Source organism: Tenrec ecaudatus, chromosome 12, assembly GCF_050624435.1.
Source record: "Tenrec ecaudatus isolate mTenEca1 chromosome 12, mTenEca1.hap1, whole genome shotgun sequence".
Taxonomy (NCBI): domain Eukaryota; kingdom Metazoa; phylum Chordata; class Mammalia; order Afrosoricida; family Tenrecidae; genus Tenrec; species Tenrec ecaudatus.
The window spans coordinates 18,404,676-18,523,271 of NC_134541.1; the positions used below are offsets into that span (position 1 = coordinate 18,404,676).

At 51.6% G+C, this 118,596-nt stretch overlaps 3 protein-coding genes and 1 long non-coding RNA gene across 5 annotated transcripts; 1 reads left to right on the forward strand and 3 right to left on the reverse strand.

The window, feature by feature from the left end:
- Positions 1-7,926: 7,926 nt before the first annotated feature.
- On the reverse strand, positions 7,927-45,719 carry MYBL2 (MYB proto-oncogene like 2). Its single transcript, XM_075528730.1, has 14 exons — positions 45,586-45,719; positions 42,062-42,155; positions 34,465-34,536; positions 34,133-34,225; positions 31,442-31,662; positions 27,365-27,527; positions 26,386-26,652; positions 23,192-23,599; positions 21,965-22,104; positions 16,366-16,465; positions 15,948-16,061; positions 13,376-13,480; positions 8,914-9,060; positions 7,927-8,474 (listed from the first exon to the last, which is right to left on the reverse strand). Exons 1-14 carry the CDS (start codon positions 45,603-45,605, stop codon positions 8,346-8,348), a joined length of 2,073 nt encoding a protein of 690 aa, XP_075384845.1. The 5' UTR covers positions 45,606-45,719; the 3' UTR covers positions 7,927-8,345.
- Positions 45,720-55,625: 9,906 nt separating this feature from the next.
- Positions 55,626-93,057, reverse strand: IFT52 (intraflagellar transport 52). 2 transcript variants are annotated; one of them, XM_075528733.1, is made up of 15 exons: positions 92,891-93,027; positions 89,645-89,731; positions 89,263-89,387; positions 88,462-88,549; positions 86,352-86,481; positions 86,000-86,075; positions 85,104-85,175; positions 83,163-83,289; positions 79,691-79,777; positions 77,544-77,612; positions 69,431-69,585; positions 65,234-65,321; positions 63,646-63,754; positions 61,659-61,804; positions 55,626-60,705 (listed from the first exon to the last, which is right to left on the reverse strand). In XM_075528733.1, the coding sequence occupies exons 2-15, from the start codon at positions 89,660-89,662 to the stop codon at positions 60,658-60,660; spliced, it is 1,338 nt and encodes a 445-aa protein (XP_075384848.1). In that variant the 5' UTR covers positions 89,663-89,731; positions 92,891-93,027; the 3' UTR covers positions 55,626-60,657. The 2 variants fall into 2 exon arrangements, with proteins under 2 accessions (XP_075384848.1, XP_075384847.1); XM_075528732.1 differs by lacking the exon at positions 89,645-89,731 and having other exon boundaries at positions 92,891-93,057.
- Positions 69,808-73,798, forward strand: LOC142423431 (uncharacterized). The gene is made up of 2 exons (XR_012779122.1): positions 69,808-70,415; positions 71,517-73,798. It is a non-coding gene; the product is annotated as an uncharacterized LOC142423431 (long non-coding RNA).
- Positions 93,058-95,882: 2,825 nt separating the features above from the next.
- SGK2 (serum/glucocorticoid regulated kinase 2) lies at positions 95,883-115,085 on the reverse strand. The gene is made up of 12 exons (XM_075528734.1): positions 115,050-115,085; positions 114,462-114,511; positions 113,730-113,787; positions 113,445-113,528; positions 112,476-112,607; positions 111,415-111,527; positions 111,164-111,200; positions 110,111-110,197; positions 107,418-107,513; positions 105,924-106,079; positions 100,372-100,461; positions 95,883-96,727 (listed from the first exon to the last, which is right to left on the reverse strand). Exons 1-12 carry the CDS (start codon positions 115,083-115,085, stop codon positions 96,566-96,568), a joined length of 1,101 nt encoding a protein of 366 aa, XP_075384849.1. The 3' UTR covers positions 95,883-96,565.
- Between the last annotated feature and the right edge of the window lie 3,511 nt (positions 115,086-118,596).

The following is a 118,596-nucleotide window of genomic DNA, read 5'->3' on the forward strand; positions in this document are numbered from 1 at the left end:
ATTCATCCACCTTCCATGACTCCAAAAAGTCAACCTATGGGTTGTGACCCCTTTAGGGGTCATATGACCCTTTCACAGGGGCCCCGATTCATAACAGTAGCAAAAATGAGTTATGGAGTAGCAATGGAAATAATTTTATGGTTGGGGGGTCAGCACAACATGAGGAACTGTATGAAAGGGTCGCAGCATCAGAAAGGTTGAGAACCACTGAACTAGGAGACAGAACAGAAGCACTAAACACATCAGGCCAATTAACGGAAATGTCCCATGAAACCATGACTGGAGAAGTTTACCTCCAGACCAAGGGACCGAATTCCATTATCTGGTTGTACTCAGCAGCAACCGCTACTTTTTCACACAGCTTTTGCCAATTGAATCTTTAAAGGTGTGTAACTTATTAACAACAGCAATGACGATTTGTTAAGCAGCCTTCCCGTCAATCCATAGTTTTTTCACCATTAACTCCCCTTTCCCTCCAACCTCTGGTAACTATTAAACTTTGGGCTCTATATATTTGCCTTTCCTTCTGTCTTTTTATGTAAGTGAAGTCACACAATATCTGTCCTTTAGTTATTAGCATGCTTCACTTAACATGCCTCAATCTCCGCCCATATCGTAGCAAGACTTAATTTTTCCTGTTGACTGGGTCGTATTCCACATACATATAGGCTGTTTCCACCTTTTGGCTATTGTAAATAGTGTTGCAATGAACACCAATTGCCCACTAGTCTTTATTTTTGGTTTTTAGAGTTTGCATTTATACGAATATCCTGAGGTCACAGTTGGCATAAGGCTTCAAATGTCTGTGGAAAATGGAATTAAAATATAATGGAGTTCTTCCATAATTTTTTTGAATTGTATGCATGTATGTGTATGACTTCAGGGTATACATGAGTACACAGATAAATGCAATTATATACATATACACACCCCAAGGGCACAGATGAGCGTGCTGGAGGGAAGACAGATCCAGGCAATCTTCATTCTGAACTACCATGAATTACTGAGTAAGGAAGCAAGAAGGGCTTGACAAACTGACTTTATAATTCTTCAAGAACAGAAGTTCAGCGATCCTTCTTGGCAAAGGGCCAGATGCTGTATTTCAGGCTTTGTGAGCCATATGGACTCTGTCACAGCTACTCAATCCTCGCCTGTTAACAGCCTTGGACAATCTGTAAACATATGGAGAGCTTTATTTTGTAAACAAAGCTCCATTCACAAAAACACACAGCGGACTGGGTTTGTCCCAGGGGTGGTGGTTTGTTGATGCCTGAGCTACAAGCATCAGTTCTTGAGATGACCAGACTCATTTTGGAAAAAAAAATAATCACAAGCAGACAGGATTGGCTGCCAGACATCAGCACATAACAGAAAGCTATCACAATCCCTTACAAGCGCATTATGTTTATAAGTTTATGATGACAACAATTTAACTTAGGAAGGGTCTTTCTTTTTCTTTATGTTTTGGAGTCTTCCTATTCAGGAAAATGGTCTATTTCCACTGTGACTCAGATCTTGAGGGAAGACAATGGGAAGGCCAAGGTCAGTTTTCAGAAGGAAATCTAAGTAGAAAAGCAAAATGCCAGAGGGCCAAAGGCACTTACACCGAGGAATTTATCACTACTGTAACCTTGACCTGTGGTCCAGTCTGGTGGGAAGCAGGAAGGACACATTCAGCAGAGCCCACCCAAGACAGGGATCTTCGTGGAATGGTTTTCCTGTTTAGCTGCAACGCCAAAGACGAGTCACAGCCTCGGAACCCACAGGGTCAGTTCTACCCTGTCCTACAGTCATGGTGCGTCTTTGTGCTTAGCAAAGTAGGGGGGCAGAAAAAAGGCCCTCCCTCGGCAAGATGGGTTGACACAGAGGCTGCGACAAGGGGCTCAGCGGTGACAGTAACTGTGAGGATTGGGCGCCGGGCAGTGTTGGGTCACTGAGTGGAACCCGGCTAGATGGCCCCTGACAACGGTACAGCTAGCCCATTGCCGCGGAGTGGATCCGACTCGTGGAAACCCAGCAGAACCGAGGAGCAGATCCTGGGGTTCTCTACAGCAGCAGCCACTTCTCTGTTGGGGCCACTGGTGGCTTCAAGTCAAGGCCTTGCAGGAGGCAGCCAGGGCCGTGACCACTGAGCCACCAGGGCCCCTAACAGGGCATCTACAACGGCAGGAAGGATTCTTGAAGCACTGTTGCTACATCACTGTGTAGTGTTTATTTGCTTGGGGTGGTAAGGATACCCATGCCCATCAAGTCCATTATTAATCTACATAGGGTCATGACAGTCTGTCGCACAGTGGCCTCTGGTCTGTTAGCTGCTGACAGTGAGCTTCCCCGCCGTCGTCTGTCTATTCATGAATTGTCTGGAGAACCCCATGTTGCCGTCGCTGGTTGGAAAGGGGCATCCGCAGTGAGGAAGTCATTGGTCGGGTAGGATTCCATCATGCACTCTCCAGCTGTTTCTATCACCAAAGTCCTGTTTTCCCACCACCGTCCCTTCCTCTCCGTTTCAGCTTTCTCGGTCCCACTGCCAGGAATTTTCTATTTAATCGGAAGGTTGGTTGATTTCAGACTGAAGAAGTTGGTAGGTGTCTGCAACATTTTTGTCACGTTTTAGTGGTTGGTGCATAAAACCGAGTAATTGTTTTATGAACTGGATTTCCCTGTACTCATATGGATGTTATCCAATCACAGACATCACTGTACTAGTAGACCTTGAAGTGCCCTTTTTGACAAGAAATGGGCCATTCCTCTTGAACGTGTCATTACCAGTACAGTGAACCATGTGATTCTGACAAAAAATGGCAGCCCAGCGCCCCCGCTCACTGCTGCCTTGGATAGCCATCGTGTGCATTCCACTTAGCTGGTGATGGCTCCCAACTTTCCTACATCCACACTTCATACATTGCAAGAGACAAGGATTTTCGCAGCTGTTTCTCCTGTTTGAGTCATGCCCCATTGGCAAGTGAAGGTCCTTAAAGCTTGACTCCATCTGCGTCGCTATGATGGATTCTATTTTGAGAAGGCGGCTCGGCTCGTCATATTTTGAGTGTCTTCCAACCGGGGGGCTGGGGGGCTAGTTGTCTGGCACAATATCCGACAAGGTTCTACTGCTGACCATGAGGTTTCCATCTCCGACAGTGCGCTGCCCGCTACTCAGGAGGTTCCAGTGGCTAAGTCTTCAGAAGTGGCCGGCCTAGTCTGACCTTAGTCTGGAAGCGTCGCTGAAATGTGTCGACCGTGGATGACCCTAGTGGGATTCGAAATACCAGCATCACAGTCACACAAGCCACCACAGTGCAACAACCTAACAGATCAGTGGTGGTCCTAAAACCATCGTTTAAACTAAGACAGTCTATCTACCTTGAATACTGTCTTATTTTAATAGCTATCTATGTGAGATCCAGTTCACATCAGATGGGAAAACTGGGGGGCAGAGAGTTTATATCAACAGGGGGAAAACATCTGGAAAAGGTGGGGGATTTAAAGACTGTCAACCAGGTCACAGAAGCACACATGCAGAAATCATTGAATTGATGTAGGTTCCGCGGTACACATTCTCAACCACCAACACACAAAAAGAAAATAACTCATTAAAAACGTGAAAAGGTAAAACAAATAGAAATATACTAATAGTCATATACAAGGATTTAACTCACCTAAGTAAAAAAAAAACAAAACCAGCACTGTCCTGTGGTGAGTATAAATGGGAACTATCTGTACCTAAAACTGCTCTAAAAAGATCAATTGAAAAAATATAAATTATAAAGCATTTATTTAAATGCTTTTGCTTTTGAAGAATCATCCTATTTAAATTGCCACACCAGATAATTTCCATTCTGATTACTTATCAATGCCTTTGAGCCCAAGATTAAATACCTGAAATGGGTACCACCAGCTCGCGCTGCCATGAGCAGAGACATGTGGACAATGCCAATTGAAGCGCTCTCAGCCCAGTGGTCCAGACTGCCACCACCACGCACTAGCAGTTGGCTTGGCAGTGAGAGTGCCCGGCAGTCAGGGGACTAAGCCACTCATGACTGTGACCGACCGGCCTTGAGGCTTTATAGGAATAGTAGTTTGAGAACTGCCCGGAGACGTGGGACACAGACCATGCCAGAGCAGTGTCGGTTCTAAATTCCATCAGTGGAGCTCAGTCAGCTGTCCTCCCCTCCTCAATCCTGGTTGCTGGCCCCCACTGGGCATTCCACCCACACACACCCCACTGGCTCCCCAGGAACAGCTGCTGGGAGCCAGCTCCAAGGACAATACTGAAAGCTCTGCAGTGAGCATGACATCAGTGGTTGAGCACAAAGAACCATGAAAAGGCAAGAAGCACAAGGGAGGAGCCTGCCAGGCTCGGCCCGTGGTCTCGCAGGCTGTAAACAGCATCACTGGATTCTAGAGTCTCCAGACAAAACCACGGGATCCAGAGTTGTCATTGTAACTAGGTAAGAATGACAGCACCACCCAGAGCGCATTAGAAAGTTGACAAAGTCAAAAGGCAGTTTCAGGCTTGGAGGAAGATCAATAAAGGTAAGCTGGGCTTATGACAAAGTGTTTATATTGTTGTAACTAATATACAACAATATACAAGGGAAGTATTCTTATTAAAAAAATAACTTCTGCTGAAACGCCACATACAAAGGTTACAAGGGGTTGCCCCCCCCCAAAAAAAAGATTTTTTTTCAAGCCTAGGTATTTAAATTTTTTTATCACTTTCAAATACTCTCCATTACACGTAATACATTTGTCTAGTCTGCAATCCCATTCTTAGAAGCATTTCTCAAACTCATCTGTTTGGACGGGTGGCAGCACCACCCTCGGTTTTTGTCCTCACCTCTTCTACATGGCTAAATTGCCGCCTTTTCATGTCCCTCTTCATTCATGGAAACAAAAAGAAGTCCATGGAGAAGGTCAGGAGAGTAAGGTACGTGGAGCAAGAGACATGCTGTTGTTTGCCAATAACTGGTGCACTGAGATGGCTGCATGAGCAGGTGCATTGTCTTGGTGGCAAAACCAGTCCCCGGTCTGCCACAAATCAGGCCTTGTGTGTGAGACACTGTTATACTATTTTTTAGAGCCTCGAAATAGAAAGCTTGATTAACAGTCTGACCTGATGGAGAACTCCAAGTGCAATACAAGTTGACATTTTTTGTCCGTTTGGGAAGTTGACAGACATCCGGAACAAGGTTTGTTATCAATCAACATTTCCCCTTTTTTGAAATGAGAAAACCACTTGTACACTTGAGTTTTTCCCATACCACTGTCCTTGTAAGCTGTGTTCATCATCACAGTTTCTGCCGCATTTTTCCCAAGCAGAAAACAAAATTTCATAGCCACATGCTGTTCTCTTAAATCAGCCATCAAAAAAACGACATCTTACAAAAATATTCATTGAGGCGAGAGAACCTTCCCAGGCGATGCCACTGGGTGCACTAACTCTGAGCAAGTTGCTCGATGCTCACCTAGCAGGGGGGAAATTTGTACTAGGAAAGCTCTGCTCCACAAAGCATAATTCTGGAGGTTGGTTTTTTTTTTGGGGGGGGTCTCCCCTTGTACAGTCACTTTGGTTGTCACCCAGTGTATGCACACCCAGTGCCCCCTATAGGCTCCACTGCTTTCAGACTAATCCTGGCCTATGGACCACCTGTCCCGGGACCCCAGTTCCCCCCACAAACCACCTACTCTCCATTCCTGGTCATTCCTATAGCTTAGAGGAATTACCAGATTTTTTTTCTCAGAATGAATTCAACAAATGCTTCCAAGGAAAGGAAAACCACCACCCCATCCGTGGGCATGTTCAAAGGCCAGTGGTCAACAATGGACCCGGACCTTCCGGGGACTTTATCTGATGTTGCAAATACACTAATGGCCACCAGGTGGCGACACAGTCGAACCATCACTAAACCCATGTCCACCCAGTTGACAGGGACTCAGCAGCGTGATTTAGTTTCAGGGATCAGGTATCTTTACAAACCAGACGACCTTTTTTCTTTCTCCGGAGAAGCTGGCGAGTTTGAGTCATCGACCTTGCAGTCAGTGGTCTAATAACTCAAAAAAAAAACAAACACTGCCACCCAGTCAATGCCTAAAAGAATAGGTGTAGACCTGCCCCTGAGTTTCCAAGACTGCCAGAGTAGAAAGCTTAAGCCAAGTCTCTCCTGCAGAGCAGCTGGTGCTTCCGAAATGCTGCCCTTGCACCAGCAGCTCAGTGCACAACCAACCACTGCGCCACCAAGGGTCCTTAGTTGTCTGAGGCTTAATTTGGAATTTTTAAAACTCATCGCAGCAAATGCATGGGCTTCAGAGAAGCGTGCTCAGCCATTTTCTGCAGGTGAAGACCTTCGGGGCACCGCTTGCTTGTCTGACGGCATGTACCTTTGCGGTGGTGTGTGTTCAGGCTGGATTCAGAAAAGGGAACAAGGGACATCATTGTGTTTATCAGATGGATCTTGGGTTAAGGCAGAGATTACCAGAAAGATGTCTGTGGTTCTTCAACTGTGCCAGGCATTTGACTGTCTCCGCCATAACTGCAGATAACCTTGGGAAGAACAGGGATTCCCGAACACTCCACAGTGCTCGTGCGGAACCTGCTCATGGATCCGAGGCAGTTGTGTGAACCGAACAAGGGATTGTGGCCCGGTTTAAAGTCAGGTAAATGACTCTGATGTGTTATTTCCCATGCTTCTGTGGTGGTCCAGCCAGGCCTGTCTCCATTGAGATGACTGCGGATTCCAGCCTCCTTTGGCAGCTCGCCACAGTGGAGCAATTCCCACGGGTCACAGGGACAGCCACCCAAGCAGGCTCTCCGGAACAAGGATCACAGAAGGTAATTATTCAGCTTCTCCTTGGCTTCTCTGTCCAGCCACAATCTGATGTAGAGGGCACTCAGCCCTGTCACCCTACTGAAACCATGCCTCTGCCGGCTGGCTGTCCACCTCAAAGGTGGGCCTGGCCCTCCCGGCAGTACCCTTTTGCACACGGTACTCAACACCTTTCCACCTGTTACACTAGCCCTGGAAGCACCTAGTGCTGGCTACAGGGCCCCAAGACTCCAGCTGGGTCCTCAACACAGCCCCAAAGAGTCACGGGACCTTCCAGGGTGGGCTTGCCACTGCCCCTTTAGTGTCTGGAGGCTGGGCTGAACCTCACTCACCCCAACCCCTCCCCATTCCTCCTTTACCCTGGACCCCAATGGCGGCCCAACTCTTCCCAAGGCCATAGCGCCAGGTGTTAATGCACCCACCTGGTCTAGGAATCAAGTGCCAAGGGCACTGGGTGGTTTATTTCTTAGCGGTTTTACCTTTAATATGAGAACCGGTCCGCCTGGCGCACGAGGATGGCATTTGCTTGCCAGGTGTTTAACTGAACCTGAACCATCCCCTAGGAAAGTGAGTCCGATGGTGTCATGACAGCGAGTTTGCAGCCAGGGCCGTGGCTGTTCTTTATACATCCCTCCATAGGGCAGCAGCTCCATCTTCCCAAAGGAGAGCGAGGGCAAGCGAGGGCAAAGTCCCACCATACCAGGGGAGCCAGTCTCCCTGGGATCCTGGGGGCCACCTGCTGTCACACAAAGGTTGTCTCACCTCCAGGTGCCAAGCAGACTGGTAGGTGGTCCTGGTCCTGAGGCACATGGCACAGGGTTTGATGTGGAACCCACGCCCCATCCTCACAGAAGGGCAGTGGTCTTCCATTAGGCTAACTTGATATAACAGGTGGGCTCCCGGTCTGCCTCCTGGGCTTTACCGCAAGCTCAGAGTGCAGAGATGAGAGGGGCTAGTCCCCACTCCCGGGGCCCTCTAAGGGAGAAGCCTCCAGAACCTGCCCCTGGGCTCCATGGGCAAAGCTGCCCTGAAGGGGAGTCACCAGGCCCCCACACCTGAGGGCCCTGAGGGCAGTCACCCAGGAGAGAGGTGGCACCCAGAGTGGCACAGGGCAGGGAAGTTTTATTCTTGTAAAAAAAGGTTCCAACAAGGGCCGAGGGAAGGCACACCCCGGCCAGGCCCACCTCAGGGACTGGAGCAGAGGCCAAGCCTGACCAGGGCCTGGAGAAACTCATGGGGCGCCCTGAGGTCCTGGAGGGGGCGGGGGTGTGTGTGTGTGCGGGGTGTGGGTGGGAAGGCCCAGGAAGTGGGTTCTATTTCCTTAGCACCAGGAGATGCCCACAGCCACACACACACGGTGGTCCAGTTTCACTCCACCCGAGCCGTTTGCTGGCAGCCGAAGGCTCCTCCTTGCAGGTAGATGAGGTGGTGCCTGGCCTGGCCGGCCCAAGTCACCTGAGTGTGTTCCTGAAGGCACAGCCCCTCTGTAAACACGAGCAAGGCCTGTGACCGTCCAGGCCCTCAGGACAGGATGAGCGTCCGTGACGTGTGGCTGGGCTTGAGGCGGCCCAGGAGCTGCCGGGCTTTCTCCTGCATGAAGAGCTGGTCCCTGGTGCCCCCGCAGGCCACCACCTTCCAGGCCCTGGTCATCTGCGGGGAGGCAAGACAATGACCGCCCAGGCAGGGGGACTGGGCCCCAGCAACCCCAGGGACGCCCCACTCCTCCCTGGGAAGAGGGATATGGGAGGGTATCCCCGTGCTGCTTCCCAACCATGATGGCAGGAGGCGGGGCCAGGAGCCATGGCCCGGCTCGCACTGGGGCACTGGGGCAGAGATGCCATGTCTCATTGGCCAGCAGGGCAGGGGTAGCTGACCCTCCCATGTGGCCACAGGCCCGAGGGCAGCACCACACCCACAGACGTGCAGTAAGCGGTACAGCAGCCAGGGCTCAAAGGACTGTTTCCAAGGAAGCCCTGTCACCCTGTCACTAGAGGGGGGTGGCTCTAGATTACCAGGGAGGGCAGAGCAGGGCAGGGAAAGAGGTGGCACAGCAAGACCCCAGGGCAGTGCCTCGGTGGGCAGCACTCACAGGGGCCGGTGTCGGGAAGTGGCTCCTTGGCTTCTGGGCCGTCCCCGCCTTCTCCGGCTTGGCCTGCAGGAAGCCCTGATTCAGCAAGCTGTTGTCCTTTCCAGTGCGCAGGGCGAGGCTGGGCGGGCTATGAGCCACACGGGCCGGCTGAAACCAGAACCAAGCCCGAGGCTCATCATTCTGCCACAGAACACGGACCGCGGCGGTGTTGCTGGGTGCCGCCGAGTCAGGTCCGACTCACAGCGACGACTCGATGTCAAGCCCATTCCACACCATCCTCTCCATTGAGCCCACTGCCGCCGCCGCCACCAGGTCAACCCTACAACTCGCTGCCACTGAGTCCACTGTACAGCGTCCCCCAGGCCATAAATGTTTAGAGGCAGACAGCCGCTTCCTCCTGACCTTTGAACCGCCAACCTTTCTGTTAGCAGCCCAACGCCTACCTGACGGGGCCACCAGGGCTGCTGTGCACCTATAATGGGAGGGAATGGGCCCCCAGGCCCCACGCACCCCAGGCCAGATGCCAGCACGACCACTGCCAGGCTGGCTGCTGAGAGCCCGGGCAGGAAAATTAATTTCTCTAAGACTCAGCTTCCTCTTTCAAGTGGGAAGTTTGTTTGAAACATTGAGAAACTCCTTCTAATGCACAAGTGGCTGAGCTTGGCCTGCAGTAGGTCCTGCAAGCCAGGTGGGGGCGGGCCATCTCTGGTTCCCTCTGGCAAAAGCTGCCGAGCAGCCGCGGGGCTTCTCCTCAGTCCTCAGCCCAGGGCTTCCACTGCCAGCCTGGCCAGGGAGGCACCGGGGCTCTGACAGATCCCAGAGAACCCGGAGAGCAAACCCAGGTCCAGCCAGTTCCAGATCCTGTCTCCTAACCACAGGTCGCCGCATTCCTTCCCCTGAACCACGCCCCTTCCAAGCCGGCCATGGGTGCTCCGTGCATCCATCTGTCCTTGAGACGGCCTCCAACGTCAGGCGGGCCACGCTCCGGGTCCTGTTTCTCAAGGACTGGCTGTCAGTTCCCTCAGCTTCAACATGAACATGCCTCTGGACAAGTGATGGTCTGCTCCCCATCGACTCCTGCTCTGGGTCTGATGGAAAGCGCGCTTCTGCATCGTCTTTTGCAGCCGCAGCCGGCGTGGTGGTTCCCGTGCAGTCCACCCAGGAGGCCCCCGGCGAGTGGCGGGAGGGCAGCAAGATCAGTCTTGGAAAGACCCGGAAAGCCCGAAGGCGACGTCAGAAGAGCTCTTGATCGTAGGGCAGGAAGAGCCAGTGGAAGGGGTGATGAATCCATGAGCCAGACGGGAGCCTTCAGAGGGTGGCCGGAGGGGACAAAGGATCCTCTGGAAATGTGCAGAGCCACAGGGAAGACCATGCCAAGCACTTCCCCCCGGTGGAAGGAGCTGAAGGAAGAAGCTCCAGCCCTGAGTGCAACAGAGACGGGCGGACAGAGGGGGCGGTGCGCGCGTGCGAGGGAGGAGGAAGCACCAGGCAAAATGGAAGGAACAGAGTCGCTGCCCCAAAGATAATTTGGTTGACCTTCAACTAATCTTGGGAGTAGCCCAGGATCGAGGGCTAACAGGCCTGAAGGAAGGCGGCGTTGGCAAAATACAAGGCTCCAGGAATGGAGAAAATATGAATTGAGGTGATTCAGGGGAAAAAAAGAAGATAAAGCACTAGAGGGACGCACACCTCTGCCAAGAAATTGGAGTGATCGCTGTCTAGCCAAGTAACTAGAAGAGATCTGTCTTTTCCCCCATTCCCCAGAAGGTGGCCCAGTAGACTGCGGAAGTTATCAATTATCATTAATATTCCTTATACGTCTAATTTTGTTGAAGATCATTCAAACGCAATTGGAGCATAACAGACAGGGAGCTGGCAAGTTTTAACCCTCCCCAACACCCCCCCAGGTCATGCCACACCACCCCCCCAGGTCATTGCCATCGAGTCCACGCTGACTCACAGCCACCCTCTGTGGGTTTCCAAGACTGAAACTGTTTACAGGAGTAGAAAGCCCACTTCCTCGGAGCTGCTGGTGGTTTTGAACTGCCACCCAGGCAGGATCAAGCCCAGCTTGTAACCACTACACCACAGGGCTCCACGGAGCTGCCAAAAATGCACGCTGGATCCGAAAGAGGAAGCGGCAGGAGGGATATCACTGCTGATGCCAGGTGGGCCCGGGCTCAAAGCCGGGATGCCAGAAGGATGATCACCTGTTTTATGACGTAAAACACTCAACCGCGTGGATCATGGCTATGGCTGACGAGGTGGAGAATGGAAACTCCAGAGCACTTCGTGTGCTTATGGAGAACCAGTCATAACACAAGAGGCAATCATTCGGGAGAACAAGGGGGGAGGGCATAGTTAGAATCAGGAAGGGTGTGCTTCTGGGTGGCCTACTGACTCCGTCAGTATCCCGAGCAAATACTCCGAGAAGCGGGCCTACAGGTAGAACATGGCATCGGGACGGAAAGCCAGGAGGGCCTTGAAGCACTTATTGAAAAAGACCAAAGACTGTAACCTTCTGTGTACATCACACCTGACCTTAAAGAGAAAAATCCTCACCACTGGGTCAACGGACCACCCATCATAGTAAACGGAGAAAACAGTGATGTTGTCGCGAATTTCCTTTTTGCTTGGCTCCACAATCAACACCCGTGGGAGCAGCAGGCAAACACCCGGCAGGAGAGCCCATCAGGCCCATGGGCTGCAAAAGACCTCTTTAGAAATGCTAGTCAAAGATGTCACCTGGAGGGCCGGAGGTGTGCCTGACCCCAGTCAGTCTTTCAAGCAGGTAAAAGCGGGACAAGGAATAAGGAAGACTAAAGGCAGGCGGATGCATTCAAATTACGGTGTTGGCCAAGAATCAGGAACACTGCTGGGATGGACTGTCAGAATGAGCAAACCTGTCTTGGGAGAGGGAGTCAGAACGCTCCTTAGACGCAAAGATGGCAAGGTTGTGTCTCACGTACTCTGGCCACGCTACCAGGAGAGACCGGTCCCTGGAGGACATTACGCTTGGTAGGGAATCAGCAAAGAGAAAGGCCCTTGATGAGATGGTCTGGCACAGCGGTGGCCACAAGGGGCTCCAACACAGCAACAATGATGTGGCAGTGACACAATCTCCTGTCAGCTTGTGAAGGGGTGGAGTCTAGCCTGTCAATTAGGTCATAGCCAGCATGCCTCTGTGTGGGCATGGCCTTCTCCTGCGGATTCTGGGAACTCCTGTCTTCCTCCCTCCCTGGAGGTGGGACACACGCTCTCTCTGCTTGGTCTTCCTACTGACACATGGAGCTACACTGATGGAGCCAGAGCCCTGGAGCAGGAGGAACCATGTGGAGACCAAGCCAGGGCTGAGATGCTTCCACTGCCACTGGATCCACAAGACTTTCCATTCACTGGCCTGGGATCTTTATGCATTTGGCGTCATTGCATGTGCTGTGTGAGTCTGAGGAGGAATTTAAAGACTGGTATAGGACATATGGACTAATATTTGACTTATGGACTTGATCTGGACTGGGCTGGGATGTTTTTCTCAATATACAATTACTCTTTATGTAAAGTTCTTTCCTATACACACATCACTGTCTACAAATTTGTTTCTCTAGTCCACCCAGACTAACACAGATGGCGAGGACGACACAGGACTGCACCGTGTCTTGTTCTGAGTCAGCTCGCTGGCACCTCCCAACAAGAATGACCATCTCTGCATGGGTGCTGACTGCCTGCATGTCCTCTGTGGCGAAAGTCCTGTTCATGCCCTTTGCCTGTGAACAAGCAGTGCTGCTGGCTACAGGTCTGGCTGTCAGACAAGAGGTGCCCGGCCTTGTGTAGACCAGAGTGAGCTTTCTCTATAAGGACTGGAAAGGATAATGCTTGCCAAGTTGGTTAGGCACCATCTTTTAAGCTTTTGCTTTGTGGCCTGGTCATACCTCGTGGGCACCAGGCTCAGCCCTTTTCCAGGTGCAAGTGATCAACAGCATTGATCTGGTGACCCCACTCCAGGAATAACCACCTACCTGAGGCCAGTCAGCCTGGCAGCATCCAACACAGCAAGCACCCATCCTAAGGCTGTCACTGCCACCCATCTGGCTGGGCCTTGAAGCAAGTGAACCACCCTGGGGCCACCCCATCAGCAGGAGGCAAGGGAAGCATGGTAGAGGCCCAGTACCACAAATGTCAAGTGTGTTTAACAACATGAGTTGTCAAAGCCTCCTCTGGTGGAAGCAGGGGTGCATTCCCAGACCTGCCTTCCCCTAGCATCTCTCCCTGGGAGGCCAGGACTCCAGAAGCCCTGTTCCAGACCACCTGGTCATGCCACTTCGAAGGTCCTTCCAGACGGAAACATTCCCAAGCCAGCAGACTCCCCTGCTCCCCCGAGCACAGCCCTCTGCAGCTCTGGGCAGAGGGGCAAGGGAGGGGGCATTGGACACAGGTGACAGACGGCTGCTCCAGACCCTCTTACCAAGGCCATGCCCTTGGGCAGTGTGGACATCATCAACTTCAGGTCCTCATCCACGATGTCGAGAGCCAGAGATTTCCGGACTTTCTTGATGGGGCTCCGCCGCAGCTGGGTGGGAAGGAAGGAGGTGGTTAGGTCTGCTGTCTGGGGTCCCAGGGTCGCCCATGCTCCCGGCACCCTGGTCGTGCTACCGGCCCTGCTGCAGCGCTGCCTTCACACCAGCAGACTCCGGCCCTGGGCCTGCTGGGTAATGTGGCAGCGAGGTCACCGACGTGACCTTCCAGCCACAAGACCCAGTGCTCACCCTGAAGGGGCCAAACTGGGCGCCGAGCTGCCCCGCCCCACGCCTGCTCTGGACACTTGCGGCAACAAGGGGAGCAGGCAGGGTACAGAGTCGAGCCTGCTCCACCAGCTTCCCACGAGTGATTCTCAGAAGGAGACCACCAGGCCGTTCTCTGGGGCGGCCGAGAACCTCCCACCTTTAATTAGCACCCAAGCGCGCACCTGTGCACCAACTAGAGAGCCCAACCACGGCCAACAGCCCTCCCCACAGGGACCCAGCAAAGGAGCTCAGTCGCCGTCATCCTGGAAGAGTGTCTCGTAGAGACCCCGCAGGACAGGGTAGAAGTGCCCCAGTGCGCTTCCAAAATGTTAACTCTTCACGGGAGCGAAAGTTCCGTCTTTCTTCTCAGCGGCTGCAGGTTTCGAACTGCTGGGTGTGGTTAGCCACCCAACATAGAACCACTTCTCCCAACAACCACCTAAGCCCCACCTAACTCTCACCCCGCGACTACACAACAGGACAAGCACCAGGGAGAGTGGTGTGGCGGGCACAGAAATATCCCCGGGCCCAGCAGCCCTCTGCTCGGTACCTGCCCCAGAGATGCAGACGTGCGCACACCATGTTCATCGCACCTCTGTTCACGAGAGCAACAGTGGGAAGCCCCCTACAGGCCCACCAGGGGCAGGACGGACAAAGACACAGGGACAGCTCAAGAAAGCCGATGGAGCAGAGCCGCCTCCTGACATGGACAGACCTGGAGGACATTACACTGAGGGAAGTCAGTCAGACACACAAGAAAAAATTAAAGGGCGGGGGGTGGTTCCATCTCAAACAACAAACCAATGTTACGGTTACCAGGGGTTGTGAGGAAGGGAGGCAAGGATGAAAAAGGAAGACAGGTGTTGACTTGAAAGATAAGATAATATTTTACAAGAGAAGGGCGTGGGGAGAAGGAAGAGGGCAGGGGCGGGACAAGACATGAAGTTTGATAAGCTGAATTGTTGAATGCAAAAGTAATCTGATTCGTAAAACCCCACTTAATTCACAGTAAAGATTTTTTGTTAATTGCCACAGAATGAGCAATTATGTGGTTTTAAAATAAAATAGCTATAAAATAGCTTAAAAATGTTTTTTGTAATGGCTTCATAATAAAAGAGACAACCCACCCACAGTCAAGTCGCATACCTAAGAAACATACCTGCTTCTCGACTAATGAATGTCCTGATCCCATCCCTGAGCACTTTATAAGCAAGAGGTCAGGGGCCAGTTTCATTCCCAGCCCAGGAATGTTCCCTACACGGGTGAGGTCACAGCTCAGAACCACTGTCTGATGCGGAGGAGAGCCTCCGTGTGAATATTCCCACAGCCTTCCCAGGAGAGGCTCAGCCCTAGCCGTGCCCCCAGCCAGACTGCTCACCACCCAGCCCAGGGTGGCCAGAGCTGAGAGACAGTGAGGACACTAGGTATACCGCAATCACCCCATCACCACCCCACCCCATCTCTCTCTGTCCCCTAGAAGAGCAGCCTGGGAAGGAGGTGTCAAGTAAGAGGAGATGGGGGCAGGGAGGGGAGATCCCATCACAAGGTGGGATATATAGCCCACCCCCCAGGGAGACGAATGACAGAAATGTGGGTGAAGGGAGACAACAGACAGTGTAAGACACAAAATAACAATAATATATCATTGATCAAGGATCCACAAGGGTGGGATGGGGAAAAAAAGAGGAGCTGATATCAAAGGCTCAAGTAAAAAGAAAATGTTTTGGAAATGTTGGTGGCAACAAATGTACAAGTGTGCTTAATCCAATTGAATGATTTGATCGTTTCTAAGAGACCCCAAATAAAACAATTAATAAAAATTTTTTTAAAAAAAGAGGAGCTTGCAGGCACTCAGCTAACATGATAGTCTGGGGGTTGGCGTCTGGGCTGGCCCTGGAACGGTCACTTCCCCAGTCCCCCACCAGTGGTCCTGAGGACTGGCCAACTCTGGGGTCTGCGTGCCCCACCCTCTCTCTGCAGAGCCGCCAAACTGCCCCCACCTCCCTGTGTCTCCCTCCCTTCTACCGTTGCCGCCTGCCAGCCTGCCTGTCTGCCGCTGACCGGCTCTGTGCCCGGCGGCATCCACCTTGCACGGTCTGCTGAACGACTTGTTTGGCACAGGCGCACCGGAGGTCCCGAGGAGGACCTTCCTTTGGTCTGCTTTCGTGTGTAAGCACTCTGGGGTGCCACTTCTGCCACCGGGCCCCGACTCACCCCTGGAGCACCCATGTCCAGGGCCCCCCAGCCACTCACCATTGGCTTCCTCTTCTGCTTCTCGGGCCGCCCGTCGTCCTCGCTGATGAGCTCGATGCCGGCCTCCGAGCGCAGCACCTCCTTCAAGTCCTCCTCCAGGTGCGGGGTCTGGGGCTGTGAACAGGGGTCACCCATGTGAGCCGCTGCACAGGGTGCAGACGCGACCAGAGCCCGGGAAGCTGGCCCCTCCCTACCTTGAAACTAAATGGCCACCAAGCCCCTCCCTAACCCGGCACAGCCTGCTCCTTAGCTGCAGTCTCCCTGTGCACCCCGCAGTCAGGCGCGCGCCCCCGTCTGTAAAATGCGAGCAGCAGCCCGTCTGGGGGGTTAAACAGAAGGAGCAGCTCCCACAGGAAAGAGCGCATGTGGCTGAGCCCAAGGAGCCTGCAGCAGAGCCCCGCCCGGCCAGTGCGCTTACCAGGGGCTTCAGCGGTCCGTATTTCTCCAGGGCGTTCTTGAACGGGGTGGGCGTGTGCGGGGTGCTGTCCCTGGCGCATTTCTGATCTGGGGTCACAAACCTGCCGCGGGCCAGAAAAGGTGGCTCAGAGCGAGGGAGAGGGGAGCGGGGACAGACACCAGCCATTCTGCTTTGGGCTGCCCCCTCACCCCAACTGCCAGGGCCACTGGCCTCCGTACAGGGCAGGTACAGCCCACCCTGCGCCCCATGCAGGTCTCTGCAGGTCACAGAGGAAGAACCATCCTCCAAGAACCACCAAGAGTCTCGCCTTCAAAGAGCCGGGGTAGAAAGAGGGTGAGTTCACCCGCCACTGGGCAGTCCATTAAATGGGGCAGTCCGAGGGCCCGGTCCAGCCCCAGGAAGAGTGGGTCAGAGTGGGTGCCGGGGCTGAAAAGGTGGGTAGGCCTCGGGGGACAAGATGTGGGGCCAGCACGTGCTTAGCTGACTCTCCTCCCAGGATCCAGGAGCGGGGCTCTGGCAGAGAAAAACCCAGGGCACGTGTGCTCTGCAGGTTAAGAATCAAGTGTCAGACTGAGACCCACTGAGGCCGGCCAGCCCACCAATGAGGGGACAGGAAGATGGGCCAGGAGGACCGCAGCACCGTGCGCTGGCTCTGGGGACCCAACGGTGAGGAAGCCGTGCCCTTCTGTTTACAGGGAACTGGCCACACCGAAGGGGGTCAGCTGGTGAACATTCGTTGGCGTATATCTGAAAATGTTGAGCCGGCCAAAGGGGTTACACATTTGTTAACATTTATAAAAGCGGTGGGGGGGGGCAGATTCTACAAAACAGGGCCCTCCCACCAGAGCCACGGGGCCTCTGTGGAACAGAGGTATGGGTGGACTCCCTAGGCATGAGACAGGGAAAGAACAGCCACGTCACTTTAGGACCTGATGGGCGGAGGCAACCCACCAGATCCGGTCACTCAGGTCCCTGCCCAGACCCCACTTCCTCTAGAGGACTGGACATTCCTCAGGGAGATCAACTACAGAAGATGGCATTCTTCTCTTCCTGCCTCAGGCAGAGAGTGACCTGGGATTAGCAGTCTCTTCCCAAAGCCTCCTCTCCGTCCCCGGCCCGCCCCCTGCCAGTAGTGCTAGAGACAGAGCCACTCCTGGTTCCCCCTCAAAGGAGGAACAGGAGCTGCAGGCACCTCTCTCCACATGAACAGAGCAAGGCAGACCCATGGCAGGAGACACGGGGGCTGGCTGACAAGGGGGCCAGGGGACAAAAGACCTCATGGGCAGGGGACATGCCCTCCTGGAAAGCAGACTGGGGGCTGGGAAGCCAAGGCCATACATGGGAACACCGCCCACAGTGCTGGGCGAGTGTCAGGGAGACGGCTGCAGAGGACTGTGGGGACGAGGGAGAGTGGGGAGACAAGGCTAGCTTAACATGGAAGGAATTCCAAAGGCAGGAAGAGGTTACTCAAAGACACAGGAGCTTCCATGTTCCCCCAGCCCTTTATCTGAAGTGAACACCAGGAACCAAAGCTGCTGATAGAGGCCCCACGCCCTGGGGCAGCAAGAGAGATCTCAGGGACAGAGACTCTCTGGATGAGAGCTGGGCCTGCACCAAGGCCCCACCACACAGACGCCCAGATTCTCCAGGGAGCTCCCCCAGCCCGTCACTGAACAACCCCACCCAGGCCAGCCTCCCTCACCTGAAAACAACTTGTAAGAGTATTCCATCTCACCAAGAAAGTCGTCCGACTTTACGATGTGACGGCTTGCCCTATCTCAGGTACCTCGAAACCCCCGGGTTCCTGGCAGCTGCAGCCCTACCCAGCTGACGGAGACGGGCTCCAGGGACCACGCAACCTGCAGTCTTCTCTGCACCCGAATGCCGCCAAACACAGACACCGGGTTTTGAGTTTTCAAACAGGAAAGATGTGTTTCTACGTTGGAACCATTGTGGCTTTGCCTGCCTGCCACCCTCCCTTCTCAGCAGCCGCCCTGCCTGACCCCCAGTCGGAGGGAGACCCCTCGCTGCTGCCCTCCACCCGCACCCTGCCACCGCAATGTCTATCACCCTCTGAAATGCCACATGCCCACCAGCTGTTGGTTTTTAATCTGCTTAATGAACTGTCCGGCCTAATTAATCAGAATGCCAATGAGAAAAAAAAATGAGGGGCCAGGTGGTGGGTGGGGGGAGAATAAAAATCAAAGGTCAGTAAAACCAGTACATTTTAGAATTAAGCCTAAAACACCCGTGTGTTGAGAAGCCGACTCCATCACAGGGAGCCTGTAGAGCTGAGCAGAATGCCCCCAGGATCTCCAAGACTATCAGCAGAACCAACCAGACCGGACTCTCATCCTTCTCCCAAGAAGCTGCTGGTGGGTTTGAACTGCCAGCCTTCTTGTCCACAGCCCAACATTTAAACCACTGTGCCACCAGGGCACCTTTCCACACTTCCTGTATCTTTGTATTCATCCGCGCTGCCCATGCCTCCACTTTTTGCGACTTTGATATTGCTGAATAGTAAGTACCCCACTGTACGGTCATGCCACGGTATACTTGGAACATTCACTAGTTGGGGGTCATTTGGCTGTTTCCAGTTTTAGGCAGTTATGAGTCAAAATGCTACAGACATCCCTTTTAAAAGAAATAATAAAGAGAGGTGATGCAGAGATTCTAGGGAGACCAAGGCAGCTAACGGTTCACAAGCAGAAAATGCGAACGAGAGGGGAACACCCTGGGATAGGCAGAGGAAAGTGACCCCCAAGAGGCAGAGGGGGCTGGAAGGGTCGCACTCAAGCCCTGAGGGCCCTGGAACTCCACACTGCTCTGGTCCCACCTAATAAATCTCAAGAGCAAGACCCCTGTGGTCGTTGGGTTTACTGTGTAAACTAGGCATCTGTAGGAACGTGCAGGCAGTTTACTCAGGCCCAAGTTGATGGGCGGCTACCAAGAAAAATGCTTTCCAAGGGCAGCCTCCCCTCTCTTCATCTCCCTGATGATCAGACCAGCGTGCTGCTGCTTGAGTTCATCCTTTGCCCAATGGCGTTGCGCTACCTGTGGGCTAAGCCAACCTGCGGATCAAGTCTCAGTATGTGCAACACTAGAGCTTGAGGTGCCCCACCCTGTCATCAGTTTGTCTTGCCTGCGGGGAACATTCCGATGTCTGCTTCCTTGATCTTGGACCTGCAGTGCTGGTGAGATGAAGAACCTTTAGTACATTCCACAAAATTGGGTTGAACCGAGCCTTTTGTACTGCTGTGTGGACTAATTAACTGTGACATTCCTTCTTACTATATAAACCTACCTATCTATCTATCTCTCTAAACTCACGTGTCCTGGTTTGTTTCTCTAGAGAAGCCTAACACAACTCCAAAGGGTTAAACTATTGCTAAATAACTGTCTACAACCTAGAGCAGTGCTCCAGACAATCTCTAGGAATATAAAAGCAGATAGGACCACACATGGAAACAATTTGTCCAATGGACTGATAGACCATGCGCACATTAATCTCCACGTCATCCCTGAGATCAGAAGGACTAGATGGTGCCCAGCAACCACTACCAACTGCTCAGAAATGGATCGATCACATTAGGTGGTCTGGGGTAGCGTGGGAGGAAATTGTGGAACAAAGGTTGAAATCATAGGCGACTGGGTGGACTGGTCAGCTAGACTCGAGAAGCCCAGAGACTATGGCCTTGAGCATCCCTTCAGGTCTGGAGCTGAACGCACCACCATCTTTCAATGTTCAGCGCAATAATACAACAGTCGTTAAGGTGCATAGTAACACTAGGAGAGTGCACTTCTTAGAAGCAACCATCTGAGCTCCAAAGGGCAGCACTGACCCGGGACAAAGCTCAGAAGGGGAAGGAAAGACGTAGGGATGGAGACAGGAAACCCTGGGAGAGAGATAAATGACAGTCCATTGAAAGAAACAGATGTGTGTGGATTGTTGGATGTACAACTGATGATCTCTCTGTGAGCATCCAATTCACAAAAATGTGTGTGTACACAGAGGCACACATCCACTTCAACACACACACACACACACACAGTAGTGCCGGCAAGGTACAATGCATGTCTGACATCCAAACAAATACTGCTAGGGAGAGAACAAGAAGCAATAAAACTCGCCAAGAAAGACCCAAAATGAGAAGAAACAGCCACCAACCAAAACGGAGCCCAGCTGACCGAGGTTGACATCAGCAGCCCTGGCAGAGCAGTAACGGTATAACCCACATGCTCCCCAAGTTCAGCAGACCTGGAAGGGATTTCAAATCCAAGTCATAAACTGGGCTGCTGGGCTGATGCCAATGCCTCCCCCTTCCCCCCCAAAAAAGGCTTGTACACTTGAAGCTACCATAATAGAACCAACAGAATGAAAACAGAATGAAAAAAATATAAAATCAGGAGCTGCCAGACAACGCCCAGAGCCCTGATACATACGGCTGGGTAGAGGCAAGGGATGTGTGTGTTGGGAGGAGAGGGGGGGCTTGTCATCCAAAGATGTAATGCTGGAAATTTCCCAAAATTCACACAAAAACTACAAACCCACAGATGAAAAAAGCTCACTAAGAGTAGGCCCTGTCACATCAAAATCGCTTTGTGAGAACTGCTGACAAAAGACAGGCAAAGAGCTGGCCGTCAGGAGAGCGGTTATCTGTCAGACTGAGGTCTAAAATTCGATGCACAGCACAAACGCCTTTGAAAAATCATGACTTTTCAGAAATAGGAAAGCGGAAAGAACTTATCGTGACCAGGCCCATGCTACCTCCCCCCAAAAAAGATGAACTTCAGGGAGAAAAACAGCAGTAGATGGGAGTGTGGCTCTGCACAGAGATGGGCGAGGAGCAGGGCGGGGTGGAGTGCTGAAGATCACAGGGCGTGGAGCAGCGGCAGGTGAGGGGCGGGAAGAGGAAGAGGGTGGGCCGCGCCCTGGGAGCTTTCAGTACAGAAGTCTGCCTCGGGTGGAGAATCTTTTCTCATGACACATATCAATGTCATGCTTTGGAGGTCACTGTTCAGAGACTGGTTTCTCACCAAGCGGTTCCAATCCCTTTCAGGAATCATGGATTATTATGAGGGCTAGAATCTGGGAATCGAGTCAGACTGGTCAAAACCGCCTGAGGTAGCTGTGAACTAATAAATAGCAACTTCTCCCTTGGCAATGGTGACCGCCCAAGCAACCGGGGCTTTTGAGGCAGTGAGAGCCCACAGGAGGTGGTGGGAACTCAGGAGTAAGCACTGCCTGTCCTACAGGCCTGCTGGAAAGCAACTGGGCCTGCTCTGGAACCGGAAATGCCATGCCCGGGCGAGCTGGGCAGACTGGGGCAGCGGCCAGGCCTCCAGACATTGCAACTTCCAACTTGTCAGATGGAGAGAGATTTGGTGGGGTAACTTGGTCGGTCCCTTTGTGGCAGAGATTTTTTTTAAAATCACAGACTTCTAAAACTAGAAGAAAACAAAGGTAAAATTGTATAGACCAAAGAAAGCCTGAACAGGTGGAGTAGCCTGTAGGGAGGACGTTGGCCTCGGCCTCGGGTCTTTTCCAAGGGTGCCCTCCCTACCCATGCACCGCTGGGCAGGGGGCGTCGGCACTCACGCAGCGTGCTTCTGGTGCAGGGGCGTCTTGTCCCGGTGTAGGGGTGTGGTGACCACCACCTTCTGACTGCACACCGGGGTGGACGTCAGTGAGGGGCTCTCCAGCTCCAGCGTGTCCTGTTTGGTCCAGAAGTTCAGAAACTGCCCGAAAAGGGACACAAGACCAACAATCAGTAAATGTTTACCCCGTGAAAAGGGGACAGTAGGCCGAATCACTTTGGGAGTCTGTGGTCTCGCGCAGAGACGGGCGCTCTGGGCCACAGCTCTGGTCTGTTCCCAGGAGTCGGTCACCACGGACGACCAGCGGCCCCTCCCCATGGGAGGTGGCGAGGCCCCTGTACTTAGCCAGGCACCGCAGCCAGCGGTGCCTGGTGAGGGCTGCCCTTTTTGGAGAGTACACAGGTGGTGGACGGGGAAGCGGATGGCTTTTCCAGCTGGGGTCAGTTATTTCCACTGGCCGCTCAGGACTTTCCTCCCTGGGAGGGAGGGAGAGGGCAATGCTTCAGGGCTTGGGCTCAGGCATCGAGAGGAGGTTTGGGGACTGGGTACAAGAATCGAACCCTCTCTGAGCCTCAGTGTCCCTATCTGTAAGGGGGAGAGAAACGGAGCCTACACCTCAGAGCGGATGAGCGGGAACAGGTACTGCTTAGTGTCTGGGTGGGCCCAGCTTGTGGCCTCACAGGTCCATGAACAGCTGCTGGTGGCTCCTCTGGGAACTTTGTGCCTTTACACTGACGTCAGCAGCCTGGGAGGGTGGGAGCCGGCGGCCAGCCCGGCTGGAGCTAAGATTAGGGGACGATGACAAGTCCAGGTCTGCCCACAGCCACCTGGAGGGCCTCTGCCCCACCTCCTTGGGTCCCCGTGTCTGCTGGGGAGGGGCCCTCCTAGGCGAGAAGAATCCCTGGGAGTCAGAGCAAGCATGTTGGAAACTAGGGCTCTGGGACCCCTGACCCCGACCTGGGCCCTCAGACTACACGCAGGTCATTCAGAGCCCCACCCAGCAACTGAGAATGTTTGTGACCTAGCCCCTAATGCGGGGGGTTGGAGTGGAACCCTCCGCTTGCCTGGCCCCCATGGGTCACGGCAGTGCACTCCAGGGGGCAGGCACCGTCCCCTTTGGAAAGCAAGGCTGAGTAACTGATCGATCTGCTTGGTCTTCTATGGATAAGGATTTCAGTGCTGGTTTTTGGAAGTCCGTCACCAGGCCTTTCCTGCGGGCAGCACCCACCTGGGAGGGGGAGAAAGGCAGGGTCTTGACAGGCGTGCTCTTGGGGGTGAGGCTGTTGCACGAGTCCAGGAACGACAGGCTGGCGCTGCTCTCAGTGACAGGGGACAGGGCAACACGCCTCTTCTTCTGCCGCTTGAGCACTGAGGGTGGCGTGCAGATGCCCGAGCCCCCGACCTCGGTGCTGGGGGAGATGGGGATCAGCTCGCCCCGGCTGCTCCGGCTCAGATCCGAGATGGTGTGGCCATCCAGGCGGTATTCGGTCACGCTGGACACCGGGGCGCCCCTCGGGCTGGGCCCCGGGGTCTGCTGCTGGAGTTTCGGCTGCTCCGGGCTGATGCTGAGGCTGCCTTCCAAGGATGGCTCCTCGGGAAGGTCAAACTTACTCAGGTCACACCAAGCATCAGGGTCCTGCCCAGAGAGGGGAGTAGGGAGCCGCAGTTAGAGTAAATGAGGCCAAAGCGGTCACTGTAGGAACACCCCCATGGTCAGCATCCGCAGTGGAGACACTGCTGTCTCTCTGCTTACTGGGCACCTCAGACGGGCCACGTGGTGCACATGGCAGCTTGGTCCACTTTTCTAAACCATGTTCGGTGCCGTACCGAAGCTACATAAACACACTCAGAAAAAACAAACCCTCCGCTACCTTCGAGTTAATGCCGACTCACAGCGACCCTATAGGGCAGGGTAGAGCTGTCCCCGTGAGTTTCCGAGAGACTATAACTCTTAATGGGAGTAGAAAGCTACATTTTTCTTCAAGGACCAGCTGGTGGTTTTGAACCGCTGACCTTGCAGTTAGCAGCCCAATGTGTAGCCGCCACACTACCAGTGCTCCTTATACAAGATGCACGGGCGCATACACACAACAAATTGGACCGAAAACTCAGATCACCGTGGAGAAGACTCCTAATGGCATCTTCCTACAGCCCCATGCCTCGCACCCTAGCGTACCCGCTTTCCACGGGGGCAGCATCGCCACCTGGGGATCAGGCATTTACTTACCACCCTGGCGTGTCTCTTTCATTTTCAAACCCAGCCAACTCACCGCCCTCAGTCTGACTCACAGCCCTCAGTCTGACTCACAGCAACCCTCAAGGACAGACAGTACAGCTCCTCCCTGTGGCCGCCTGGCTCCATAGGAGCAGAAAACCTCGACTTTCTGAGTGGCTGATAGCAGCCCGATTAGGGCTCCTTTTCGTGTATCCAACTCAGAATTCACTACCAGGTGGACGCCAGCGCAGAGCGCGCATCGGTGGCCCAGTGGGTAACGAGTTGGGCTGCCGTGGCAGTTACATCGTCTCCTGTCAACTGGATGGAAGGGGTAGCCTCGCCTGTCAATCAGGTCACAGTCTGGTGGATCCCGCCTTGTGGGCGTGGTCTTCTCCTGAGGGCTTTGGGAACTCCCTCCTGTCTTCCTCCCTGGAGGTGGGACACACACTCTCCCTGCTACACACTCCTGTGGACAAGCCATGTGGGCCAGGGCCCTGAAGCTGGAGGAGCCACGTGGAGACCCACGCCAGGGCTGAGATGCTTCCACCACCGCTGGATCCACAAGACTTTCCACCCACCAGCCTGGGATCTTCCTGCATTCGGCATCATTGCATGTGTTGCGTGAGTCTGAAGAGGAATTCATACACTGGATTTGGACATATGGGCTAATGTCGGACTTATGGACTTGATCTGGACAGGGCTGGGATGTTTTCTCAATATATAATTTGCTCTTTGACATAAAGCACACTCTGATACATATGGGTGTCAATGAATTTGTTTCTCTAGTCTGTCTGGACAGACACAGCTGCTAACCACAAGGTCAGAAGTTCAAACCACCAGCTGCCTGGCAGGAGGCAGATGAAGGAGGCGCTGTACTCCTGTAAAGATTTACAGCCTTGGGAATCCACAGGATCAATTCTACTCTGTGCTGTAAGATCGATGGTATTTATACCTGTCCCTGAATGACACGGAAAAGGCTTTGGTGGCACAATGGTTAAGTGCTCTTCTGCGAATTGACAGGCCTGGTCTTTTGCTCCCAGCCAGTGACGGAGGAAGGAGCCCCGTCTGACGCCTGCCCTGGACTTCAGTAAGTCTCCTCGCCTCTCGGAAGCCTGCAGCTAAGAACCCTGTGAAACAGGTCTCTTGCCCTGCAGGGTGGCTAGAGGTCCCCGTCGACTCACAAATGGGAACAGTGTTTTAACCCTTATACTCCTATGTATCGTTTCACAGAACAGTCTAACCCTTACACGTGGGTCAATCATTTCTGTGTCCTGTTCTCTCCGATTTAAAATTCCTATAAAACAGGAGCAGCGCTAATACTGTCACCAGAGAGTTGCATATTGCTAACTAAGCTTCGTTGTTAGAAGAATCCCGACTGTGAAAGAGTCCATCACTGAGTCTTTCGAGGACATTTTTTAATTTCCTTTCTGCTGGACATCACGAATTCTTTCTAATACAAAGATGAAATCTCTAAGAGCAGCTTGGATCAGAAAGCTTTTCCTGGGTGTTCCGTTGTGTCCTCAATGTGGCCGACTCAGGGGGCCCAGGTGTGATATGTCTGAGCCCGGGCTGAAGCTGGCACCAGTTATACCCACCCCACCGCAGCCACCCCTGAAAGCGGGGCCTGCTTCGGCCAGGCCGGCTGCGGCACTCCACATTTGGCATCTGGGAAGGCAGAGGTTTGGTTTCCCCTTTCCCACGGAGGGTCTGAGCTGGCACGGGCACTGGCCTGAGGTCACTGAGCAGTCCCAAATCCTTCCCAAGTCTTCCCGGCTTTACCCAAGAAATCACAACCCAGGCCAGGAGATTCTGGGGCTGGAAGGTTCCGTTTTCCTCCTTGGCAGCTGCCCCCGGGGTGGTTTCTACATGCTGGATGGTGGCGGGGGCTGGGGCTGCTCCCTCCTGGCACTCACACTCCCAGCAGCAAACGCCACTGCAGGGTGGCCCCAGGGGTGATGGAGTCGGACAGGCCAGAATGGACCCTTCCAGGACTGCCTGGAGCCAAGCTGCAGGAAGGAGCCCCGTCTGACTCCTGCCCTGGCACTTATCAGCTACGTTACTCTAAATAAGTCTCCTCACCTCCCTGACAGCATAGTGGGTTATGCAGTGGGCTGCTAACCCCTAGGTCATCAGTTCAAAACCACCAGCCACTCCAAAGGAGAGAAAGAGAAGGCTTTCTACGCCCACGTGAACCGCCGTGCCATTACCGACTCGATTAAGTCCAGGGCTTCGGAGAGGCTGGACGAGCCCACGACCGGGCTGAGCAGATTGGTGGCCTCCACCACCCACTTGAAGGGCAAGCTCATTCCAGGCGGAAAGATCTCCTCCCTGGGCTCCGGCGTCTGCACGCTGTCCAGCTCCTCAGGGACAGAGTCCAGGTCCTGGGATGCGGCCGGCGCCAGGGCTTCCTCCTCACTGCTGTCCTCTTCCTTGACGCCAGGGGGTGCTGGGGGCCAGCTGCTCACAAGACTGCCCTATAGGGAAACCAGGGTAAACAGGCTGGAATTTTCATAGGCGGTATCAGATCTTCCAACCTCTTCATTCTGGTTTGACCCCTTCTTCAGAATTTGCTTTTCCCACCCCAGGTGCTCCGCATCACAATCAACAAGGCCAGCAGGGCCCCCAGGGGGCTTCTGACAAAGCTAGGGCAGCATCCTGTTAACATGCCCATTCAGATTCTGAGCAGTCTGGGTGGAAATGCAAAATTCTCAGCAGGGGGTCAAACCAGAAAGGACCAGTTCAAAGCCCTGTGAGATTAAAAAAACAAGTCAAAGTCTTTCAAAACACCATGCTGACTCCCAGTGGACCTCCAGGACAGGGGAGAATTGCCCCCAGGTGGGTTTCTAAAACTGAAACTTTCTGGGAGCAGAAAGCCTCATCTTTCTCCAAGAGAGTAGCTGGTTGTTTCAAACTGCTGATCTGGTGATTAGCAGCCCAACTCACAACCATTCCACCACCAGTGTTCCTGCCCCTAAACTACTCCGGTACACTTGGGTATCGCTGACAAGCGGATCTCACACAGGTGATTCTGTACAGGTGCCGGGCACACGGACACTCTTGCAGAAACTGATGAACTGCCGTGAGACAGGCGCAGAGTGAGGAGTAGGTACCCCCGTCGCCGCTATCAGGCGACTATCAAACCAATGAGCACACAGACAGGCCGAGCGGCCCTGGGCAGCCTCTCACCTGGCCATCGGTGGGGACGACCCCGGGCTGGCCGTCCTTGTCCTCCAGCTCCAGCAGCAGGTACACAGGGGGCTTGCAGTCTTTGGGATCACTCAGAAAGCCCCCCGTCTCCACCTTCCTTTTGATGGTGGAGTTCCAGTGGTTCTTCACAGCATTGTCAGTCCTGCGGGGACAAACCGGGCACCTCAGAACCCCAGCTTGGCAGCCAGTCTGCCACTAGGCAGGCTACAAGCCTCCCCCAGTGTTAGGTTAGGCACCAACAAGAAAGACCACCATGCATGAGCATCCCCACCAAAGGTAACGCTGAAGAGACAGACCCTTCCCCCTCTAGACCTGGTGCCCTGAACCCAGACGTCTGGTCTGGTCTCCTTACTGAGAAAAAGCACTTGGCTCATGGCAAGCCCCTCTGCTAGTCCGTTCCAACAGCTTCGCATAACAAAGACGCGGGTCAGTGACAAAACAGTAAGAATAGACTGTGTAAGGGAAAGTGGGACCAGCCTTTCAACCCAGTGCTGCAAGGTGTGAATGCAATATTCCAGCGTAGAGTAGGGAACCAGTGGAGACGTCTGGGAGGCTGGCCCCAGCACCATAAATGAAGTGGATTCCTGCCCCTCCCCCGAAAAGAATTTGTTCCAAAGAACGACATTGACTCTGCAGCTCCGGGAGATGAACATATCTGATCGGAGCACACGGGAGCAGATGAAGGGGCAGGAGGAGAGAGTGGAGCACAGGCTGGCCCACCAGGCTGTGAGGATGATGTTCCTGAGTAGAGCAGCCAGTCCACAGAGAGAACAACATGGCTGGCCCCACTATGAGAAATGATGCCAATCAGTGACTAAGGGCGATACAGGGGACAGCACCGGAGACACAGTGTGGGAATTGCACCTGACCTGATCCCACCACACCGAGGCAAAGCACCGGGGGAGTGCAGCAGAACAGCAAGGGAATGGAGTAGCAAGGTCCCCAGGGAATGCTGAAAGTGGACTTTGGGGCCAGGGCATGGTGCCCCAACAGACTGGACTGGAAAACGCTCCTAAGGGCCAGCAAACGATCCCTGAACTAACTACAAGCTTTGCTTTTGTGAAGTGTTTGTTTTGTTCTTTGTCAGTGGTTTGTTTTTGTTGTTTTGTTGTCTGGTTGTATACTGTTGCTTTGTTTCCTCTTTCTTGTTTTCGTGCATGTTAGTGTCTCTACAGGTCTGTCTGAATAGGACAGGCTGGATGAACTATCTGGAGGAAAAACAACGGGACCGACACGGGGAGGGGGGGAGGGGACTTGGGCTGGGGGGTGGGGGGTGGGTGTAAGGAAGTGGTGTTAACAAACACAGGGACAAGGGAACAACATGGGACCCAAAATGATAGAGAGGGGGGAGTGACAGGCCTGGTGGGGAATGATCAAGGGTAAAGTTGCTTAGAGAAGAGGTATACTCTAGCCCAGGTGGTGACGAAGCATGGTAGTAGGGCAGGAGGTAGGTCAAGGGAGATGGAGGAAAGAGCTAGGAGTCAAAGGGCATTCATGGAGGTCTAGACAAAGACATGTATATGCAAATATATATAGGAGGATGGGGAAATAGATCTATGTGTCTATATTTATAAGTTAAGTATTAAGGTGGCGGAAGGACCTTGGGCCTCTACTCAAACACTCCCTCAATGCATGACTACTTTCTTTTATTAAATTGGAACTCTATGATGCTCACTCTCCCGACACAACTGCTGAAGCCAAAGTGGGTGAACAAGTAAATGTGGTGAAGAAAGCTGATGGTGCCCGGCTATCAAGAGATAGTGACTGGGGTCTTAAAGGCTTGAAGATAAACAAGCGGCCATCTAGCTCAGAAGCAACAAAGTCCACATGGAAGAACACACCAGCCTGTGTGATCGAGTGGTCCCAAAGGGATCAGTTATCAGGCATCAAAGAACAAAAAATCATATCATTGGCTGCACACCTCCATGATAGGATCGCTGAAGACAAATGGGTGCATAAGCAAATGTGGTGAAGAAAGCTGATGGTGCCCGGCTATCAAAAGCGATAGTGTCTGGGGTCTTAAAGGCTTGAAGGTGAACAAGCAGCCATCTAGCTCAGAAGCAAAAAAGCCCACATGGAAGAAGCACACCAGCCAGTGCGATCACAAGGTGCCAAAGGGACCAAGTATAAGGCATCATGCAAAAAAAAAAAAAAAGATATATGTGTATATGTATGTATATATGTGTGTGTGTGTATATACATATACATATATATATATATACACATACCATATTAAATGAAGGGGGAAGTGCAGAGTGGAGACCCAAGGCCCAAGTGTTGGCCAATGGAGATCCCCTCATAGAGGGGTTTAGGAGAGGAAATGGGTCAATCAGGGTGTGAGGTAGTACCGATGAAGAACACAGCTTTCCCCCAGATCCTGGATGCTTCCTCCCCCCAACTACCATGATCCGAATTCTACCTTGCAGGGCTGGATAGGGCAGAGGTTGTACACTGGTGCATATGAGGGCTGGAGGCACAGGGAATCCAGGGTGGATGATACCTTCAGAACCAAGGGTGTGAGGGGCGATGCTGAGAGAGTGGAGGGTGAGTGGGTTGGAAAGGGGGAACTGATTACAAGGATCCACATGTGACCTCCTCCCTGGGAGAGGGACGGCAGAGAAGGGGGGGAAGGGAGACTCCGGATAGGGCAAGATATGACAAAATAACAATGTATAAATTACCAAGGGCACATGAGGGAGGGGGGAGCGGGGAGGGAAGGGGAAAAAAAGAGGACCTGATGCAAAGGGCTTAAGTGGAGAGCAAATGCTTTGAGCATGATTGGGGCAGGGAATGTATGGATGTGCTTTATACAATTGATGTATGTATATGTATGGATTGTGATAAGAGTTGTATGAGTCCCTAATAAAATGTAAAAAAAAGAAAAGAGGAGAAAAAAAAGAAAATGATTAGGGCAAAGAATGTACAGATGTGCTTTCTACAATTGATGTATGTATATGTGTGGACTGTGATAAGAGTTGTATGAGCCCCTAATAAAATGTTAAAAAAAAAAGAATAAACTGTGTAGATGAGGTGCAAACCATTTTTAACACCAGGGAAATGAAATGTGACACAGGAAAGGGAATTCCAATGCCCGACGATTCAGTGATCCTCACAAGTGAGTCACACTAACACGGGGATCATGTAACCACACCACGGCCGCTTTCGTTGGGAATGACCACGCTGGTCTAGGGCACAAGGGGCCCTGGTGGCACCGTGCTGACGAGCTGGGCTGCTAAACGTGAGGTCAGCAGTTGGACACCACCGGCCGATCGGGGGCTAGCTCTTTCCCGCGGAGCCCTGGTGGGGTGGTGGTGACACCGAGGGCTAGGAGTGGCATGGTTGGCAGCTGGAAACTAGCAGCTCCAGGAGGCAAAGACTGGGTTTCTACTCCCAGTTACAGACCTCAGAGACCCCCGGAGGGTTGCTAAGAATCAGCATCGACTAGATGACAGGGAGTTTGATTGGTTGGTTGGTTGGTAGTATTGGAAACCCAGAGGGGCAGTTCTACCTTGCCTGATAGGGTCACCAGGCGTCAGCATTGCCCCAGTGGCAGTGAGCTTGTGAGGGAAAGTCTGGTTGATTGGGGCCCCTGGACAAGTGTGGGGGTGGGCTGAGGACATCGAAGGCAGGAGGCTCTTCCACTGAAGCAGACAGCCATTAAGACAGCACGCACTGACAGACAGAGACACCAGAGAACCGCCCGCCAACAAAGATGGAAGTCGCAGTGTCGGTGGAGAGATTAGAGTCTGGAGACCGGGATTGGTGTTCTTCCTGAGAACTCTTTCAACGAGGTATTGTAGGACTGATTTCTATCCTTTTCAGCTCCTTAACGAAAGCCCCCTCCCAGCGCCCCCAGCTAGTTACATCAGCCCAGGGAGAAGCAGGAGTCCAAAGAGGAAGGGGCTGGCGAGGCCTGTCTTTTCACAGGACTGAAATTGGGACCTCTCGGGAAGAACTTCAGCCATCCTACCACCCTAGATGCATGCCTGTGGTGGACTCGAGTTGGGGTTGGGCGGATAGGAGCACCCCACCAGCCCCCACCGGCTGTCCCCTCACCTGCCCGGCAGCATCTTGGCAATCTCGGCCCAGCGGTTGCCCAGCACCTTGTGGGCCTCACAGATGATGCGGTCCTCCTCCTCGGTCCAGCAGGACTTCTTCACCTCGGGGTTCAGGTGGTTGTGCCAGCGTTCACGGCACTGCTTGCCCAGCCGGCCCTTCAGGTGCTTGGCGATCAGTGTCCACTGCTTGGTGCCATACTTCTTGACCAGCTCGATGACCTTAGAGCAACCCCGCAGGGACATCAGTGGGCCTGGGTCCTCCCTCACCTACTCCACCAAGCTCCTTCCCATCCAAGCCAGCGCCTCCTCCAGGCCACAGCTCGCCCCACCCCCTGGGAATGCGGGAAGCCCTGGGTGCTCCAAAGGTGGTGGCTCGGTGGGGAGCTGAAATCACCTGCCCCAGGACCTGCACACATCGCGGCCAGTCACTGCCCTGAAGGAAGGCCGGCCAAGAGGATCAGAATGGGGGACTATCTGCTGGAGCCCTGCCCTCTCTTCAGTGTCCACCCACCCCGAGTCCACACTCACAACACCCAAGGGCCGTGACCTTCGACTACCCTGCCCACCCCCCAGCCACGTCCAGGGCTGCCACAGGCCCCTCTAGCACTGGTACACAAGCAGCCTGAGGAGCCGAGGGGGCTGATTCCAGACCACCAACATGGAGACATACACACACGTGCGCGCGCCCTCCGGAGAATGTCAACAATCTAGGCGGGGAAGGATTTTGCTCAGATATTTTTCATTTCTATATGGTTTCAAATTGACCTACAAAAACGGGCTTTTAAAACTAGTGTTACAATATCTAGCACCCGTCTCATGGCACAGTGGTTACGTGGACTGCTGTCTGAAACCACCAGCCGTTCCACAGGAGAAAGACCAAGCTTCCGACCCCGAGAGAGATGGTCTTGGAATCCCACAAGGGCAATTCTATAGGATTGCCAGGAGTCAGAATGGACTGGATTGTAGTGAGGTTTGGGGGCGTTGTTTCTGAGTTTTCAGTTTCTGTTCTGATCCAAGATTTTGCAGAAAACCCAGATGGATTTCTGATGTTCATGGAGTCCGGCCTCTCTGGAGTCATGGAGGCGGGACGAAGCCCAGGAACTACCGATCACCTTGAAACCTTAAATCAAAACACGCCCGAACGCCTCGTTAAAGCCGACTGCAGGTGAGCGAGCTCACAGAGAGCGCCTGCCAGCAGCACTGCACAGGTTCCAGAAGGGATGGGATTTACGACAGGAGTTGGAGCGATCAGACAGGAACTTGGGAGGCAGTGAAGGCACCACTTGGGAACACCGGAGGAGCAGGAGTGTGCTCCGTGTCGATGGGCTGCGCGTGGAGAGACCCAGGAGAGTACGAACACTCTCGGGGGAAAGGAGTTTGCTAAGCTCTGTTAGTTCCCCTTCTAGATCATTTCAACTGACTTAAAAAAAAGAACCGGATGCCCCTCCCGCCCCACAAGTTTTAGCCCATCTCTGTCCTCAGCTGAGCTCCGAGTCACAGACAGACATCAGGGATGAGCGAAGGGCTCGCCACGGCTCCTCAGTCGTGATTGCCAATTCCCGCGTGGGTGCGTCCCAGCCCTTGCCGAGTTTGCTTTCCCCACCTGTACACCGAGAGTAACTGCCCTCCTTGCAGGGCAGTCCCAAGAACAGCCCAGGAGAGGCGCTGGAGCCCGTGGAGAACGTGACCAGGGCCATGAATGTAATGACTGCTGGGTTCGGGGTGAAGAGTGCTGCCGTGTGCTGAGGCCTCGCTGGGTACCGGAACCGGCCAAGCCCTACTTTAGCCTCACAGGGACTGTGTAAGGCAGTGCTGCGCTGGATCTCAGCCGAGGGCGCTGAGGGCCTGCAGCTCCCTCCCGGGACAGCACCCAGCCCAGTACCGCGTGTTCCACAAGCCATGGGTCAGCAGTGGGAACGACGGAGACCAGGTACATGCGTGGACTAGCCTGCGCTCTGCCGCAGTGAAACCACTCCTGCTGACAGGAGAGCGGTGTCAGCACCCCATGCCTTCCAGGCCACAGGGTGTCCCTGCTGGTGATCATGTTTGCTCCTCACAGGATCTTTTATAAAGAACCCCTTCCATGGGCAGCAGGCTGATCCTCTTAGCAAAAGCTGCACCGTCCTCACCGCGATTTCAGAGCATCTCCTCCTGGCGCAGACTCATTCCTCTGGGTGCTCACACAGTCTTCTAGATCTTGTCTTCATGACTGACCAGGGAACTGTGACTGCCTGTTTCACCTGGCTCGTCAAGTGGCAGCATGGCTTTCCATACCAGCATGCGCCCAAGGAGGAGCCCCGGTAGCATGGTGGTTACTCATTAGACTGCTGATCTCAAGGTCAGCAGTTCAAAACCACCAGCTGCTCCAGGGGGAAAAGACCAGGCTTTTCTACTCCTGAATAGTTAAGTCTTGGAAACTCACAGGGGCGGCTTTACTCTGCCCTAGACAGGGGCGCTATGAGCCAGCATCCACTCGGTGGCAGAGTTGTTGATGTGCCCAAGCGTCCTCAGCCTGAGGGCTGAGAACTGGAGCCGGCATCCCACTCTGGGAGTTTTCCAGACTGGCCTCACATTCTGGGTGCAGCTTCACAAGCCACCTACAGGGAGGGCAGCCTTGGCTACTGCACTCTATCAGCCGGGGAGCGGGGTGAAGCCCCATGGTGCGGGAGGGGCCGCCCCGGAGGCTTACCTTCTGGTCTTCCTCTTTGGTCCACGGCCCCTTCACCAGGTCTGGATTCAAAACCCTCAGCCACCGGTACTGACATTGCTGGTCAGTTCGGTTCTAGGATGAGAAAAGGGAGAGCAAGCGGGATGGTCACTATTTCTGGGGTCCTCAGGCCTGGACCCTGCTTGCTACCAAAGAGGAACTGGACAGAAGCCTGTGCTTGGAGGTGGTAGGAGACCACCTCCCACCCAGAACCCTGGCCCCTAGAGGTGGGGGCCAAGAACCCTGGCCCCTAGAGGTGGGGGGCCCAGAACCCTGGCCCCTAGAGGTGGGGGGCCCAAAGGGCCAGTACTCACAGGAAAGTGGCTGGCCAGGAACTTCCAGTCTTGCTGTCCGAACTGCCTTACCAGGGCCCTTAGCTGCTCATCCTGCCAACACCAGGAAGAAAGAGGTCCAGGTTCACCAGATGCAGAAGGGCACGGTCACCAAACCTTTCTTTCTCTCTCTCCCTGACACACCTTCCACAGGAAGTAAGCACGGGGAGGTGGAGGTGCAAGGCGCCACAGGCAGGGCCATGGCCACAGGGCTGCCTGACAGTCTGGGGCTCTATGTCTAAGCCAAGGCTCATGCAGAGGAAAGCCACCTGGCCCCAAAGCAGAGGGGCCCGGAAGCCTCAGAAAGCTCCCTGGAGGCGGCACCGGCTGAATGAAGAGTCAAGGAGAGGCCGGTGTGGTTGGGACACGGGCAGCCAGGGAGAGAGGAGTGCAAACGGAGTCTGGGGACACAGCAAGGGCCCAGCTACGAGTGGGGGTGCCAATTCTGGGCTCTCTGGCCCACCTTATGCACTGTACATGGGGGATAAAGTTCACTTTGGCTGCTGCCAGGTAGGAATTGGGTGGTCAGGGGCCACCGCAGACCCCTAGACCAGGGAGGAGAGTGACTCAGCATCGATGGGAAGACAGCAGCAGAAGGAAGCGTCTGAAACAAAGGGAAACCGGTATCTGGTCCCAAACGCTACTCACACAGCCGTGAAGTCTCCAAACCAGAGTGGAAAAGCCAGGCATAAAGGCACGTCCAGGGGAGGACGCTGGGAAGGGCAAACGCTGAGGAGAGACTGCCCGAGGCCCAGGGAGAAAGGTGCGAGATGGCAAAGGGGGGCTGAGCATCTTCTTCAACCGGAAAGTTCTGGTCGTTTGTCTTTCGTGTTCTTGGTATTGGGGCCAACGAGTCCCTTTCAGCCCCTGGAGACGCCTGTGACAGAGGGCTGCCCACGGGCGTCTTGGCGGTCATCTTTATGGGGCAGATCGGCAGGTCTCTCTCATGGAGCCACTGGGTAGGTCTGATCACCCACATTCGGTCGGCAGCCAAGCACTAAGCACCGCACCCAGGCTGACTCACAGATGGCACTTTCAACAGCTGTACCCCAAACCCGGTGCCATCGAGTCGATGCCGACTCAACAGCAACCCTAGACGAAAAGGTAGAACTTTTCTGGGCAGTTACTTCCAAGACTAACTGCAGGAGCAGAAAGCCTCGATTTTCTCCCTCGGAGTGGCTGGCGGTTTTGAACTGCTGACCTTGCAGTTAGCAGCCCAACAAGTGACCTACTACATTCCCAAGGCTCCCTAAATGGCGGTACTTGTCTATACGTTATATCCCAATTAAAGTGATTTCATTTTAAAAGTGTGTATTTATAGACATAAATGTATAGTACATAAATCATAATAACTTGCATTTGCATACACACATGTGCTCCTAAACAGAAAAAGAGGCTATCATGTGGCCACCACAGGAGTCCAGGTTCTCAGCTGCAGTTGGTCCCAGGCCCGAGCAGGCTGGACAAAACTCCCAAGCCCTCAGCGCCCAGTGTCCATCCGGACTCCTAACAACGCTACAGGGCAGGGCAGAACGGCCCCAAGTTCTCGGTGTTGGTCTCTCTTATTTTTATTTACGTAGCAAGGAAGGATAAATTTACGTGACAGGGCACAATAAATACAGCAAGCTCTTAAATATAATAATCATGGTAAACCACTAAGAAAATATCTAAAGAACCTGCACAAAAGGAATGGCGAAAGGGACCCAAACCGCCTCCTGTAATAAACAAAGCAAGCAGTACACTTGTCTTAAAACAAGCAGCCACCTAAGTGAGGTCTTGGCTAAGACCAGGCGGAAGGAGGACATGTGTGCTTGTGTGATCCAAGGATTGTAAATAATATCACCCAAGATCAGAAGAGGGAATTGTATCAGAGCTTAAATTCTGAGCATCCGGTTTGTAAAAGGCTGTGGCAGGCAGTGAAAGTCTAGCACCCATTCGCAGAGTCCCCACTTGGATTGAGCCTCCGCTGACTCCCGAGACCTCTGAGCATGTGCAGTCCTGCCCTTAGACACAGTGCATTGGACATGCATTCCTGCAGCTACACTTCAACACATTATCATGTTTTCCCTTTTGACCACTTTTAATTTGCTCTAGTTTCTATTTTCTTCTGCTTTCATTTGGAGAGAGGTTTTTCTGTTTTATTTTGTTGTTAAGAGTTTTGTGGGGAAGTGGGAGGACGAAGGAGGCTGGAAAAAAAAAAGGGTTGTGTGGAATTCTTATATATATAAAATACCCAGGATAGATAAATCTGTAGAGACAGTGACTACAGAGTTATGGCAGGGGAGGGAGAAGAATATGTTTTAAAACTGAGCGTGGTTATGACTGCATAACTTTTTAATATATTTAAACCATTAAATTGTATAGTACATGAATTATATGTCAATAAGTTTGTTGTTTTGTTTTTTTAAAGCAAGTGGTATTAAAGGACAAAAGCAAAGAAGGCTTAGGACAAACACACACACCAGCAGAAGTAAAATCACGTCTTATTAGTCGCTGGGAGTAAATGTAAATGGACTTCAGCCGACAATCAAAAGGCAAATAGTGGAAAAGTGGATTAAAACAATCATGATCCAACTATATGTTATTGACGAGACACATCCTGGACTCACAAACACAGAAGTCGAAAGTGAAAGGATGGGGGGGGGGGGGATGCCCTGTGAATATAGAAACCGAGAGAGCAAGGACGGCAGATTTGTCATCAGATAAACTACACGTGAAGACAGAATCTGTCAGAAGATGGACACTATACAGCGATAAAAAAACTAATCGAGAAAATTTAGAATGGACGCGGAAAAGACAGCCAGCACTGATAAATTCAAAGGAGAAACACAACGGGACTTCAAAAAGCTAGTGAAATTTCCACTCTCTTTTAACTCTATTTTACCACAAATTATTGGCACCCCCCCCCCTTGTAGACAGCACTGTAATAATCATTGGAGACTTCAATCCATCATTTTCAATATTGGACAGGACACCTTGAAAGGGTATCAAGGAGTTCAAGGGCTCATGGCAGTAGAAACCACAGACATTGCAGAGACATGCCGGCTTCAGAACAAGCCCAACCACAAGAACACAGTAGACCACCTGCTTCAGTGCAAGGAGAACGGTCTCCACTCTAGGCCACACGTTACCCCACGTTACATAGCAAAGCAAGGCCCGGAAAATGTAAAAGGATTGCAACCACGCAAACTATTTTGTCTGAGGAGACAAGCTAGAAATCAACAAGCTGGAAAATACCCAAACGCATGGAAAGGAAACACTACATGATTTAACTACCAAGGGGGTCAGTGGAGAAATCAAATCCCAGAGTTAAAGGAGAGTACAAAGTATCCAAACTTCCGAGACACAGTCCTCAGAAGAAACTCAAGAGCGACGAATTCCGACAGGATCAAATGGAATCTCAAACCAGCAGCCTGACTCAACAATCCCAGGAAGTAGTAAAGAGAGAGCAAACCGCCGAAGCAAGCCTACCAGAAGGAAACAACAAAGATCAGAGCAGAAATCGCGTGGAAAACAAGCAAAAAATTAGAATAGACTCAGAAATGGTTTCTTTGAGATCAATAAAATCGACAAACCTCCCCTCCCTGTCCAGAGGAAGCAAAGTGAAGGGAAATCAAAGGTGTGGAAACAATGAGTCCAAAGAGCTGCAGGAACGTGTCTCCACAACCCCGAGACCCAGAAGAACCAGGCGAAGTTTGGCAACCAAGACCAGCTTTTACAGGGATGCCATTAGAAGGTACTGAAAAGAATGGGAGGACAATGAGGAACAAATCTCAAAATCCTAAAAATGACCAAGTTTATCGGTCTGATCTCAACACAAACTCACCCCCACGGCTGAGCTGCCAGGCAAGCCCCCAAACAGAACAGTCACAGAGAAGTCTGCACACGCGGACCATCGGCTGTTTGGCCCACAGGCAGCACTTACCAAGGACAAAGTTCCGAAGGGTTGGAAAGAAGACATGAGCAGAAGGACCCACAGGGAGGAAGCGGGGTCCGTGGCAGAGCTTTGCGATGCAGGAGATGAAACTGTGTGCAAACTGTGGAATGGGAAACTGATCTACCCTGTGGACCTCCATCCAGTTCACCATAAAAAGCTAAATCATTAGTGAGACTGACAAAAACGCAAACAACCCAAGTTAAAAAAATGAAAGCAGAGCTCTGTAACTCACTAAGAATGCAGAGCATGATGGCAGAGCCACATGAACAACTGAACAAACAGCAACAAATTGGAGCCCAGATGACACATTTTCTGACACGCACAACCGACCCAAGCAAACTCAAAACTAAAGCCATACTCACTGCCCTCCCTCCAGTCCATGCTGACTCACAGCGGCCCTATAGGACAAGGGAGAACTAGCCGGTGGGCTTCTGAAACGCTAGCTCTTTATAGGAGTAGAAAGCCCCCATCTTTCTCTCAAAGAAGCAGCTGGTGGTTTTGAACTGCTGACCTTGCCCTTGGCAGCTCCACGCATAACCACTCTGCTGCCAGGGCTCCTTGAGCTAACTCTAGAGGAAATAAGTCTCACCAGCTCTCTAGCCAGGGAAGAGATCAAATCCGTGATGGAAGATGGCCATCTCAGAAGCGAGGAAAGAGAGGATTCCAGGGACCATGAAGGAAGAAGAGCCCACAGCAGGGCACGTCCAAGCTCACTCCCTTCCTGTAGCAGTGGAGGAAACAGAGACCATGACACAGAGACCAGAGCAGCAGCAGCAGCAGCACTGAGGCCGTGAGGCGGAGCAGCGAGAGGGCTTGCTGGCCCAGGGCACAAGGCAGGGCAAAGGGACTGCGTGGCTGAGAAGCTGAGGGCCAGGGAGACATGGGGGTTGCTGGCAGAGAAGAGGCATGCGGTGGCTCAGACTATCCTGGCTTGTGGTAACCTGTAATTCCCCTAAGAACCCCCATCATCCTGAGTATGATCGGTGGGTTCTGTGGGAGCGCTAAAGAGGATGACTGAACCCAGCCTGAGAAGTACTGCCGGGGGTGGGGGCTGAGGGGTGGGAATGGGAATGGAATGGCAGGGATGGAGCGTGAAGGCATGTGCGACCTCTGCCGTGTGACAACAGGCCCAGTGCTGGTGTGGAGATGGATTCTCCTCCCTTGAGCAGCCTCCCAGGAGGTCAGATATGGCCCCCCTGCCAGTTGTGCACAAACTGTACACAGAAAACAAATTCAAATTGGATTAGGGCCTGAGACCATAAGCTCCTCAGAAGACCAGGCAGGCGCAACACTGTCAGGCCTGGTTCTTACCACGATGGACTATAGACAGTAACAAATGCACAAACCCAAAACTGATAAATGGGACTTCATGAAACGTATAAGACTTGTGTTCATCCAAAATGTCAAAAGACTAGCTACCAACTAGGAGAGGATCTTCAGAAGCCGCATATCCAGAAATAATCTAATAATCAAAGATTCATGGAACGTCGACAACTTAACCAAAATGCCAACTGCCCAATCACCAAACGCGCAAAGGATTTCTTGAACAGGCATTTCACCAGCGAGGACATTCAAGCAGCCACCAAGCACTTGTCATCAGATGCAAATCAAAGCTCTGTGAGATGCATCTCACGCCCACAAGGTTGCCCAAGAAAAAGACACAGAAAGCACAATCACCAACACCGGCAAGCATGTGGAGAAGCTGGATCCCTGATCAACACGGGGCGACCACTGTGACAAAACGAGTGGCAGCGTCTCAAAAAGCTAGAAAGAGCACTGCCAGAGGACCCAGCAATTCTACTCCTGGGCATGGACTTGAACGGCCTGAAAGTAGAAACTCAGACTCGGGCACCAGTGTTCATTACAGCAGGACAGACAACAGCCCAAAGGAAGCAACCTGGACATCCACCAACAGAGGAATGGACGGACAAACTGTGGAAATAACACAGGCAATGTGCAGAAGCAGGGAATTATGAAAGTGTCTCTAATGCCCACCCAACCACCTTCCTCTGCATGCGTCTGGTGAGGAAGTGGGGCAAGAGACAGATTCACCTGTAACTGCAAACAAACAGGATTCCCTGGAGCGCTACCCTGCCATCACAACATGAGCCCTCTGAGAAGCAAGAGGGATCTTAGTAGCAGCCAGAGCCCGGAGTGGAGCGTGTCCTCTGCAGCCGAGATCCCTGCCGAGTCAACCTCCTGAACATCGAAGCAACAGCAACACAACCAGGAGCCACGGCACGTGTAGGAGACAAGCTGCCCACCCCACAGAGCAAGTAAGCGGAAGGCTTTTGGGTTGGAGCCTGGCTGCAGAGGGCGCCGCCTCTAGGCACTTAATTGGGGAAATTGGACTTGCTGACCCAGACCCAGAGGTAAGGCTGGATGCCTTGAGGCTTATGGGAGGAGGGCGCCTCTGGGCAGTTAATTGGGGAAATTGGACTTGCTGACCCAGACCCACAGAGGTAAAGCTGAATGCCTCTGGGCTGAGGCTTATGGGAGGAGGGCGCCTCTGGGCAGTTAATTGGGGAAATTGGACTTACCCAGAGATGGAGCGAGTGCCTTCTGGCGGAGGCTTATTAAGAGTCAGGTGTCTCGGGGCACTTCATTCCGGAAGTTGGACTTGCTAACCCATGGAGTTAAAGCTGAATGCTTTCAGGCTGAGGCGTATAGCTGAGTGGTATGGCCCTTTGGGCATTTATTAGCAGAGCCTGAATGTGAACTTTATCAGTGGTTGTAAGGGACTGGGCAATGGGGTGGTGGGGAGAAAGTGTGGGGCGAAGGGGGCAGTAATCAGTGATTAAAAAAAATATATCACAGAAAGGTAGGGTTACACAGTTAATTACAACTGCTATCAATAAGCAACACACCTGTAGAATGGTGAACTGCCAAAAGCTGTGGGAGAGAGAGTTGCCCGCCAGGGACTCCACAGGAAAAAGATGAGGCCGCCAGCTCCCATAAAGATAAACCAGAAACACGTCCAGGTCTCCTTAAAATCGCACACTGGTTTAGCGGAACTAGTAAACCATGCCTGCCTTGCGCGTTTTCCTCTCTTCTGAACTCTCTGGGGTCAAAGTAACAAGAGCCAGCTGAGATAGGCACCTCGGGGGCAGTGGGTTTGTGTTAAGGGAGGCTCAGCGTAATAGGAGGATGGGCTCACAGCTCCACGAGTGTACGGACTATCACCAAACGGCACACAGAGACGCGTGTTGTGCGGCCTATGCGAGCAACACTATAAAATGTATAAAGCAAAACTAAATGGATTTTCTTCCGGCCACACCTTTAGTGATACATCATTTGTATCCGACCAAATGCATCCTGTTATTTTTGCTTTGTGTGTTTTATATTGCTGAGAATCGAAAAGCGAAAGCAGCGGAGGGTGAGCTGCAGCAATACCACTAGGCAGAGCAAGCCAGCGACTGCAGACGGCGCAACAACTGCTGGCTTTGAGGCCTGAGGGACGCAGACCCCCACCCCACAAGGGGGCTCAGAAATGAGAGTCCTCAAGCATGTTTAGACTCTGTGGAGGAGAGTCAGAGGACCCACCCAACCGCTTCACACCCTCACCCTCTTCCTCCCAGGGGTGGGGTATCAGGCGGAAAGCCCACGGTAAGTTCTTGTTCCCAGTGCTGCTCTGGCACTCACCTCCTCGTGGGTCCACTTGACCTTGCACTTGCTGTCCCTCGGCTCGGGCACATCTGAGTCTGTGTCCTGGCAGTGCGGCTCCTCCAGCTCCTCTCTGTAGGGAGAACATGCTAAGGGTCAGGCCATGAGCCCCCACAAGACAAACAGCCACCATGGGTGGGGAGCAGCCAGTCAAGGCATGGGAAAGGCTTGGAGAAGCAAGCTTTGACTCTTGAACATGAAAATACATTCTCCTCTTTTAAAAAAATGTTCGTTCAATAGGATTATAGCTTTTTTTTTTGGCTTGGTTTTTTTTTGGGGGGGGGGGTTATAGCTGTTTTTAAGGGAATAAATCCCAATGACTTTGAAAGCTACACAACAAAATAAGACTTTACCATCATTATGATGACTCCACGTGGTATTTTTGCAATGTGACAACTCCCTCACTCTCATGAGACGCCCCCACACACCCCACCCCCTCCAGAGACTCTGTAAAGCTTAAGGCTTTGGAGGCAAAGCTTGGACTCTTGAGACTCTTATTTGGGGAGTGACCGCAGCTGCTTGCTGTAGGCCATCATCAAGGCATGGGGTTCGGACCAGAGCTTAAGAAAGAGTAGAGTTTTAAAGGCAAGCCTTGAATCCATTTTCTAGCAACCATTTCCACTTCTTGCTCCTCTCCTTCCCACCCTCGCCTGCCCCAGCAGTTTGCTGGGAGACCGTCGGAGCCCAGGCAGCTGGACCCTCTGGATGATTCCCTTCCCCATCAGGCAGGTCTGCAAGTTGCTCGAGAAGCCTCCCCGTGATCCGGAGCCCACACTCCACCTCCAGGAACCTCGGGTGTTCATGGAAGCTTAGGATCCCTCTCCCACTCCACACAGCAGGACCTGCGTCGGATCACCTCCAGGAGCAAGGCTCCCAATCTGCCTTTGTCGGCTGGGTAAAAACCCGCCCTACCTGGACTCGGAGACTTGGGGCATCAGTAAGAAAGCTTCCCTCCTTAGGCACACTCCCCCACCTGCCACACACTTTGTCTCCAGATCTTGGCAGGGTTCTCTGGAGTCACCCAGTGGAGGCTTCCCAGGGAAAATCCTATCTGCCAAAGTAGGCTCCTTTGCCTCAGAACCAGGGCTGAGAGGCTCAGGAAATCGCCAAGTAGAAGAATGCCAGTCTAGGTTTGGCCTATTCGCTAAGAAATGTCCATTAATATAAATTTTCTAGAAGTAGGAGGGTACCACCCAGTGTAAGGGTGTGGAACCCAGCCTCATCCTGCCACTCCCACCCCACTGCAAGGACTATTGTTGCTGGGTGTCACCCACGGCACCTCTGTAAGAGAGGGTAACTGCTCGATGGGGTTGCCAGTTTAGTGCTGGGCTGCTGACCAAAAGGTCAGGGGTTCAAACCCGCCAGCCGCCCCGAGAATGCTGTGGCCAGTGTACACCCTAGGAACCCCCTGGGGCAGTTCTCCTGTCACAAGGGGCTTGGGAGTCGGGATCCATGGCACACATGGACAATCTCTGGATACGGATCACCATGTCCAGCCTTGACCCAGTGTGCCAAGGCTCCACCATCCCCCTGGCACTAGCTTGAAGTCGGCTCTGAGACCAACTCATTGTTTAGGGGACACAGCTTCTTTTAAGGGGATGAAGCATGATGACGGTTGAACATGAAGAACGTAATAAATATTCATGAACAGTGATCAAAAAAATGACATGACAAATGTGCGATTTTTCCAGAATTTAAAATAAATATGGGGGCGGGCGATCAACTACTCACAGACGCCTCACCAACTCTGCTTCTCAGAAGCTCTGCAAATGTTTCTTCATAGAGCCCTGGTGGCGTAGTGGGTTAGAAGTTGGGCTGCAGACCCTAAGGGTTAGGTGTTAGAAACTACTAGCCGCTCATGAGAAAGACGAGGGGCTCTCTGCTCCCGTAATAAAGATTGACAGCCTCAGGCTCCCACAGGGGCAGTTCTACCCTGCCCCTTAGAGTCGTTATGAATCAGTTTTATGGGGATCCTCTCTGGGGCTCAATACTGTTAGGTGGGGACAGCATCGCAGTGTCTCTTGACAGCTGGGAGATAGGGGCGACATTTTTATCACCCACATGTTGCCCGCCTACTTCCCACAGACACTGTCATTCAAGGATCCCCATTTCGTAGATGTGGAAACTGAGGTACACAGGGTTTGCTTCCCACGTCCACACAGCAAGGCCCAGGACCTCCTTCATTCTGCACCTTCAAGTTCTCCCCTGGGAATGCCAGCTGAGAAAGCAGAAGCCCCGCAAAATGCAGCAAGCACTTCCTATCCTGTACAACCCTTCCTTCCATGTGCTGGGCTCTGCTCCAGGCCAGGGCTGAGTCAGAGGCTGAGCAAGAAGAGGGCACTGGGGCAGGGATGGTTTAACAAGTGGCCCAAACTGTGGAGTTCCAGGGTACAGGCCCAATCCCTCACGTGGTCAGTGAGTTCTCACTGAGACCCCAGGGGGCACCTGGGACAGTCAGCAATGCAATTCAACCTCAGCGTGCTCCCAGGCGCTGGGAAAAGATTCCTGGGAACTAGCCTGAGGGACAGACTCTGTGCCAGCACCAGTCCCTGGGGCCACACACACTCAGGCGGCTTCCCCACAGAGGAACTGGGGAAAGCCGGCATGCCCAATGCACAGGTCCACAGCCTGGGCCTGCTTGGTTTTCATCTGGGCTGCCCTTACCCAAAGAGGCCAGAGAGCAGGCTGGCACTGTGCCCCAGGACACCCAGAGTTCAGGCCCCACGTGCACAGGTGGGAAGCAGGAAGGGGAGCCCTCGGACCCGGCTCCGGGCCCCACTGCCACGTTCCTCCCAGGGGACCGAGTAAGATGGAGCTCAGAGCCCTGCCCGCCTCTGTCGCAGGGGCGGCTGGCCCTGAACAGGTTGAGTCTCATCCTCAAGCCCAGTGGCCGGAGCTCCCGGCCTGGAGTACAAAGAAAGGGCTAGGAGAGCCGCCGGGCTGGGGCCCGGAGCGCAGGTTGGGGAGACAAAAGAGCCCCCTTCTGAGCCCGGGGGAGAGGATTTGGGGCATGCTGGGGAGAAAGGCTTGCCGGGGAGTGGGGAGCCCAAACTGAGGCTGGAACAAGTGTCTTGCAAACTTTGGCCTCCAGCTCGCGGAGTCTGGGGGCGGCACTTTCTCTCCCCGGGGGTCGCCTTCCGGCCCACTAAAGGTCCTGCCAGCTGACACCGGCCGTCCCACCCCCACCCCGCAATTAGGCGGGAGACAAAATGACATCACGCAGGGCCTGGCCCGCGCCCCGGGAGATTCGCCCGGCCGGCCTCCTGCACCCGGCAGGCCCGGGGAGCCGAGCTGGCGGCCCCAAGAGACCCCTGGCTTGGCGCGCGCCCCAACCTGGGCACAAGCAGGGCTCAACACCCCGGGGGAAGCCCCCCTGCCCCCGGTCCCGCGCGGTGGGGCCAGGAGGCGGTGGGATGGAACGGGCTGTGGGTGGCGGTGGAACAGGGTGGCGGTGGAGGGGGATGGTAGGGCAAAGGGCCCTCGGCCCGCCCAGCTTCGCTCACCCGCGCGTCCGCCGAGACATCCCCCCAGGTCGCGCCGCACCCGCCCGCGCGCTGGCTGAGCCCGGAGCCGGGGCCCGGCTGATGGCGGGGCCCGGACACGGGCTGCTGCGGCCGCTCGGGGCCCGGGGCCGCGCTCAGCTCCGTCAGCGTGACCGCAGCTCCGGCCGCCCGCGCGCAGGGACTGCAGCCGCAGCCGGCGCGCACAGAAGCACTTTCCTATCTCGCGCCAAGAGAATCGGCGCCTCCCGGCTGGGCGCGCAGGCGGCCGACGTGCGCGGGGGCGGGACTAGCGGGTGGGGCGGGGCTAGAGGCGGGGCCGGGGCGGGGCGGAGCCGGCGGGGCGGGGCTGACTCGGCCCAGGCCCCAGAGACCCAAGACTCCCGCGCCCGCTGGACTATGGTGGCAATTTCGGAGAGGGCACATGTGACCAGCAGATGTCAGCTGGTTTTAGTCAAGTGTCGGTCCAGACCGGCCCCAAAGTGGCCGGCCCAGCAAGAACCGAGAAAAGAGGCGCGAGGATGGAAAAATGCCTGTGCTAAAATTCCCAGGGTTAGTCCAAGGTCAGGTCCTGGCGGGCCCCAGCGACGCTTCCAATCTGCAAGCCTGAGCTTGCTGCTCCCGAATGTAAGACCCTTTCCCAAGGCCTGCGGTTCAAACACCCCGACCTTTGTGTGGGCATAAGATGCCCACAAATCTGCTCTAACAAAACTTTGGAAATCCCATAAAGGGTTTGCTTCGGGGATTTCTCCCCGCGTCCCCTCCTATTCTCCCTAGGGGTAAAGTCCTGACTCCACAATCACACCGATAGGCCCTCCACTCTGTAATCACACCCCTGCCCCTGGCTAAGTAGTTCCTCCCACTTTGCCTTTGCCCCTCCCACCTACCTAATTCCTGGTTATCTTGGGGTCAGTTGTCAACAATCTGCTGTGGACCAGCATTTCCTCCTCTGGACTGTGAGCTCTCTAGGATCCAAAGGACCTCGGAATTCATCCATCCCCTGGGAAAGGAGCCCCTGTTTGTCGAAGTGGGCTACTTTGAGGTACCTTAACATCAGGAGTTCAAAACCACCTGTTGCTGGGGGAGGAGGCAGAGAGTTGAGGCTCTCTACTCTTCGAACAAGTGCTACATTCTCCAGAACTCAAAGGGACAGTTCTGCTCTGTTCTACAGGCCTGCTATGCATCTGCATTAACTCAGTGACAATGAAAAAGAAGGGTCATCGCCTAGGAACCCTAGTGGTGAAACTTGTTCCACTAACAGCAAGGTCAATGGTTCAACCCCACCAGCTGCTTTGGTGGAGAAAATTGGAGTTTTCTTCTCCCCTAAAGAATTCCAGCCTCCAAAACCCTAGGGGCAGGGCGGGGGGTGGTTACTACTGTGTCCTGTAGGTCGCGGAGTCAGCTGGATGATAGTGGTTCTCCCCATAGCCCAGCATAAGGCTGTTGAGCTGAATTCAATCTAGCAAGGGCTTAAATTCCAAGGAGCTTAGCAAGAATTCTCCATTTTAAATTGCTGGTTACAAGATACCTACTGCTTTCTGCCCACAGCAAACTTCATTTACCTCCAAAGAAGGCCAACAGACATAGAAGCTTCCATACCACATAATTCAGGAATCCCCTCATCTATTTTCTCATCAAGTAATTCCTGTGAACACCCTCTCTTCCATGCTGGTATAGGCTCTGCAGCAGACTACCTAGGGGTGGAGTCTCCCCTCTGCTACTTCCTAGGTGACTAGACAACTTAACTCTTCTGTGCCGGTTCCTCATCTGTAAGAAGAGATGCAGGAGAAATTTATTTAACTGTACCCGCTACTGCTCTCTGTGCTTTGTAAGTATGGGAGTAATTCAAAATGCATTGCTCCAAGGGTTCCGGTTCATGCACGCACAGGCTGATCCTAAGCAAAATATCTAAACGTGCCTCTGCCATCAGTGGTTGGCTGCATAATGTTCAGTAACACGCTTGCCTTAGCAGCATAGGGTTAGGTGTTGCCCGTTGGGCTGCTACCGCAAGGTTGGCGGTTGAAAACTACCAACCCGGCGCACTTTGGGAGAAAGACAAGGCTGTCTATTCCAATAAAGAGATTCAGCGTTGGAGGCCACAGGAGTACGTCTACTCTGTCCTACAGTCACCGTGAGTCTGCATGGACTCCGTGGTTTGTTTTCCGTTTCCTTAGGGTATCTTCAGAAAGGTCACTATCAAAACTGGCTTTCCCAGGAGATCTGCTGAGCCAGTGAACGTTAGGGCAGAGAGGCTGGCTCAGGAGACCGTTTTATTAAATTCCGAAGGGCATCGCCTTGAGAGATTCTCGTAGGACACAGAATGAGCATGAGGGCTTATTAGGAAGATGTTTTGGAAAATGGAAAAGTGCCCTTTTAAGAAAAAGGCCAAGGAACTTGTTTTCCATCGAAACAATTAACCTGCTTCTTTCTTCCCAGATGACGGATGAGAGCTGTCCTACGAAAATTTCCACCGAAAACTTGACCCCACATGCCATGATCTTCTCCTTCAGACTTGTGTTTGGGCCCCAAACGCAAAGAACATTGAAAAGGAACATAATTTGGGTCCTTCCCGGGTGCCCAAGCCGCTGTTTTGACAGAGGGTAAACAGATTCTTCAGAGATGGGACAGAGAGGCGGGCACACGGCCTTCACAGGGTGAGGTGGAGGAGAAGGCCACGGCGGGAAATGACAGCTTCACAAAGGGCTATTTTCCTTTCATCGAGGTTTCCAGGATTGTGTATGGACACCTTTTTACTCACCCTCATATTAACCACTTTAATTCTCATACTCGGCAAGGGAACACCTTGGGAATGGGGAAGCCTGGGGGCACAGACTCCCCCACAGTCACACAGTGAGAACTAACGTGGAAGGGGCGGGACTCGAACTGAGGATGTCTAGTTCTGGAGTCTGTGCCTTATGGCCATACTGGTACCTATGTTGGGGGGAGATGACAGGATGAACTCAATGAATGTGGGTGAAGCACTGAAATAAGTGTCTCACGTCTAAGGGGCCCTGGTGATGCTGGGAGGTGGGCATCGGTTGGCCTGCTAATCGCAATGTTGCTGGTCCAGATCTAGCTGCGGGAGAAAGATGAAGCTGTGTAGGAATGTCACGATGTACTGCTTCAGAAACCCTACATAGGGCCATGAGTCAGAATGGACTGGATGGGAATGGGTTTTCATGGCATGTTATTTCTAGAAGCCAAGATGGTCCAGTGGGTGAGCACTTGGCTGGTCACAGAAAGGTTGGCAGTTCACACTCACCAGCTAGCTGTTCAGGAGAATGATGTAGTGGTTGTCTGCTTCCATAACTGGGGCGGTCCTACTCTGTCGTGTAGTGTTACTGTGTGTCACAATTCACTGGATGCCAGAGTTTTTAGGTCTGTTAGTTGTATCCAAAATAATTATAATAATAAACCTATAACCCACTGCCGGCTAGCCACTGACTCTCCAGGACAGAGAGCACAGGACTGCACCAAGACTGCATATCTTTACAGAGTAGACTGGCTCATCTATTTCCCTCAGAGAAGCTGGTGGGTTTGAACAGTTAACTTTTCTGTTAGCAGCACAATGCTGAACCCACCCTGGTACTAGGGCTCCTTAGTAACAACAGAAGTATTGTTATTATCCAGACTCTCCACTGCTCTTACACATGGCCTCTGAGGTCCAGGAAGGCCTTTTGCTCACAGCACACACTCCTAAGTGGGCAGGAAATGACAGGACCTGAGCGCTCACACAAAGTATTTGCCCAGGGCTAGAGGCAGGGAGGAGATGCAGAATCCACCAGGAACCTGCAGTGTGGTCACTTGATTACTTATAGGAGCCTAAAGAGCCCCAGAGCCAGGGCAGCCTGGAGATCGTTCTAATGGCTTTGATAAGTCTGTCCTCTCCAGTTATCATGAGATCAGCAGGACTCCCAGTGTCCTGGGCGCAGCCATACCTGGGAGTGGTCACTGGGCTGATAAGACTAATAACACATTAAGAACAACCTTTCCTCATCCAACAGGGAAGCTGCAGCCTTTTTATCACCCAGAAATGGCTCTGGAGGTTCACTCGGCCCTCTAGACCCACAGCATGGCCCTGTTGGGAAGGAAGACAGGGGTAAAATGTCCTTTTTTTCTTTTTAGGAAAATGTATTATGAATTAAGTATTTATTATAAGCATGTTATTGGAGGGTGAGTTTACATTCATCATGACTCCATGAACTTTTTTTTAAGTTTTATTGGCACATAATCTACGTCCTATACAATTCAATAGTTCAATCATATCAAGATGAATTAGGCAATCATTATCCCCAATCAATCAAATGTCCTTTAAATGCTCAGGCCCGGTACCAGGTTGGACACAAAAGAAACACCGATTAATAACAAGTATTTGGTAAGTGCTACCCTTGGCTCCTTGACCTTTCTGCCCGAAGGCCTCACGTCTGAACCACCAAGCATCCTGCTTACCCTTGGCCTCCATCATTCTTCCTCCCTCCACAACTGTACTGCTCTCTGGAGCAGGAACGGCCACACTGCATATTTTCACCATTAGTTTTCTACCGTAGTGCTTAGCAGACTGTCCTACATGTTGTTCTAATGTTTGAAGCTACCCAATTAGACCACTGAATAACATCATAATAAACGGAGAAAAGATTGAAGTTGTCAAGGGTTTCATTCTATTGGGATCCACAATCAATGCTCATGTGGTCAGCAGTTAAAAACCCGAATGACATAAGACAAATCCTACACAGGTGTCAAACACTGTTAAAGTACTAAGGAGCAAAAATATCACTTTAGGGACTGAGGTGTGCTTGACCTAAGTAAACCACGATTATTTTCAGTCGCCTCATATGCATGTGAAAGCTGGACAATTAACTAAGGAAGGTTGGGGGGAAATTGATGTATTTGAATTATGGTGTTGCTGAAGAACATTGAAAATACCATGGACTTCCAGAAGAATAAATGAATCAGTCTTGGAGGAAATACGGCCAGAATCATCCTTAGAAGAATGACAAAACATTGTCTCATATACTTTAGACACGTTATCGGGAACTAACATGGAAAAGGACCACATGCTTGGTAGTATTACAAGAGAGGAAGACCATCAACAAGGTGGATTGACACAGTGGCGGTACCAATGGGCTCCAAGAGAACAGTGGTGAGGCTGGCGTAGGACTAGCAGGCAGTATTTTATTTTATATAGGTTCGCTGTAAGTTGGAGTTGATTTGTGGGCACCTAACTATATGAACTGGTAAGAAGTTGAAGTCATTCTTGATTTTTCTTCTGAAATGAGTTACCGGACTTATCAGGAAGTCCCATTGGCTCTACTCTCACACTCTACGATTAAAATATATCCAGTGTTAAAACACATGTAAAGCTGTTCAAGGTCATTAATCATGTGGAAAATGCAAATTAAAACCACAATAGAGATCTGCAAACCTACTACCCATTGCCAATCCAACTCACAGCTTGACCCCCAGTAGCTAGGGTAGTAGTTCTCTACCATGTTTCCAAGGCTGTAAATTTATTCATGAAAACAGAGGGCCATTAAAAAAGAAAGAAAACAGGGCCACATCTTTGTCCCATAGAGACACTGGAGGGTGTGAACCCCTAACCTTGGGGTAAGCAGCTGATTGCTTAATCACTGCACCACCAAGGCTCCTTGGAATGGCTAAAGCTAAAAAAAAAAACCCTAATATCAAGTGTCCATGAAAATGAGGCACAATTAGCATTCTTAAATACTTCTGGCAGGGATGTAAAATTATCAAGCACTTTGGAAAACAATTTAGCCATTCTTTAAAACCACTTTTAAAAAGTTTAGCAGTTTCTTATAAAAACAAAACCAAACCACATCTATGAGCCAGCCATTCCAGGCTCCTATTTCTCCAAGAGAAATGAAAGAATATTATCTACACAAAGATTTCACATTTGTAGTAAGAGCCCTACTAGTGTGGTGAGTGGGTTGAGCTGAGCTGCTAATCTCAAACTGAGCAGTTGAAGCCCACCTTACTGCCTCAGAAACCTACAGGAGCAGGTCCACTCTGTTACCTATGAGTTGAATCCAGTGCTGACAGTGAGTTAGTTTGCTTTTGGTTTTATTTGTAACACACCAAAGCAGGAAAGAAATCAAATGTTCAATAGGTGAGTGAGTAAACAGCATAATTCATACGATGGAATATTAGTCAACAATAAAAAGGCACTAGTTATTACTAAAAATTAATTATGCCAAAAGCAGTTAGAAAGTACATCTTGAATATCTTTTTCTATACTAAATATAGATTATATATATCTATCTATAAATATCTAAGATAAATACAAATATTTAGCCAATAATTTATAACTTCAAATTTAAGAGACAATTGGCAAATCGGCCAACACATTTTGACCAGATGGTCAATAAGCTCTAGATAAATGTGCCCACCATCTCACGGCCCTGGAAACAGGCCTGGGAAGCATTTCCCTAACAGTGTACCCTCAAATCCCTTGCGTTCTAGACGAGTCAGAGGAGGTCCCATCCGGAAGCTCCTGAGTTTCCTGGGCTGCTTTGTACCTGCCACGCCCAACCCATGACCCTGGGCTTTGGGCAGCACCAACGTTGGCAAACACTCGTTTTTTGTCACATAGCCTCTGGCGGTCGGACAATTAAGAAGGGGGTGACTCGCGGGCGTGAGGGTTAGGCGGGGCGAGGAGTTGGGCACCCAATCTGAGGACCGTAGGGTCCCGCGGCCACACTTAACGGGCTCCTCATTCTCCGTGAAGACGGACAAACAAAACGCAGGCCAGCAGGCAGTCTGTCGTCGCCTCCGGGTGCTAAGCGCCGCGAACGGGGACCGACTGTCCCGCGCTGCAGGTCCGGGTCTCTTGGGGTCCCTCCTCCGGGCCTTGCCCGCCCCCAGCGCCCGCCCGCGCGCCTCCGCTCAGAGCGCCCAGTCGAAAGCCCGCGCTCCGGCTCGGGCGCCGCGCAAGGCACGGCGGGAGTCGCGCCCGTCGGAGTGCGCGCCGCCCTGACGTCATAAGGCGGCGCCTGCGCCCCGGGTGCTACTGGTCCCCGCGGCGGGCCTGAGGCGCTCGGAGCCGCGGGGGAAAGACACCCGCTGGTTTCGGACGTCGCGTCGGCCGCGGGGTCGGCGCTCAGCAGTCTTCCCCACAGACCCCGGCGTTGACCTTCCACCTCGTGTGGATCAGAGACCCCGGCCAGGCGCCCAAGACTGCAAGTTCCTTTCACGTTTGCCACTGTGCGACGGGCACCCTCAGACTGGCTGCGGAAGGAAGCTGCTGTGCCGACGTACCGCGTTCTATTGCACCCCTTGGCAGATAAGGCTTTTTTTTTTTCTAAAGAAACCCAAGATTTCAACAGCCTAGCCTCGAGTTTCCGGGTACCGTTTTTCCAAAAGCATGTGCTCACCTGCCTGTCACAGTGTGGTAATGCTCGTGGTCGCTACACGTTTTTCACTGTGAGCGTATGTTATGTCGGTGTTTTGTGGCTCCAGGAACGGCGCTCCTATGAAACTGGCGACTTAAATGTGTGTCGTGACTGCCCCTTGCCCTCTCTTCGGCCCTAACTATTCCGAGACAGACAATTTTAAAATGTGGAAGCCAAGGAAGAACTCTACAATGGCGTCTAAGTGTTCAAGTGAAAGAAGAGTCGCACATCGCTCACGTTAAATCAAAAGCTGGAAATGATTAAGCTTAGCGAGGCAGGCATGTCGAAAGCCGACATAGGCCGAAAGCTAGGCCTCTTGTGTCAAACTGTTAGCCAAGTTGTGAATGCAAAGGAAAAGTTCCTGAAGGAAATTAAAAGCGCCACTCCAGTGAACACACGAATAATAAGAAAGCGAAACAGCCTGATTGCCGAGATGGAGAAAATTTTAGTGGTCTGGATAGAAGACCAAACCAGCCACAACATTCCCTTAAGTCAGAGCCTAATCCAGACCAAGGCCCTGACTCTCTTCAATTCTCTGAAGGCAGAGAGCGGGAAGGAAGCGGCGGAAGAGAAGTTTGAAGCTAGCAGGGGCTGGTTCATGAGGTTTAAGGAAAGAAGCCTTTTCTATAACACCAAAGTGCAAGGTGAAGCAACGGTATAAGTACTGATGCCGAAGCGCCGCAGCAAGTTATCCAGAATATCTAGCTAAGATCATTAGTGACGGTGGCTACACCAAACAACAGATATTCAGTGTAGACGAGACAGCCTTATATTGGAAGAAGATACCCTCTCAGATCTTCTTGGACAGAGAAGTCAGTGCATGGCTTCAAAGCTTCTAAGGACAGGCTGACTCTCTTGCTAGGAGCCAATGCAGCTGGTGACTTTTAAGTTGAAGCCAATGCTCATTTATCATTCAGAAAATCCTAGGGCCCTTAAGAATTATGATAAATCTACTCTGCCCGTGCTCTATCAATGGAACAGCAAAGCCTGCATGACAGCCCCTCTGTTTACAACATGGTTTACGGAATATTTTAAGCCCACTATTGAGACCTACTGCTCAGAAAAATCCTCTTCAAAATATTACTGCTCATTGACAATGGGCCAGGTCACTCCAGAGCTCTGATGGAGGCATACAATGAGATTAACATTGTCTTCATGCCTGCTAAGGCAACATCCATTCTGCATCCCATGGATCGAGGTGTAATTTCAACTTTCAAGTCTTATTATTTAAGAAACACATTTCGTAAGGCTCTTGCTGCCATAGAAAGTGACTCTTCTGACAGATGTAGGCAAAGTAAATTGAAAACCTTCTGGAAAGAATTCACCATTCTGGATGCCATTGAGAACATCCGTGACTTGTGGAAGGAGGTCCAAGTGTCAACACTAACAGGAGTTTGGAAGAAATTAATTCCAACCGTCATGGCTGACTTTGAGGGGTTCAAGCCGTCTGTGGAGGAAGTAACTGCTGATGTGGTAGAAGTAGCGAGAGAGCTAGAATTAAAAGTGGAGCCTGAAGATGTGACTGAATTGCTGGATAACTGATGAGGAGTTGCTTCTCATGGATGGGCAAAGCAAGTGGCTTCTCGAGGTGCAGCCTTCTGGTGATGCTGCCGTGAACATGGTGGGTGAAATGACAGCAAAGGATGTAGAGTATTACATAGACTTGGTTGACAAGGCAACGGCAGGGTTTGAGAGGATTGACTCCAATTTTGAACGAAGTTCTACCGTTGGTAAAATGCTGTCAAACAGCATTGCATGCTACAGAGAAATCTTCCACGAAAGGAAGAGTCAATCGCCACGGCAGACTTCATTTTGGTCCTATTTAAAGACACTGCCACAACCCCCCGAGCCCTTCAGTCACCACCTCCCTGAGCAATCAACGGCCATCAACGTCACGGCAAGACTCTCCGGCAGCTAAGAGATCACGACTCACTGAAGGCTCGAGTGACGGTTAGCGGTTTTTTTTAGCAATAAAGTATTTTTTAATGAAGGTATATACATTGTTCTTAGGCGTAATGCTATTGTACATGTTATAGATGACAGCATAGCTTAACCAGAGTCGTTAATCGACACTGGTGATGAGATGGTGTAACCACAACCTTGCTATGCCCTGAAAAAAAATCAAAGCTCCATGTGACTCAATGGATTGTGACATTGGATTGATGGTGGTGGCCTTTCTAGCTGAACCCTCCACATCTGAGGGATGGGTAAACATGAGTAGGCTTTTCTTAAAAGTGAGTCTGCATCACATCATCAGGGAGATTCTTTTAGTCTAAAAGAGATCGTTCTCTCTAAGGCGGCAGAATAGATAACATTGGTTTCAGAGGGGAACTGGTGGCCGAAAGGGGTGGGGCTCTTCGCTCAACATCCTTGAGTTTCTGTGCTCAAGTATTACTTTGCTAAAGGTTTTAGTTAAAAAATGAAATTAAGGGGGTAGCGGGGAGGGAGGGGAAAAAAGAGGACCTGATGCAAAGGGCTTAAGTGGAGAGCAAATGCTTTGAAAATGATTAGGGCAAAGAATGTACAGATGTACTTTATACAATTGATGTATGTATATGTATGGATTGTGATAAGAGTTGTATGAGTCCCTAATAAAACGTTAAAAAAATTCACACAAATGAGAAATATGCCAAAGAATAAAATAATACTATACATATTTTTAATGTAAAAAAAAAGAAAGCAAATGTTTTTGAGAATGAGGGCAACAAATGTACAAATATGGTTGACATACAATGGATGGATGGATGGATTGTGCTAAGAGTTTTATGAGCCCCCAATAAAACGATTACAAATAAAACAACAAAAAAATGAAATTAAATTTTGCTGAGACATCTGTAATACCCCATCCTCTTCGGGAACAGTTTGGAAACCTCCAGTACTTGGTTCTGTAAATGAGAACTCACTAATCAAAAGCCACGGTAGAGAACATCAATCCCAGAGATGCTGCATCAGTACTCCGCCCTGTAGTGGAGGCCAGGGAGGCGCTTCCCTTTGACACCCTCTAACATCTCTCTCATCAGAGACCGACTTGGGCACACAAATACATCCCGCAGGGTTCTTTTTGTGAATGTATGTGCTAAGACCGATTCTTTTTTATTATTTTTAAAGAGTGAGGTTGAAATACATGTAAGTCTGTTCACTCCATCTCAGCAAAATAGGCCAGCAAAAATTGATGCACTTATGTGAAGAGCAACCAGAATAAAAGGGCTGCCTTGTGCCTTATGTTTGAGTTTTAAACATTCGTATTCATCACCTTAAGCAGCCAATTAAAGTGATTTCACTAGTAGTGGGCCAGTCTGATATGATGCACAGCGCCCCCTCTGAAGGATTCCTGCCAGAAAGCTAGTCAAGGCCTGGAGCCATTTCCAATTTACAGGAAGGAGGGGAGGCAGAAGAACAGGCAGCATCGTGGAACAGTCTGGAACAGCGCAACCGTGAGATGGTCTGCAGCACCTCACTGGATCTCTTCACAAAGTCAACGGCATTTTAAAAACAGAAAAGAGGCAGGGCGACTGCTGTGTATTAAGAGATGCATTAAACATTAGAGATGATTACGAGTCATGTAGTGTGGTAATATAATGAATTATTTACGGCTAAATGTTATGTCTGCATTGTACTTTCAAGTGTTAAGAAAATGATATGCGTGCATACCTAAAGCGTCTATGGCAGGATGGTGACACTCATTCAGAACAGGCAGTACACTGGTGTTTGTTATTGTTCCAAATGTTCCCTGTGTTTCAAAATGTTGTTGGCAAGAAACATTCCTCCTTGCCTCTTGCTGCTGCCTCCAGTGGTTGGACAGGCTTTGCCTCCTGCTAGCGCACCCTCTTGGTGCAGGAGGGAGTGATGGGAGAGGCCCAGGTTAGCCGGCAGGCTGTCAGGAATTCTCTGCTTCTAGCCTCATTTTCCTCTGTGGGAAATGAAGTCAGACTAGATGTGCACTGGTCCTTCTAAGACTGTAAATACTTGATTGCTGACCGATTACAGCCAGTCCCTGGGTTCCAGTGAAATCTGTAGGTGAGTCAGAACCGGTGCTTGTGGTTCTTATCTAGCCTCACTCTACTGCAGAGCCTTGGTGTGGTTATACATTGGGTTGTAAGGTCACCAGTTTGAAACCACTAGCCACGCCTCAGGACAAAGATGGGGCTTTCTATTCCCATAAAGAGTTATCATCTCGGGTGCTGTTCTAGCCTGTCCTATAGGGTTGCTATGAGTGGCAGTGAGTGTGGCTTTTTGACTTAGTCCAGGAACTGGCCCAAAGCCTTCATGACTTAAAAGCTGCACAGGCAGCAAGGGAGGTGATTGGGATGAAGAATTTGTTGCTAGTAGGGCTTGGTTCGATTGTTTCATTTCAAAAGCAAACACTCACCGCCATGGAGTCCATTCCGACTCCTAGTGACCCTGCAGGACAGGTAGAAGGGCCCCTGCGGGTTTCTGAGACTATTTTTAAAACAGTTTGGCATATAATGCGCGTATCATACAATTCCATAGTTCAGTCACATCGTGAAGAGTCCTACAACTATCACCACAATCCATTTTAGACCATCTTCTTCATTCTTGTCCTCCTCCTCATTCACTCCCCATTTCCCCAACCTCTCCTGCCATACCCTTAAAGGACCATTAATCCAGCCAGTTACTGTCTCTAGATTTACCCAGCCTGCATTGCATATACAGAAAAACACTTAAAAAACAAAACCTAACAATAACAAAGTGAAAACATGGAAAGCACAAAGTATTAAAATCTACAACAAATTTAAAAGGGATCATAAACCACAACCCAAACTCACTGCCACTGAGTCGATGCCAACTCACGGGGACCCTATAGGACAGGGTGGAACTGCCCTTGAGGGTTTCTGAGGCGGAAACTCCATGGGAGTAGAAAGTCCCATCCCCCCCCCCCCAAAGTTAGGAGTGATTTCAAAGTGCCGACCCTGGAGGTTGCAAGGCTCCTTAGGGATCAGGCGATAGACGGTAGCCTAACTACACCTGCAGTCATCCACTTTCCAGTGGCTTGTCTTCTGAAAGGCTTGTCTTCAAGCCAGCAGCTAGCTAAGTGAGGCGTCAACCAAGTCCACGTGGAAGAAGTACACCAGCCTGTGTGATCCGACGCTTGTAAATATAAAGTCCAAATTCAAAGGAGATAATGGTATCAGAGCTTAAATAGTGAACACCTCGTTTGCAGACGGCTGTGACAGTGGAAGCCTAAAATCCAGTTGCAGGGTCCCCACCTGGATTAAGCCTCCAGTGAATTCGCTTGGATCATAGTTGAGGGATGTGAACGGCTCTGTTAACAGCATTGTGAAGTCAATTATGGGAAATGTAGTTAGGTTACCATGTAATAGCACTTGAACACCCCACCCCTCTGGCCCATTTTAAGGTTGTTTCAGTTTAAACAAAAAGTGAAGGAGAAAAACGTGTGGATGAAGTCTCTGGTGAATTCTTTCTGACCGTAGGTCGGGGATGTGAATGGGCTCGTTATTATGAAGGATGAGAGACGGGGCTAGAAAGCTGTCTCTCCCGAGCAGCAGCTGGTGGTTCCAAACTGTGGAGCCTGTGGTTAGCACCCAATTTGTACCCACTACAGCACCAAAGCTCTCTGTTTCAAAGTGAGGGCCTATTTATGAACGCTGAAAGGCAAGCAGGAGTTGTCCTGGTTCAATAGTTTTAAAACCAAACTGGATTCTGAAAGCCACCGGCTGTGGGGCTCGCAGCCCACACTCAGCGCACCAGGCTCCTCAGGGCAGCGGCTCCCAACCTGTGGTGGCGGCCCCTTTGGGGGTCCAACGACCCTTTCACAGGGGTCACCCGATTCAGAATAGCAGCAAAGTGACAGTGATGAAGTAACAATGAAAATAATGTTATTGTTGGGGGTTCACCACCACATGAGGAACTGTCTGAAAGGATCTCGGCATTAGGAAGGTTGCCTTAGTTGTTTCAAACTGCGGGTAATTCAAGTTGTCCTAAATTGGATGTTTGTGAGGAGGCGAGGAAAGAGGGTGGCTGCCTGGATTACACAGGTGAGTCATGTGTCTCAGGCACTCAGGAAGGCCTGCCGCAGGGAAGGCTTGTCTTTGCTCCATTCTGTCTGAGGCCTCGGCAGAGAAGGCTGGGAGGACTTCATGGCTATTGGAGCACCTACAAATGGCCTCTCCACGTGGACTTGGACTTCTTACATGGAAGCTTTTTTGGGGTTTTTTTGCCCATAAGGGTGACGTCTCAAGAGAACTAGACCATAGAAACGAAGTTTCGAATGATCAAGCCCCAAACTTCCCACGCTTGGTTAGTCATTGGAAGCTCCTGGGGATCTGGTGCAACTACACAATCCCACACAGATTCTGAGTCATTAGGTTCCAAATGGAGCCCAGGGCTGGATTTTCAGCGGACCCCAGGTGACTGCAAAGAGCGGCCTAGTCTCAGCAGCCACACAGCAGCAGACTGACTCAGGGCGCGGGAACAGACCCCACCGCCCACTGGGCAGATAATCAAATTCACACTACGGGAAGAGCATGTGGGTTGAGAGAGAATTATTGAACTCATTTTTGGAAAATACAGTCTACCACAGTACTTCCCCCAAAATTCAGCTATGTAGCTGTCTCTCAGCTGACTCCAGACACTGCCCCTGAACAAAGAGGCCTCTCCCTTCTCCAGCACTCTGCCCTGACTGGCTGCTCCAAGCAGGGCTTGAGTGGATGAGAGAAAGGAAGGCTATGGGCAAAGCTTTTACATGAATTGAAATTCAGGATATGACTTGACTTTCCCCCCAAAGTTTAAACATTTTGTATTAGTCCTTGACAAATTATTCTCTCAGCTTCAGAGAACTCCACGTGAAAAACCAAGGTCTGCGAGACTGACATCTTTCTTCATCTTCAAATATTCTGAGATATTTCAACTACTATGAACTGGCATCATCTCAAACACACATGCAAGCTGGACCCTTAGCCCTCCAAAACAGCCTGCCCCTCAGACTGCCCTGACTTCCCACAGCTCCACCACACTCTCAGACAGAAGTGGGCTCAGCCCTGCCAAGCTGACCTCAACCCCCAGGCCAGGAGTTTGGAAATCCCACCTTTCCTACTGCAGCACGTGGGTCCTTATCCTCATGACTTCCTGGTGGAGCTGTGTCTCGCTCTGCCTCGAAGTGGCCTTCGTCCTCCATCCCGCTGCTTCTGGAGCTACAAACAGCTGTTCCCACGGAGCCGCACCCCTCGTGCACCATCAGCGGCTCGGCACTCTTCTATCTGGCTCTCGGGGGGCCCAAGGTTGATCCAGTGTATTCCAGCATACTGCCTGGAGTTTCCGCGCGATCCCGCTAGGCAGCTCCAAGAGCTCTGCAGTGCTGACCAACACGCTTGAGTAAATCACTCACATCGATGTCAAAAGAAACTCAAATCCAGAACTGGAGTAGAAAGAAAATACTTCAGGACAGACCCTCAAGTTATAAAAGTACAGAGTCAATCATTGGTTTAATTTTAAAAAGGAAAGGAACTTGTGTCACTTAAGGATTGTAACAGAAACTGTCTACCCATCTGAGCAGTTTGGAAAATGGACAGGACTTTCCAGGCAGCTAGGAAAAAGAGTATATAGACAACTTTGATTAGGCTAAATGGGGGAGGGGGTATCATTTACAAAGACAATCAGGAGGCAGAAAGTCCTTGAAGAGGCTTGGTCCTCAGAAATTGTTCTGAAATGCTGTTTCACTGGTGTCAATGTCATGTTCCTGGATGAGGGAAGAAGACAGGAAGATTTCAGGACTTGAATGCGAACCCTGGAGTGAGAGCTTGTGTTTGGACTGTGATGAGGGATCTTGAGACCCATGAGCTAGTGCACGTAGGTGATCCCTGAATCTCCAGGGAGCATGACCACCCCCACCATGGTAAGCAGCAAACACCATCTAAAGGTCTGAGAGCCTGCCCTGTCCCACTACCAAAGTTACAACTGTTGGGTAGCTACCCAATCCCCTATCCCACACTTCAGTGCTGCCCAGTCTCTGAGTAGCCATAGCCCCTGCACAGCGCCTTCAGGATGCTTCTCCCAGAGCTGTGACTGCCCACTTCCTGTCTCCCCACCGCACCACACACACACTGGGCAGGGCTCAGAGAGCAAGTGCTGTACTTGTCCACTGCTGCAGTCCTGGCCCATGCCTGGCACCTAAGAGGTGAGAGTAAACACCAGCCAGCGATGACCTAGCAAAACCAGCCCGGTCCAGGAGAGGATCAGATGCTAACTCGTCTTTCCACTCAGCTTCAAAAACCCTACACTTACACAAAACACACCATAAAAAACTTTTTCCTCCCAAAGTGATATATTCTTCATAAAAATCTTAGTTGGAAAAACAAAATACTGAAACACTGCACATTCTGTACACCTGAGCAAATAGCTGTTATTTTGTACTAGGTAACGACACACACAAGCATGCATGGGCTTTAAAAAGTTCAAGGAGAACTGGGATGAAAAGGAACTTTCTCCATGGACTTTCTGAAGCCCGTCGTACACTGCCTATCTTACTGCCTGTCGAATCCAGGTAGTGCCTAAGTTCCCCGGGGGTGGAGATCTGGTTTCTGCTTCACATAGGAGGTGGCGCGTGGCAGTTGCAGAACGAATGGCCTCAAGCCCGAGGAGTACATTTCACAGGTGACGCCACCACTGCAGGGGCTCCCCTCGACTCTGTACCTGGTTCAGTTTCTTGAACTCCACCACCTGGAAGAAGATGTGCTCCAGGATGTGTTTGGCATCTTGCTGGTCCTTCGGGAGTTTGCTGGTCACTCCCAGAATGTCACCACACTTCCGGACATAGAACTCCAGGTCTTCCTCAGTACCTAAGCACAGCGGGGGTCATCAGATGAACCCTGGCCTTCCCCTGTCCCGAAGTAGACACTGTTTTAGGTTCCCCCGATGAGTCCTGGCACCACCCTTCCTGGGGTCATGTGACCACGGGGCTTAAACGGTGACTCGTTCCAGAGGCTTCTGACATGCTGCTTTTGGGAAACGCTTCGAATGAGCATAAAGCGGACTGGCTCAACTGTCTACTCTCGGCCAGAATCTGCCTACATCGCAAAGAGCAGGGGACCTCGATGCTGAGAGGACCACAGGGAGCGCAGAGTTCAGCGTGGTTTTCTAAAGCATCAGACTAGCCGCAGCGTGCTCCCACATGTCTCTGTGAAGCCACTCCAGCAACCTGTGTCCAGGGTGGACGCCGCTACTGTCCCGCTCCGACTCTGCTGGGATGTCTGGCGTCTCCCCACTGACGTGCACTTTTTCAGAAAGATAGATTAGAAATACAGACCATGGAAGTGCAGCAATCTGGTTCCATGCCCCACTGAGCCCTACCTTATGGTAATTAGCGCTGCACCTGCATACATGTATGCAAATCAGTTTTTGTCAAAATGGGATCAAACGATGCCCTTACGGAAGATGCCATCACCATCAGTGTCTCATGGACACAATCCCATAGAGCTTATGACCCTCATCTTTCTTTCTGACATCTTTAACAGATGTATACTCAGACTGCATGGAGTTCCTAAGTAGTGGTTTGTTTTTGTTTCTTTTTTTAATCAATTCTTGCTAATGATAAACTGTTAGGTGGTTTCGATTTTTTGGAACACTGTAACATCTATAGGCGTACTGGTGGGTTGTGTTTCGCTGCAAACCACAAGATCAGCGGTTGAAAACTGGCAGCCACTCAGGAGAAAGATGGGCTTTCTAGAATTCCGGTCTCTCAAGCCCGCAGGGGCAGTTCTACCCTGTGCTCCATGGCAGTCTCGGTGAGTGAGTGAGTGAGTGACGTCTTGCTAATACTGGCTGGCCTGCACGGTACTACCACACAGCGGCCACGTGAGACGGTGCTTTTGACCTGCGACCCTGGGTGTGCACAGTGGAGATCCCCTGGGCACACAGGCAGTGATTCCATGATGCATTCCTGATTCATTCTTTCCAGTAACTGCATATCACCCCACTGACTGTGACACGATTTATGACATCCACATGCTCTTCCAAATTTTTTTTGAAAAAATAAGTAATGTAGTCATGGTCTTTGTACCCTCATCCATCTCCTGAAGTTAGACCCCCAGGGCAGAGACACGCGGGCGTCAGGTCAGATGCCTCTGGGGGGGTGGGGTGTGTGTGTGTGTGTGTGTGTGTGTGTGTGTGTGTGTCCAGGGCAGAGACACGCGGGCGTAAGGTCAGATGCCTCTGGGGTGTGTGTGTGTGTGTGTGTGTGCAGGCCCGTTTGCTGCGGTAGAGGCAGGTCTGGAGGAGCACTGGGCCACGGGCACCACCCACCCTGCGGCTATGGCCTGAGGCCTCATGTCCTCATCTACATGTCATGGCCAAGGGGACCCGCCTCCCCTTCTGAGATTCCTCCCAACGACAGGCTGCCATTCTTCTGGCTCTGGTCACATTGCTAAAATGGAACTGCTTCCGTGACCAGTGACTGGCTTGCTAGATGGCCAGCCAGGGTTCAGGACTCATTCGATGGCCACCCACCAGATGAGAGGCATGGATTTCCACAGGGCAGAGCTGAGGTCTACCCCAGGGGGTTAACTGTCCCCTCAGGAAAAGCAAACAGTATCACTTATGTGAAAGAAATAAAATTATTCCCCCGTTCATGGTTGACAAGCAAGTAAAACCCCTCAAAGCCAAGTTAAGTGACTAAACTTACACTTATTGGTGATCTGAGCAAGCCGCGCCTTCTCAGAAGAGAACGTCTCATCCAAGTCAAACAACTCCAGAGGAGGAGGTGGCAATTCCCGAAAACTCGGAGGGAAAACCTAGAAGGGAAGAAGAGCTCACTCAAGAGAGCTCTCTATGGCCATAAGCGACAGAGTCGAGACACAGGCCACGAGGCAGTCCTCAGCCGGGGCCTGGGACACACCCCTCCCACCAGCTCCTCCGGCCCCACTCTGAGAGCCACACCAAGCATGGCTACCAGCCAGCCCATGGTGAGCGTCCACGGAGAACCAGCTCTACCCACCTCACTCGACTTATGACCTGACCAACCAATGCCAATGAGCTGGAGGGTGCAAAGCTCAGGGCTAGGTTTGTGCTGAATAGGTAGTGATGGGCCTTGCTGTTTGCTTACTCATGAGCTCTGTAAGGAAAGACATGATCTGGGCGGGCAGATGTACACTGGAGGCAGAATTCACAGTGTGGCCTGCTGCTGTGCCGGTGGACGTTTTACCACCAGCCCTCGGAAGCAAACAAAAGGTCTGATCCATGGTAGCTGCCGATTCCCTCACTATCGTTACTCCTACCAGCGTCAATTTCAGACCATCAAGATGAAGCCCACTGGCTCATAACCTTCCTGAAAATTGGAAGTCGTTCTTCTAAACCAGGGTAAACTTGCTCCAGTAGACAGTGACATGAAAATCGACTCTGTGGCTTCACTAGCCCTGTGACGACAGGCACCCATAGTCCTGGTCAGTGAGATAGGGACAATACCTCCTGGAAGGAAGCCGAGTCAGCCTGAGCCAGAGTATGAAAACACCTGGAAAGCACGGGCTGTTGCTACCGCTTTCCCATGCCTGACTCACCAGTGGTTTTAGCCGAGTCAGGGCTGGCAGCCCCTCTTCGGAAGCACGGGGTAGCCCACACACATGGTCTCTGCTGCCCCGGGAGCTACAGGGGGTTTGTGCCCTCGGCTCAAGGGGAGCAGCAGGAGCCCCACCGGGTCACCCAACGCATCAATGTAGTATGGGTCGGTACAACCCTCTTCTGGGGAGATTCCAATCTACTCAGCACAGAGAGTGAAAATCATGCATCATCAAACTTAAAAAAAAATAAGTTGTATTGACATATAAAGTACATCAAAATGACTTCTGACAAACTAAGTAACTTGGAAAAGTCCAAAAGCACAGAGCTGTAATTATGTTTACAACCTTGAAGCCCAATTCTGGTGCACAGTGAAGTCTGAGAGGCAAAGGAACGCCAAGAAGGGTAGATGCTCAAGGCACCCAGGGACGACCTATGGCCCAGCGGTTGAGTGGAGAAAGGAGGTGTCTCCAGGAGGCCTGCTTGCCTCCAGGGCTTGCTCCACAAGTTTAATAATAAGTCTCTAGAATCTAGCCAGTGTGAGCAATCAAACAAGCTATCAGTCACAGCTTAAACCAAGATGAAAACTCAAAGCCATTCCTTTGGACAGGTAAGCAGACCTGACTGTAACCCTGGTCTGAGCTCTCACTGGACATCACAGTCCAGAGTGCAGTTGGTCCGGGAAGGGCAGGCCGTGTCTGCGGTGAAGGGCTACTCACAGCGGGCTGCAGGGCTGGCAGCGGTGTCTCAAACTGAGGTTGGATGAGCTGCAGAGGTTCATGCTTCACGTTTAGCTGTTCGTGAGCCCTGAGTTAATAACAGAAAGGGATCAGGAGGCGAGCCAGTGACGACTCAGCATAGCTAACCAAGGTCCCATGTGGTTCTCCATCAAATAGCAGTTCTGCACCATGACAGTACATTAGACACAATGTGTTGTTACAGACAAGGCAGTGCTCCTGTCAGGAAGCATCTCCACTGGATCATACCCTAAAACCCCACCGCCATCAAGTCCATGTCGACGCAGAGACCTACGCAGGGTTTCCAAGGCTGTGAATCTTTATGGGAGCAGGCGACTTTCTCATTCTCCTGGGGTGCAGCTGGTGAGTTTGAACTGCTGACCTTGGGGTCTATGTGTAACCAGTGACACCACCACACAGTATGACTTTACTGGGATCTCCAAGGAAGAATTCTGCTCCACATCCAGCATTTCCGAAGCAGGTTTGTACTCCACGGGACCCGGAATCTTGTAACTCACTGTTTTCACGATCAAGGAACAGTAGTCAATCTGAAGTCAAGTTCTGGTCATCAAACAATTCTGTACGATATGCTCGGAGCACTGGTAGTGCAGTAGTTAAAGCATTTGGCTGTGAATCTGCAGGTCTGTTGTTCAAACCCACCAGCCTCTGCACAGGAGGAAGACGAGGCTGTCTGCTTCAGTAAAGGTTCGCAGCGTTGGAAACTGTACGTAGGGTCACTCGGAGTTGAATCAAGCCCGTGGCAGCAGGTTTGGTGTTGGATTTGTCTGTCAAGCACTCCCGTGTGCTCACTTAACGAAGACATGCAGTAACGGTGGAAAACTCCCAACTCACAGCTATCCAGTCGATGCCAACTCGACTGCCAACAGAGACCCCACAGGACAGAAGAACTGCCCCTGTGGGTTTCCAAGACTGTAACTCTTTACAGGAGTAGAAAGCCTCATCGTTTTCCTGCTGGTGGTTTTGACCTGCTGACCTGATGGTTAGCAGCCAATGCCTAACCACTATGTCAAACGGGCTCCTTTCTAGTGAAAGAGAAATACACAAGCAACAGGATGCCAGGCATTGAAGAAAGCTAAGGAGGGGGAACCCTGATGGCACATGAGACTGCTAAGCTCATCCGCAGTGTGTCAACCCCACTAGCCGCTGAGGGACAAAGATAGGGCTGGCTGCTTCTGCAGAGTCACAGCCTCAGGAGCCCTGCTAAGAGTCGATGAGAGTCGGCATCAGTTTGAAGGCAGTGGGTTTTGTTGCTGGTTTTCAAAGAACAAACAGGAGACAGGACAGAGCAGGCCAGGGTGAGGGAGAGTGAGGCACGCCTTCATAAGGGGTCAGCAGCGCTGGGCAGCCAAACGGTCGCAGCCAAGGAATGCGTGCACAGAGGCCGACACTCACCTTAGCCCGGTTGTTCTTTCAAAATGCAAACATTTATCTGCGGTCTCCCTTACTCACTGTCCAACTTTCACGTGCAGATGATGCAATGGAGAATACCACGCCTGGGTCAGGAGCTCCTTAGTCCTCAAAAGAACACCCTTTCTTTTCACTACTCTAAAGAGGTCTTGTGCTGCCAATTTTCCTAGTGGAACTTGCCGTTTGATCTCCTGACGGCTGCTTCCATGAGAATTGACTGTGGATCCCAGCAAGACAAAATCCTTGACACCTTCAACCTTTTCTTCTGTGGATCGTGTTACCTCTTGGTGGGTTGTGATTTTGGTCCTTCTTGACACGGAGTTGTAATCCACACTGAAGGCTGCGATCTTTGATCTTCGTTAGCATGCGCTGCACTTTCTTCAGCTTCAAGATGAGTCACTTCCTCCTAGAAAGTGTACTGGTAATAGGTATTGATTGGGTATTTTGAGTATCAGCACAGAGAAATGATAAGACAATTTGTACATAATTTGGGGGGGGGATCACATTGGCTGTATTTCTGAGGTTTGGGGTTAAAAGGGGATTGGAGGGAGGGAGGGAGGGGGGAGGACAGGTTGAGCCCTTTGCTGCCATCAGCTGAGGCTGTCCTCGGAAGGAAACTGCCTTAGCTCGGGATGCACGGCCAAGAGAAGAGCGAGCTTTGCTCTGAGTCTCCAGCTAGCAGCCGTCTTCTCATCAGTTGACAGGGTCATGGGGCTGGTGGCAGGGGGTGGGGGTGGGGGCTGCAGATAATGTATATTTCTTGGTAACTTGGCTGGTGGAGTTTGGAGATACCTGGGAAGAGTCAGGTCTTGTTTGGGGAGCTGAGAGGGCGAAGAGGAGATGCAGGCCTAACACCTTCCCAGAAGTCCCCTCCTGCTCGTATCCATTTCAGAATGCCAAGAGCGTGTCATCTGCATAGGGAAGTTGTTAATGGCCCTTCCTGATGCAACATTCTTCACAGAGTCCAGCTTCTTGGACTATTTGTTCAACATACAGACTGAAAAAGTCTGGTGAAAGGATCCAACCCTGACACAAACCCTTCTTGATTTTAAACCATCTGATACTCTGTTCAGAAAACTGCCTCTTGATCCATGTACCAGATAGCATGTTCACAGTTTCACGTGTACCCAACGCAATGTTGAATTCCCATTCGTCTCAATGTTATCCATAGTGTTATGACACTCTGTAAATGCCTTTAGAGTCAATAAAACACAAGCATGTAGCATCTTTCTAGTGCTGTCCACGTTCAGCCAAGGCCTGGCTGATGTCAGCAATGACATCACCTGTCCCATGACCTCTCTGAATCCAGTTTGAATTTCTGGCAGTCACTTGTTGGTGCACCGCTTCGAACGTTGTTGACTGATCTTCAGGAAAGTTGTACTTGCATGTGGTATTAATGCTGTTGTCCAAGACTTCCTGCATTCTGTTGTGCCACCTTTCTTTTTTTTTTTTTGGAAGACTATAAAGTTTATTCTAAGTCACTTTGCCATATACACAGAGAGAGCTCATTCCAGTTTCAGAGAAAGCAAACCGCTGGAAGTTTGCTGATTACAGTCATACATAGAAAGAGACAAGGAGAGAGAAGACAAGGACATTAGCCACTGGCTAATCTTACCACGACTGGTTTAATCATGGCTCACCCCCCCCCACCCCCCCAAGGACCACCTTTCTTTGGAATGGGGCAGACACGGATATTTTTCTGGTCAGTTGGCCAAGTAGCTGCCTCCCAAACATGTAGGCATAGATACCAGAGAGGGCTTCCCATGAGCCTCTTAAAAATATTTCAATCGGTATTCCATCAATTCCTGGGGCTTTGTGTTTTACTAATGCCTCTGTGCCAGCTAGAACTTCTTCCTTTCATATCACTGGTTCTTGGTCATATTCTACTTCTGGAAATGGCTGGATGCCGGTTAGTTCTTTGGGTACGCTGACTCTGTGTACCCTTCCATCTTCTGATGCGCCATGCATCATTCAATATTTTTCCCATGGGACCCTTCTACATTACAACTCTGACTTGAATTTTCCTTTCCGTTCTATCAGTGTGACCTATGCTGAGCTTGTACTTCCTTTTTGGCTTTTCTAATTCTACGTCTGTGCGTATTGCACTATGCTACCCTCTTTTACCTGCTTCCATAATTCAGAACCCGACATTAAACAGCAAAAACCTAATCCACTGCCACTGACAGGATTCCAACTCAGAGCAACCCTACAGGGCAGAGCAGACCTGCTCCTTTGGGTTTCCAAGACTGTCAATCTTCATGGAAGCAGCTCTCTCCCATGGGGTGACTCGTGGTTAGCAGCTTCATGAGCACCAGGACCCCTCTGTCAACAGTACATCAGGCGACAAAACAAAGCAAAGCACTGGCCTGAAAGCCACCTCTTTAGGCTCCAGGTTCCCCATCCAGTCGTGAGGCTAGCAGTCCGGAGGACTACTGAAAGGATGATGTGAGGGAGCGAAGTGGAGGCTCCTTTACTGCAGAGCTTCATGGGATATGAATCTATTCTAAAACCACCGAGTCTCAGGCCAACAGGAATGAGCTGGCCCCCCTAACTACCCAGCCCAGAGCCGGCAATTTCCTCGGCAGAGATGTCCCCCAGCCTGCTCCCTGCAGCACCAGCTGCCTCTGTCACACACATCGTAGCCCAGAGCACATCCTTTGAAGGCCACATCGGTGACCCTCACTCCTGTCCCCAGGCTCATGTGTTCACAGCAGACACCCAGAGCGGCGCGCAAGTGTGGCTGGTACTGACTTGATGACCTTGGGGAGGGAGGTGGTGTCCAGCTGGAAAATGGACAGGTCGAAGAGGGTGGTGAAGTCCCGCGGGTTCTCGTCGCCCTCTTGCAGACACACTCGCAGGCGCTCTGACAGGGTGGCTGTGTCGGGCAGCATCATGTAGTCCGAAATCTGAAAGCCACAAGAGGGTTTCTCTCAGCAGGGCCCGTGTGAGAATGCAGCATCTGCTATCTGCAGGGACCCGGGAAAATTCCTAAGAGGTTTCCTAGCTCATATCACTGGAGACTGAGCTTCACACGGCCAACCATCTGAGATAAGCCTTAAACCAAGCCACACACCGCACCACACCCATTGCTGAAATTCCTATCTGTCATCCCAGAGGCCGGAACAGAACTGCTCCAGAGGATTCTTTTTCTCTTGTGTTAAAGATCATTTTATTGGGGGGAGGGGTGCCTTACAGCTCTTATAACATTCTGTACATCAGTTGTATCAAGCATATTTGTACATATGCAGTCATCATAATTTTTTTTGTCTGGACGGAGTCAGGCGGGGGGAATCGAAGGGCCCTCCTTCAAAGCAGAAAACTGGCCAGGCCAAATGGAGCCAAGATAGAACAACCTGACCCCGGGAATGCATTCCTGAGTTCCAGGAAAGAACACCGCAAGAAGCTGACAGACTGTTCTCCAGATGGCTGGCAACGCCCGCCACCTTAGACAGCCCCACCCCTAGGCACCTTCTTTAAAAACCCTACTCCCTGCCTCGCTAGGTCGCGAAATCTCACCGAGAGCTCTTTCGCTACCATAGAGCTGTTCTTGAATTTACTTTCCTTCAATCCGACTCTAGTCTCACTCCGCGCCTCAGTTTACCTTACATTTGGTGCCGAAGACCTGGGAGCTGTAGGAAAGGGGGCTCTGTGCTACCACGACCTCCCTCTGGTCGGAGCATAGCCCTGTCCTCCACTTCCCCGAACCTCTGAAGCCTGTCTGAAGGAGCGAATGCTGGTCAGTAGCTCTGTGTGTGTTTGTCTGTCTTGTTTGTCATTCTGGACACTGAGGACCAGCAAACTCATATGGGAACATAGAGTCCCTGCTTGTCAGGGTGCCACGGCAGGGGTTTATTCTGCCACTCTAGTACTAAGAGGAGCTGGAAGTAACTGCCTTTCCCTGGAAGGGGTGCAACGAATAAGGACAGTTTCTGGTGTCCATCTTTTCTCATGTCTATCTTCCCCCCAGCCCTTTGTCTGTGTTTACTTTCTGGGACTTCTGCCGCTAACAGGACTCATGGCGCTGGGTCTGGCAGTCACTGCCCCCTCTGACTGGAGGAGAGTGCACAGAGTATGTCTGAGCTTGTTCTACCTGTTCGTGTGCTTTGTGCTTGCAGCTCTGCGGTGCCCGCTCCCAGAGCTACTCTAAATCTACTTCCTCCCTTTCTCTGAACAAAGGCCTCGGACCAACCCTATGACAGTTCTTGCAGCCACTCTTGTATCACCCTGCTCTACTGCAAGTCAAGTCATTCCGTCGGTTCTTGTGAGGGGTGGAAAGCCATAAATGCCAAGGACTTAGACCTCCAGTACCAACACACCAATCGCATGGCATTTACCGGGTCAAGCCTGGCGAATTGATTTGAAACATATGACAACACACAAAGGTCTCAAATTCCCCTCACTATGGTTGACACCTTCTCAGGATGGGTCGAGGGCTCCCTACCAGGCAGGAAACGCCGGAAACTATTACTAACGCCGTAATCTCCCAAATTATCCCTAGGTTTGGACTCCCCAATTCCATGCATCTGACAACGGCCCGGCCTTGTATCCCAGGTTACGCAGCAGGTCTCTTTCGCATTAAACATAGAGTGGCAGCTGCATATCCCATCCAGGCCCCAGTCGTCAGGGAAAGTGCAGAGGATGAAGGACAGTCAGTCATCTGTCCAAACGATCGCTAGGGCTCCACAAAGGCCTTGGTGGATTTGCTCCCTTTAGCTCTGGCCCATGTTGGTGTAGCTCCATGCTCCCCATCCGTTTTAAGCCCATTGAAGTTGACATATGGAAGACCTTTCTTGATTAACCACAACGCCACTTACCTGCCTTACCTCTCTCTCCTAAGACAACTTCGGCAAGAACACGCAGTTCGGTACCTGCCTAGCCCAGACCCAACACGGCCTGACCTGCCTGCTGTCAGCTCCGGAGACTCAGTTCTCCCAAAAGAACTACAACCACAGCCCCTCCAGCCAAAGCGGAAAGGACCTCACACCGTAATCCTACTTCCACAGCGGTTAAGGTACTCGGGGACCCCAGCTGGCATGACCTCAGCCAAGTTAAGAAGACAACTCCAAGTTATGGTGCCAGGTATTGCACCCAGGTTGTGGGGCCCACTCGCGTTCACTTTACTAGGGTGCCTCCTGCCGGCCACCCTAAGCGAGACCAATGTAACCCAAAAAGCCTTGACGCTCAAACAAAACCCATATGTGTGGCAGTTTGTGGTCCTGGAAACCTATGGGTATGTAACCCACGTTGTGGGTAAGGGGCACTGTCCTCCTGTCGGGTGTCAGTCTAAAGTCCAAATTAATTTTAACCACAACGACCTTTTATTCTTGGAGGGACACGGAAAAACTCTGACAGGTGCAACTACCCCTGGCCTTTGTTTCCTTTATGATCAGAAGTACGACTACTGCCTTCGGTGGCCAGAAAAGTACGGGGGTTGCCCTTACTCCTGGTGCACCATCCACCGGGCCATTTGGCGAAACTCCAACTTAGACAGAGACGAAGTGTTCGTCACAGATGGTCAAGGAAAATTTCGATTAAACATTAGGGATCCCTGGAACCCCAGATGGGAAAAAGGTGTTGTGGGTAGACTTTATCAACGTGTTTCCTCTGCACGACCCTCTGCAATTTTAAAAATATATAGGAAGTATGTCCAGGTTACAGAGGAAATAAATAACACAGACAAGGAGGCCAGGATAAATTTTAAAAATGTGGAGGCTCTAGCTGATTCACAAATAATGTTAGAAACTGGATCCACTGGCACTGCTACATGGGCAAAATGGCTGAAGACGGTGATAATATTCCTGTTTTCAGGATAAATGTCTCATCCTGCTTCCTTTGTGCCTCCCCCCAACGTCCTCTACTGGTCGCAGATCCCTTGCTAAGCTTTCCCCCCCAGTAATGAAAGTAGTGACTGCCCTATCTCACTATTTGGCATTCCATTATTCACTCCCAAAACAGACCCCAACGACACCCTCTGTGTTCTCAACAACAGGGAGTCACAGCAGACTTGGCCTGCAACTCCAGCCACAATATCACAGGTCTGATCAGAGCCCCTCCAGGGATATTCTTTTGGTGCAGTGCCACCCTGACTAGGTGCCTCAATGATTCTATCGCCGCCCTTTGCCTACCAGTAATTATAGTGCCCCAGCTTACCATATATGGGGTGGTGGTGGCAGGGGGGCAGAGTTCAAATGGCTATGGAACAAAGAAACCCGCTTTGCTCCCTGCAACTGGGGTCTCAGTTTCGCCTCCTCCCTAGCGTCAGCAGGAATATCCAGCGGGGCTTTGGGGCACAGCATCCTCCAAACACAGAGCCTGGACAGGAAGCTCCAACTAGGGATGGACTCTACCTCAGAGTCTCTCACATCCCTACAGCGACAGCTCACATCACCAGCACAGGTAACCCTTCAAAACCGCCAAGCCTTAGACTTGCTGACAGCACACAAAGGATGTACGTGTATATTTTTGCTATTATATTAATGAATCTGGGGTGTTAAGCAGAATGTAGAAGTTTTTAAAAACATGGATGACGAGATCAGAAATTGCCGTTAGAGCAGCGAGGTGGAAAACTTCCTGGTTCCAAAATCCTCTTGTCTCGTGGCTCATGCCACTGGTTGGACCCTTAGCAATAATTTGCCTTCTTTGCTCTTGACTCCCTGTCTTTTTAAGTTCCTCCCAAACCAGATGAGAGACATTACCAACTGGACCGTTAACCAGCTTCTTTTACACCCCTACAGCCTCCTGCCTGCTAACCCCGACCCAGTATGTTCTGGCCTGTAACCCCTCATCGCCCCCCATGCCAGCAGGAAGTAGCTAGATCGATCACGGCGCCCCTTTATCACTAAAAGGCCAGAATGTCTGGACTGGACGGAGTCAGGCAGGCGAATTGAAGGGCGCCCCTTCAAGGCAGAAAACAACAGGGAGTGCTACCTCACGTTCCGGGTCACAGAGCACCACAAGAAGCTGACACCTGCCGCCTCAGTTTACCCACCCCCGGGCACCTTCTTTTAAAAACCCTATACCCTGACCGCCAGGCGCAACTTCCCCAACCTGCCTTGCTAGGTTGCAGAACCTCGCAGGGAGCTCTTTTGCTACCATAAAGCTGTCCTTGAATTTACTTTCCTCCAATCTGACTCTGGTCTCACTCCAAACCTCAGTTTACCTTGTGGAGGGTTTCTGAGGCAGACTGTTCCTTCCCACAGAGCAGATGGTGGGTTTGAGTCCACCAATCTTCTGGTTAGCAGCTGAGCGCTGTCACCATCAAGACACTAGCCCTCCTGGATAAACCCACTGCTGGCTAAATCCAACTCTCCAGTGACCTCATGGCTGGGAAAGACACCATGCCTCTCCTGACTGGTCTGCCTTGAATCTGGTGACCTTGATCCCGAAGATGTCCCCCCAACACTGTGCTTCCCTCACCCACTCATTTATTTCCTTCTGCTCGGCAATTGCAAACACCCAGAACAATTGCTCTTTCCTCCATTTCAGCTGGTGCCCTTTTTATTTTACGGGGAAAATCAAGGCACTCGAGTTTATATGCTCCTCCTATGACATCTACCCACCCACGAGCATCTGGTTCTCAAAAGCCTCTCATCTTCTTATGCTTAACAGCAGGCACCGTACCATTTGTGCAACAGAAGGGGGAGGGAGGGCACGCACGCACACACACACATACACGCGAGTGTGTGTTAAAAATATCGGCTGAGACCGTTGTCATGGGGGAGGAAAGCAAGGTCATGGAGCGTTGCTGTGTCAGCTTGGGACAGCTCAGCCATACGCACACATCGCATCACCTGCTCAACAATACATGAAATGGAATACATGCAGGCTGACAAGAAGTATACTCCTGATGCAGTTAGCCTTGACTTCCAAGAAAGCCAACTTGGTGGTCATCTCTGAGACGGCTCTGCTGGTGTCACCTGTCCCACACTGTTTCCAGCACCTAAGGAGTCAGGTCCGAGTCACACAAAGTGCAGCCTAACTGGCAACCTTCATTCTTCATCCCATGGGCCCCAAATTCCCCAATCCTAATTTATAAACCTAGATGGAAGTTGGCAAAGTGTAGGGGGGAAAAAAGACCTTCTGGGGTGGCGGCGGGTGGCAAAAAAAAAAAAAAAAAAGACCTTCATACCAATGTGCTCAAATGGTAATGTTATCTTTCTTGCATTAGAGAAAAACAAACAAAACAAAACCAAAAAACCCTAAACTCTCCAATTCTCAAGCTTTTTAAAGGAAAGGAACAAGGGAGGCCTTATCAACAAACAAATGCCCTTCTCAGCAGCATCCATGCATTTGCCCTCTAAGAGTGGGCTGAAGGTGAGAGGGAGGAGCAGGCACTGACTGTACCAGGGCACAAACCCAGAAGACAGCACTGAGATCAGTAATGGGCCAGCAACCCCACACATCCCTGGCTGACTCACTTCTCTCTCCACACACTGAGTGCAGAAAGTTGTCAAGGCATTAGCTGTCTGAATTGAAACACAAACATGTTCCTCAAACCACTGTGTGTTGTTTTTGATTTTCTTTCATGGTTTCCTGGTGGATTTTGAGGTTAAAAGTTATCATGTCGATTCTTTTGACTTCTACTACGCTACCCAGTTGGTTTCATTAAATACCCTTGGATGTTGAGCCACGAGCTGGGGCTGAAAGCCATTCTGACAGAGGAAGATCTGTTCTGAAATCATACTTGGGAAGTCCAGGCTTTCAGAATGCCTTACACTTCGCAGTGTCGCTTGTCTGTGCACTCTTACTTCCAAAAGCCTTCAGAGACACAGCACCTTCTTCACCAGGCCTCCAACCTGGAAGGTAGGAAGCTGTGCAGGGGGAGAGAAACACTTAGAACATTACTTCCTCAACATCCACTGGGTCTCCACTGGGTCTCCCTTCCTGAACCGATCTGCCGCCCTGTGACCGACAAGGCCGTAGCGAAGGCGCAGGCTCGGTGTTGACAGTGGTTCAGGGAACATGGAAATGAACTTCAGGTTCATTTCCTCATCTAGAAAACAAGGGACAATCAAGGCTGCCTCAGAACATCTCCAAGTGCTGCTGCCCCAGACCCTGCACACTGTGACCTGGATTGGCAGCTGCCAACACTGCGGCCACGCAGAGGTGGGTGCTATAAGGTGTCCAGAGGAATCTCAGCCAACTCTCCATGTGCTTGCACAGAGGGGAATCTCTGTAGACCTGGGGCTCGCCTGCCTCTTAACCCCAACCAGCCTTGAGAGGGCGAGAGGATCAGGCCCTCAGCTGTGGCAGGAAGCAGTTAGGAGATACACTGCCCTCTCCCCTGGCTCCACCCAGCCGTGGTCAGGAGTTCCAGCTCCTGACCTGTCGGCAGATAAGAAAGAGAGAAGAGGCAGTAGAGTAGGCAGATTCTGAACCAGGAAGCTCTTCACTCACTTGCTATCTGGAGCTGAGACTTCACAGAGCTTGTTTCTGCCTCTTAACAAAGGGAGTAAGCTCAACCACCAACCTGCCTCCTCACAGTGCCTCTGTGAGGATTCAATGGGCTCATCTGAGTGAACGCATGGGTGACACAGAGGCCGGCATGTGGGAGGGATAAGTGCTGGAAGGAACGTGTCCAGGTGGAGAGCAGTTTGCCCCACTTTTCATTTGGTAGGTAAGTTCACACCTATTAAGGCAAGGCTCACCATTACCTGTGCAGCTGACGGCACGGGGCTGAGAACAGATGGAAAAGAACCTGTGTGAGGTCAGACTTGGAATGCAAGCTACCAGGTTCCTGTCTGATGTTCAGCCTCACTGATTCATGGCATGTGACCACATGCCATTAGAATCTTCATTTCTGAAGGCAACTAAACGAGTTAAAATTTAAATTCCAATGCTCTTGGTTGCTGTTTTTTGTCTTTTCAAAAACAATGATTCATTTTGCCTTTCCTTATTTCTGAAAGAAGTATGTCATTGGAGACACCAGTTCTAAAAGCTTAAACCTCAAAAACAAGCAACAAAGGAGCATGGACAAAGTGGAGACCTAAAACCCACCTAACAGATAACTGGACAGTCCCTCACAGAAGGGCCACTTGGAAGGGATGACAAATCTAGGGAGCAGTAGAGCACTGATGAAAGACATAAGCATCCTTCCTCCCTTACTATTATAGTCTTTGTTTTACCTCATTAATCTTGCTAGACCTGTGTATGATCATTTGTATAATTAAAATCATTTGATACATGAAAGACAGGATAGATAACCCTTCAGAAACAGTACCGGGAGTAATGATTCCCTGAGGGTGCTGGCAGAGGAGGAGGAGAGGGGGGAAGAGGAAGATGACAGCAATGATGACTCTATAACCCCACTTGAGGGGAACAAGTAACAGAATTGCAAGTGAATGGACACACTGGATGGTGTATGGTATGGAGATAGAGAGAGAGACATATAATAAGGGTTCCTGGGAATAGGGTAAGGGTGGGAGGGGAGAATGGGGAGCTGATATCAAACATTTCAAGAAGAAAGAAGATGTTTTGAAACCGATAGCAGCAATTGCATACAACTGTGCTTGATCTAATTGAATTATGGACTGTTACAATGTCTGCAAGAATTCCCAATAAAATGATTAAAAAAAAAAAAGCTTAGGCCAACTCATTATAGTGGGCTTCGAAATGCTCGAGGGAAAATTCCATTTTCTTTTCTTTCCACTTTCTCATGAACTTTGGGAAGCCCCCTCCTGTGTCATGTTGTCAGATCATTGTTTTGTACCATGGGACCGTGATTCTCCCAAAGCACCGTTTCCTCCCAGCTCTATTAAGGACAAGAGGAAGCAGAGAGTTACTCCTTCAGAACCCTTCAAAGCGTGGAAGGCCGGCCTGTTTTCCCGTGGGAGCTGTTTTCTGTAAATGGCACACACGATCCTACCTCTGGGTCTTCAGCATCAATCTGGTTCAGGTGGATGTCGCCGGTCGTAAGCCACTGGAAAACAACATCCTGGATTGAAGAAAAAAAAAGGGTGGAGGTGGTATGGGGGATTAGACACAGTATTAGCCACCTGGCTACTTCATAACACAGAGTCAGAACCAGAGCTTTGTATCAATAAAGGGGAGAAAAGAAAAAAACGTTCAAGGGAAAAAAACAAAGGTGTAGCCGGGCTATCTTTGGAGACACCATCTGAAAGCAGGGTTTTCTTCACCCAGGGCCACGTTCCTGTAGTTGTCAGGTGCTGTGGAGCGGGTTCCCTGTACGACAGAAGGCAGCACTGCCCTGCCCAGTCCCGTGCCATCCTCACCACTGGTATGTCTGAGCCCAGTGTTGCAGCCACTGTGTCTCCATCGAGTCCAGGGCCCTACTCTCATTAGAAATGTATAATTTATCCGGAGGAGGAGTAAAAGTGAGGAGCTGATACCAAGGGCTCAAGGCAACAAATGTACAAATGGACTGGACACAATGGATGGATGTATAGATTATGGTAAGAGTTGTATGAGCCCCCAATAAAATGATTTTCAAAAAATGAAGAAAAGACATGTATAATTTATCTTAGGGCACTCTAATCACAAACTAAAATTTATTCCAACTTGTCACAGTCACACCTCATTTCAGGTGCAGAGAACAGTCAGAACGTAAAAGTAAAACTTAAGAAGCAGAGTGGATTTTGATCCCTGCAGAATGTGCCGAGACATCCTTCCTGTGGATCCCATCATCATCAAGTTTACAATAAGCTCTGCCTGACAGCAAAGCGGCTTGAGTCCCTCGACTGTGACCACCCAGCAGCTCAATCTACAGATGGATTTGGGCTCCCACTGCCTTCCACAGCTATCTACAAACTGAGTGTTTACAATCCAAGCTCTGACCCTTTTCTCTTCATCAAATTTGGATTGTGTTGTTGTCATCTTTGGATCACACCGGCGGTGTGCTTCTTTGATGTGGACTTAAGTGGACACCTCACTTGGATGGCTGCTGGCTTAAATGTGAGCCTGGCGAGACCCCAGACAGGATGGTCACTTTTGATGGGAGTTGAAAGTCTCATCTTTGCCCTGCAGATCAGCTGGTGGGTTTGAATGGCTGGGCTGACCTTGTGGTTAAATCACCAAGCAGTCCACTACAACAGAGTTTCTGTAACTGAACACAGGGTCACGAAAGAGTGGGCAGCAGTATAGGTTCTGAGTGCGCCACAATCCAAGAGTAATCCAAAACCAAATATAACGAAGCGGGGGGTTTCTGGTAGCACTGGCCGAGGCTGCAAATTTCTAAGGTGAAAATGGAAAGTTAAACACGTAGGAAAAGTTAACGAAGCCCTTCTTGTGTCACCAGGGCCCCTTGTTCTTTAAACGCCAAACTCATTGCCAACTGACTCCTAGCGACCCAATAAGGGAGGCTAGAACTGCCCCTTGGCATCTGAGACTATGATTCTTTAAGATGCAGCAGAAAGCCCATCTTTCTCTCTCTAGGAGCTGCTGGTGGTGTCGAATTACTGACCTTCTGGGTAGCAGCCTAACTACCAGGGCTCCTTGTTCTTTAAATAAACCCTCCGAAATACCACTCATACCCATTGGCCCCTCCTCCCCAGTCCTCCCTTTACTACCTTTATTCAGGTGCTCAAGTTGCCTCCTCCCTCCTCCGGTGCACACAGCTGAACAGTGGACAGAGGGTCCTGGCTCTGCCCAACCCATCTGCAAACCTACAAGGCTCCGAAGGGCTTTCAGCATATAGTGGGGGTGGGGGAGGGGGGGAGCTCTTTGGCTCCGCATGGGAGGCCCTTGTTGGCGAGCTCTTCACCATCTTTCCATGGTCACCTCACACCCCAACTTGGCATGTGTAAGAATGCTCACCACGTCACTCTGCACTCGGCAATCTCTCGCCCTTTCTCAACGGGCCACACACTTTTTAAAGGCAGTGGCAATGAGCGGTGTATCCTTAGTGACTGACATGTGACTAGCTGGGCCCTGAGTGGCTAAATTCTGAACAGCTAAATGAACAGAGCAGCATATCTTCAAAAACCAAATGCTTCGATGACATGACAATCCGACCCACAACATCACACATTAATCTGATGAAAGGAGAAAGCTTACCATGATTTTGCCGTTTTCTTCTTTGTCCAAATACTGGTCACTGAACATGTGGCATGAGCCAAGCACTGCCAGCTTCCCCCCGTGGGTCTGTCGAGGACAATCAGAGTGGGGTAGGGCCCTCAGGGCCAGAACGTGCTACATGCGTCCTTGTCCCCAAACACTTAATATCACGCTAGCAGCTATTAATGATAAGAATTAAGTATCCGTTCACACCAAGGTTTTAACAGCCTAGACTTGCCAACTACGGTAACAACTACGTTCTAACCTGCCTGTCACTGCAGGCACTTTTATATTTGCCGTCTGACACTAACCAAAAGCAACCTGAATTGAGCTCTATAGCACTGTCCCGTTGCTAGTCATATAAAGAACCTCACACTCTTTCGGCCAAGGAGGGCTGGTGGTTTCAAACTGCTGACCTTTAGGATCGCGTCTCAATGTGTAACCACTACACCACCAGGGCTCCTCACCATCTAGAGATGAAGCTTAGAGCCTTAAAGAAGAGGGGAAACCACCCAAAAACGAAGGCAATCTGTCTAGAGTTAAGAACTATATAAAGGGGCTATAAAGTCATTTATGAGTGCCAAAAATAGCATTTAACTATGAGTCAACCAGAATAGTGGGTGACAAGCATGAACAATTTACAAAAGAAATGGCTGGTTGATAAGAAAAACAATTCCAATATTAGTTATTTTAAGGAAATCAGGATAGTACTTTTTGCCGATCATATTAAATATGACAAGCTAGTATAAATGGTGTTGATTAGGAGTTAGTCAAATAAGCTCTTACACACTGTTTTGCCAACACACACACACATTGAAGAAGTCTGAAGTGCACCCCCCCAATTTAATATTTACCACAAAAAGTTCCAAATAAATTCAAATGTTAAACCACAGAAAAATGACTATGAATGGCACCTCCTTCAATGGACGAATTATGAGGTGACATGACAGTGACATGGGAAGAGGGCTTATCTCTATGCCCCCCAGACTTAAAATCAAGGGCTGCCTACCGTGCACAGAGACCCTAGCCACAAACCCTGAAGGACAGACTCAAACTGGGGCGCAAGCAAAAGTGGGGAAAGCTCATCAAAATGCCCGGGGTGGGCCCGCGGGTCGGGCGGTGCGGAGAGTTCTGTTTCCATTCTCTTCTTCATTTCCCATTGGTCTATGATGAGCACACAGTACCTTGTTTTGAGGAACACAACTATGATGTGAAACAAGAGGAGGAGGCCATGTTTTCTGGCTCGGCCCACGGGGCCCGGGCCCAGCTGTCAGCGTGCCAAGGGAAGAATTATACTGAAGCCAGAGACCACAAAAGGCATCCACCTACAGTTTTTGAACAAACGACGACCCACAGGCACAGCAAACTTTGGCTTGCGCCACATTATAAGCAAATAGACAGGAAACACAAGCCCAGAATTAGGGCTCTACCATCACCATGGAAACGGACTCAACAGCTGTGCTTCCGAGCAGGAGGCCAATTTGGTAGGAGTCTAGAGAACGAAAGGGGAAGTGACCCAGCGAGCTGTGCTGTGCCGGCAGGTCACTTCTCACCTCCCCCGAGTTAGGCTTTTGTTGTCCTTTCCTGAATAATATCATCTTCTTGTCTCTACCGCGTTCATGTCCAGGAGAGTCTAGAGCAACGGTTCTCAACCTTCCTTAATACCGCGACCCTTTCATACAGTTCCTCATGTGGTGGTGACCCCCAACCATAACATTATTTTCGCTGCTACTTCACCACTGTCGTCTTGCTACTGTGATGAATCGGGTGACCCCTGTGAAAGGGTCGTTTGACCCCCAAAGGGGTCGCAGCCCACAGGTTGAGAACTGCAGGTCTAGATGTTTCCTCTAATCCACTTGGCCTGTCCTGATGAGACTCTGACCATTCCCACCTGCTTCCTTCCTTTCCCAGCCTCTGCCCATCATCTAGTCCATGACTCTGGCTGTCTACTCCAGGGCCAGTTTTCTCTGTGAATGCAGAATGAGCCCACCCGCCCAGGAAGCAAAGACCCCGAGGGAACGGCGAACAGCTCGGGAAGGCTGCGGCGTGGGTAAGGAGACAGAGTCCTGGGTGCTGGCCCCGCCCCGCCTCCCCTTCCATGGGGCTGGGGTGTGACGGTTAGGAAGTCAGATCGTCCTGGGTCTAGTACCACACTACCCGAGGACCCTTAACATAGCAGCTCATTGCCTTGCTGACGTGGTGATTATTGGCTCCGCCTCTTAAATCATTTACTAATACTTACATTTGAAATCAACACTTGTCGCTACTTGAGAGAGGAGGCTAACTACTACAACAGCTCTACAAATTCTGCTTAATGATCATCTTTGAGCCACAGCATAGACATTACTCAATTCCTACTAAAACAAGGAACAGAATTCTAAAAACCACTGGGAAAGAATAGAGGTCCCACCCAGAAAAAGTAGGATTATAAGGAATCAGGGCATCTAGGTCCCTGGGGGAAAGATGGAAGGTTGCTGGGGATTTCCATGCAGCTAAAGTCACTAAATAAGAGGCAATGGAAAAGTGGCGATAAAATAAGGCTGTCCACGTCTCTGGGTGGCAGAGTTCAGCGACAGGCTACTAACCCAAAGGTTCACAGTTCAAATCCACCAGGGGTGTCAGAGTCACAGCCACAAAGCCCCTACGGGGTGCAGTTCCACTCGGCACACACGGCACCACCACAACTGAAGTGGACCCCAAAGAGACTGGTGTGCTGCTCTGGAGACTAGGCTGTGTTCCTGTCCCCACATTTCCATGGATCTCCCGGGGGAGAACTGAACAGGGGTTTTGTCGGCAGCAAACTCCTGCGCATTTGGGGGTGGTTTGCCACCTCGGCCTTTCCCTGCGTGGCTTCTGTCTACACTGACCATGAGAGCCAGCTGCCCTGGAGGGGACTAAGAGCTCATTTCCGAGTCAGCCACCGCCTGTGAGGGGACGGGAGACTCTGGACGCAGACAGTGGACCACACATGGAATGCCACTGAGGCCACTGAACTGGGCATGTGGAAAATGGTGAGAGGACCAACGTTTGGAGTGATTCATTGCACCCCGGTGGGAAAGCTGTGGACGTGGAACTAGAAGAGCTGGGTGGAAGGTCTGACTCCGTCAGGGACTGGCCAATTCTGTTTCCCCACAGCTAAAACACAGATAACAGAGACAGCTCTTCACGAGATGATCCTCTGGACCAGTGGTTCGCAACCTGCCTAATGCCGCGACCCTTTCATACAGTTCCTCATGTGGTGGTGACCCCCAAACCATAACATTATTTTCGTTGCTACTTCACAACTGTCATGTTGCTACTGTTAGGAATCGGCTGACCCCTGTGAGAGGGTCCTTTGACCCCCCAAAGGGGTCGCAACCCACAGGTTGAGAATGAAAAACTACACATGGCACCTCACTGGAAATGGCAAAGCTGTTTTCCCTCTTTCGGCAATGGCAACCACGCGCGTGGCCCGCCGGGAGGTGGGCTGTACCTTGGAGCGGTAGAAAGCCAGGATAGGCCGGTTGAGTGGAAAGCAGACGGAGCCTGTGGACAGCACAGCCACTGCTGGCTTCATGACACTCAGGGTGGCCCCAAAGGGGTAGACGAAGGTGAGAGCCCTGAAAGACAGCGGAGACACGCCGACAGCCCGGGTGAGAGGTCAGACTTTGTGAGAGAGTCTCAGCCTATCCTGAGTGCTGCATCATCACGCAAAATTCCCTCTAAGCCTCTCAGTTGCAAGTTTCATCAAGGCTTTCAAGAAATCCAAGTATCCATTAAGAAAGTGCAACGATTCTACCTGAAAGAACTAAACTAGCCTCTACGGTGGGAGAGGAAAAAAGAGGGGGCCCTCATCGGAGGCCTGAACCAGAGTTCCCCCTGAGCAGAGTTCCCCAAGGTCACCCACCATCTGGGGAGGGAGAGCAATGTGAGGTGGGCCGGGAGAAAGTTTACACACTCTGACAGCTCTGAATAAGAGACTCCTGCGGCTGTCTTAGCTCCTGCCACGTCAGTCCTCAGCTGATGGCGCCCCATGCGCAGGGGGACTGGACCCTGCAACATGAAAGGTTTGCCTTGGCCTGACTGTCTGAAGAGGCCAGGCTATTCTTGTATCTGCTTCCAGCTCAGCATTACAGCATCGACCAGCTGAGGGGAAGCCGCACTTAGGTTCCAGGGGCTGAGACGGGCACCCTGGCCTCTTGCACGGAGGGTGTGAATCTCCCATGAGTCCTAGAGGGAAGGAGATATGGCCACAACCCGGCTGAAGACTTCATGCCTACCATCGGCTGCATGCGTCCCAGTGGGAGGCTTACGGAATCAAGAGGCACCTGCATCACTCCACGCTGGTGGGACTCCAGTGACTTTCCACTCTCCTGACTAAGACCTCGGGTGCCCAGACTGACTCACTTATAACACTACAGAATACAGGCTCAGCCAGAGGCTGCCTCATTTTGACTCTTAAGTGTTGACTCTTGAGAGTGGTACATGGGTTAGCACAATCAATCCTTCTGTATTTCATCTTGGAGGGTGAGGATCACAATGAAACACGTTCATACCTGTTGGACACGCAGGAAGGGCCTAATTCCTCGAAAAGCAAAACACCCACCAGCGACGAGGGGACTTGATGCCAGCCTGCAGTGACCCTAGAGGGCAGCGTGGGCCTGCCCCATGGGGCTTCTGAGGCTGCTGGGCGGGCTCAAACCGCTGCCCGGTTGGCAGCTCAGCACATAGGCAGGACCCCACCAGCACTCCTTCACAGAATGTCCGGTGGTTTCATTATTAAAGCACCACTATCACAGATGACCGAGAGCAGCGGTTCTCAACCTGGGGGTCGAGACCCATTTGGAGGTCGAACGACCCTTTCACAGAGTCCTCCCGATTCATAAAAGTAGCAAAATGACAGTGGTGAAGTAGCAACGAAAATGTTATGGTTGGGGGCGGGGGGGCTGTCACCACAACATGAGGATCTGTAATAAAGGGTTGCGGCATTAGGAAGGTTGAGAACCACTGCCCTACAGGCTGCACAATAAGGAGCCCTTGTGGTGCTGTGGGTTAGGCATTGGACGACTGACTCTTGGCAAGGTCAGTGGTCCGAATCCACCAGCTGCTCTGAGGGAGGAAGATGAGGTCATTTGCTCCCAGACAAGAGCCCTTCATGTAGGTGGTTGTCTATGCAAAACCCACACAACCAAACATCTGATTATCATGGGGAGCAGTAGCAGAGCTGTATAGGACAGGACTATATAGGGCAGGACTTCTCCCCACCTTTTAAAACGGTTTGCATGGTTTCGTTTTCCATGAGAATTAATCAGTGGAAAATTATCCATTTTGAAAATGGGGAGAACCCACCAAGAAAACCACTCTTAAAACACAACAGCCGCAGCAGGTCCCATGCACCACCACCCCCCACCCCGGCCCACTCCTCCACACTCACTGGGCGTTGTTTCCACTGCTTTCCTCGTCGACCACCCCAGGCACAGCCTTCCCGGCAGCTCGGCTAATCTCCCTTTAAGAAACAAGAGCAGCCTATTAGACAACGGAAAGTAGAGTTTTACACTACATTCACCAGCAGTTAAGTATGAACCAGATGCCAGGACTTAGCAGTTTTCAAGTTTCAACTTTTAAAAAGTAAATAAAGGTAACCTGCAGGTCTGAGCACTTGAATATCAGAGTCAGTTCTTCTCTGTTGACCCTAAGGACGGGGTCCCCGTGCTGGTTATTTCTGTGCCTTCAGGCCCCAGGGAAGGCTGGCAGACAGCAAGCTTGAGCGTAGAATGAGGAGCTGGGGACACAGGGGACAGGGGATGCTGCGCTCCTCTCACACGCCTTTCCCTTGCCCAACAGCTCCGAGTGTTTGCTTTGGGATCCAGTGGAGCAGGGTGGGGATCTCGCTACCTCACCAGGGCATCCTCAGCGGCTGGCCTGGGCGTGACACACACAGAACCTCAGGGCTGCTCCACCTGGGAATGCCCTCCTACCGGGGGGTCAGGCACAAAGAGAGGAAGCAGGGAGCTGTGCACACTTCTCTAACCTGTTAACTGACCTCTACCTTGAAGATGAGGCCTATGCAGAGAGGCGAGCGGAGCTAAGACAAGTGCTTCCCTCCCACCTCTCAGCCTGGCCTCTTTCCAATCAAGTCCCTGATGGCCGAATCCCTTTATGAAGTGGGTTTTCTGTAACGTCTGACAAAACGCCCATGTGGAGCAATTTCCCAAAGTGGCAGGAGGATCGTTTGATGGGCGAGAAAGGAAGCAGGGGCTCTGAGCAGCCGGCGGGGAAGGGGAGGGAAAATTCAGGAGAAATTCAGGGTGCGCCCCCCAACACGCTCACCTGTTCAGGACGCCGTTCGAAACGAGGGCCTCTTTAGGGTGAAAATACTTGTAATACACATTCCGGACCACAGCATCTTCCAGGAAAATGACAGAGAAACGGAAGGTGCATTTGAGGATGAGAAGGCCTGTGTTTCTAGAAACCCACAGACTGAGCAGGAAGGCAGCCTGAAACTCACTCCCCAGTGCTCCCCGTCTTACAAACAAGCAGCTGAGCTTTGGTCCACAAGCTCAGATCACTGGGGAGGTCAGAATGCAAGCTCATGCACCTTCAGCCCACTGTTCCCCAAGCCCGAGAGCTGCAATGCGGTGAAAGATAGGGAATGACCTCCTCCACTTGTTTTTATAATTACCGTTATTAACCATGATTCCATATTCTTCTAGTAGAAAGTTAATGTTGGTGTCAAATCTGGATTCTCCACCTTCTCCCAGCATAACAAGGATGTCTCCACCACCGTCGAGATATTTCTTCAAGACTTCAAACTGTACAAACGGGGGTGGACAAAACCCAAGAGACCTTTGGGCAACGCACTAGGAACAAGTCAACGTTCCAGGTCCGCGTGGTTGTGGTGAGGTGTCGTCCAGTCAGTGCCGACTCAGGAGAATCCCAGGTACCAGGGAACGGGTACCGCCTGGGTCCACGCAGCGCCCACAGGGCTGCTCTGTGGGGACCCACGGTGGCAGCACCATCTCTAAGGTTCAATGGAAGTACAGAAAGCGCTAACATGCTCACACTGAATTGGTACTTCCAAAATGACCTTGCATAGCAAACTCCAAGTGGAAAGCTACTAGAAGCTCCCACTTGCCCGGCCTGTACCTCCCTGCCCGCCGCACCCCAAGATCAGGCTGAAACTTTGACTACCGGAGGTCGATGAATCAAGTGCAGGCTTCTCCACAGGGTCAGCTGGTATCAGAAGGAGGTGACACCCCGGAGGCACTTTGCTGTAGCAGGGCTGTGGCCTGAGGAAGGGGGGTTGCACTCCCCTCTAATCTGATCCCAAATAGGGGAAGGCTGTAATCCCGGTGTGTTAGCCAAGTCACGGGAATGCCTAGGTGCTCATTGACAAGCCACTGGCGCAACCAAGTCGACACCAGATCTTAACTTACTGAATTGTTGAGAAGCTGTGGTGGGTTCTAGCACCAATGCACACCCCTGGAGAATACAGGTGATGGGGCTGGGAGCCACTGGGTCGGGTCACGTGGTCATTGAGTGGAAACTGAAGACCACCACTAAGCAAGATTGATGAGTCAATGTAACTGAGGTGCAAACCACAGACTCTTCAGCCTATCTCCTAGATTGATCTAAGTACCTCTGGATGGGCAGAAGCACAGCTTCCGAAGCACTGCATCCCTAAAAGGCATCACAGGGTTCTTGAGGGATGAACCAAACCCTGTTCTGGTCCAAGGAGGCCAGAAGCAATGACTAGGGAACCAGTGGTCTCAGGAAGGCCTTAGGGAAGACCTCTGCTAGCCACCAACAGAGGCAAGTTCAGATGGGTTCTTAGAAGCTAAAAGCAGGAGAGCTTGACGTGCCTCAGGCTGGGGATCACACTGGCCCTGGGCCACCTCACCCTCCCCACAGCCCCCCTGAGCACAGGGCACTCCCTCCAGTCCCTGTGGGAAAGAGTCCTGCTGGGTTCTGGGTCCTCCTCCTTTGTACTCTCCATCTGTTCCAGGAAATAGAGCAAGCACTTTGATTTGAGAACTTGTTTGGAGATTCTAGCAGGGGAGGGAGCGCAGCTACTCATACACCCTTGACTGAAGGACGGTCCTCCTTGGGGAACGTCGTCCTCTTCAACTTCGGGAGGGACACACATGGAACGGTGAGGGAGGAAGGGGACGCCCGCCTAGGCAGCTAGATCAGCTGAATCAACCCTGGTGATCAATGGGGTGACAGATGTCACAGGCAGATCACCCTCACATCCCAGCAGTTTCATTTTAAGTCGAATTTTTCTACTAGCAAAGCAAAAATATGTTAGCACAGTCTGTAATATTTAATCAACCCTCACAATGTCTGCGCTATTTTTCACGGATGCTCTCAGCTAATCACAAAAACTCTGTGACGTATTCTTAGTTAATCATCCCTTTTGAAGAGGAGTCTTGGTGGCATCGTGGTTGCTCGCTAGATGACTAACCACAAGGTCAGCAGTTCAAAACTAACAGGCACGCTGCAGGAAAAAGATGAGACCGTCTACTTCCAAAGAGAGTGACCGTCTGGGAGACCCACAGGGGCTGCTCTAGCCTGTCCTGTAGCGTCGCTGTGTGTCGGACGCCACTTGGTGGCACTGAGTTTCAGTTGTTTTCTTTTTCAATCATTCCATTTTATTTATAAATAAAACGGCTCCGAAAGCTACAGTGATTCCTTTTAGGGTCTAAACAGTCAATAAATGCTACAGTAGGATCTGCATTCCAGAAATCTTATTTCAGAGCCCTTGCTCTTAGCGGTCTCGCTCTACTTCTTACCTCAGCGGCCGTGAACTTTTCCCTCGGCCCAGCCGTGATCCACAGGTTCACCCCGATGAGCTTGTCCATTGTGATTTCATCTTTTAAGCTAGAAGAGGATTTGAAAAGCAAGTGTTAAACTCTTGATTTAAACCCACGTGTGGATTCTTTCAGCTTCCAGACTGTGGGGAATCAGAGGATACAGAGACTCCGAGAAAAAGGAACTTAGAGGTGCCTGCTTGTCAACCTTTCTCCCAAAGTGAGAGTCTCCTCTACAGGTCTGCCCTAGAGCCGTCAGAGCCCAAGCCCTTCCTACGAGCCAAGGTATCCAAGTGAAGCCAGGGGAAGGCATGGCAAAGCCTTCCAGCTGCTAACAGACAGCTCTATTCTCAGTTATATAGTGACATACCCTTACCATGACCAAAAAAGTGCATGTGCGTGCTCCTGCATGCACGTGCAGATGCACACACACACATTCACACTTTTCATTTGTCCTTCCTTGCCCTGAAGCACTAGCCCACGTTAAAATGAATGCATGGCTTTAACAAAAATTACCAAAGACCCTGGTAAAACCCTAAGCACTTAAAAAACTCTCTCTATATAATGAGAATATTTTTTTGCTTTGTGTATTAGGCGACAACTTAATATGCTGACTGCCAATTTACAAAAGAGATCTTTTCATAACAACATATTTACTTCTGAACACTGTATGACAAGGTCCGATCGCTCCCCCAGGTCCAGCTTACAGGAGGGAGTCTTTCCAATGTTACCAGCAGACCACAGCTGACACTCGGGGAAAAAACAAAAACAACTAGTAGTCACCTCTGAATCTTCCAGTTACTGCGAAGTCTTTTCTGCATAGATTTGTAACCACTGTTGGTGGTAAAGATCTCCTTCTTGGATGCATTGAAAAGAATGGTGCTCCGAAGCTCCTTCTCCATGGTTACCTTAAAGAACAGAGGAGGGATCAGGAAACAGCGAATAAACAACATTCCAAAAGTAAGAAATATTTGCCTCTGACGTCTTTTAATTTATCAAGAACATGTACACAGCTGCCATCCAGCTGTGAAACCCCAGAGGGTAAAAGACATCATCATCAACTGCAGAAATGGGAGGCCAAACAGTCCACCCCTGCTCGGGCCACTTCTCTCCTCTGCTGCCTCTCCCACCACCTCACCCCTAGCTCTCCCCACCTTCTGCTTACCTCCTTCCTGGCATTCATCCTTTCAATCTGATGTCTCACTGCGAACTATGATTAGGTTTGGGATATAGTCTTCGAGTCTTTCCATACCTGAAGTGTTTACGCAATAGGATTGTCTCATATGTGCTGTTCTATAACACACTTTCTCATCAAACCCTGGGCTCTGACCACTCCCCATGCCAGTACTTAAGCATGTACACAGCTGCATAGACGCTCGGCAATCTACTCCATCAGCATATGCTGATTGACGCCTTTTTTCTTTCCAAATTTTCACTAGCAAAACATTCCACAAACAGTATTCTTGAGCATGATGTTTTTGTGTACACTGCACATCTACGGAATAAATTCTTACCTGTGGAAGTGCTAAAAAACAACTTATATTTCCACGAACACTAGTTATATTTGCTTCCACACAATCCCAACTATTGTCAATCATTTTCATGTTTGCCAATAAAATGATAAAAACACAAACGTCCACCAAATTTATTGTTTCAATTTTTTTCTTTCTTCCTCAAGGTGGAAGTCAGCCACACAGATTGCTTTTTATCTTGTTAAGTGAGTTTTAAGTTTTTGGACATGTGGCTCACACAGCATATAATTCAACGGTTTCCACACATTAAAATGAGTGCAATCACCACCATCATGAACGTTCGCCAATTTACACTGTTGAGTAAATTGGTAAGATGGCCATCTTTCACTATGGATATTGGCCACTTAAATCTCGGAATTTCCAGTTCAGGTACTCTGCTCGTTTTTCTACTGCTTTTCCTATTTTTTGGTAATTGATCTTTAAACAAATTGTTTTCCATTCATCTGTCCTCAGACTTACTTACCGTAGCTTCTGGTAGTTTGCTTGGTCCGTCTTTGATTTGAGGCCATACCACACGGGGGTTTTGAATTTTGTAGAACCAAAATAAAAGGTTTGAGACAAGCCAAGAGTATAAAGATAGCCAATACGCTTTCCCCCAGTACTTTCTCTCTCTGTGTCTTTCAGTATTTGAATACTGACCCACCTAGATTTTAATGTGGGTTTCTGTGGGGCACACATGATTAAGCACTCCACTACTAACCCAAACATTGGGGGTTTGTGATTGGAACCCACCCAAGGCACCTCCAAAGACCTGGCAGTCTGCTTCTAAAGGTTGCAGCTTTGGAAATCCTTGGGAGGACACACTCCCCTGGAGTCCCGTTCTGCATGCATGGGGTCACTCTGAACTAGAAGTCAATTGACAGCAATTGTGTTTGATTTTACCTTCTCTTGGTGCTTAAAATGAGCTTCAGTGTCGTTCTCCCGGCGCGCCCTGCCCAAGAGAAAGGAGCCCTGGTGGTGTAGTGCTTACTCACTGGGCCACTAACAGAAAGCTCTGCACTCCACCGTCACCAGCCATCCTTCGGGAGAAAGACGAGGCTTTCTACCCCCATAAGGAGTGAGTCTCAGAAACCCACAGAGGGGCATTCTTCCCTCTCCTCAAGGGTCACAATGAGCCGCAACCACTCGATGGCAGTGCATCTGAATTGTTTTTAAAGCACTAGAAAGCTGCCCGACATCAATGTCCTTTACCAAACTGACCTGCTACCCTGACTACATAATACATTCCTACAGAGCAAAACCTGTGAGAGTCAAACTCAATGGGAAGACAGCATTGCTTTGCCAGGTCTTGCAAGTTTTCCACCTTTGAAAGGATGCAGTCTTACCACATGTCTGTGGTTCTCTATTAGCTGAGAGTGTTTTGGTTTGTTGTTACTGTCCGTCTCTTGGCAGACTTCAGCCTTATCAGGTTCTGGTTTCTGCAGATTGTACAGCATTGAGGCCTTATTCCCAACTCTATGAGCTGTCAAGTTGGGGAACAAAAGCTTCCTCTATTATCTCATCACAGAGAAACAGCTGTCCTCGATGCTCCAGCCCATCCACACTTAGGCTTATTTCTGGCTGTGTCCAAGTAACTGGTGGCATAATGGGTTGGGCTGCTCACTACAGGGTTAGCAATTCAAAACTAGCAGTCACCCCAAAAGCTGAGGCTTTCTACTCCATGAGGAGCCACAGTCTCTGAAATCCACAAAGGCAGTTCTACCCTGTCCTATAGGGTTGTTATGAGTCCGAATGCACCAGAGGGCAGAGAGTTTGGGCTTGGCTTCACACAAGTACCATCATATTCCACTTTTTCCAGTTTCCCGAGAGGAAGCCTCCATGAAAGTTTGTGGATGCGTGATCTAAGGCACAGCCAGGCCATAATGAACCACTGCCTACACTGCATACTTTTCTAACTTTTGGCCATTACAGATGCTCCTGGAATGGACTAGTCCTGCTTTTACCATTGATAGAATATTCCTTTAGGACACATCCGTAGGAGCGGGATTCCTAGGAGAAAGCAATGAACCCCTTTTGCCTGTTGGTTGACTCTTCATGGGAAAGAGTAATAAAAGCCAACAGCATCCTGGCAAGAGGAGCAGATCTGGATTCATTGTCTGTCAGAAAGACCCCGAACTTGTTTCCCTAGGTCTAGCAGGGAGCTGGGGGCGGGGAGAGTAGTGGTTACTCCTTGGACGGCTATTCGAAAGATCAGTGGTTTGAAACTACCTGTCGCTCCTCAGGAGAAAGATGGGCCTTTCTACCCCCATAAAAAGTTACATTCTCAAAAACCCCCAGAGGCAGTTCTACCCTATCCTACTGGGTCACTAGGAGCCAAGGAGCAGTGAGTTAGTTAGAATGAAAAATATCTCAGCAAGCACAAATATCCCTCACTGCCCAGTCACTTTCTCTTCAAGAATCCTGCACATCGAAAGTGTATTTTTCCACATGACAAACAGAAAGACCAAGGTCACAACAATGTGCTTTGTCTCACTGAGTATAAGAAAACAAAGCACACCACACACTGCCTGCCATCCGGGGGTGTTCGCCTTATAGGGCAGGGTGGAACTGCCCCTGCGGGTTTCTAGGGCTGTGCCTCTTGTTTTCTTTGGGGGTGGTGGTGTTTGTGACTCTTTAAGAGAGTTGAAAGCCTCTTCGTTCTTCCGTGGAGCATAGACTACGATCTTAAAATGCCCATCCAAAACAGCAGGGGCAAACCTCGGTGCAGCCAGGGGAGATGCAGACTAGGACCTGGATCTACATCCTCGCCTTTACCTTGGTGGGCTCCGAATTTTCCCAAACTCCGGCCCAGAGGTGCCGAGGGAAGTTTGGCGAAGTGCTCGCCAGCTCCCCGGCCGCCCAACGTCCCGGTGGGCCATCGCAATCGGAGGCTTTCTCACCTGAGACCCGGTGACCACCATCTTCCCGTAGCGCCATCCAGCATCCGGCGGCCAGGTAGGTACCCAAGCGCCGCTTAGCAACGGCGTGAGCACTGAGACGCGCAGGGAGGCCGTGGACCCGGAGGTGGCGCTACCTCCGGGGCGACGTAATGACGTCAGAACGTAAGACGCCGAGTCGCCTCTGGCTTTTACTTTCCGGAAGTGCGTCGCGGGGTGAGATTCTGGGTAGGGGCGGGGCTCACATGGGACCATACCATTATTTTAGGGGAGAGTAAATCCCGCCACAACGATATGCGTTGATATTTTTCCAAACACGAGCCCGCTTTATTTTATTATCCGATATTAGCCCTTTTAAAAACATAAAAATGGCCGACCCGGAAGGCCCAAACCTCTCTACCCCAAAAAGAACAGTGAAGCCTTCCGGCAGCGGAGAGGGAGGGAGGGAGGGCGGGAGGACGCGGGCAGCCTCGTTTCCAAAGGCGCAGGCGCAGAGCGGCAGGCGGGGCCGGGGGCGGGGCTCCGCCCGGTGACGCCCCTCCGGGCCCGCGCAGGCGCGGTCTATGGCCCGGGAGAGGTGTGCGGGGCCAGAAGTCAGAGGAGGACCCGGAGGAAGCCGGAAGAGGGTGGGCGGCCTTAATGATCGGCTGGATGGCACGAGTTCATTTCTTCTATTACTGTCTCCGCATCACTGAGAACCCACCGCACCGCGACCTAGAGGAGGGCGCTGGAGTGAGCCTGTAACCGAGGCTCCCACAAACAGGGAAAACGCAAGGGAGCTGTGGCAGCCCCTGAGCTGGCCAGGAAAGGCGCGCCTTTGGAGCGGAGACCTGAACGACGAGGAGTGGCATTCACCAGCCGAGAGCCAGGGAAGGTCGGTCCAGGCCGAACCCCCAAGTTGCAAAAGAGCCCTGCCCGCATCCAGGATGTCCTATCCTAGCCGGGAAAACGAGGAGCCAGACGCCTGCTACCCCAGACCCCCATCGCGCCCTGCGGGAGGCGGCTGTGGATCAGTCTGAGAGGGTTCCTCCGAAAACGGACGGCCCACGGTGTTTAATGTCGTTTCACGATTGTCGCCGTAGCCGTAGCCGAAGCCTCCGGATATTAAAAGCACACAACTGTTGCCTTTCCACAACCCGGTCACTGCAGAGTGAAAACAACGCGGGATGATGGCTAGTTCTTTTCCAGGGCTTGTGTGTCGGGCGAATACGAGGGATGCAGGTGGGGATAAAAAAGGAAGGGTTGAGCGAAAGGACCAGTCTTGAGATGCTTGCAAGAAGATCGACAAAGCATCTGCTCCAGAGGCCTTGGTCCACTGTTGGAGTTGGAAGAAAGAGTAAGGGTTTTATTTATTTAAAATGTTGGGTTTTTTTTAAATTTTAGGACTATTGTAAGATTTAGAGAGAAGACATGATAGTAGTGAACACTTATTCGGAGATGAAAACAAGCCAGGCTCTATGCACAACTCTGCATGTATTCATTCATTCGTTCATTCATAGTTATGTCTCCCAGAGCAGGGTTTTTAAATCAACTGCCCTTCCCACTCCCACCAAGTTCGATGTCTGGGGTCAGGCTTGTACCAGGTGGGTGAGTTTGATCAAAATGTTTAATCTCTTGATTCCGAGAGCTTCCTTGTTTCTTGTCTATAAAGCAAAGTTACTCATCTCTTAAATCCTGAGCTAGTATGAGAATTGGAGATGATACCTATCCACCTATGTGCTCCATAAACAGGCATGGCGTGATCCATTACCTGGATTTTCTTCGTTTTTTATTTTCTATCTTGGTGCAAAGGATCCCTGGTGGCATAGTGGGCCACGTGGTTAGCAATTTAAAACCACCAGCCATTTCCCCTGGAGAGAATTGAGGCTTTCTACTCCAGTAAAGAGTTCCCAGTCTCAGAAACCGTCTGGGGCAGTTCTACCCTGTCCTATAGGGTTGAATCAGACTATATCTTTCAGAGTTCTTAGTACATTTCAAAGATGGACCCTTGTTCTTCCTGACAGCTTTGCTCTCTGATAGGCCAGTGTCATTGCCTTGCCCTTATAAGCCCTGATGTGAGACAGGGTAGGCAGAAATCGAAGGGAGCTAGAGTGGAACCCAGTGGAGAGGAAAAGTGGTAAAATTCAGCAGCACACATTCTTTGATTCTCTTAAGAAAGTTCCTCTATATCCCCAAACCTAAAAGGTCATAAGGCCACCCTGAATTAGATGGTGAGCCACAACACTGCAGAAAGAAGTGAATCTTCCACTGAATAGGGCAGCCTGACCCATCCCACAAAGACAGGGCACCCTGGATTCATGCGTTCTTAGGTGCTCACATTCTGTCCAGCCAGAAGTACCTGAAGAAATGACTCATCATTGAAACAGGAATCTCCACCATTGGATAGGAAGTGCCGGTTCCCAAACTTGTACCAGCCTCCAGCTCTGTCCAGGCCCATGCTCCCCAGGGGAAGTGGCGCACAGCAGGAGCTTGGCAGCCCCGCTCAGCCCGCTCAGCCCGGAGCATCCAGTTGCAGCATGCTCTACCTCATTTGTTGCAGCCAGTTCCTGCCTTGGCCCTTATTGGCCATGTTGACAGTCAAATGCCTTGGCATCAGCAGGCTTCCCAGTGGCAAGTGACAAAGCTGACTGACCAATTAGCAAGACAAGGATTGTGAAAAGAAAAAAGGATGCAAAGTTCTCTACATCATGGGGAAAGCTCAGGATTAACTCCCCAGGAAGGACACCCCAGTCCTGGTCGGATGAGGAAACTGCCTCGTTTGCTGCCACCGAGGACAGATTGCTACCGTCCAGTTTTGTGTTGCCATTTCGACATCAGAACTCAGTTTGGTGGGTGCTGTGACTGCCTTGTGTCACCAGCTCTCGAGTCAAAGTCTGGCACAGGTTAATCCTGGGCCACATGCCTGGGCCTTGCTGCAGGGGAGGCTGGGAAAATCAGTATCTAGCAAGTCCAGCTAGATAAGTGGAGGTAGTTATTACCCTTTATCAAGCCTCAGAAAAGTAGAGAATTCCCTGAATATAGGAAGGGGTCCAGATGCTGGGCAACCCAACCAGATAACAACGGCACTACCCACAACGAAGAAAGACAGCACCAATACAGACCAACAAGGAAGCATTGGCTAATACCCTCTGGGTTTGGTACATCACTCTTGTTTCACACCTGAAGTTCAAAATCCAGACACTGAGATACCCTCTGCCAAGAGTGTCCATCCCCTGCCCATCACGCTTCCCCTCTTCCTCATCTCCAAACCCTTACACTCCTGGAGGGACTGATGTGCCACCTCCTCCAGTAGGGTTGGACAACTGATGACATGGAAGCAGAGGTCATTGCACAAGGCTTCCAGGAAAGCGCTTCAAAGGTGCCTTTTCCTCTTTGCCCCCCTTTCCCTGCCCAGAAAACATGAAACGATGGCGAGAGCCCCAGAAACCGCTTTGTGATCATGAAACAGCTCTACTGCTGGAAGTCACTTTGGCAGAGCAGAGACACCTTGCTGTCTGATGACCGTGGAGCCGGCAGAGCTGCCCTGGACACCCTGACACCATTCCTCCACGGAGGTGGGGAAAACATCCTAAACCGGTTTCTCAGGGAAGGCACGGTTGCCTGGAGTCCGTGATGAGCAGCTGAAGGTAACTCCACTGGCACCAGCTGTCTTGAGTGGTTTCCCAGGTGCCTCCACTTCTAGCTAGCCAAGAGGTCATCCTCTGGAGCATAGGAAAATCCCAGGAATGCACTTGAGGCGCCCGCGCTGCTGGCCAGAGGGTCTGGAGTGCAGCCAATCGACTTTGATACGGCTTCCTGCGTGAACTCGGGGTCAAAGTGTTTCAGGTCAGCAGGTCCTGCCTGTGAATAGAAACCAGCAGTGAGAAAGGAACACTGGGGTCAGAGCTTCCCAAGAAGCCCACATGCCTTGGAGAGGGAGGGCAGCCCCCACCTCCAGTCCCCTTACTTAACTGTCATCTTGGGTTTACATCAGTCACTTTATCCCCTCTGATCCACTAACATATCCATTCCTCTAACACACTGCCACTTGGCCTGCTCTGCACCAATCTCGGGGTCCGTCAGTCAACAGATACATACTGCATCCCGACTGGACACTGCTCCTAACACACAGGCCAGGGGGAGCCCCTGTTTCCATGGAACCGAGGTTGTGCAATTGTTGAAGAGCAAATGTTACTTGGAGGAGTAAGGTGTGCCTGACAGAAGCCATGGGATTTTCAGATGCCTTACAGGTCTAGGAACGTTGGATATTGAGTAAGAAAGGGGGAAGAAAAATTGATGCCTTTGAATTGTGCTGGTGAAGAATCTTAAAAGTATCACAAACTGCCAAAAGAGCAAACAGATCTGTTTTGGAAGAAGTACAATCCTTAGAGGCAAGGATCCTGCGAGACTTTGATGCACTTTGGACATGTCCTGGAGACGGGTCCCTGGAAAAAGATAGGGCCACAAGTTAAGTAAAGTGGAGGGGCAGTGTAAAAGAGGAAGGCCCTTAACAAAACCAATGGACCCAGTGGCTCCAACAACGGGTTCAAACACGAGATCCACTGTGAGGATGGCCCGGAGCCCAGCAGCGGTTCGTTCAGTTGTTCACAGGGTTGCCCTGAATCCACACCAACGCAGCAGCACCTGGGGTAACAACATTGGGCTCTCTTACTTTGGACACGTCATCAGGAAAGACCACTGGCTAGACAAGGACATCGTGTGTAGTGAAGCAGACAGCCAGTGGGAAAGAGGGGCATGCTCAGGGAGCTGTAGAGACTCCAGAGCTTCAACAATGACTCAAACCCTCCAAGCATCATAAAGAGATACAGGACCGCCCCACACTGCTTTTTGTTTCATGTCAGAGCTGACTCAGCAGCCACTGACACAAACAACCGGAAGCTGGATGATGAGCATGTGAGCAGATAGATAAATGTGTCACTTTGGCTTCATAGGATGGGGCCTGTGAAGGAAAAAGAGGACACGAGGGAGGGTAGAGAGCATCAGGTTGCCTTTTCTGTGTTTGAGGAAGCCTTGTTTGGGAGATGACAGCAATGGCAATGGTCACAGATTCCTCATCTCATCAAAACAGCCCTTGAATGGGGTCTGGGGGTGGGGGAAGGGCTTGCCTTCTCTCCCTGCACTGGAAACCTGAAGTTCGTAGGCAGGTGGGCAAGCGCAAGGGATCTGCTTTAGCATGGCAGTCTTGAGCTAGGGGACCACACACACATGGTTTCCAGATGCTTAAAAAGGCTGAGTTGGTGTGGCCCTGGTGTATGGCTGAGAGTTTCTAATCAAAATATGAGTCCTGGCCCTTGTTAACCTTGTGGCCTTAGGCAAAGCAGGTATTTTCTGTGTTTCACAAAGGAAGAAACTCATGCTAAAGAAACTTATTAAAGGTCACTCAAGAGGCAGACCAAAGAGCCGGGAATTTGCACCTCTGGTATGTCTCTCGTGTTGGGCTGCTGAGCAGCAAGTTCAGCAGTTCGAAACCACCAGCTGCTCCTTGGGAGAAAGGTGAGGCTTTCTGCTCACATGAAGAGGTACAGCCTCGGAAACCCACATAGGCAGTTCTGCTAAAGGGACGCCGTGAGTCAGAAGGGACTCTGGTGGTGAGTTTTTCAGAGGGACAGTTCCAAAGCCCCTGTGTATCATGCTCTCTCTAGGTTGTAAGTTCGGTTTTACTATCACTTTCTCTTCCTGTCTTGTTTAATCCCAATATAAAGAGCCTTTTCAAATACTTCTACCGAGTGTATTCCATCAGACAACTGTCGTCAGGAATCGGGCGCTCAAAGAAGAAGTGCACATTGCTCACACTGGCCTGTCTCCTGGGCCCACTGCAGGAGGGAGGCAGGTTGACACTGTTTCACACTGCCCTCTGCAGGTGGCTGAGGAAACCTCAAATGCCCATCTCACGGGGCTCCTTTCATTTGTGTACAAACCTCACTGTCATAGTGAGTCCATAGGACAGGGCAAAACTACCCATGGGTTTCCGAGATGGTAACTCTTTACAGGAGTAGAAAGCCTCATCTTGCACCTGTGGAGCAGCCGGTGGTTTTGAACTGCTGACCTTGTGGTGAGCAGCCCAACTCTGGTAACCCATCTCACCACCAGGACTCCTAACTACCATGGCTAGTCCACATTTAGGCAAGCACCACCAGGCCCATCCAAAGAGTCATTACTTTCAAACGAAGAAGGGGCTGTAAAGGGGAAACTAGATGAACAGAATGGAACAACCAGAACCGAACGTGCGAGCGGGCGGGAGCACCGTGAGATGTCACCAGTGTCACTGAGCAGCCTGGGTGGGAATCATTGACCAGGAATCTGACCTGCTGTGCAAACCTTCCCTGGAAACACAACGAAAGAGTATCATAAAAGTAACCACTTCTAAGATAAACAACTAACTCTATCCAAAGGCACTCTGAGATGCCTTTTTTTTTTCACTTACCATATTTGCACAGTGACAGTGGTACATACTGCAGACACGGGTCCCATGTGAACCCAAGAGACCCTCAGGTGGGAAGTAGATACACAGAGTGGGCAGGCAGTATGAATTAAACCACACTCACTGCCAATTCATAGCGATGAGTCAGTGTCAACTCATAACGGCCCGACAGGACAGGACAGAACTGCCCCTGTGGGTTTCCGAGACTAACTCGTCTTTCTCCCAAGGAGCAGCTGGTGGTTTCCAACTATTGACCTTGCAGCTTAGCAGCCCAATGAGTAACCACTATGCCACGAACATTCCACTTTTTTTGACCTAGTAAATTTCCTTTGGAAATCCATCAGAATAGGATTCTGGGCAAAGACATACCTTCAAAGATGTCTATCTGTATAGGATGATAGAGTCACAGAAGTGGCAGCAATCGGAAGTCCACCATTAGGAATGTAGTTGAGTAAATTAAGTTACCAAGGTAAGATTTCGATACACAGACACAAAAAGTTAGTTTTCTTAGACATGGCGAAATAACTTATTTTTTGCAAAAAAAAAAAAAAAAAAGGAAAGTTACAGATGAGCTAGCTATGTTTTAAAAAAATAAAAACAAAAGACTAGAAGGAAATATGCTAAGAGTGGTTTCCCTTGGGAAGTGTAGCAACAAGCATTTCTCCCAGTGACTTTAAACCGTGGTGTACTTTAACCCCTCTGTACAATACCAAGGTGCCATTTCTTCTTATCAGGGGAGAAAAAGTTAAAAATAGAAAAAGATAAAAATACCTTGCAGGGCCTGGCTCTAGCTGGGTGTGCTATGTGACACCCACCCACTGCTTCATGACCCAGAGCAGATTACAAGCTGCAAAGCGCTTGGCAAGAGGTGTTATTGCTGCTAAAGATTCAGGAATGGGAGGCGTGGCTCCTCACACCGCCCTGAACTGGCGCCCGCTCCACTTCCAACACACTCTGTGGCCTTGCACAAATCACTGAGCCCCTTGGGCCCGGTCTATCCAAAGAGGGTCAGCCCAGACATCCCCTGTGCTCCCTCCAACCCTGGGAGCCCAGGACCTCTTACCACGTTGGGGTTGAAGGGTGGAGTCAGCCTCTTGTGGTACAAGTCATCCCAGTTGATGGGGCTGAAGAATACATGGTTCTTTATCTCCAGCTGCAGGAACAAGGTGCAGATCAGAAGCAGCTTGCTTCACAAATGCCCCCACCCTACCACCAGAGCCCAAGCTCTACCCACAGCGGGCCTATCAAGCCTGAGAACCTCTTACTGATTCCACAGCCAGGTCACTCTCCGGTGCCATCACCTAGAATCCAAACCCCACCCCACCCCCACCCCTGTACCATTTTTCCTGAGCACCTGCTCTATGCCAAGCAGCCCTGGTGGCACAGAGGTGAAGCACTTGGCTGTGAAATGGAAGGTTGGTGGTTTGAATCCACCAGCCGCTCCACAGGAGACCCGTGGGACAGGTCTCTCTCCTAGGGTCACTGCAGGTCAGAATCAAGTAGAGAGCAACGAGACGTGGTGCCTGCACCATGTGAGGCTTTGGGGCTACATCAGTGAGTCAGACAGCAGAATCTGCTCTGGAGAGGGTAGGGTGGTGGTGGGCAGGGAAACAGATCCCCAGAGTGGCTTAAGCCTAAGGAAAGTTTAGGAGCCTGTGGGCTGCTAAGCACAAAGTCCGTAGTTTGAAACCACCAGCTACTCTGCTGGAGAAAGACAAGGCTTTCTCCTCCCGTGAAGAGTTAGGAAACCCACAGGGGCAGTCCCACCCTGTCCTACCAGGCTGCTATGAGTCAGCAGGAACTCTATGGCAGAGGCAGGGAGTGAGGTTTGGGAAAGGAAACGTCCCATACGGCAGTAGTTTCTGAGGCCCAGAGTTTAGGACTCTCCCCTGGGCTCAAGTAACTGTCCTTCCCTCTAATACCACCAACTGACACCCACTTCCTGCCCCCACCCCTCGGAATCTCCTTCAATGGGTGTTTCTCAGTCCCTGTGTCCTTGGGCTTGTTAGAAGTCAAAGTACCCAACTATGGGACACACACTGCCCCCCCCCTCAGAAGAATGCACTTTAGAGGACAGCACTGGGGCTACAGCTTGGGGAGAGGGGCACGTCAGATTAGAGCACACGGGAGAAGTGCAAAGGGATGGAGAAGAAGGAGAGGACATCCTGGCCCAATAAGCCCCAAGGATGATGTTCCTGCTTGGAGCAGACAATGTACGGGGAGAACCGTAGGGCTGGCCCCACCACAGGACACGGAGTCCCTCATTGAACCATGGCGCTGCGGGGGACAGCACTGGAGACACTGAGGACATGCAGCAAAGCAGCAGGGGGAGCAGACTGATGAAACCCCTGGGGAATACCAAAAATAGACTTTAGAGAGAGAGCGCGTGACACCTCATCAGACTTTACTGGAAAACACTCATAAAGGCCAACAAACAGGCCTTGAATATTTATAGACTTTTCCATTTTTGTCAGTGGCTTTCTTTTTGTTATTTAGTTTTTTGTTTTTGCTGTTGTTATTGTTTTGTTGGTTTTGCGTTCCTTTGTTGTTTTGTTTGGCTTTGCCTGGTTTTTGCATTTATTAATGTATCTGCATGTCTATCTAGATAAGATAGGTAGGATAAATAATTCCGAGATGAAAAGAACTGGACCAATGGTTCCAGGGGGGATACGGGAGAAGGGAAGATTGGAGAAAGGAAGGGTGGTGGTGGTGGGGAAACCAACCCAGGGACAAGGGAACAACTAGTGAACAAAAATCAATGGAAGGAAGGTTGTAGGATGCCTAGCGGGGCTTAATCAAGGGCAATGTAGCAGCAAGGATTTACTAAACCCAAATGAAAGCCGAACATGATGGTGGAACAAGAGGGAAGTAAAAAGGAAATAGAGGAAAGAACCGGGAGGCAAAGGACATTTATAGAGGCTTAAATACAGACATGTACATATGTAAATATATATATGGAGAGGTGAATAGAACTATGTATTCATATCTACACGTTAAGAATTAAGGTTGCAGATGGACATTGGGCCTCGACCCAAGTACTCTCTCAGTACAGAACACTTTATTCTAACATTCCGGCATTCTGTGATGCTCACCTTCCCGACATGATCGCTGAAGACAAAATGGGTGCATAAGTAAATGTGGTGAAGTAAGAAGATGATGCCCGGCTATAAAAAATATATAGTGTCTGGGGTCTTAAAGACTTGAAGGTAAAAAAGTGGCCATGTAGCTGAGAAGCAACAAAGCCCACATGGAAGAAGCACACCAGCCTGTGTGATCATGAGGTGTAGATAGGATCAGGTAGCAGGCATCTAAGACCCAGAACAAAACCATACCCAAGGTGAATGAGGTAGGGGGCATGGAGTGGAGACCCAATGCCCATCTGTAAGCAATTGGACCTCTCACAGAGGGGTCACAGGGAAGATATGAGCCAGTCAGGGTGCAGTATAGCAACGATGAAACACAACTTTCCTCTAGTTATTTGGTGCTTCCTTCACCCCAATATCATGACCTCAATTCTACCTTACAAAATCAGATTAGACCAGAGCATGCACACTGCTAAGAGCCCGAAACACATGGAATCCAGGGTAGATAAACCTCTCAGGGCCAACAAGGAGAGTAGAGATACCAGGAGGATTATGGGAGGGTGGGGGGAGAAAGGGGGAATCAATCACAGAGATCAATCTAGAACCCCTCCCAGGGGGACGAATAACAGAAAATGAGTGAGCAGTGATGGAGGACAATGTAAGATAAGGAAAAAATAATCTATAACTTATCAAGGGTTCATGAGGGAGGGTAGGTGGGGGAGAAAGGAAGAAGAAATGGGGAGTGGATATCAGGGGCTCAAGTGGGAAGAGAATGCTTTGAAAATGATGGCAGCATACGTGCAAATATGCTTGACACACTGGGTGAATGTATGGATTGTGATAAGAGATGTAAGAGCCCCCAATAAAAGCATTTTTTAAAAACCGGTCAGAGTAGCCCTAGAAGGATGCCCCAACATTGGTGACACGGGTCACCTCTAGGTGGAGGGGTGGGGTGTCTGGTGGGGGCATTTTGATCTGTGTGAACAGGTAACTGAGTTGAAAAGTCATTCCTTGTTTTAAGATCCAAATCTTGGTGTAGAAGGAGGGACCGGTCTTCATGGAAGGCCTGGTCTTGAACCTGGCCAGGCCCGAGTGGCAAATGCCCTAAATGGGAAACTTCACCTCACCTGGCAGGAAGGGGTTGGTGCAGACCTTCAAAGGCACTTTCCCTGTGCCAGGCCTTGGCTTCCGTGCTCCACACAGACTACGTGCATTGGGCGCTGTGAGTCCAGAAGGAGACATGGAAGCTCATGGACAGAAAGGAAACAATGTCCCCACAAGACCCCCCAGCTAGAAAGCAGGGGCCCAGGGATTTGAACCATGGTAGTTTGGTCTCGCCATCTGTGCTTCTGGACTAACTACTATGCCTGGAAGAAACGAAACTCCTACAGAGAAAGTCTACTGCGATTTCTTCTTCTAAATCCAGATGATCTTTCTGGTGGTGGTCTTGGGGAGACTGGGCAGTAAAGAACGTAAGATTCTATTTTAAAGCGTTGCTTAAAAATAATTGCAACCTTGTGAAGGGGAAAGACTGCGAATGACTCATCTCTATATTCTCAGGGCCCAGCAAGAGCTCAGACATTCGTAAAGAATGGAAAATGAAGTGGAGAGGCACTGCACACAGAAGCCAGAGGAAAACTAAAATTTGTCAGGTCCTGCTACCTCCACTCTCAAAACACCGTACAGCTTACCACACCTGTCCCCCTCCCGCCACAGGGCTCGTGCACTTCTTGGTAACTCACGGGGGCCCTTCTACCCTGTCCTACAGGGTCGCTATGAGTTGGGCTTTTGTTTTTTGTATTTTCTTTTCTTTTTTGGTGTCTTGGAGGCCTCCTCCCAGCTCTGTCTCAAACAGTGGACGACTTTTCAGCCACACTAAGTTACATGCTCACATAGATCGAAATTCAAAAAGCACATACACGAAAAATAACCTTGTCCCCCCAATCCCTCATCTCCGAGAGAACCTCTGTTACCAGTGGGGTGGGGGCATCCTTCTAGGGCCACTCTGACTTCCCTTTCTCAAAAAACGTTTTTTATGATTAGTTGGGACTTAATACATGTATCATATTCCATATTTCAATCACGTCAAGTAGAATTGTACAATTGCTACCAAAATCAGTTTCCAACCATTCTTTTTTCTACACGGACTCCTTGACACCACCTCCCTTTTATGCCCCACCACCACCACCACTGTACCCCCTCCCCCTGAACTCCCTGTCCCTATAAGTTCATTAATCCTGGGTTTCATATACTGAAAGATGGAAAAGCCTGTAACACAACTTCAAGAGGGTGACCTCCATTGACATACTCCTCTGAGATACCCTGTATTATGAATAAACAAAAACAATGCAAAACTACAAGAATTTTTGGAAACTAGATCAGGTCCAGCAAGCATCATAGAGGGGGTGGTGTCTACTGACAAGTTTTAACTGTTCAGGTCAGAGTGGTGCCTTTGGTCCCTGTGCTCCTCTCTCCCAAGCTCTCTGCTTAGTGACCGCTCTCCTCCCCTCCCTCAATTTCCGACGGGGGTGTTCTCCGGAGGCTCATTTCCTCAATGTCCTTCCACTCATGGATCTTGGGCTCCCACCGACATCCATCACCTTCTGCACACGGGATTCTCACAGTTCAGGCTCTGACGCTGGTCCCTCCCTCGACTTCAGATTATATGGATTCCAACCCTTCAGTGATTGGTGAGGGGGTGCTTCTTCCCTGTGGACTTGGTTGACATGTCCCTTAAATGGCTGCTTGTTTGGTGACAAGCCTTTAAGATCCAGACGCTGTTTTACCTGATAGCCGGGCACCATCTAAATTCTTCACCACATTTTGCTCGAGCACCCATAGGTTCTGCATGCCCTTCCCGAGGGTGAGATTGAGCAGGGCCATGATGTAAGAACCAATTGTTCTTAAGTTGGAGTTAGGATTTAGTGTGAGCCGAACACCCATTCCTGGATCTATCTGTTTTGTTTGTTGTCCCTTTTAATTTGCTGTAACTTGGGAGTTAAGACATACGTCATATCATTCCATAGTTCAATCACATCAAACAGAATTGTACGATTGCTTCCATAATCAGTCTGCAAACATACGTTACCTTCAAACATACTTTACCTCCTTGTTATCATCTCCCTTTTATCTCCCCCGCCTCTCTCTCTCTCTCTCACCCCTCCTCCCTACTAAGACTTCTTAACAAGCCCAAGGACACAGGACTGAGAAGCGCCAGGTGAGCAGTCTCAGGTTCATTGCCCTCCTCTCAGAGGCCCAGGTCAGTAGCATGACCGGTCCCCCTGTTACCCCACAACTGCTCACCTCAAGCGCATCGTTCTTTTCTTCCCGACATTTGCCACACTTTGAAATAATAAACTATCGACTGTGGGTTTGTTGCCTGCCCGTCGCACACAGAAACCCGAGCACCTAGCTTAGTGGCAGGCACCTAGTAAGCACACAGCGCACATGGGGTGAATAAAGGACTTGATTGGCCAAGGAAGTGGCCCAGCTAGTCAGAGCAGAGCCTGGCTTCCGAGGACAGGTCACCTACAAAGTCTTCTTTGGAGCCCAGCCGCTGCCGCTGGTCCTTATGCAGCAGGCCCTGCAGAAGGTCGCAGGCGGCCACCGTCAGGCCCATGGGGAGCTGCAGGGGCTGCTGCAGGATGTTGTCATACATCTGGGCCACGTCCCGGCTGTAGAAGGGCGGCTGGTGGGAGAGGGACAGCGGCTAGCAGAGACCTCAGCGAGGCTGGGAGCTCAGCCAGACTCGTGTCTTTGGCACTGGTTCATGGAAGGGACTGGAGCAAGACAGAGGCCCCAGGCTCCCGGCACAGCTGAGACGACCCACAGGTCTTAGAGGGGTGGCTCCCGGGGGGCTCTCCTGTCCCCTCTCTCTCCTATGACCTCCAGTTGGGACACTGCGTTTTGCAACGTTTGCACCACCCCCTTCCTCCTCTCAAGGAGCCCTGGTGGTGTCGTGGTTACTAACCGCAAGGTCAGCTGTTTGAAACCAGCAACCGTGCCATGGGCGAAAGACGGAGCTTTCTACTCCGTCAAGAGTACCAGCCTGGGAACTCACAGGGGCAGTGCCAGCCTGTCCTAGAAGGCCGCTAGGGTCGGCTTCAACCCGATGGCAGTGAGTTTGTTTTGTTTTGTTTGTTTGTCTCAGCCCCGCCTCACCTCCACTCTCCGAGATGGGTGGTAACCTCCCCAGGAGAAGGCAGGCTCAGAGCGGTTAAGTCAAGCCACTCCGGACGAGAGCCGGCCTCGGAGTGTGTGCGGGCTCAGCTGTCTGCTCCTTCACCCTGCCCTTCACGCCCTCCGAGCTGGGCAGGTGGAGCCACCCCGAGCAGCCCCTGGCTGGGGGCACGTCTCCCCACGTGGGTCCACTAAGCAGGAAGCTTAGGTCTGGACGCAGGGACTGGCTTTCTGCCCACCTGCCTGAGACTTCCCAGCACCGTTTTCCCCTGCAGTAAAATCAGAACTCTTTCCTGAGGTGCCAACCTGCAAAAGCTTTTTAATTTTTATGTTTTAAATTGTGGTATAAGATACATAAGGAGACCCTGGTCATCCTGGTCGCCTTCCAGCGACTCGAACTACATGCACGGTGCTAGGCAGCCGTCGCCACGGTCTGCTTCTAAATGCCCCTCAGCCCCTAGACGGAACTCACACTGCCCTGCAGTCCCTGGTAAACGGAACCGCTGACCTTGTGGGTAGCGGCCCAACACGTCACCCACTAGGGCACCAGGGCTCCTGCGGGTGCTGGTAAACGACTGGTCGTTTCTCGTCTCTATGCCGGGCACCTGCTAGCACGGAGGGTTAATCACTGGATAGCCAACCCAAAGCTTGGTGGTGTGGGCCTCTCAGCTGCTGCACAGGACGAAGCCTGAGCTTCCGTAAAGACGGAGCAGAACAGGCCCCGTGGGCTCCCAAGCCTGTAAGTCTTTATGGAAGCAGGGGTCAGAGTGGGGAGAGTGCCACCTAGGGTACCCCCCCAGCCAGAGGCCCCTCAACCAGCCGTCTGTCCACCCCCCCCCCGACTCACCAGGCCGTGCAGCATCTCATAGAGGACCGCCCCCAGGCACCACCAGTCCACCGCCCGATCGTAGGGCTCCTTCCGCAGCACTTCAGGAGCCAAGTACTGTGTGGAGCAAAGACACCTAGTGGAAAGATGCACTGGCAGCTTCTGTACTTGGAGGAGGAGATCACCGAGGGGCTGCCCCTGCTGAGACAGTCACGAGGCCGCGAGCATGCTCACCACCCAAGGTCTGCTTTGTACAAGGTCCTTGGCCACGTGCTTGGCCACAATGCAGAGATCGGGCCAGACCGCCCCGCACAGTTGTCCATGTTAGGCACTGTACAAAGTGGCCATCAAAGGGGCCGAGGGGGACTGAAACCCTGGCTGGGACTCGTCCGCAAGATTTTGTTTCTGCTTAAAGGGGATTTCAAAAAATGAGTCCCCTCAGAGCAGGTGACTGTTTCGTTTGTACAAAGGCATCCAATGAGGAGCTGACACCCCGGGCTCAATAGAAAGTAAATGTCTAGAAACGAATGATGGCAACCTATGTACAAAGGTGCTTGATACGATGGATGTGTGGATTGCTATAAGAGTTGTAAGAGCCCCTAGTAAAATTATCTTTTTTTTTTTTTTAGTAAAATGATCTTTTAATAATAACAATTTTAAAAGTATCCAGTGGGCATTCTGTGCCCTGGAAAGAGGACAGTCCGGGGAGCACTCACAGTGGCATGGGGAGACTCACGGGTAAGGCATGTGTGTCACTGACTGGTCTGGGGAATCTTAGAGACAGGGGTGGAAAGGGTCCGGGGAGAGGAGGTGGCACTGGGGCCGATCCTGACAGATGGATGGGCACCATGCACCTGCATTACATCTTAGAAGAGAGCTGCGGCTTTCTGCCCAAGGGCCTAGCGGCCTCTCACCTGGTGGCTCTGAGGAGAGGTGTCTCAGCCACAGGGGACCACCTGGAGAGCTGCTCAGGTTGTGCTCCCATTTTACCTCCTGGGGCCTCCATTTCTTCATCCATGAAGCGGGGATGCATAACGCCTCTATGGGGCTGTCTTAAGGCTCTACCCTGATACACACGCCAGCCCTCACCCAAGGGAGCAACTGTCCTTCCTGGTACCAGGGCAGTAGCCCCGTTGTGAAAGAGGGCAGGCGTTGGGGCCTGCAGGAGATCGGGCTGAAGAGTCGCTGCTGTCCACACACCGTATCCTAGCACGGGGAGGCTGGGTAGTCGGGCTTTGTGGAGTCAGTTGTGTCCATGCGCAAACACAGACTCTGGTTGAGCCTCAGAGACATCATCTGTCCATCAGTTAGCCTGGAATCTAACTGAGGAGACCCAGCCGGGACACCAGACCCAGGTTATCAAGCATAAGGGGGAAAGCAGACCCACTCACATCCTGCCCCAGGTCTGGGTGGGAGGAGTACCCCAGTTCTACAGCCTTAGCAGCTCTGGTCACCCTGATGTCTGGCCAAGCCGCTGGGAAACCCTTTGGATCCAAGGTCCAAGGTCAAACGCTGGTGAGAATTCAAGGAAAGGTTTGGCCCAAAGGCTGTAAGGAGGCGTTCACAGAACAGACAGATGTGTGTGAATTACTGCTGCGACACCCACAGATAGAAACTCTTGGGGGGTGGACGCTGCTTTATATTTTCAGGCCTTGATCTTAACTCTCAGGTCAGGTGTCCATGTCGCACCTGGACTTCACCTGGCAGTGCTGTCCACCCAGAACCACGTGTGCTTATTCAACTCTTGAACGGGAGCCAGCCCAATGGAGAGGCAAGGGTGCAATACACAGCTGGTCTTTAAGGGTCCCCTCTGCCAACGCCCCCCCCCCCAAAAAAAACCCAAAAAATCCTCCAAAACTTACTAATTCTGACTCATCATGACCCTATAGGACAGGGTACAAAACTGCCCCTGTGGGTTTCTGAGGCTGCATGTATTTACAGAAGTAGAAAACCTCATCTTTCTTTCTTGGGGCAGATGGTGGTTTTGAACTACTGACCTTGAGGTTAGCAGCCCAACACATAACCACTATACCACCAGGGCTCCCTCTCTAAGACTTAGTTAGGAAAAAGGGATGTAAACTACCACAGTAATTTGATAGGGACAATGTTGGACCAGGAGCTCTGGTGGCCTAGTGGGCTCTGAAATGAGCTGCTGACTACAAGGTTGCTGACTCAAACCCACCAGTCGCTCCTGCAGGGAAAGACAAGGCTGTCTGCTCCCATAAAGATTTACTGCCTCGGATACCCAAGGGGGAAGGTCGGCTCTGCCCTAGAGGATCATTATGAGTCGGAATTCACTGGAGGCTGATGAAATTGGGTCTTTTTTTAAAAGACGTTGAAATGATCATATGTTGGCGATATTGGGTTAAATAAATGATTAATTAATTAACAGAGTCTTTTCACCTTTTCCCTGCAGCTGTACCTGGCCAGTAGGGTTGGCATTGCCCTTTCTAGTGGATGGCACAGCTACACAGCAGCAGCAGCAGCTTGGCCGGGCCCTGGCCACCCCCTAAGGGCCAAGCCCCATCCAACAGCTGTGGAAACCAGCCAGCTCGGGGAAGGATGTGGGTGGAAGTGGGGTAGCCTCTCCATCATGATCTGTTGGCTCCAGAAAGGAGCTGCGTCTTACACACACATACACACACACACACACACACACATACACACACACACACACACGCACACACGATCTTCCCAGGGGGGCTGCCGCTTACCTCGGGGGTGCCACAGAATGTGGACGTGGTCTCCTCTGGCTCCACGCCTTCCTTACAGAGGCCGAAATCCGTCAGCACCACGTGGCCCTGAGGATGATGGACGGGCTGCAGGGAGGCCTGTGCCAAGGGTCTGGCCAGGGCAAACTCCCAAAGCCAACACATCAGAGCAGGCAGGGGCTCTGGGGCCCGAAGACCCAGGCACAGAGACTCCAGGGCACCACGGGGGGGGGGGGGGGGGGGGGAAGGTGCGGTCAGATGACATTCCAGTGTCTGCCCGCCCCATTCCAGTCTCAGACCCGCCCCCTGCAGCCTTGGCAGCTCCAGCCTGGGTTTTGCTAAAGGAGTCTGATGGCAGTGACTTCTGTGACAGAGGGCTGGGGACTTCGCAGTTTGGAGGGAAGGTGGCTGATGGAGATGACGGGCTCAGTGGCTGTCGAGTGCCATGCCCGTCCTCTGCTCACTGCTGGGACAGCACCCTACTGGGAAGTACCCTCAGGGGAATGGCTTGCCTCCGGCAGTGCTGTGCCCATGATAGACGCAACCCACCTCCAATAGCAGGAGCACCAAGGGCAGTGCTACAGAGTCGCCCCTGCTTCAAGCCTGCCAAGCCTCTGGAACCAGCTGTACCCTCTCTGTTGTCACCACACGCAGGTGAGCTGCTTTCTTTCCCAGGCCGGTTTCCCTTGCCCCCATCCAGGTGATCCTCAAAAGACCATTTCCGGACCAACCTCCAGCACCCACCCCTCCGCCTCAGGGTCTGTTTCCAGGGAAGCCAATGGACACCCCAGAGGAACTAGAATATCTACGCACCTCCACCTGCCTCTGACCCCCCAGACCTCTTAACCTACGTGTACACGCACACACCGTCTCAGGTGTACTCATTGCACTTGTTCACACACGGATACATATGTGGGTACACATGCACACGCATACTTGAATACATCCTCTACCCATCTGCAAGCGCATACAAGGAACACGCATGTGCGCACATACATTCATGACGCACAGGATCCACATGCAGTCGTGCCCACATACACACACGTATGCACCCACCTGGCAGTCCAAGAGAATGTTCTCTGGCTTCAGATCCCTGCAAACCAGGAGAGACAAGAAGAGCCCGTTGGCGTCTCATCACTGAGTGAAGACAGCTGGGAAGTCCATTCGTGGAGGTCCAAGGCTGACAGACCCCCGTCTTCCTCCTCGAAGGGATCCAGTCCATCCACCATCAGGACTTAGGGGTCCACCCCCTGGCTGCTGGAACAGGAAGTCCCAGGCCCGGCTCTGAGCCCGCACGAAGGCCTCACCTGTAGATGATGTTGAGCGAGTGCAGGTAGCCGATGGCGCTGGCCACCTCTGCGGCATAGAAGCGGGCCCGGGGCTCCAGGAACCGGCGCTCGCGTTGCAAGTGGAAGAAGAGCTGAGGGTGGGGGGAAGGGGGCACGTGTGAGGGGTCTTCTTGGGGTGCTCCCAGCTACCAGTGTGCAGACTGGGGCTGCATGAGCTTCACCCTCTGCGCCAGCCAAGTCACCCTAGTCTGAGCTGAAGTGCACCCCTACCTACCAAACAGCCGCTCGCCACTCTCCACTCACCCACCCCCTAGAGTGGCCACAGGTGTCTAACTTGTCAGCAGGAAGAGAGAAAGATGTGCTGAGCACCTGCTCTCCTCCAGACTCACGGCTATGTCAAGGCAACCCTCCGCTAAGAGGATGCCTACCGCTTCAGAGACGTTAGTGAGCTGCCCCAGGTCACACCGCTCACAATGCACAGAGCTGGGATTTGACCTGGATGATTCCAAGGTGTACTGTTCCTTCAACCAGACAATAAGATGACCCGGCTGTCCAACTGAGCCCAGGCTAGATCTGCCCACCAGCCAACCATTGGGGTCTATTTTTGAGGCACGGATGGGCCTTCATCCCCATCGGGGGAATCTAAAGGGCCCCAAAGAACCAAAACTTTCGGCATGAGGTGGAAAGGTCACTCAGGTAAAGTTCAGGGTCACTAAAGTTTCTCATCTTGCCCAGAAACAGAGTGAAGTCCAGGAGGGACTCTGGCTTGTCTGAGCTGTACCTCTGGGTCACCATGTGTCTGTCTACCGCAGTGACCTGGCCATGCCGCCCTCCGAGCCTGTGATGTAAAGGGGGGCTCTTGACCACAAAGCCCCTCTAAGCACCCGCCTTCCCCGAGGGCAGCCGGTGAGTCTGCACACAATACCCTTGCCAGCCGGGTCTGCGTTCAAACAGGGGGCACCTTGCGTGAGCGAGTCACCTCCCTCGGCCTCAGTTTTGGCAGCTACAAAATGGGTCTGTGGTCAGGCTGAGATGAGCTCACTCCAGCGCCTGGTACCCAGTGGGGGTGGGGGGCGCACCTCGCCCCCGTTGACGTAGTCTAGCACGAAGTAGAGCTTCTCGGGGGTCTGGAAGGAATAGCGCAGGCCCACCAGGAAGGGGTGCCGCACGTTCTTCAGGAGCACGCTGCGCTCGGCCATGATGTGGCTCTGCTGAGGGGGACACACGGACAGAGCTCCGAGTCACGCGGCCCTGCTGGTGGAGGGGGCCCTGGGTAGCACCGCCCCATGCCCTCTCAAACACCCTCGATGGCTCCCTGTTGCCCTCAAAGCCAGACTTAAGTTCCCTGCCTGGTGTTCAGGGTGCAGCCTGGCCAGCCGCATCCCCAGCCTGTCTGTGTGGGCACAGTGCCAGCCCTGTGTCAGAACTCCCTGCTCCTGATCTAATAAGCACATACAATGGCGAGTTACAGAAATGAGTCCCAAGGAGAGTCTTTATAAGAAGCCACACTCCACACGCAGGAGACCCATGTAGACCTTGGCACCTCCTGTTCCTTCAGCCTGGCTGGGCCCAGCTGCCCTCAGGCCATTGGAAGGACACCTTCCCGACCACCTGCAAGGCTGCCTCCCTTGGGAAGATGGCCTCTGCCCACCTCCCACTTCCCTGGCAGCAAACAGGGTCCCCTCACTCCCTTTCCCGAGTCTGCAGACTTGCTATGCAGTCCTCTCAGGCCCCGCTCTCTTCTCCCAGGGTCAGACTAAGGGGTCTCAAGCCAGCGGGAAGGAAGGGCCCTTGGAGACCCCGCACTGCATAGATGGATAGTAAGGACAAAGACTTGCCCACTACACTCCCCAAGGAATGGCAGAGGGCCAGGGACGGGTCCTCCTGAAGACCCTAGGGGTGAGGTGGCTTAGCCTGCTTTTCTTGGGCCCTACCTGACCTCTGATTGCGACCACCACTGGCTGGACCCTGTGCTCCCAGCCCCCTGGGTCCCTCAGAGTCCGTCTTTGGAGGGCACCCTAGGTAAAGGGCGAAGGGGCAGGAGGTACCTCTTTCTTCTTTAAGATGGACTTTTTCTGTAGCACCTTCACGGCATAGAACATCCCGTCAGATTTGCGTTTGGCCAGGAGGACCTGAGCAGAAGCACAGCTGGGAGCTCGTTGTGATGGGGCCGGTCACCGGCCTGTCCAGGTAGCAGCACAGGCCCTCCAGACAGCCCCCAGGATTCAGCAGGAATGGGAGCCCCCTGTCTCTCTTGGCCCATTTGAGCAACGGGCAGGGGTGGGGAAGCAGGACGGAGGCCTAGATCTTCCACCTTCATCCCCATCACTCACCTTCCCATAGTTTCCCTTGCCAATGACTTTGAGGAAATCGAAGTCGGTGGGCCGGGCACTGGGCAAAGAGGGAAGGAAGCTGTGAGCTCAGGGACCCAGTATCTAAGACCAAACCCTAACTTCTTTGTAACTTTGAGGCTGGGAAGCCTGGGGATCTTTCTGAGAATCAAAATCTGCTGGCTATTGATGAATGCCTGTTCTCAGTGCTAAAAAAGAGTTGATTCTGGTGCATAGTGACCCGATATAGGGCTTCTGAGACTGTAACTCTTTATGTGAGCAGACAGTCTCATCTTTCTCCCTCAGAGAGCTTGGTGGGGGTTGAACCACCAACCTTGTAATTAGCAGTCCAATGCCTCGCCCACAGTACCACCAGGTATCCTTTCTTATGGCTAAGAGAGCACTTATAAGACTTGTCCCTGCACCCTGGGGAGTTCACCATCAAGTGAAGAGCAGATAAAGCGCAGATGAAACCAGAGACAACAGAATAGAAGGTAAGGGATCTAGCCGGCACAGGGATCTCGAGAAGGGCCAGACAATGCAGACATTTGTTGCGGGGAGTATCCCAGGGAGAAGGTCCAGCATGGGCACGGGCTGGGAAACAGTGGGGGACAGAGTCAGGAGAGAACCGTGAACTTGGATGGTAGAGCCTTGAACGCTAGAACAGGGAAGTTGGATATTACCCCCACATCAAGGGCAGCTGGATAAGAGACTGTTTGAGAGACCAGAACTCACTTTGGGTTGGCTGAAGGCCCCAGGTTGATGTTCCCGTTGGCCCTCGAGGGCTAAAGATATTTAAAGACAGAGATGATTAAGAGCTGCACCCCCTGCATCTGCTAGCTGATTCCCTTCCACACCTCCCTAGGCTGGCTGGCTTAGGTCTTCCATCTTTCCTTCCTTTTTTCTTCCATCCATCTCCTCACCCACCCACCTCTCTAGTCACCCACCTACCCACTTACTCACCTACCCACCCATCTCTTCACCGACTCACCCAGCTGCCCAACCACCTTCCTGCCTAGCCACCTACCAACCCCTTCCATCAAGCGTCCCCTCACCCGTTCACCATCTAATCTGCCTCTCATAGCACTTGAACCTCGGGAGGCTACTGGCTGCGTGCCCATGCTGACGGTGAGGAGGCTGAGGCCCAGAGAGGCACGGCTCGAGGCCTGACAGCAGCTGGGCTGGGCTGGGCTGGGCTGGGAGCCCAGGTGTCCTCACGGTCAGTCCCCCGGCTTTCCCACCCTGCCGGTGGCTCCGCAGACGCCATCAGCTATGAGATGCCATGAACCCTCTGCTCGTGAGTTGGGGCTCAGAACGTCTCACCTGTGGACTGGTCATCCCGGCCTGGCTGGGGTCCATTTTATTTTGTCTCAGGGATCAGGCGGGCTCTGTGGGCACAGGGAAGAGCAGGTATGAGAGCTGGAACTGGGGGGATGCCTCCCCCGTCTAGGGGTTCGGGTACTGTCGTTCTCTTCTCTGCCCCCCGGGGTCCTCTCCACAATGCCCACCTCCATGTGCCTGACACAGTCTGAGCATCTCCTACCCCAGAGGCCAGCACCCCTGCATGGGGCAATGTTGCATGATCCCTTGGCCCAGCATTTCTGACCACATTTCAGGGGTGTGTGGGTAGAAGGAGGGTCCTCCTCCCTCTACGGTGATCCCACCGAAACTGATGTTTTTCAGGGTGTTAAAGGTGGGAGACATCCAGGCCAGCTCCAGAAATTAGGTGCCAAAAAGCCTCTCACAGAACATAAAGAGGGACACCACCCTCCCACCATCTCACAGATGGGGGTACTTGGGTTTAGTCAGGGGGAGGCCTTGTCTAGGACCACAGAGCTGGAAGGGGCAGGTAGGCTGAGTCCCCCAAACCCTGCATGCCTGGGGACAGACCCGGACTGGTCTCTTTGCTGACCACCATCTCCCAATCTCCAGAAAGGATCTCTACTTAGCATCCTAGGATGCGTGGTTGCCCTGGGGACCTGGCTAGCTGATGTGTCAGATCAAACATCAGAGAGTGTGAACCACTCTCCTATGCAAGCAGGAACATGGCAGCTCCCGGGACCTCCCTGTCCTGAGCTGTGAGCTGGAGAGGGCCGGCTGTCCAGGTCCTGGCTCAGTATGCTCAGGCTCCCAACAGCCCCGTGCCAGCTTGGGAAATCAAGGCTAAACTTTGAGAGCTCACCTGAGAGAGCAGCTGCCTGCAGGGTCTCCGGGGGCTGTGTACCCCAAGAGCACAGCTTAGGCCCACTGTGGGGCCCAGATATGGCCTGGCCTCCCTGGGCAGGGGCCTCCCCATCTTTACAGGGGTCCTCTTGAGAACTGAGAAATGACCGCAAGGGAAGGAGGCCCCAGGGTGGGAACCACAGAACTGCAGAGTAGGGAGTTGGTCTGGGTACCCCAGGCAGTCCACGGTCCCTTTGCAGTCCCTCCCAGGCTGACCCTGATGTTCCTCGGCCAGGTCTCAGCCTCCCCAGCCCCCCATACCTGCAAAGTCCAAGCAGAGGCCACGGACTGAGGCAGCAGCTGGAGCCGGAGGATGGGCAGTGGGTAGAGAGCTGCTCTGTTCTCCCAACAAGGGCCAATGTGTCTGTGCCAGCCGCTGGCCCGGCCCCAGCACCACACTCAGAACTCCAGCAGCAGCAGCAGCAGCAGCCCAGAGAGGGGGCTGAACGACGTCACACAGGATCCAACAGAGCTGAAGAAGGCACTGGAGACTTCTGTTCCCTCGGGGACATCACCTCCCCCTAGGGAGTACCCAGCGCCTAGGACCAGACACGGCGGGTGGCTTAGGATGTGCGTGCCCATGCAGTCCAGGCCGTGGTGGGGGAATGTGTAGCGCGGGAGCAAATGCTTTGTCCGTAGACGTGCCTCTGTGTGTCTGTCAGTCCAGGCTGTCAGGGTGTCTGTGTGTCTGCCAGTCCAGGCTGTCAAAGGACACGGTGTGCATCTGTGTGCATCTGTGTGGAGAGGATACCGCCACCATCAAGCTGTTTGGCAGCATCATCAGCTGCACCGTTATTTCCTTGCGCGCATGCTGTCCCCCCAGAGAGAGATGGTGTCCAGGGGTGCTGTATAGGGTCCCAGAAACCAAACGCACTGCCACGGAGCCATCGGTGCCCGCTCAGAGGCACCCTACAGGACAGGGGAGAGTTCCCAAGCCCCTCACTCTTTAGGGGAGTAGAAAGCTCCGTCTGTCTCCCTCGGAGCGGCTGGTGGTTTTGAACTGCTGACCTTGCAGTTAGCAGCCAGCTCATAACCACGCCGCCGCCAGGGCTCGTCCTGCTGTGCGGTGCATGTGTGCCAGTGCGTGTCGGCTGGTGTGCATTTCCACATACGACGGGGCTTCAAGAAGTTGGTGGGGAAATTCATGATCCTTCATTCCATTTTTCCACATTTTGAAGACTCCTCATATAGTGACGTGCCTGGGTCAGTGCGTGTGTGTGTGTGTGTGTGTGTGTGTAAGAGAGAGAGAGAGAGAGAGAATGTGTGTGTATGTAAGAGAGAAAGAGAGAATGTGTGTGTGTGTGTGAGAGAGAGACAGAGAGAGAGAATGTGTGTGTGTGTAAGAGAGAGAGAGACAGAGAAGAGAATGTGTGTGTGTGTAAGAGAGAGAGAATGTGTGTGTGTAAGAGAGAGAGAATGTGTGTGTGTGTATGTGAGAGAGACAGAGAGAGAGAATGTGTGTGTGTATGTAAGAGAATGTGTGTGTGTGTGTGTGTGTGTGTGTAAGAGAGAGAGAGAGAATGTGTGTGTGTGTGTGTGTGTGTGTGTTTGTAAGAGAGAGAGAGAGAAAGGGGTCCTGCCCAGAAGGCAATATTATCCCCAGAGCCTGTCCAGGTCCCTGTGGACTGTCCAGGTCCCTGTGGACCATCCAAGGGTCAAAATGAGTCTCAGAGACCTGAGCAGCTGCAGCCTCTCCAGCTCCCAGAGCTTGCAGGAGTTTCGGAAAGAGCCCAAGGCCTGGTGTCTGGCTCAGTCCAGCTGGCCTTCATTTCCGACTGCCGAGCCCTCGGCCCATTGGCCCTTCACTTGATGGCCCATCATGGGTTCTGGCCTTCTGGTCCTGAAGCGGGCCTGGTTGGGTGACAACAAGCTGCTGCCTAAAGATAAGCCAACAGCGTCTCAGCCTGCACCCTGGCTGGTGAAGACCTTGCTGTCCGGGTGGTGGCTCCCTTCTCTCAGGGTCCCCTCCCCTCCCTAGCTCATGAGGTGATCTGAAGGCGCTGCGGACTGGACTCAGTCAGCTCTGTCTTCCCACAGCTTCCTTTGTGCCCAGCACCTTCCATGGGCGAGGGCCCCATGGAGCTCAAGTGGAGGGTCAGACAGGGAACTGAGTCCAGTGGTCTTGGGCAGGGGCGGGGGGGAGTCCTCTGAAATGCAGGGGTCTGCGGGTGTTGGCTAAAGAAAACCTGAGTGAACAGTATCACAGTGGTCCATCTTTCAACCCAATAGAAATACTGAACCAATAATACACAGGCTGTCCCCGTGTCGTGTTGACAAAACACGCAGCCAGAACAAGGACATTTCTTTGCATAAGGAGACCCCGAGGGGGCCCTGTGTCCACCAGCACAGCCCCAGTGCTCACCAGAACCGTCGGACGGCAGGCTCTTGGAGAGAAGCCGTGGGCTATGATAGATCCTCGCTCAGCCTCCTAGCCCTCGGCAGCCACTGCTGGCTTTCGCTGGGTTCCTTCCAGGTGAACATCTGGACAGAGGCCTGGACTCACTAGCTCTGCTCTCCTCCTTTTCTCTCCCTGAGCATGCTCCAATCAGGCTTTCACCCAGCACTCAACACCACGGGCCAGCAGCCTCCCTGTACCAAAGCTGATGCTCAGTCCTCGGCCCCCCGACTTTCCCTGAGGGGTTTTCCC

Excerpts from the sequence above, each read along its gene's own strand:
- MYBL2 (XM_075528730.1), bottom strand. The coding sequence starts at position 45,605 with ATGTCTCGGCGGACGCGCGG. Across the intron at positions 42,156-45,585 it reads ATGTCTCGGCGGACGCGCGG|AGAGGAGCTGGAGGAGCCGC; the intron begins GTGAGCGAAGCT and ends TTCTCCCTACAG. Across the intron at positions 23,600-26,385 it reads CCCTGGACTTAATCGAGTCG|GACCCTGATGCTTGGTGTGA; the intron begins GTAATGGCACGG and ends CTCTCTGGGCAG.
- IFT52 (XM_075528732.1), bottom strand. The coding sequence starts at position 92,911 with ATGGTGGTCACCGGGTCTCAG. Across the intron at positions 69,586-77,543 it reads TTGATGCTGAAGACCCAGAG|ATTTCGGACTACATGATGCT; the intron begins GTAGGATCGTGT and ends TGTGGCTTTCAG. Across the intron at positions 63,755-65,233 it reads TGCCAGCCCTGCAGCCCGCT|GTTTTCCCTCCGAGTTTTCG; the intron begins GTGAGTAGCCCT and ends CTTCCCTTCTAG.
- SGK2 (XM_075528734.1), bottom strand. The coding sequence starts at position 115,085 with ATGGACCCCAGCCAGGCCGGGATGACCAGTCCACAG. Across the intron at positions 114,512-115,049 it reads CCGGGATGACCAGTCCACAG|CCCTCGAGGGCCAACGGGAA; the intron begins GTGAGACGTTCT and ends AAATATCTTTAG. Across the intron at positions 113,529-113,729 it reads GCAAGGGAAACTATGGGAAG|GTCCTCCTGGCCAAACGCAA; the intron begins GTGAGTGATGGG and ends GCTTCTGCTCAG.